This window comes from Malania oleifera, chromosome 6 (genome assembly GCF_029873635.1).
Source record: "Malania oleifera isolate guangnan ecotype guangnan chromosome 6, ASM2987363v1, whole genome shotgun sequence".
Classification (NCBI taxonomy): Eukaryota; Viridiplantae; Streptophyta; class Magnoliopsida; order Santalales; family Ximeniaceae; genus Malania; species Malania oleifera.
In genome coordinates, this window is record NC_080422.1 from 91,838,053 (window position 1) to 91,965,652 (window position 127,600).

The window sequence follows — 127,600 nt, forward strand, 5'->3', positions numbered from 1 at the left end:
AATTTCCCAACATTGCCTAAGTTCTCATGATGTAGGCTTGCAATAACCAATTAAGGATCTATTGAGCTCTTAGCTAGGAATATGGTTAGGTGATATCAATTCGTGAATGACTATAAAGAATCTAAGATGGACAACCCCATTTTTGAAACAAAATATGGACTAATTTGACTTTGGACCCCTATTTCATAATTAAAATGACCTGATAAAAATTAGGGTGTCTACACAAACAAACATTCTTAAAAAATCTCATAAATCAGTTCATTTATTTTGTCATTAATTGCTACAATTCTTGTTCATGCTTGTATGATATCATAATTAATTCGCTCTTATGTAATAGATTTTAGAGGATGAAAATGGAACTAAAATTGTGTTTGACATTTTTTCATGCTAGATGTTTTTTATAAATCTACGAAATATAAATACTTAATTAAGCAAGTAATGTTGTTGAACTAGTTCTTGGACCAATTTTGCTCTTTTTGTTAGTGATGATATGGTAAGATGTCAATAAGTAGCCAACCGAAATAAATGAATCAACTTAGTAGTCCTACCGGACACGTCATAATAAAAAGATTTTGTTTTGTGGGAGATATAAGGGTGGCGGTGGGTCCTTCAAGGAAATGTTAGCCTTTGAAGGCCTTAGTTCCAAGGGAAAATATTGAGGATTGTTAGACCAAATAGTTAAAGGTCTTTCATTCCTACTATGTTTTGATGTTATCAACCCATTAGCTGCTCTCAAGGTCACTAACGTTTCTCTAAGATATGTTTCAGGTACACAGAATGGCATCCGAACCAACAAGCAGTCAAAACAACTCATGTCATAACTAGAAGCAAAAGTCTCTCAAAGCATTCATGAATAATACAACAAATATACAAAAGTCATCTGAAAAATGAGTGTGTAAAATAAGAGAGATATCATCTTGTAAATATCTTGTACATAAAGTGAAACTCAATACTAAGAGCAAGCAAGGGGCATATCACACACACACAACAAAATACTAGTAAAGTCATTTTTAAGTATATAAAGAAAACCCTCAAACGGACAAGAACCTTCTTAGAAAATTAAAAAGACAAAAATTTAAGAAGGAGGATCTCGTCGACAAACACAGGGCTTTGTCGACGAGTTTAGTAGACACTTTGTCGACGAACACAGGGTTTCGTCGACGAACACAGGGTCTCGTCGACGAAAATATACCGAGGGGCATCTGAATTCAGAACCAGCAACTCGTCGACGAAAAGATACCGAGAGGTACCTGAATTCAGAACCAGCAACTCGTCGATGAACACAGGGCTTCGTCGACGAAATTGCTGAAGAGATCATCGACGAACACAGGGGTTCGTTGACGAACGTCGGGCAACAGCGAACATTAAATGCTGCGAATGGCTATTTTTGAATTTTGTCTTACATTCATAAATGCCCAGCGGCTCCAGCGTTGCTCTCGTCCATTTAATATATAAATAGAAGTAAATAGCATTTACTTCATACCTAGAGAAATTATATTGAAAGAAGAACATTCATTTGTGTTGTTATCTCTAGGGTTTACTCACAAACTCACTTCCCCTCTTCTTGCTACTCTTAGTACTGCATTCACTCTATGGACAGAAGATCTTGAGTAAGGATTTTATTGGTTTAACTACCTCAAGGGAGTATTCAAGCTTACATTTAATCTTCATCTACCTTTTTGTAAACAAAGGCTCTTTGTGAGCTATTTTTTTTTTTTTTTTATGTCTCTAAGTGAGCACCTTGTTGAAGCTCTTTGTGAGCTGGTGTGTACTGGCTTCTCCGCCCTAAGAAGGATTTCAGTGGATTTTGGGAATCCTTGAGTTGGTCTCAAGGCGTGGACGTAGGCGGGGTGCCGAACCACGTAAATATCAATGTGTTAAGCTTTTCTTCTCTCTTATCTTATTTATATTGTTATTGCGATTTGCTACATTTCCTTTTACACAACAATTTTATGCACTTGCTCTTGGTAAGATTTCTGTGCTTGTAGAAAGTAATCACATCACGGAAGAAAGTCTATTCACCCCCCCTCTAGACATACTACCAGGCCAACAAGGATGAAAGAGGGGAGGGTGCTTTGAGGAGATGTGAGAAGAGAGGTTTAGAGGAGAACTCCAAGAAATCAATCTCCCAACTCTCTCATCCTCCCTATTAGAAGGAACAAAATGATCTAATACGAAAAGAAAGGTGGTTAGCTTTGTATTTTGTGACTTCATGCTGTAAAATATTTTATTGAATGCAAATCTTTAATCTTCTATAGCCTATACAATAAGTTGTATAAAGGTTCATAATGACAGTGCATTTTCTGACTTCATGTTGTAATAATGTCCTATTCAATGCAAAGTTTGAAGCTGCACTTACTTATATAATGATATATATCTCAGACATTTTTATCACTATAATAGTTAGAAATACTGAAATTTTCACACTTAATAAGTTATTTCTCTTTGGTGTGAAATCGAGTATACCCATTTCTAACTGCACCTATTAAAAAAAATAACTTTCATAGGCAAACAATGATAACATTTTTTTTTACAACATTCATACACAGAAGTTATACATTGATAGTATGTTGAACTTTTGTAAAACTTTTGATAGAGTCTCCTCTTAAAATCGAGTATACTCATTTCTGATTACACCTGCTTGAAAAAAAAAAATTCATCAACAAACAATCACAAAGAGCTTTTTCACAATAATCATACATAGAAGTTACACATTGATAGTATGCTGAACTTTTGTAAAAATTTCAGTAGAGTTTCCTCTTAAAATTGAGTATACTCATTTTTTATCACACTTGTTAAAAACACAACTTTTATAGTCAAACAATGACAATGTTTTTTCACAACATTCATACATAGAAGTTAGACATTGATAGCATGTTGAACTTTTTAAAAATTTCGACAGAGTTTCCTCTTAAAATCGAGTATGCTCATTTTTGATTGCACGTGTTAAAAAGAATAACTTTCATACGCAAAAAATCATAAAATTTTCTCATATACATAGAATTTATACATTCATACTATGTCCAACTTTTGCAAAAAAAGTCGGCAAAATCTCCTTTAAAAATTGAGTATACTCATTTCTAATCGCACCTGTTTGAAAAAAACAACTTTCATTAGCAAACAATCACAAAATTTTTTCATAATTATCATACATAGAAGTTATACATTGATAGTATGTTGAACTTTTGTAAAAATTTCGGTAAAGTCTCCTCTTAAAATTGTTACTCATTTCTGATCACACCTGTTAAAAAAAAAACAACTTTTATAGGCAAACAATGGCAATGTTTTTTCACAACATTCATACACAAAAATTAGACATTAATAGTATGTTGAACTTTTGTAAAAATTTCGTCAGAGTCTCCTATTAAAATCGAGTATGCACATTTTTGACTGCACGTGTTAAAAAAAAAAAACTTTTATTGACAAACAATCATAAAGTTTTCTCACAAGATTCATACATAGAATTTATACATTCATGCTATGTCCAACTTTTGTAAAAATGTCGGCAAAATCTCCTCTTAAAATTGAGTATACTCATTTTTGACCGCACCTGTTTTTTTTTAAAAAAAAAACAACTTTCATCAGCAAACAATCACAAAATTTTTTCACAATAATCATACACAGAAGTTATACATTGATAGTATGTTGAACTTTTGTAAAAATTTCTATAGAGTCTCCTCTTAAAATCAAGTATACCCATTTCTAATCGTACCCATTAAAAAAAAAAAAATTATTGGCAAACAATGACATTATTTTTTCACAACATTCTTGCACATAATTTATACATTGATAGTATGTTGAACTTTTGTAAAAAATTTGGCAGAGCCTCCTCTGAAAATCAAGTATCCATTTCTGACCGCACCTGTTAAAAAAAAAAAAAACTTTCATTAACAAACAATCATAAAGTTTTTTCACAACATTCATACACAATTTATAGATTCACACTATGTCCAATTTTGTAAAATTTTTGACAAAGTCTCCTTTTAAAATCAAGTATAACAATTTTTGACCGCACTTGTAAAAAATACAACTTTAATCGACAAACAATCGCAAAGTTTTTTCACAACATACTATGTCAGTAGTATTTCCCAATCTTGACATTTATAATATTAGTAAAGTTATTCACATTGTTCCGAAATTACATATACATATTAGATAATAAGAAATAAACATTCCCAACTATATAGAAGTAATGCAAAGAGACATGAACAATAATATCAAAGAAAGAAACTAATGTACAAAAAAAATATACACAGAATTACATATACAACTGCTTAAGTGCCACACACAGGTCGTCTTCTCTATCATGCAGGTTGTCGTCTGCGTCCACCCTCTTCTCAGTGGTCATCCCCATTGGCTCTCCTGCCCCATCATCGTCCTTACCTTTACCATCTCCGCCTTGAGGTACTGCATCATCACTCATATGCAGCAAATGAGGAGATGACTAATGTAATGATGTAGGTCAAGAACGAGGTGAAAGGACTGGTGGATCCACGTCTTTAGCATCTATACTTGCGTCAAATGTAAATGGTGTGCATAGGGTGGTAGGAGAGTCAATAAGGGGTATTTCAATATGGTAGGTCATGGGAAGGATGGGAGGATGAAGGTACATAAGCAAGATATGGTGTACTACTGGATGTCTCGGTCGTGTCAGGTACCATCAAACGGGTATATGGTGCTAAAGGGCCAAAGATGTCCTAACTCTCTACAAATGGAGGCTACTCAAAAGTCTCACTAGGTCGGCTCCGTGAACCACTCTCCACACACCGAGCACATACTCTGCGAACTGGAATTGGTCTCTCCAACTGGATGTTATGTAAGGGGGAGGTCCAAGTACATGTCCTCGTTGTCCATGCTCATAGACAATCATCAATCTATCCCTTGCCAACCCTTGAACAAATGGATCTGGAGAGACTAGCTCAACCTTATGCAATATGTCAGCCTAGCGTATAGGAAAAGATTTAGTGAGTATACACTAACATCATAAAATTCTAAAATAGAACTAGAACGTGTGTGTTAATGACTACTTATGAGGCTCATATATACAACTGTTGTCCTATCCACGAAGCGTTGTGTGACGGACCTATACCATTTGAAGTATGGATCCTCTAGATGTGAAGGATCATCCTCTATCTCTCCACTAATGACCTACTCTCTCCGCTCCTCCCATAAATCCACACAAATCCTATGGAAAGTCCTCAAATTAGTCACCCATCAATGCGATGCAAGTCATACCCATGAAGTTGTACCCTCAACATGGAGAAGGGTTTTGGAATGCCCTTTTGATAGCCAAAATAACACAATACTCGGTTAAGGAGATATCACTCAATAATATGAAAAAAGATGAGTGGCACAAGAGCCATCCACAAGTCACTCTCAACCCGAGAATCGGCGGTATGTCCTGTATGTTCTCATCACTATATGACGCCTAAATAAACTACACATAAGTTGAAAAAGATGAGTCGACTTTACATAAACCCTCCAGGAAAACACATTATGTGTTATGTACTTAAACTTTGATTCATGAAAAAAATATCTCTTGCTCTTGGTGCATGTCTAGCTTGAACTTAAACCAGCACAATGTTTGTTGAGCAATAGATAGAGTCCTCATGTTGTCCTTCCACCTAAATAAAAGGTGCGCGTAAATATTAAAACGTTTCTACCATTAAGTACTACTTTATATGTTAAAGAGTACAACTACATTAGAACTGAAGTTGTAATTGGTCAATTGGATGACTGTTTGTCTCCACCACATTCTGCAGCACACCCAAGAGAGACGAATCTAAGGAGGGGCATCTCTCCTATGCCCAAATTTGAAGTAGGCGTAAAGGACTAACATCTCCCTCCTAGATAGGTGTGTGGCATGACACGTCTCTCTATATAATCACGCCAACTATATAAATGAATATGCATAAGATCCTTTAGTAGTGGCAGAAACATCAAATGGGCATAAATTATTGACATATCACAGAAAAGTGTCTCGCATATCCATCGAAAAATGTGCGCTCATGCGAAGAAAATGACAGTCTGGCCATCCGCATCACCTGGTAATTGACTAAGTTGGTCCTGTAGAAACCTCATCTTGATGCGAGAACCAAGTATTCTGACATTATGTGGGATAACTCCTAACAAGCGATGGCACATAGGACGCACTACCACTTGTCCTTGGTTGTTGGACTCGTCGTCTACTAGTCAACATGTATGACCAATGATGGGCCTTCCATCTATAGGAATGTCAAACAAAATAGTGACATCCTATAATATGATCGTTGCCTCATCATGGGGTTGGTGAAATGTATGTATCTCCAGCCTCCAGTGCTCCACAAAGGTCATCATCAAATATCAGTCAAGCTGGATGTGGCCTATCCAATATTAGCAATAGAACCCCTTATACGGATTCAATCAATGATGTGGTCATCTGGGTTAAACAATCTCTCCATAAAACTACGTGCCACTCCGACCATATAGCGGCTCCATATGACCGTCTAACCACGCCCGATTAGACCAGTGTTGATTGCTTAACGTCAATCTTGAAGGATCCCTCAACCCGAGTTCGATGTTGCGAATAAGAAAAGTTGAATACATTCACTAACTAAATGAAATAATAGAAGGTAATAACATATTCTATAAAATAAGGTAAGTGATGTGAACTTCCTGATTTGTTTTATATTGACGTTCCTGATTTCAATTCACCTACAAATGACATGATGTGTCAATACAATAGGCCAGCTCCATCCCCAGCTATGGTCCTTCTCAGACACCTTGTGCTGTTATGTCCTTGTTCATTGCATATGCTATACGTGTCCCTTACGTCCATCTCATTATGTAGAAGTGAGATTCTAAGATGACCTTTGTGCTGAGTTAAAGTAGGATTTGCACACAATTTTGGCATAGAAAGTTTTAGCCAATAGTCTTGGTGCCTGATTGAATTAAAATCGATTGCATAGGTCACATAGTGTTCTATGATGTTGTAGTAGGGATCAACAAACCTGATAGGATTCAACTGTCTCGACACATGTAGATAACATGTAGGAGCAGGGAAAATGTAAAATTTGCCACTTCCCATATGAGCATTGGCACCTATAGATGCTCAAAGTTTGAACATTGTTTCTTTTTTATGACCCTTGTTGAGTCGTTGTTATGCTAAAGGTACCTTTTGATCAGTTAAATGTCGTGACTTGATGTCCAATGGCCTTAAAACATTTCCAACTTTCAATTAGTATGTTATCTGATCTTATTGATTTCTAATTTTATATATATAAATCTTCTTAACTTCAACAACTCTAATTTTGCGAATAAATCTCATATTTTAGTCTTCACCTTATCGCCACTTTTAAATTCAACATTTCATTTTGATTTTCATTAAACAACTTATCAAAATATTTCCACCACCTCTCTTTTATGTCTTATTCTTTAGTCAAAAAGTTGTCATTTTTATCCTTTATGTATTTTACATTATGTAAATCTTTATATATATTTTTGCTTATTCTCTAGTCAAGACATTTTCATTTTATCCTTTATGTATTTTACATGATCTAAATCTTTATATTTTTTTCTCTTATTCTAATCAATTTATAAATGTCTCTTTCTCTTTTTTATTTTTTTATTTTTTTATTTTATCAAGTATAGTGTATAAAGTATCATAAACTCTATGTTTAGCTTTACTAATTGTCTTTTTTTGCATTTTTTCTTACCTCTTTATACATTTTAAGATTTAATACAAATTAATGAACAAAATTTTAATTTATACATCATTAATATTTTATTTTTTGATATTAAAATAAAAGTTAATTTTTAATAATATTTAATGGAGAAAAATAAAGTAAATTTATTTTTATTTTCTTTCTCTTTTTCTTCCCCAAAACACAAATCTTTGTAGTGAAGAAGATTAGGGATCGTTTGGAACCACTTATGTATAAGTGTCTTTTTAAAAAAAAGTTAAATTTAATTAGTGCTAATAATAAACGTTGAACTAGAAAAGTATTGAAGGTTATAAGTAGTGTTTAGTTGTATTTAAAATAAATGCTATTTAGATACTTACTTTTATTGTAGGTTATATGATTGTTTTTAAACATACTTTATCTTTAAAATATTAATATTTTTAATTATGATTTTTAATTAGAATTTAAATATTTTCTATTTGAAAATAATATAATATTATTTTTAATTAATTCTAATCTTGTTCTTAATGTATATTTATAACATATTACTATCATATTCAATTACAATAAAAAAATATTATTATTAACTAAATTTAAAATTTTAATTTATTTAATGTTAATTTAAATTTGTAAATAGTTCTTGTTCAATCCAGAATTGAATTATAATAATTAATTTGTATCTTTTAATATATTTTAGATAAAAATATTTATTTTTTTTAATAAATTTATAATTAAAATTTAAATATTTCTATTTACTTTAATAATATAATATTATTTATTGATTAACAATAATTTTGTTATTAATGTATATTTTTAACATATCATTATCACATTAATTTATGTTAAAAAGTATTAATAACTAAATTAAAATTTTTAGCACATTTAATGTTAATTTAAAGTCATAGATGGTTCTTTTTATTCATTCCATAATTTAATTATATTTTATTAATAACTAATATGCTATAATGCATAGTAAAATAATATGTGATTAATTTTTAATTAATAATTTTGTTAACTACTTTTAAATAAATATATAAAATTAATTGGTAATTATATTAACTGTTATTTTTAATTAATATTCAAATATTTTTATTAAGTAAAAATAATATAATATTATTTTTTGATTATTCTTGATTTATATTTATAGCATATGATCATATTAATTTATGTTAAAATAATATTATTAATTAAATTAGTATTTTTAAATTTTTAATATAAATTTAAATTAATAGATGATTCTTCTTCTTCATTTCATAATTGAATTATATTTCATTAATAATTAGTATATTATAACACATAATAAAATAATATATAATTATCTTCTAATTATATTTTTTAAATTATAAAATAGCCATTAAATTTTCTTATAATTACAAAATTTATCCCATCTATAAACAATGTTATTTATAAGTGACCAAAAAATTATTTTAGATTACTTCTCAAAATTTGCTTAAATAATTCTCAAAAAAGTAATTCTAAAAATGCACTTATTGCTATAAGTGTTTATTGTAGTACAAGTCAAACGTCACTTTTTTTGTAATAGTTATTTTAAGCGATAAGTGATATAAACACTTTCTTTTATGTGCTCTCAAATAGGGCCTAAATTGGTAAAATTATTCAAGGAGATATCTAGGGAATAACGGCAAGACATGGAGCTAATTTTTTCGATAAAAAACAATCCCTTAAGATTTGGCAAAAAAATAGGTATCTTCTAAGGTTTCAAAAATTTTGAGAATTTCACTTGAGATTTTATAAATTTTAGGGACCTCCCCTATGAGATTCGTCAAAAATGACAAACCTCCTATATTTTGCAAAATGACAAATATTTTTTTGGCAAATCTTATGAGACTTGTTCTTAAAACCTCAAGAGAGGTGAAGGAGATCTTTGAAACTTTAGGAGAGACCTTTTTTTTTTTTTTTTTTTTTTTTTCTTGGCCAAACCTCAAGAAAGCTTATTTAAACATACAATTTGGTCTTACAAAATTTTTTTTGAATAAAATAGGTAACTGCTGAATAAAGGTGATCTTCTAAATAGCACAATGTTTTTTTTTTTTAAATAATTGAATGTAATAAAATAAAGTGGGTGATTTTATTTTATATGTTCGCAACAAATCTTTAAAAAAAAAAAAAAAAACTTATTCCGAGTATAAATATCACCTATCTTGTAGCATAATCCATTTAAACCATCCAATCTAGAGTTATAGATATAGCACCCACTGCATTCTGAGATCAGTGCATATTTGAGCATTAAAAAGAAAATGAAAGACAAGTTCCCATGGAACAAGCTTGAACATTTCCCAACTGCTGCTTAATTTGTCATGCATTAAACCCATACCAAATCAGAACCGAAATATATACTATCTCAAATCTGTGTTAAACAAGATCTAAGAGTCATTACAGATCAAATACAAATAAAGAAAAAAGAATACACGAATCATTTTTGTTGACAGCAGCTCAGCTAATAAAATGAAATTCCATTTTCGTGAAGCTGAAGCTGATCCAAATTTGAATCTGCATCATGCCTATCAAAACTTTTTAGTCATCTTCCACCTCCAAGGCAATTTGTTCATGAAAAAGAAATGTCATTATGGATATATCAACACTTGGATCGGAGAATCCTAGATGAAGAATAGTTGCAGCTGTATATATAACTTCACCAGAACCCAATTTGCTATCTTCAGCTCCAGCAGTAGACCGTCCAGGAGCCAGTTTTCCGGGGTAGTTGGATGGTATGCAAAAAAACAAGCATGCGAAAGCATACTGAGCTATAGATTATTTTCCTTTCTATTTGTATTCTCAGAATGGTGTGTCATGCTCAAGCCATCACACTAGAGATGTGCCAGTCTAGGCATTATAATGTCTCTGAAACTTGCTCCCAACCTGGAGCAGCTACCAAATCATGGTAAGTTGGGGGTGGCGAGTCCCATAGATTCTGCAACTTCTCTAGAGGAAAAATTGTCAGCTTGCTCCTACACATTTGAGGAAAAAAATTCAGCGGACCACAAATGAAGCACATATTATGCATGGCCAGCTATATGGCTAAACAGGAGCCTTTATTCTAATCAAAACAATTTTGACAAGAACACATGAAAACTACAGTAAAATAAATTAATGCGAATGACTGGGCACTCATGAAGTGAGTTAAGATCTAGCAGAGAATCCATACTAGGGGGGGGGGGGGGGGGTGGGACTTCAAAGACTGATTAGATAGTCTCATGGAGCTCCAACTAGAATAGGTATATCTATACATAAAAGGAAAAGTCCAGCACAAAGTGGGAGGCAGCATCCTCAGGAGCCTGTTTCACTCATCTGATTTCATTGCATTGAATCGAGCACTTTTTGAGGGATTATTGATTCTTAAAAGAAAATTCCAGAATGCCAATCCTTTATAGGGAGAAATGCTCAACGTATCATAGCAACTAGACAAACTCATACAATTAATGCCTTCAAAAAGCTTTTTCTTTTAATATCATCATTTTCATGCCCTTTTAATCATCCAAATATTATTGCAAAAGTGCATATGGCAAGGTATCCATACCTGAAGGCGATGCAACAGATACATCAAAAACAAATGTACAAATACCTGCAGGCATTTCATATTGTTACACAATTTAAAGCCTTCACAAAAGTTGTATTTATATAACAGTCGAATAGAAGATGCTTTGTTACCAGGTAGAAAAGTAAGATAACTCGGGCAGTTGGATACCGCCAGAGAAATTTTGTGGCCCTCACTGCCCCTGAATCCAGAAGCTTTGCTGCCTTCTGCAACTACATGAGGTAAGTTTAAAACAAGATTAGAACAAAAGGCAAGCAAGATATCACAGTAAGAAATGAGAGGGAGGTTACCTGTATGCTTGCCCCGACCATGTGGCGGTGATGTAAAGGAAGAGGCCTGCAATGATTAGATTAATGAGGAAAATATTTGATTTTTTTTTTTATTAGTATGATGTTGTATTAGAAGGCGGTAGCAGGGTGCCAACCCAAATATAGAGCAAAACCAAATTACAAGGAAAACAAAGAAATCTAAGATCAGAAAACTTGATCAAAGTGTTAAGATCTGGTAAACAGTAACTCAAGCTCCAAAACACTAAAGCATGCACGAAGTTATTCTCATGCTTCCGTACAGAAGTCACTTTCCCTTCAAAGGTCTCTTGGTTCCTTTTCCTCCAAAATCACCAAAATAAACACTATACGTCCCACACATTCTCAGAACCGACCTCACATTTTCAGTTATCAGCTAAGCCAGAAGAGATACTGTCCAGCAAAAACTACAGAACTCCAAACTACTGCTAGATCAAGCATCAAAGTTCCATAGCCTTGCTGCAGTGCAGCAGCAGGCGGTTTTCATTGCAGTACTAGATAAGGGCTCTGTACACATCATTTATTTAGGTGTCTCCTTAGGTGATAACTCCACTGCTAATTCTTTTTGGGAACTGGTTTTTGAGAATTGCCAGGAGATTGGATGGGTGGAAAAGGAAGCTTTTTCACTCTTCAGGTCCGCATTGCTCTTATTCATGCCTATCTTTCTTCTATCCTCCTGTACTACTTGTCCTTTGTCAAAATTCTTGTTAGAGCTCGTAGATTAGAGAGGTGGATGAATGATTCATGTGGTTGGGAGTTGTGGACGTAATAGAGACCAATGATTATGCTCCAAGCACTTAACCTCCAGCATGTTCCTCCAAACATGATCCTTTTCCACTATAAACCTCCACAACTACTCAGCCAACACAGCCTTTAGAGCCTGTGAGACTCTTGATTCCCAAACCTTCCTGGTGAAGGGGCTGTTTCACTACTAAAACAAATGGAATTTAAAAGCATCCGCTTAAGCTGTTCCGAAGAAACTTACTTTGGATGCCCTCCATTCTTTCTACCACCAAACAAGGGATAGGAAAACCTTGCAAGCTCGCTCTTCTCCAAATCCTTAAACTTGGCTTCGAGAGGAAGACCTAACTATTGGGAATTTTCCAACCTTGCACCCCAATAGACAAACAAAAAGCCAGTGAGTCAGGCATCCCAGATCGAGAGCCGCATATTGGAGTTTTGGAGAAAGAAAACTCAATTCCCAAACTACTAGCAGAGATTGCGGATCCATCACAAAGGTACCCTGAAGTATCTTGGCTGAGTTCCCTATCCATCTCCCAATAGGAGCAAGCTCATTGTCCCCAAATCCATTGACAAACTAGAGATCACTTCAAAGCAAAGAAAAATAGTCTATTCACAACCTCCTCTAAGTTAGTCCCACAGAAAATTATGTTGTCAGCAAAGAGAAGGAGGTGACAGAACCTCCTACCCTCCTCCTACCCTGCATGGCTCTGCCAACAAGGAAATTACTCTCTTCCTTTTAAGTGAGATTGAACTGAGATTAAATTGAGAACTTGGATCCATTTCCTCCCAACCACCTAGAAACTTCCCCGTTAACAATAATCCCAGTCCTATAAGGGGCACCCAAAACTGGCCAAAAGGTTCTATGTGTCATCCGCTTCCAATCTTGACTCTCCTAAAACACATATTCCAAATAACACCATTATTCTCCATGGTGGCCACCAAAAGGTTTGATATGCCTTTTGTAGATTTATAATAAATAAATAAACAAGGGCTGCAGAGTGAAGTTGTAGTGTGCACAAGTGTGCATCCATGCACCAAGAAAGGAACCAATGAGAAAAGCATAGAAATAAGTACCCGAAAAAGTCAGGAATTTAAATAAAAAACTACAAAATGATAGATCATCATAGAATTGGCATAGAGAACTATGACCTGATCAAATACTAATTGAAAAAGTCTGCAATTCAATAAATCACCATTCCAATAGTCCAATACCATCTCAACATATCCAAAACTACTCTTAATATGCACTGTGTGAAGTTCCATTTTGTTTTTTTTTTCCTTCTAAATTTGGAATATTCAATGTTATTGAACCCAGAAGAGGGAATGTTCTCCCTGAGAATCCCTATTTTAATGAGAAATGCTGGACACATTGGTTAACTGACTGCATACCTATGCTGGTTGATGTGAGAATGGGATAATTTGTGTAATTCAAGAGGACAGTTAAAAATGACTTCAGCCATAGTAAACATCAGCTAATTTCAGCTAATGTATGCACTATTGTCCTTCTCCAAGTTTCAGAGGAACTTTTTTTTTTTTGGACAGCAAAAGAAAAAGTTGCATTAATAGATTAGGAATACACAGAAAGGAGAATAAGACATCTCCCTATAAAAATCTGGTAAAAACCAGATAGGAAATATGAAAAATAGAACAAGAAAGAAAAATAAGACAAACAAAAACTCCCAGCTCTTATAATCAAAAGCCAAAAAATAATGCCTATCATGTTCAATATCCAAGAAGCTCACTCCTTTAAAGTTCCCATAACCAACACATGCCATGTTCTCCCAAACCAGCAAAAAATTCAACTTCTTCCCCTAAAAAATACATGCATTACATTCAAACCATAGCCCCCTCATCACTGCAAAAATAAGTGCAATTCCATAATGCTGTCCTGTCCTTTCTCCTTCCAAAACCAACAAAAAAAACTGCCAAAAAGTCCACCGTCTCTGGACATACCCGACTTTCTCCCAATAAACCAACTAACTTATTCCACACTATCCAGGCAAAATCACACTGCAGAAATAGATAGGATGCTGATTCTCAACTATTATAACAAAGCACACAAACATCTAGATAGATTTCCTCCTCCACTGGTCTCCTACTCTGCAATGAGTTATTGGTATTGCTTCTATTAAGCACAACCAACCAGATAAAAGCCTTGATTTTCAGGGGCACTTTGGCCTTCCAAATAATATTATAGAGAGGCAAAGAAGAATTTGAGCAGGTCATGAATTCACAAAAGGAGCTACAAGAATACACTCCCATAGGATCCAAGCACCAAGAATGATCACTTCCAAAGAAATATAACAATTATTCAACAAAACCAACAAAGAGGAAGCTCATCCATTTCCCTATCATTAAGAGATCTCCAAAAATAAAAATCCAAGAACGCCCAACAACAAAAGAGGAAACACCGCTATTATGCCCTGAGCTCAAACAGAAGATACGAGGAAAGTAGGCGGGCAATACAACATTCCCCAGCCAAGGGTCTTTCCAAAAACAAATGCTAGAACCCCTACCTAACACAAACTTAGTATGTGGAATGAAGGGGGGATAAAGATAGAATCCTCTAGGGGAAATCTCATTCAGCCCAAACTTAACTCTATGCCAAAGGGAAGAATCCTGTAGGGGAAATCTCAGCCATTTAGCCAGGAAAGTAGTGTTTTTCAGAGAATTATCTTAGCTAAAATGAAAATTGTATGATGCACAAATGCCAAAATGAAGAACAAGAAAAAATTATGAATGCGAATGGTACAGGTTACTGGTAGCACTGATTGATGAAAAGATGAGAGAATAATTTAATATGATTTGGAAATTACTGTGGAGACCATTAGAAGTATGTAAGAAGAGTGATTTGATTGAGACAACCCGTTGTTAGGAAGATTGAGAACAAGGGTTAAGGCTGTTAAAAAAGGTATTATGAAATTCAATTTGACAGAAGGGACAGCTTAAACTGAACTGGAAGGAGAAAAAGGACACATTTTGATTTATCTGATCCCAAAATATTTGTAATATATAATTACGCTCAGTTGTAGCACTTTCAAATAGTTGGCTCTCCCACACAGTTTACATAATAAAGTTTCAAAAGTTGGCTCACCAACTGGACTTACAAAATCGTTTTTTATGTATATCGTTGACTACAAAAATTGTAGTAGTATATTGTTTCCAAACTGAATCGCAATATCAATTCTTACTATTAGAAATTCATCGTGTACATATATTCCATGATTATGCTACAAATTTTCACAATTAAGGCATAAGAAGATTGCAACCATTAGCCTGAAAATTTGAGACTAGTGATCATTCATTACAAACATGTAGAGCTCCATGCAAGCTTCAGGTTATTGGACAGTAAATACCAGAAAATTCAACAAATTGGAGTTCATAAAGCAATGTGGATTTCAATTATAGGAAGCCAAGATGACACACTAAATATCAAGGAATAAAATCTTGGTCAATATGGTTAAATGTTTCGCTTCATGAGAGGAAATATTAAAATGTCTGATTTAATCAGAAAAAATGAGCATTATACTCAAGAGCCTTCATGTCAGTGTCTTCTTCCCATGATGATGATGATACCCGACGGGATACTCTAGTTCTTTCTGCCTCTACCTGTTCAAATTGTATTCTGTAAGCAAACCTAAGATATTCTAGATGATAAATATAGAAAGAGAAAAGAGAAAAAATTCGAACAGATGCATGACTTATGTTACTTGAGTAGAAAAATACAACAAAGAACAGACCTGCTGTGCTTCTTGATGACGTTTTACCTCCTTCTCCAATTGAAATTCAGCACCAGCTTTTTCACTAGCCATGGCTTCTAGTTGTGTTTGCTTATAGTACTTGTTCCCACCCAAAAAAAAAAACATCATAAGTCATTGGTCTAGCATAATGTGACTAAATGACTGAATTAAAATATTGAGCTCAACATACCAATAAATCTGTTAATTCACGATACCGTTTTTCCAACTCCATATGTTCCTATTCAATAGGTCATAATAGTAAGAGTCATTCTTGAGTATATGTCTATAGAACCAAGCATAGTATGGAGAAGTTCACCTAAGAACTGAACTCTGGTCTTAGTATAGAATTTGTCATATGCTAAATTTTGGCCAGTAAGTAAAGTGCGTCAACTTAACAAAATGGGCCATACAAGAAGCAAACCATCAATCATGACGCATACATATATGAACAGAAAACAAGAGAAAATTAGAGAGCAGACAATTGAATTGGTGTCAAAATACACCATTATTGTTTATCAAGCTAGAATTTTCAAATTTTCTATTCATTTCCCATTCACTTTTATTTTTTGATTATTAAATTATATAAAAAAGAAAGTCAAGGGCAAGAGTGAGCTCATTCCCATTAGAAGTGTGGATAATTGCAATTTCTTGGCTGGTATCATGGGTTGTAAGCTGGCGACATTTCCTTTCAACTCCTTCGGTCTCCCTCTTGGTGCAAATTTTAAGGAACAAAGGGATTTGGGATCCTATTGATGAAAGATTTGGAAAAACAAATTGAATGGTTGGAAGCACAACTATCTCTCTGGTAGACTCACTCTCCTCAAAAGCACCCTCCTCAGTTTACTTCATGTCCCTCTTCCCCATTCCTTGTTTTGTGGCCGAAAGGCTGGAAGAGATTCAAAAAAAATTTCTTCCTGGCAAGGAATTCCACAAGGGAATCTAGATCTCAGGTCTCTCCCTCTCTTCAACAAGGTCCTCTTGAGCAAGTGGATGTGGAGAGTATGAACAAGAGTTACTGTGGAGAAAGATCATTACTTTAAAATATGACCTCGATCAAAATGGGTGAATTTTCAGTGAACCCAGGCAGTTCTATGGGGTCAGTGTATGGAAATCAGTTAGAAGGGGTAGAAGGGTTTCTTCACTCATCCATTTTCATGTTGGAAATGGGAACAATACCGTTTGGCATCACTGCTGGTGTAGCCTATCTTCCATGATCCCTCAATTCCCAGAAACCTTTACCCTCACCTGTAATAAAGATGCTTCGGTGTATATTTATGCAGACCATTGCACCAATGCGACAGCCTGGAATATCCATTTTGTTTGAAGTGCTCAAGATTGGGGATTTGATGCATTTGCTGATCTTTATGTTTGCCCCTATAAACGTCCCCAACAGGATAATTATGGATGTGCCCCTTTGGAAGCTCAATAAAAATGGTTATTTGGCGATCAGCTTCTTCTACAAGCGGCATGACAGGTAACCCAAGGCCAGACCTGATTTCCCTTGGAAAGACATTTGGAAAATTCTTGCACCAACCAAAGGTTTTTTTTTTTTTGGGGGGTGGGAGGGGGGGGGGGGGGGCCCACGCGCGCTTGGAAGCAGCTTTGGGAAGATTCTTACACTATTATCTTTAGAGGGGTTTCACCTGGTTAATAGATACTTTCTAGTAAAGTTGATGCTGAAACTGTTGACCACCTTCTCCTCCACTGCCCCTGGACCAGAGTTTTGTGGAATCTGGCCACTGCTATTTTGGGACAGCATTGGGTCACTGCCGAATCTGTGGGAAAGGAAACCTGAGCTCAGAAGGGTATTTATGCGAATAGAGAAGGGGAAAAAACCTTGTCCTTGATCCCTCTCACATTCTTTTGGCTTACAAGGAGAGAAACAAATGCTACAGCTCATTAAGGAACTTCTACTTCTCTCACAATCCTCAAGGATAGACGGCTCTCCACGCTTTCCTCCAGGCTTTCTGGGCAGTACATGCTGGACACACTTAATTTTCGATCTCTTGGATATTGTCCCACTGTCAATTGTTCTATTTTTTTTTCTTTTCTTTATCTCTCCTGTCCTGCTTGTAAATGGGTGGCACCCTCCTTGGTGCCTTTTTAATGAATCTCTTTTTGCCAATCAAAAAACAATTCTTTTTAAAAAAAAATCTAGCATCGGAGACATTCAAGAAAGACAAGACCTGGTCAAAGGAATAATAAAAGAATTTTAACAATAATAGGTGTTAGGACTATAATATTTGTAGTTAGAGATGGCAGCAGCAAAAGTAGTGGCATAGTGGAGGCAGTCATGGTGGTGGTGGTGGCGGCAGTGGTGTGGCAGCAAGGTAATGGCTGGTAACTGTGCTGATGCAGTCTCGCTACATGGGTTAGTGTTTGTTGCCAGAATGAGCCTTTAGGACAGAAAAAGGTGATGACGGCAAGGTACTAATGGTGGTGAGGTGGTTGTGGCAGCTGTGAGGTGGCGGTCATGGAGGTGGTGGCAAGCTAGTTGCTAGGGGAGGGACCAGTGGGAAAGGGGTGTAGGTGGCTCTGGAAGTCATGGCAGCAATGTAGCAGCGGTGGTAGCAAGCTGTGGTGGAGGTAGTGGTAAGGTGGTGTTTTAATTCTAGTATTTTTATTTTTATTTTTCATTTTTTTTGTTTGGGTGGGTGGGGGTGGGGGGTGGGGGAAGGAAAGAAGGGGTGGTTAAAGTGGCAATGCCAATAGTGGTGATGTTAAGCCTATAAAATTACTGAATATTACTCAGGCAGGGCTCTAAATAAAAAATGAATTCATCCTTTCAAGCTTCCTCGTATGTTATCATATCCAAACACAATCCCAGCTTCTGAAGATTGGAATAATTTAACTATCCCATCTTAGTTCAAGTACATCTGTACATGTGTAATATGTTGGCCCCATAGAGATAGAATGAGCCCAAACAAATCTGCCTGAGAACATTAACCCTAGGAGTTTGGAGTGCGTTACATTCCCACATATGTCACACTCTAGGGGAGAAAATACCAGTGAAGGCAAAGGACAGACTAGACTGTTCCCTTGTACTTCTTTTAAAGGAAGCACTGTTACATTCATAAATATAAACGACCAAGGGAGAACTGGAGAAATGTCTTTCAATTGCAGTACGTCATACAACCACTGTTCTAAGATGCTTTTCATGCACAATGAATATCAATGTGCAGGGATGGAAAAGACAGCTCAATAGATTAATAGAATCCGTGGCAAAGACCACAGTGCCTGTACTTCAAAGTAGATATACTTCTAGATACAGCGGAATGGCATAAAAAGGAAAATGCAGCCAATCAGCACTTAAGACAAGGTATCATAGAGTTTTTATATTATCTTTGCAGCATATTCACCTTTCAATCTCCAAATTTGAACTTCATCAAACAAAAATTTCCAGGATTACATCTAACAGTGCATTATTTTCTAGGTCATGATTTACTCAAGTTGATACTTGAACAATCAAATAGAAACTTGGTGGTGGAAACACATCACCAATACCAAGAACCAAGGGAGATCGGATACAAAAGCCAGTAGTTACTCACCTGGCGAGAATAATGCTCAGCATCCCTCTTCATGGCAGCCATTTCAACTCTCATCTTTTGGACTTCAGCCTGCAACCACTTAAAGGAATAATTGAATCCTATCAAATGCCTAAATGGATCTTTACTTGCCTCCAAAAAATCATAAGGAAAAGTTGCAAAATCAACGACAAACCAGAATAATCAGCATATGAATTTCTTCGCAAAAACCCCATTAAAATCTTTAAGATATCAAAAAATGATTTGGGAAACATCTTCCACTCCACTCTAGGGGGCAACAATAACATTATTATAATACAAGTCAAAAGAAAATTGCCTCCAAGGAAGAAAGCTTGCTCTCAGCATCTCTTTGACTTTGACGTGCACGTTCAACTTCTTCCTGCCGTGCCTGCATCTTGATATTAAAAAAATGGACACAATTAAATCCATTCTCACACTAAAAGTTGAAGCTATTATACTATCACAGAAAAAAAAAATGAAGCCATTAGAAGTCTAGCAATCAAATACAGGGATATACTGCTGCTGCTGCTGTTACTGAAAGGACAAATTATTGTTTTGGACCTGCGGTAGTCGCAATTGTAGAGCAACTAGCAGCTTTTGAAATTATATAGACTATTTAATCTAAAAAAGTTCCCAAAGTACATAGAGAATTTTCAAAAACAGTGAGCATAATAAAAACCTAGCAAGCATTGACAGTGACATGAAACACGGATACAAGACGATACTGATGTGGCGATACGATGATTCTAAAAAAATGATGATATATCACAGGGTACACTAATTGATAAATAATTATTTATAAAATATATTAGATTTAGGCATATTTTCTGTTCAAATGACAAAAATTGAGGTATTTTTAATTTAAAAAGAAATATGAGCATAATTCATGCACAATTATCAATTGCATATTTTACAAACTTCAGTTATCAGTCAACTACATTCATATTTGAGAATATTAGTCTGACAACCAAAAAACAACTCAAAGGCATGGCTCACGGTGGGTGATGGGCATTTAAGAAATTAAATATTAAAAAAAAAAAAAACAGATTTAACAGAGTCGCAAACTGGTAACGACTTTAGAGAGAGAGAGAGATAGAGAGAGAGAGAGGGAATTCTAAGGGTTGGGAGGTCCAGTTGTGCTCTACAAGTCTGGTGCAATATCACTCCAATGTCAAAGAAACACTTCTCTCTCAGTTGGCTTCTCAATTTATTTTTTAGTGGGCTCTGTTAACAGAATAAGTGGGGGCAATGAAACGCAACGTTTCACTGCAAGAAGTGTCCTGGATGTGTTGTCACAATGTTGGGAAGTGTCTCAGCCATGTCCAAAATAAAATAATTAATTAAAATATGACATGTATGTTGAGTGTTGTGCAGGTGTCGGTATCCAACACAACACTTCAGGCTTGTAGGAGTGTTGGTGTTTCCTTGATCAAAATAGAATATTGATTGTTCTTGGTAATCTTCAACCATGCTACAATTGTAATTAACTAACATACTGTGCTTTTATAAATAAAATTTTCATTGTGATTTAGGGCACACTGGCTTCAGAGGCTAAGGTCATGGAACTGGACTGGACTGAGTAGTACTTGATTGGCTGGCTAGTGGCTTTGATAGTTATCCGTGGCTAAGGTTTATGGGACTGGACATCGACTGAATAGTACTGATTAGACTGCCTAGTGGCTATGATAGTTTTTCATTTCCATGTTTGTATGGCAATGTATAAAGGACAGGCTCATTATTGAAAACACCAAATATCCTTACAGAAAAGAACAGTATAATAAATAAAAGAAAAACAAGCACAGTCTAGTCCTTTTTATTGCTTAGCCACTCCTAGGCTCCTAGCCCATGGGGAGGACCAGCCAGCCTTATACCATGCAAATGGGCTACGGCCCTCCCTCTTGTTCAGTCCTATCCCACACATTTGTTGCAAGACAGGTAGGCCAAGGGTGCTTAGTGTAGCCTAGCTAAGCCACGAAAGCAAACACTCTTAAAAACCAATGACTGGCTACAAAACTATCTGCCAAATGTACAGTGTTCCAGACCAAAATAGCAGTTTGCATAATGCAGTGTATTCTGTAGTTGAAAGATAGACAAAGAACAAAGATTTGATATCTAAAATGGTTGGTTAATAGCAGTCTTAAAAATATATAAATATTAGCATATCCTTTGTATTACAATTGACGCTCTTAAAAAATAATAATGAAAATGAAAACAAACTATATGACATCATTCATAAGCAATTACTAATGTTGGAATGTCTCTCCATATTCTTTTGCACTAATAAACAATTGTAGGTAACATTGGTATGAAAATAAAATGAAAAGAAACTTTCAGACAATCTCCATTCTAATGCTGAATTAAATTCATACGTTTAACATGTATTGAGCACCATACTTCAAAGTACATTAACCTTTACACATAAAATGTTTGGAAATCCTAATGACTAATGCTAAAATAAAATCTAGCATTGAGTCCAAATATAGAAAAGAAATAGAGGGCATAACAAACTTGGAACATTAATGATACATTCTCTAATAACATGAAACTAAAGAAACTATAGTAAAAATATGCCACAGAAATATGAAAATGACTGAATTATCTCAAATATTTAACTTTGTCTAATTTACTCAAATAAGGTAAAAAGTGATTTATTTAAGTTTAATGTCATAAAAGTTACTGTTAATGGTTATTTTAGTTATATAGCATTATTAGTGTGTTAGTGTTATGTTAATGAGTGAGAGATAGTAAGGGTATTATGGTCGTTGGTATGTACATATATTATAAATAGAGGGAGAGGCCTATCATGTATTTGTTCTGCCATTTTAACCCATCATTCAACTTGGTATCAGAGCAAGATCCAACCTAAACCCTGAGCTATACAAGAATCAAATCCTAAACCTCAAACCTGCTTCTGTAGAAGGATAATCCGCACCACCAAAGACCAGAAGCAAAGTCCAGGAGGTGTCGGAAAAATACTGTAGTCCAGGAGGTGTCAGAAAAATACTGTAGTCACCAGAAAAATCCCGGACACTGCTGTCATTCAGAAACTCAAAGAAACACCTTATATTTTGCAAACATAACTATATAGCCACCCTCAGAACCTGCCAACCTGCCGCCCTATGAAATTTCACAACGAGAGTGTGTCCCATGCACCACCATGCCGCACATGAGAGTGATTTGAGCAAGATTTCTGCTCCTATTTTTTTCCAGAAAATTCTAAATACCTCCATACATCATAATATCAAGTTGTTCTTCATGTATTTTGTTCAAAAAATTCAAAATTTTCGATTGTTCATTTGGAGCACTCTGCTAACGGTTGTTTGGTACTGTTAGAGTTGTGTCTAAGTTTCTTGTTGCTGTGGCAGCCTTGATATGGTTCATTTGTGTTTTGTTCATGGTGGTTCACCATGTTCGTGGTTGTTCTTATTGTTCCAGCAATTAATCTTGTTATCATTGGTCTAGGGTTGTGAGTGTTGGGATGGATTCTGCAAATCCCAAAAGTATGGTTCCCTCATTAGCCACTTGTTTAAGTGAACTGCATACAGTGACTATCTCAGAGGAGTATATTCAAGGTTTCTATAGTATCAATCATCTCAACAAACATCTTATCACATTGCATCTTTTGCCCAGAAAGGTAACCCTACAGTCTATGTCATCTGTATCTCTCCCATTAGTCCTTGGGTTATTAACTCTGCTGCCACTAACCATATAACAAGTGCAACCAACTTCTTTTCTGCCCTCACAGTATCCTAAAAATCTACCTCAAGTTACTCTTGCTGATGGGTCCACTACTACAGTTAAGAGAATAGGAACAATAAATCCTACACCCTCCATCTCTGAGTTACCCTTCTTCAGGAGAAACTTGTGCAGAAGCTCATTACCACCACTCATGTGAAGTCTGATTTGCAGCTTGCTGATTTATTTATTAAAGCCTGGGAGGAGGTGGGTGCTCATGTTACTCATTTGTATCAAGCTATGTTATGATATTTATGCTCCAGCTTAGGGGGGAGTGCTAATGGTTATTTACTTATTTTAGTTATCTAGCATTATTAGTGTGTTAGTGTTATATCAACGAGTGAGTTAGTGAGGGTATTATGGTCATTTGAATACTTGACATATATTATAAATTAAGGGAGAGACCTATCATTATGTTAGGTCTTCCATTTTACCCAATTATTAAACTGTTACTTTTGTTAGACATCCCAAACGCCTCCTAAGCAGCCTTCAAATTTTTCAAGGAGAGGGTTTTGCAACTAAATAACAACTGCATGTCTCAACTTCTAACTTTAAAATATGAAAAATATGCAGAAAATTGAATCCAGTCTCATCTAATCAAGTAAAAAAAGCCTTCAAATAACTACATACATAAAACTATCAGGTATTAGGAACCTTTTTTTGGATAAGAAAAATTCATTCTCTACAAATAAACAATAACACAAACTTTGGAGGACAAGACATCCCCCAGTACTCAGCTAAAAGCTATTACAAAAGTGCTGCCCTCCAATCCCATGGGAGGTCAGACACTGAAATCCCCCTAAAATAACTCAAAAAATGTGTCCAAAAAGGAGAAGAAAAAAAAAAATGAGGAAGAAAAACTATCTGAAAGCAGGCATAAGTAAGTAGTTTTAGTACTGAAAAAGCTTGCATTTATGCGGTCATCTACATCATTATTATATCTACCTGAATCATTTGATTTGCCTCTTCAGGAGATTTCTTTTGTCCACGGCGAGCACGAGCTTCCATATCTTGCAATTCTTGATTTAAAGATGCACATTCAACCTGATGGCATATGACAATAATTTGAAAAGATTAAACCACAATCTCATTCAGGGAGGGAAAACATGCCTTCACATAAAAGAACAGAAAACAATACTCCTACCTACCTCAAGCAGTGCCACCTTCTGCTCAAGCTCCACTGTCTTTGCTGTCCTCTCATCTGCTACTCTCTATAAAGAAGCAATTATCAAGACTCAGCAAAATAAAGATTACCAGAAAGATTAAAAAGTTTCCAAAAAAGCTACTGGAAATCCGCTGTGCCAACGTGAAATGCATTACCATCGGAAACCTACAAATTTTTACACAAAATGAATTCTTATGCATGCAAATAAGATATCACCAAATTTGTTAAAATAAATAAACAGACGTAAAAAATGAGAGACACCCACCTTCTGTTTGGTTTGTGTCTGGAATGGAGTCCAAATTCAGACCCCAATTCCCACTCCTATGTTTGGTTTACATAAATAAATGTGGAACTGCATACCAGGAGGCAGGAGTGTTGATTCCCCAATTCAATGGAATGGTGATTCCTCCTCTTATAGGTAGGAAATCCTATTCTTGACTCTTTTTGAAATATAATTACTCATTAAATAATAAATTCTTAAAAAACACAAGTTAACTGTCTTACATCTGTACCACCAGTGATAATAATAATAAGATGATAATAATATTATTATCATTATAAGAATAAATATTGTATTAAAATAATAAAAAATAACAATAACAACAAAATATAAGAATAATAATAGTTATTCAAATAGGGCAGCTTGGTGCACAAAGCTCCCGCGTAAGCGGGATTTGAGGAAGGAGCAGGCCACAATGGGTCTATAGTATGCAGCCTTACCTTGAATTTTTGCAAGAGGCTGTTTCCACAACTCAAACCCATAACCTCTAAGTCACACAACGACAACTTTACTGTTGCGCCTAGGCCCCCCCTTCATTAATTGTTATTCAAATAATAACAATAATTATAAAGAGGATGAAAAATAATAATAATCAAACAACAATGACAAATAATATTATTCTTATAAAAATAATAATAATATAATAATAGTAACAAATTAACAACAACAACAATAATAATAATAACAACAACAACAAGTGCAATAATAATACAACAATAACAAAAAAATAAAACCAAGAATTTTGAAATATAACAAGAAATTCCAAATGAGAATATTATTTATTATTATTAGAAATTTCAAAAAATATTATGATCTAAAAAGTGGAAAAGACTTTAATAAAAACAATGTTGAATTGAAAACATATATTTACAAAATTAAATAAATCTGTATAGGGGGTCTTTTTGAAAAAAAAAAATAACTTAATTTTTATTCAATTATGAAGAATACCATATGTTGGAAAGGAATCAAAACTGTGATTATTTTAGTCATTCCATGTTACTAACCAAATGTGGTAATTGCATTCCAAAGGGAACAAGTTCCTGCTTTGATTCCATTCCTCTCACGATTCTTTTCCTACTTCAATTCTATTCTACAAACCAAATGGGGGGCTACATCAGTCAAGGCAACTCTGGATGGACTTAGTGCCAGTGGAAGAATATGCAGCTAGACTATGCCAGTTTTACTACGAAGATGAGCCTATTACTACTTCTGTTTACTCAGCTTTAATTACACATTGACATTGAGCCCTCTTATCATTTTTGGAGTATATTGTACTTATATTTCTCAAGGACTCCATAGCATGGGACAGGATAGACATTAGGACACAAGAAGTAGTTCATAAAAAATCCTAGAAGGCACCACAAGATAACTATCATAGACTTGATGTAGCAGCTAAGTTTCAACCAAAGAAAATCTTCTAAAAACTAGGATTCAAGGAGGCATTTGTTAGCGGAATGATCAGGTAGCTGAGCCTGCAATTGCAAGTGAGAGCTAGTTATAGAGTACACATAGCATTTAGGCATTTGGGGTTTCTAGAGAGTCAATACAGAATTTCCAGCCAAATCCACACAAAAAAAAAAAGGCTTGATTGAATAAAATTTAAGTGTGCATCGAATCAGTGGATAAACATGCAAGAATAAAACATAAATAAGATTGCAATAAGTGACACATGGTATGCATATCCATTGCAATCTTTTAACCTTTAAGCCAGATGCACATAAGCAAAAGCTCAGAAGGCACCATAATCCATGAAGTTTAAATAAGTAAAGATTATGCATTACTTTAAATAACTGGTACTGACAATACCTGGATCCTGGCAAGGGCGGTGGATGAGTCAACAGCTCGGCGTTCCAATTCTACTTCCCTTTCCATAGCAGCCTATTAATCCAGAGATTATCAGAAGCACAAGACAACAATCACTGTCACAACAAACAAAATCATACAGAGAGTAAACCATTTTGGTAGCATTATGTGCTGCACGCTCTTCTTCAGCTCTCCGTTCTGCAGAAGCTAGCTCCTCCCGCAGAGCCTGGTAGTGAGATAAGTTTTTTCAGAATTCTAAGTTTCATGACAAAAAAACAACAGGCGCAAGAATGTGCCACAAACTCAACCAAGCCATTGTACGTGCAAGAAATCTGATCAACTTACTTGCATCATTCTTGTCTCTGTTAATTCCCTGTTTCTCATAATCGATTCCATGTTTGCCTGTTCAGAAGTAACAGAATAGTGTCACCAAAGCCTCAAATTATTTTAAACCCAAGCCGATGCCCAGCACAGATAGCTCAAGAGAAAATAAATATCAAAGTCTAATGATAGATAGCAGATCGTATGAGTACAATTGTAAATTCATCAAATAGTAAAGAAAAGTAGGAAACTTAAGTGTTCCACACGAGTGCTGCTCTTTACACTTTACCCAGAAGCTTTTAGAAAAGATACTTTTCTTAAGAATTCAAAAAGGAACATTTTTTCCCATGTGAGTTTGGGTAAAAAAATCACCCCGGTAATTGATCAGAAAAATAATCTTCTCAAGAGGTGTCATACACATGGCACAATGAGTGTACACTGCTAAGACTGTAATGCTGTAATATGACTCAAAATTCATGAGCACAAAACTGATAAAAAAAGACGAAAACATGAGAGTGAGTGCAGGAGCGGAAGGAAAATAAATTGGGGGGGGGGGGGGGGGAGAGAGAAAGCATGTCTTGTTGGCCTTAATGTACATGCGAGATTCCAAGTACCAGACAATGAAAAGACACAATAAATATCATATTTTTCCATCCAGGCGTCGATAAAATGAGAAAATTTTGACTTCAGCAGCAGACTCAGTGGAAAAAATCTATACCTCATTGAAGCATTAAACAAATTAACAGCTACGAATCTATATGCACAATAGAGTATCAACTGTGTTATTTTTATTCTAAAAAATCCAAAACAAAGGAAAAAATTATTTCAGTGTCCTTTTTTTTCCACTTAAAGTACCAATAAATTTAATAACAGAAAAGCTGGTGGACCAATAATTTTCATTAGAGGATAGAGGTTATAACGAGAGTAGAATGAGGATAATGTATCGGCGGGAATAGTTTACCACAAATAAAATTAAAAAAAAAAAAATCAATCACGCCCCATTCAGTTCAGCAAGCTTCTTTGTGTGTTTCAACATTTACAGACTCCATATTCATAATATGCTGCCCTTGCTGCAGGATGATCCACTCAGAAGGGCAGACTCCAAGTTGTTTACAAGCATATAAAGTTCTATACATCACACAGTACATATTAAAAGAGATTTGAACTTTACAGGTTCCATTAGACATAAATGTTCAGCTACAACAAAAATAATTATATGCTTCTTTTAAGCTAAGATAACTATATGCTAATGATAGTGTTAAACTCCTGGGGCAGTTTGATAAAGATTGTGTGCATCCTACTAGTCCTACATATCACATGAGATGATCCAATGCACCGAATACATCAATTTGCAGTGCTTCATCCATCCAACCATGTTGCAGCTCCAAAAACAATACTAACCAAACACAAGAAAACAAAATAATAATAAAAAAATATTATAAGCACCAACCTATGCACTAGGTTAAATAAAAGGCATAAACTAACTCAATACGTGCAATAACAGCTAAGCTTTACAAAGCAATCCTTGCCAAGTTGTTAAAAGGTCTTGTAGTTCATTAGCAGTTCTAGTAGAGCTTTATACAGCATCTGAAGACAACATGCATTCCAGGTAGCTGCTAAGGCTTCACAAAGCATTCAGGCAAGATAAGAAATAAAGATTTCGTTCATTTGAGTCAAATTAGGGTTTTATTACTATTATTTTAATTTCTCGTTTTCAAATTTCTCTAAGATTTTAAGATTAGAACTTCAATCCTACTATGTTACAATGTTCGGTAACAACAATTCTGAAATGTTCCTATTAAAAGCTTGATAAGCATTGTTGGCCCACAACTTAAACTTTTAGGTAAAATAGTAATCCAACATGGTATTAAAGCTAACTACCAAGAGGTCCTAGGTTGTAATCTTGTTGCCCATGTTTGTCGTGTGGTGTTTTAGAAAAATTATTGTATTTCCTATCACTGGTGTTATTTATCACGTGTTTATCTCTCCATGTGCTGTCGGCTGCACATGTGGGAGTGTGTTTTAAAGCTTGATATACATTTTTGGGTCAAAATCTAGTAGCTTAAGCTTTTAAGAAACGTGTTAACCTATCAGTTCCTATATCATTTTAGAGTTGCATAAGGCTTATAAAACATAGATAGGACACACGAGGGAAAAAGATGGGAATTTGAAAATTAATAAAATTTATAATCTAAATCCTAACTCCTAAGATGTTACACCAGCATATGCTTTCAGATTAACATAAGTCAAATCTTGTATATGACTAACACATCTCCATAATGCACTATTATGGCAGGTATTTGGGGCAGGATGCACTATTATGACAGGTATCTGGAGAAGGTCTATGTATGCCAAACAAACCATAAGAAGAAGAAGAAGAAGAAGAAGAAGAAACAAGAACTAGTAATTGAGCAAGGGATTATGAAGAACCTGTAGTGAAGACAAACTTCCTTCTGATAAAGCAGCCTGTTTCTTTAGAGCATCCATGGAATGGACAAGTGCCTCAATTTCAGAGTTCTTAGCAGCCAATGCTTCTGCCATATTTGACTCTACCCTGGTCGCTTCAACTTTAGATACAGACAATTCTTGCTGTAGTTGCTTTATGCGAGCCTCGTATGATTTGGATAGGTCTCTCTGTTAAAGTGGCAATTTAACTACTGAAATAGCATTCTTTCAATGGCATAATATTAGTGATCTGATTAAAAGAAGATTCATGAATCCTAAAATGTTTCACCTCTGCAATGAGAAGCTCTTCCAGCTGTGCATTTTCAGATTTGTACTCTTGAAGACGAGAGGAAAGCCCTGCGCACACCTGAACATTAATAATACAAACATTAATAAAGCATCCAAAAGGCAAAACATAAGACCAGCACTGTAACAGTCAAAAGACATGACTGCTCATAAATATTATATTATATAGCCGTAATATAATTATTTAATCAAAACGAAAATTTAATCATCATAGTAGAGCAAGAGAGAAAGTAAATGCATATGCAAGAGTAAATGGAATCAGTTTTCTCTATAATTTGAGAATTTATTTGGTCCTGAAAAAAAAATTTCAGATATAACTCCATAATTTTTATTTTTATTTATAATAAAACAAGGTATACTGGATTGAGAAAGAGAAGTTACAACCTCAGGAGGCAACAAGAAGTCCACCTGGAAAAATAAAAAAATAGAAACAAAAGAAAAATAATAATAAAAAATAAAATATAACTAAAATAAAAAAAAATAGAACAATTAACCAAGAAAACCTTTTTCAATCCCTTTCCACACTTTAAATTTGCTAGCTCCTTTTGACCCTTCTTTGCATTGAACTTACCCCCATCAAAGTGCACTTCAATTCTGCCAGAATCACACATTTTTAAATCCAGTTTTTCCTCTATATCTTGGGCTTCTAAATCCTTTCTAAAAATCACCTCCTCCACCAGCATAGGTAAAATTCCATCCTTGAATTGCAATTTATAATCCATCCCATACAAAAACAACAAGCCTTAAGTCCTACTAGGTGGGGTTGGCTACGTGTATCCTTTTCCGCTAATTCACCCCATGAGAATTTTCCACCATTACATTAAGGGCTATTAAATCCTTCCTCACTACCTCATTCTAAATTATTTTCAGCTTACCCCTACCCATTTTCATGCCAGAAACAATAACTAACTCACTCCTCTTCACAGATTCTGTACTGGTCTACGTTTCAAATGCCCAAACCATCTAAACCACCCCTTCCTTATCTTGTCTTCAACCAGTGCTATGCCTAAATTATTGCATATATGCTCATTTCTTACTTTATCTTTTAATGCTATACCAATCATTTGACCTTAACATTTGCAATTCAACAACTTTAACCATTTGTACATGTTGCTTCTTAGTTGCCCAACATTCTGAATCATAAAGCATAGCCGGCCTTATAGTTGTCTTATAAAACTTTCTTTTTAATTTTAATGGTATTCTACAATCACACAACACACCTAACACACTCCTCCATTTTACCCGACCTACTTTAATTCTATGTACTACACCTTCTTCCATTTCCCCTTCCGCTTGCATAATAGATCCAAGATATCGAAATCTAATAGTGCTAATAATATCTTGATTATCAAGTTTATAATCCAACCCATCATTTTCAAAATTAGGAACCCCCCCCCCCCCCCCCCAAGGCCAATCCTTCCAACAGAGCAGGATGTACATATGATAGGTCCCTACGAACATCATAGGAATCAGAAACATATCCATATTGTTTCTGAATCTCAATAGAAAACCCCCATCACAGTCAAACTCACTAATATCACCACTATTGTTATCTGAAAAATCTTCCCATTTCTTAGCCTCCTTTCCTTTGCTAACTCCATCACTTGCTATATTCTTTGTCTTAGAAAATGTATCTTTCATGGTACTTCGTTCAGAATCTGTCCTTATAATCATTGGCCTTATCTCACGAGAATGCTCACTCTTTGCTTCATATAATTTCCTCATTTCCGCTCCCATTAGAGCAGCCTTCCGATGAGCAAACACCTTAGGACCCTTCGGGTTTTCTGACTTGAAACCTAAACATCAGGTCTCCTACCCAATCCAGCTTCTTTTTTTATTGTTCCTGGAGACACCAGCCTTTAAACCCTCTGCAATACCAGAATCAACAACCAATCTGACACCACTATTATACCATCATTTTTGTCACAGCCAGTTTTTGAAACTAAGCAAAACTCACCTGATTACGCTCTGAATGTTGATCCACTCTAGGCTTGTATTGGAGAACAGGAGAGAGATTTTGGATTTCTTTAGCATCTGAATGAATACCCCCCTCTCCCGTATCTGGCTTCATTGAATTTTGGCTAGGATAATGGGCCTGTTCAGTAACATGGTTGGACAGGGGAAGGGCCTGATCAGCCATATCCTTGCAGTTGGTGTTTTTAGAGAGGAGGCCCATCTGTGAAAACCCCCTGCTGAGAAGAGCATTCTTTTGAATCCAAAGAAAGGCCCATAACATTCTTATCTAAACATTGGACCTGTTATATTAAGTGGCCCAACTTCGTTGAAAAGGAAGAACCACCTTTCTCACATACTGGGCCCAAATCCAAGAAGAGTACCAGACAATCTGGACCAGACTTCATAACCTAATCGTCCAATCGAGCATGCTGCAATCTAATAATGGCACCCCTGATTCCTTCAATTGGAAGTCACCCCTGCACCATAGACGCAATTTTTCTGATTGTAGACAACTTGAGCAGCCTTTGCCTTTCTTTCCTTCCATCACCACCTAACTCCATGATCTGGGAGCAGAATGTGCTTGCAACGCCAACTCCTTCAAATCATGAAGAATTTCCTTCGTGAATTTGTATAACTCATTAGCAAAGCTTTGCCATCCTATTCCTTTAATGCCTCCAGGAATGAACCCCCAAAAATTCTTACCTTTCCCTCTCAGCCCTAACTCCAAAAACTTCCCACCCTCATCCACCTGATCGCCATCCAGCAATGAAGATTTTCCTTACCTTTATGGAGCCCTTTTCTAGCCGAATGTAAGTTGATAAACCATCAGCAGGCCAGAAAACTGCCTTCTTTGTGAATTTAACTCACCTATTTTGAGAGATGTTCTCAAACACACACAATAAAGGGGTCTCCCCCCTCCTCCAATATCAGATCAAAGGATTTTCTTTTGATCTGCACTGAGCGCTTCAACATCGCCTCCTGCTATCACAGCCATAATTGTGTTTGCGTGAGGTTGAGAGAGTTGTTCCGCACTACCTCGAGAGAAAGATAGGCCCGTGTTGTTTAGAAAAATGGAAGATTTCTTGCAACTCCAAGATGAAGACTCAAAGCCTTGAAGAACAATTGAACAAAGCTGGGAGACTGAGAGGTCTGACAGGCTAGGGATCCAAAGTGGCAAATACTCCTCAGAGTGGTTCGAATCAGGGATGTCTGGGCAAGATCTGGTCCAGCAGGTAAGGCTCTGAAGACGATCACTGTTCACACTAGGGACCAGTAAACTGCTCAAGCAAAACTATGCAGATGCTTCTGTTGGCAAGAGTTCCAGAAGAGGTGACTGCGGTGCGTCAGTATAGTTGGACGTTTCTCAATCCAGACAAGTTTCGGTGAGGGCAAGCGGTAGCTGAGGAGGTGGCGTCTCAGAAGCCGCCGGCAGCATGTGGGGGCGATGTTAGCATGGTGGCTGCACGCAGAAGGAAGGGCTTCTTCAGAGTCAAGACCTGTATAGTGTTGGGTGTCCTTCTTCCCAGTAGTTCCCCTTGGCTTGACTGATATAAATCCATAAATTGATCAGAGCAAAATGAATGCTCAAACAACATTTATTCATTTTATAACAATGGGTGAAACACTCATATTGAATGCATTCGAGAGACATCAAATGATAGTATACAAATTTCAAGCACATTATTTGCTCAGAATTCGTGCCTTAAACACCCTCCATGATTTTTGGTGTACTTAGTCAAAAGGCAATTCTACATCTGAGAAGTTAACACGACTAACATACATCCTCTCAAAGCAGGTACATCTGATTATTGAAAAGAAGCAAAATGGGTGGCTATATATTAACACAAGCAAACCCAACCCCCAACATACTCCTTCATGTAAAAAGAAAAAGGAAAAAACCAAAGGGATGGGAGGAAAAGACTACGCACTGTTGGCTTTTAATTTGGGCCCATTTATGGAATTGATCGAAGTTTGACCTTTTTCTGACCCCCATCTTGGCCACTGCTCAAACCCTTTATGCCAATTAATTAGCATATGCTTATAATAAGCTACTAACCATCATAAAATAGCCATTTGCATTTTTCTCTCCTCAGATTTTCAGATTCAACAATAACTTGATATCGCTATTTGATAATCAATTGTTTTTAGCTGTTGAGTTTACACAACATGGTTTGTTGTCATTGCCAGCTACTTGAAAGTTGAGGGCATGCTTGCTTGGACAGCTTGTATATAACTGCTTGTTTTACATGAACTAGTTTGTTTTCTAAATAAAAAGACAATGGAAACAAGAATAACTGTTGAATCGATAATAAAAACAATATCTAATCTCTAGGCTTGTTAGCTGGTTGTGTCAATCCATACTGGCTTATTAGTCACTGTATCAAATGAAGGAGCCCTGATGGAAGCAGCAGGAGTTTCTTACATTTGAAAAATAAACAAAACAATGTTCCTACAAGAAGGAATGCTGATTGTAATCTATATCAGCAAAATTAACCTAGAGATTCAATATTAATCTTACCCGAGCTAGCCTTGCTTCCTTTGATTGACCAGTAGAAATAGCACTTTTAAGCAGCCCTTGAGCCTGCACACCAACTAAAGTGACTAGTCAACCATGAATGCTATGAATGCAAATATGAGGCAAATCTAAACATCCATAACTTGAGAATCAGCAACATGGATCAATATGTCCTGTACAATAAATCCTTTACCTCATCAAGTTGTTCCTGCACTTTTGTAGGAGATTTATCAGATTTCTGATCCTGTTGCTTCTTGTGATTTAGAAGAGTTTCAACCTTGAGATCAGCATCTTTCACTTGTGTATCATTATTACTAGGTACATCGGCACTTATAGACTGAGATCTCTCTGGATCAATCTTTGAAGGAACATCTGGATCCCCTGACATACTACTCGGGGCAGCATCAGTCAGATGATCTTCATCGACAATCACAACTCCAGTATCAGGGAATGGCAAAGGAAAAGACCTTTCTTGAACATCTGAAGCACTCTCATTGGTCAGTTCACCACTCGAGGTTGAAGCAACAGCTTCTGCATCGGTGACTTTAACTGGATCTTCAGTATGATCAGCATCATCTTTACTTCCATCATTTGCAATTTTCTCTGATGGCGTAGTTTCTGACACGGATGCATCTCTATCAGAAACATGCTGCTGCTCGTCGCCTGTTTGGGCTATAGAATTACTAGAACTGATCTCATCATTTTCAAATGACAAAGCAGTCCTATCCTTTCCAGCCTTATCGGGTGTAATATCTAACTGTGAAGTTTGTATGCTAGTTTGCTCCTGTGTAGTATCACTTGTTTTAGGAGATTCAATTGAGAGTAGCTTCCGAGCCTGCAAACAGCCTTGTAAGATGCATCACATAATTCAACTTGTTCATGCCAAAAAGATAGTAATTATTGGACAAAGATTTAAGATTTTCCAGCTAATACCTTCACCTTTGATTTTGTCCCTTTGACTTGAGATGCTTGGCCATTAGAAGCTTATAAAATTGAGAAAAAGAAAAAGTCAGAAAAAAAAACACCAGATAGTATGACTAAAGAAAGTAATACAAGCGTCAAAAGGGGAATGTTGCAATACCATCTTAGCATTAATGAATTGACAGATATGACATCCTCATTTTCTAAACAATGGTAAAATGGCCCTACCAGACACAACAAACATACAACATAGTTTTCCTTCAAGAATACTTGCAGTACTTTGATCAAAGCATGAGGATATTGTCAAGATACGATTTAGCAGCCATATATTAAACTATGTCCCTGAAAATGAACCATAGCCCAAAAAAAAAAATCATTAGGAATAAAAATCTATACCTGGGGACTGAAAATCAGACTGCTCATCTGACAATTCGCTGACAACTAATTTTGCCCTTCGATCGACAACTTCAAACAAATCTAATTCAAAAAAAAAAAAAAAAATCAGATTCTTAAGCGGGGAAAAATCCTTCAATACTTATTTATGCAATAACAGTTATTTACTAAAAAATGAAAATCAACCTTTTTTTTTATAAGAAACGTACTTCATTAACAGAAAAGAAAGAATTACAAAGAACGGAAGATAAGACATCCTCCTAAAACAAACAACAAAATAGTTACAATAAAGCTCTCTTCCAACCTCTCAATATCAGACAACAAAACACCCCAAAAGAACACCAAAGAAAGAGCCCAAAAGGAAGTAAGAAAAGCAACTCTTATACAACAACAACAAGCCTTAAGTCCCACGAGCTGGGGTCGGCTACATGAATCCTTCTCTGCCGATTCACCCGATTCAAAGCATTTTCCTCTATTAGGTTAAGGGCTATTAAATCCTCCTAACTACCTCATTTCAAGTAATTTTAGGCCTACCCCTACTCCTTTTCATGCCAGAAACCATAACTAATTCACTCCTCACAGGTGCTCTACTAGGCCTGCATTTTAAATGCCCAAACCATCTAAGTCGCCCCTCCTTTATCATGTTTTCAACCGGTGTTATGCCTAAATTATTGCATATATGTTCATTTCTTACTTTATCTTTTAATGTTAAACCCACTCATCCACCTTAGCATATGCATCTCAGCAACTTTTATTCTTTGTATATGTTGTTTCTTAGTTGCCAGCATTTTGAACCATAAAGCATAGCTGACCTTATAGCCGTCTCATAAAACTTTCCTTTTAATTTTAAGGGTGTTCTACGATCACACAACACACTTGACCTTCTCCTCCACTTTACCCAACCTGTCTTCATTCTATGTACTACATCTTCTTCAATTTCCCCTTCACCTTACATAATAGAGCTAAGATATCTAAATCTATCAGTGCTATTAATCTCTTGATTATCGAGTTTAATCTTCTCTCTGTTGTTACCCCTCACATTACTGAAATTACATTTCATATATTCAATCTTATTCCTACTCATCCTAAACCCTTTAGACTCTAATGTGGCTATCTAAAGTTCTAACTTAGATTCCACTCCGCTCCTACTATCATCAATCAACACTATATCATCTGCAAATAACATACACCAAGGGATCTCATCTTGGATATTCCTAGTAATTTCATCAATTACTAAAGTAAAAAGATAAGGACTCTAAGTAGAGCCTTGATGAACACCGACTGAGATTGGAAACTCTCTAGACTTTCCTCCTATGGTCCTTAATGACCTCCGTATATCTACTGCAAACTCCTTTTTCCCTAATACCCACCAAAGCAGTTCCCTAAGTACTCTATCATAAGCTTTCTCTAGATCAATAAAACCCATATGCGAGTCCTTCATCTTTTCCCTATACTTTTCCATTAAACTTCTTAAAAGATAAATAGCTTCTATTGTTGATCTCTCAGGCATAAAACCAAATTGATTTTCTGAAATCTTTGTTTCTAATCTTATTCTATGTTCAATTACCCACTTTCCCATAATTTCATCGTATGGCTCATAATCTTAATTCCGCGAAGTTATTACAGTTTTGACTGCCACCTTTGTTTTGACACAGAGATATTAACGTACTTATCACATAATAAATGAGGAGGAGTTGTTTTGTCATTAAAAATCCTTGCAGTCCTTTCAATATACAGAGTGCAAAACAGAGCCAAAAAAGCATGTCTCAATGAGACAATCCCTTTCTTACTCCTCCCTAAACCTCTATACTGGTCCTCATAGTAGTCAAAGGCACGACTGAGGGGCGCTTAGGTGCAAGGCGCACTGAGGTGATGAGGCTTGTGCTTCACATGCATTGAGGCAACTTTAAGAGGCACAGTGAGGAAGAGGAGGCACGAGGCGCAGTGAGGCACACCTCACAAATGTTCAGATTATACTTTGTTTTTTTCTTCTCTTATAATCTCAACTATCTGCTTTCTTTCTTTTTTTCTTTATTTTTTGCTGTTTTTATGTATTGCTGCCACTTTTTCCTATATACTCAGCTGCTCTCAGATTTCTTTCTTCTTTCCTCCTTCTGGCCTGCTGTGCTGCACTCAGTCAAAGATGTGAACCCCTCTATTATTATTATTTTTTTTTTTCTGTTTCTGTCCTTTTTTTTTTTTTTTTGAAATTTCAGTTTCTTTTCCTGAAATTTCTGCTCTGCTGTCCCTCAGCTTTCTTCTTCTTCTTTGTCTGAACCGCTCTACTGCTCTTGCCACCTCATTAATGTTCTTTTTTTTGCCCCTTTTTCTTCGCAGTTTTATTAGTAAAATGAGCTGTTTTTTTTCCCAGAAGCATTTTTTTTTTCCTCAGCATTTCTGCTTCTGCGATCTGGAATTTCAGGCATCAGTCAGCTTCTGCTGCTTTATTTTATTTTATTTTATTTTTTTTAACTTTTAAAAATTCCCTGCTGCTTATTACTGCTATTTTGTGGAACTTATGACATGAACATCACATATTATTGAAACTTTGTGTCATCGTATTCATTTTCATGTCCTAGTAGTGAGTATTTTGATATTTCAAAATTCAAAGAGAATCCATTATGTAGGGTGTTTTACAGACAATTTTAATAAATGCGCACCTCACTTCCATGAGCGCAGCCTTCACCTCGCGCCTCACGCCTAGGCTCCAGGCACCCTTTTCGCCTCAGTGCACCTTGCACATTTGACTACAAATAGTCCATGGCAGCACCATTGCCTCATAAAAAGCTGAGAACAAATTGGCCAAGGGCTTGCCACCCAACAATAGAGAAATAAATGTTTACTAGTTTCATTTATTTTTTATTTTTTGAAAATAAAATCAACTAGCCCTGAATTTATCAGAGGAAATTACCCAAGATTGTGCAAATTGGCGGAAGAGGATTAATGTAGCCAACCCCACCTACTAGGACTTATGGCTTGGTTTGTTGTTGTTGTAAAAGATAAAATCAACTATTTCCACCTTGTGCAATGAAATTTAATGTGGCTACTAGGTGAAATATGGAAATATGGACAGTAAATGTGTCTGTTGCGAATTGAGTATTTGCAGGTTGACATCTAAATGCCCAGTGATTTTAAAATGAATTTGCATACATAGGATGAAGCCACCACTCTGCTTGTTCACTGAAGAGCCAACAATCTTGACTCTGGTTGGACTCCCCACTGTCTGTTGACTACCTCCAGTGAGATGTTGGGTGTTGCGAAGCGTACTGCAATAGTTGAAAGGAAGTCCTTCGAAGTTCGACTTGGTCATTGAAGGGCGAAATTCTGACTTACTTAGAATCACCAAATACCACAGGGGTAGAAGGATCTCCATCTCTGGTTCATTTAAGCATGGGAGGATTTCTGGGTGTTGAAAAAAGCCATACCCAGGCAACTTCATGGTTTCATCGAACAAGGAACAAGGACAGAACTCTAACTTTGCATCTCAAATTGAACAAGTGCCCTTATGGAGACCAACAGTAGTCGTTGGAGAACCCTTGCATTTCCATAGGGGTATGACTCCAAGGGCTGGATGAGGATCTCCTCCTTGGCAATTGAGTTGGGCTGCTGGCTTTTTCCTCCCAACAGGAGGTTGCTCAAAGTCACTGCAAAAGGTAAAACATCCTCGATCTTGGAGCAGATGGAGAAGAAACCTACATCCTCCCCAATCAAATTGAACCCAACCTTCCACCCAATCAACTCTTGTGGCAAGCTTTTGAATCTAACGCTTAGTGGTGGCTTGTCATCCAACTCACAGAGGGTGCGGATGATGAGTGGACTCATGTGCACTCCTTTGCAAGTGTTGTGAGGAACTGCAGCACTGCAGATGATTTATTTGACTTTTTTAGGCAGGATAAAGGCAGGCCTAAGGCTTTTGACTCGTTTGAGGATGTCGGAGTGGCCTTAACTTGGACCATGGAGCTGCAAGTATGGGGATTTTCTTCAGTCTAGCAATGAGAACTTGACAACTAGAAGCCCTAACCCAGCTCTTTCACCCTCTCTTTAAGCTCCATCGTTCTGAAGCTGTAAAAAAATTAGTCCACTTTGAAAGGGTTGTCCCCTTGCAGGATCTACCAACACCACTGGACCAAGCACCACCCTATCAACCAACACCCAAAGTATCATCGCTAGACGACACTCACGTGCACCCCATGGATCAGCGACACATGTGTCTCTCCTGTATTTTCCAGTTTCACAAAAATTGCCTTCAACCATGATATGGGTTTTTTTCTGTGGTATTTTACTTGTGGGCACATTCCGTGCAAGCACAACAATTTGATAGGAAAAGCTAGAAATTGTCACTGCCAGCATCAAGAATAAGGTTTTATTGCTGCATTTTGTGGATTTTCTTAGTGAATTTGTTTCATTTCTGCATGAGACTCAAGATCAAAGGTGAATTGAAGATAGTTTTAAAAATTGGGAGTCAAATTTGTCATTTTACATGAATAAATAGAGAATCGTGGGCAAATTGTGTTATGAACTTCTAATGATATATAAACAGTATGTATTTTTATAGATTTATAAATCTAGCAACATGGTGACAAATTTTTTTTTTTTTAGAATAAAAGAAGATTTATTAGATTGAAAAAGAGAAGTCACAACCTAAGGGGACAAGAAGCCCGCCTGAAAAATATTTTTTAAAAAAAGAAATGAAAAAATAAAATAATTAAAAAGAAAAAAATTTAAAAATTAAAATAAACAATAACAATAAACTAAAAAGAAAAAAAAAACCAAGAAAACCCCTTTGCACTTAATCCCCCCCTCCCAATAAATTGCACTTTGATTCCTCCAGCATCACACATTTTTAAATCCCATTAATCCATTATATCTTGGGCTTCTAATCCTTCCTAGAAATCACCTCCACTGATGTATGTAAATTCCATCCTTGCTCTGCATTTTATTATCCAACCCATTGTTTTCAAAAATAGGAACTGCCTCCAATCCTTCCAACAGGGTTGGATGCACATATGATAGGTCCCTGAGATCATCACAAGAATCAGAAACATATCATATTGTTCCCAAATCTCATCCAACGACAAATCCCCATCACAATTAAACTCACTGATGTTATCGGTATTGTTATCCAAAAAATCTTCTCATTTCTTAGCGTCCTTTCCTGTGCTAACTTCATCACTTGCCTTTATTTCAGCAATTGTATCTTCCAAGATACTCAACTCTCCTTCAGAATCTCTCCTTAAAATGTTTGGCCTTATCTCAATGGAATGCTCTCTCTTTGCTTCATATGATTTCCTTATTCCGCACCCATCAGCGCAGCCTTATGACAAGTGTACGCTTTAGGACCCTTATATTTTTCAGAATTAAAACCTGGAGCATCATGCTTTGAACCCAAACCAGTTTCTTCTTTTTTTACTAGTCATGGATATACCAGCCTCTAATCCCTCTGCAAGACCAGAATCAATAGACAAACTGACACTAAAATTATAATCATTATTTTCTCACAAACTATTTTCGGAACCAAGCAAAAATCATTGTAATTATGTCCTGGATGTTGATCCATTCTATACTTGTTTAGGAGATTTGGAGATGGGGACTGGATTTTCTTTTATAGCTGACTGATCCAAACCTGGCTTCTGTGAATTTTGTCCAGGATAGTGGATGTTTTAGTAATGGGATTGGACAGTGAAAGGGCCTGATATCCCATATATTTGCAATGGGCCTTATTAGAGAGAAGGTCCATCTGTGACAGCCCCTGTTGAAAAGAGCCATTTTTTAATCCAAAGAAAGGCCCACAACACTATTGTCTAAACATTGGGCCTCTTCTATTAAATAGCCTAACTTTGTTAAGAAAGAAGCACCTCCTTTCTCACGTACCTGGCCCAGATCCAAGATGAGTACCAGATGACCTGGCCCTGACTTCATAGCCTCATTGTTTGTCCCCAATTGCAACTCTAGCTGTTTCTACAAGACTCACAGCGACCTCCAGCCCTAGATATCCTTCACCTTATGGACGTTCACCTCTGATCAATCAGCAAAATAATCTGGTGCTGGCACCCTGGTTCCTTCAATCGCATATCATCCCAGCACGGGAAACACAAATTTTTTGGTTGTAGATGACTTACACAGACTTCAACTACATTTTCTTCCAACACCACCCGACTCCACGACCTGCGAATTCACTAAACTCAATCACAAATCTCCATCCAATTCTTTTTACACCTCAAGGAAAAAACACCAAAAAATTCTTACCTTTGCCCTCAGCCCTAAATGCAAAAACTTCCCCTTACACCTAATCACCATCCAGCGATGAAGGTTTTCTTATGAATGCTTCTAGAGCTCCTTTCCATCTAAATGAAAAAAGATAGACCATCGGCAAACCAGGAAATTGCCTCTAAGAATTTAACCCACGCCTATTTCAAGAGATGTTGTTCTCAAGCCCACATAGTAAGGAGTTCTTCCCATCCTCCAACCTCAGATTGATGGATTTACGTTCAATCTGCACCAAGCACTTTAACATCATTTATTGCTGGAACAACCATGGTCTAGTTCGTGTGAGAGTGAGAGCGTTGTTTCGCGAGAGGACGAGAGACTCATCATTGAGCAAAGACCCAAACCCTCTAAGCCTTCAAGAAAGAACTCGGAGAAAAGCTTTGATTCGACCCTTCAACAAAGAACAAGCTACTTCGACAGAGAAGATGCTTCAAACATAGCCAATGTTGCCATCAAGCAAGCTTGAGATGTCCAGTGAAGAAGGCGAAGAAGGGTTGGAGGCAAGGAGAGAGGTTCAACGAAGGTTAAAAGTCTCCCTAAGGCTTTCAGCTTCTAAAAATATGAGATATGTATTGCCTATGGGTTATCGAAGACGACACTGTAATCAAAAGTGAAAGTCACTGTCGAGCAAGCCTGAGATGTATGGCGAAGAAAGAGTTTCCTTTTTTGCCACTAATCGCATGGGGACAAATTTTTGGAAAAAGGTAATACCATTTGTTAAACTTTTTGGGCACAATTACAAGTTTTCACACCTTGAAGTGTGGAGAAAATGTTTGCGAAATCATCATTGATGGAAGATGCCTTATCACTGTTGTTTCTATAAATGAGGTCACTCATACGCAACCTCATCCATAGTAGTTAAAAGTGCGCCCGAGGCATGCCTAGGCGTGAGGCACAGTGAGGCAACCAAGCTAATGCCTCATTCTTCTTTAGGCATGGCCACCTTCAAGAGGCACAGGTAGGCACACTGATTCTCCAGGTGTAGTGAGTCGCACCTTGAAATTTTTGAAGTTGTTAAGAAATAAACTGTAGACAGAACCAGCCCTAGCCCTCTTCCAGCAATCCAGCCTTCAACAGATCGACTTGCACTGGCCCTAGCCCTTCATCTTTGCCCTTCGAAGTAGCACAAAACCAGCAGGAGTCATTCATCCTCGACCAATCGACCCTTTGAAGCAGTTGAAACCAGCAGGAGCCCTTCATCTTCAACCCTTCAAAGTTCAAACCAGCATGAGGCTTTCGCCTTCGACCCCTTTGAACCAGTAGGAGCCCTTCATCTTCGAGGTTCGAGCCTTCGTGAGTCGTTAGGATGCTTTGATTTTCAAACTAGTAAGTTGTCATCTTCTTCTTCTTCTCTAGTTATTCTGCTTCTTCTTCTTCAATTCTTCTTCTTCTTCTTCTTCAGTACTTCTTATGCTTCTTCTTTTTCAGTTCTTCTTCCTCTTCTTCTTCTTCATAGTTCTTCAGTTCTTCTTCTGCTTCTTCCTTTTTCAGTTCTTCTTCTACATCTTCTTCTTCTTCAGTTCTTCTGCTTCTGCTTCTTCTTCTTTTTCAGTTCTTCTTCTTCTGCTTCTTCTTCTTCTTTTTCAGTTCTTCTTCACTTCTGCTGCCTCCTGCCGGCTGCTTCTTCTTAACTTGCATTAAGCCTCTAAGTTAATATTATATAATGTGTAATTAATTATGTAGTTTAATGCAAGTTCATACTTTATAATTAATATATAACATTTTTTTATTGGATTTAGCTGCTGCTTTGTAACTTGTTTGGAAGTGCAGTATACAAACTATACATTTATCTGAAATATATTAATGTATAACATTTTTTACTGAATTTAGCTGCTGTTTTATTGTACTCTTTTCTTTTGAAATTGAAGAGACTTTTGGGCCTCCAGCCTAGCAATTTCATTTCATTTCTAATTTGAAGCTTGCACTCTTGCGCCTAATTACTTACGTTGAACTATGTTTGTTTCAGTTGGAACTTGGCACTTGGTTATCATAATTACTATTGAATGTTTTGGCATTTTAAATTCTAATATAACTCTTGATGTGCTTTTATATCAATCACCCACCAAATAGGCATTGTACACAATTTTAACAATTGTGTGCCTCACCTTCATGAGGTGCGCGCCTTCGCCTCGTACTTCGCGCCTTGGCTCCAAGTAGCCTCTACGCCTCGGTGCCCCTTGCGCCTTTGACTACTATGACCTCATACAGAGCCTCACCCATAGCCTTATGAATTATCTTGGTTTGCTAACGCTACTTTACATGTTTGATGTTTGAATCTTATCCAAATAGGAGACCATTTTGACAATACTTGGTGGAGATCATACCCATGAATATTGGCCATGTATTCCTTGATTCTCCTTAGTTGGATGATTAGGTGTAACTAAAGGACATGAGAACACATACGTCTTTCACTATAATGATACGGAGATGATTTTTTCTGATGATAAAAAATGATAAGAAGATCATTTTCAAGCCTGCTCTACCAACTAACCAAGACAAAGAATCTGACATTATTGGTCAAGTTCAAAGTTAATCAACTTGAAGACACTACAAACAAGGAAATGCATGTGTTTAATGACATCCAAAGTCTCTCAGACATTCCAATTGTTGAGTTTGTCATTCCCAATGAGTTCATTAATGCCAATTCTCAATTCAAGTCTGTAGTGCTGCCAAGGAAACTTGGTTTCTTGCATCACTCAAGCACCATCTTTCACAGTGTTGAAGAGTCCAAGTTTGCTTCTTACTTCTAATCCTCCAACATTTCAAAATTCAAGGCTGAATTTTTTCTTACTAGGTGAAATTTGATGTAGGACAAGAAGCCAAGCTATGGCTCATTCCTTGTTGGAGAGTAATTCAAAGAATAAGGTCAAGGGATTGTTCGGTTTAGTTAATAGTTTATAGTGTGTTTAGTTTAACTGGTATCTGATTATGTGTACATTTTGGGGCTTGTCTGTAATGTGTATTTTAGGGGTGTGTTTGTAATTTCATGGGGCTTGTCTGTAATGTGTCTTTTAGGGGTGTGTTTGTAATTTCATGTTGTTTTAGGGATATATGTGTAATTTTTAGTGTTATGGACTTTCATTTTTCTTATAAATAGTGTTTGAACGCCATGTAGGAGCAGGTTAATGATGAACTTGAATTGAAGTGGATGTGAGTTCTTTTTCCTCAAACGTATCTCCTTCTCCCCTCCCCCCCGCCCCCCCAACTCATCTTCATCCTTCTTCTTCTTCCCCTTCCCTTCTCTACCTCTCCCACACACTCTCATGGCTGCAAATCCATGATGCTGTCTACATCACATAAGCTTTTGAAAAATCCAATTTTGGAATAACTCGCCTCCCTCCTTCTAATATCCTCAATAACAACTAAAACAACACCTATTATATTATATCCTTAATGAAAGCAAACTAGTCCTAAGTAACAATACCTCTAAAACCTCTCGTAACAGCTCAGATAGAACCTTAGCAAGATTTTGTAGACTAGTAACCAAACTAATCGAAAGTCCTTCACCTTCCTAGAATGCTCCTTAGGAACAAGAGCAATAAAAGTAGAGTTTACCCTTTTCCCAACAATCGAATTATGGGCTCATCCTATAACATTACCCTGAATCACCCTTTAACTTTTTTTTTTTTATAGCAAAAAAGGATCTATTAATGAAAGGAATAATTAGAGAGAATGGAGGATAAAAAATCCTGTTGGTAAAAAACAGAAAACTAACAAAGAAATGCAATTACATTAAAGCAGCCTTGCAATCTCCTTGGACATCAGAAAGTTGATAAACCAACAAAAGAATCCCAAAAGTATGTGCCCAAAAAGAGTTGTAAAAAATGACTTCTCCCAGAGTAAAGTAGGAGGGTCCTTCTTATCTCTGAAAATAATGGCGTCACTTTCAATCCACATCACCCACAGCACCAAAAAAACTGTGCAAACCCAAAAAAGTTCCTGTTTTATTCTTCCCAAAGCCCCAAAACGTTACCTTTGAAAAATCAAAAATAGATTCCAGAGTTACCCGCTCTTCTCCAAAAAATGAAAACAGATTATTCCACATGCATCTCGCCACCTTACAATGAAGGAATAGCTAGAACTGTCATTTGAACCACTGCACAGCATACAAATATCAGACTAAGAGCTTTGTAGGACCTCCTGATCTATAGCACATCTTTTGAATTAATCTTGTTGAGTATGAGAGTCCAAATGAAAGCCCGGACTTTAAATTGAATTTTTCTTTCCAAACAACTTTATTTAACAAGAAAGGGCTACGATTTGCGGATTTTGTATGATTTGAGAAAAAAGACTTTGAAGAGAAGGAACCTGGGTGTCCCCAATCCAAAGCCTTGTTCCTCCTGCAAATGAGTTAATCATCAAGCCCCCTCTCATTAAGACTCCTAAAAAAATGGAAATCCCAAGAAAAAAAGCCTCCTTCATTGAAATAAAAAGCTGAAATTGGTGCGAGGAAAGTCTAAACAAGCATGGCAATATGGCACCAACAACTCCGACAAAGACTCACCAACCTAAGCATCCTCCAAAAACGAAATTTGACCCCAATCCCCACTTTGAAACAAGTAAAAGGAATGAAAAGGCAAGCTCCCTATGAAACAAACATCCAAGGACTTGCAAGAGTAGCGTAGCAATGCCACTTCCTTTTGAATCCCACCCATTCTTGTGCAAACCATATTTACTCTTTATTATTTTATGCCATAAGGAATTAAGTTCTAAAGGTAACCTCCATAACCATTTCCCAATTAACGAAATGATTTTAGAAACCATGTTACCAAGACCCAGACCCCCTTCAGAATTAGGCTTCCTAACAACATCCCAACAAACCAGGTGATCCCATTTTTTCTCCCTACTACCAAACCATAAAAAATCCCTCATGGTCTTTTCCAACTTCCTAGCTAGTAACCTAGAAGGTAATAGAAAAGGGAAAGGTAATAAATGGGAATGTTGGCTAGGGAGGCACTAATCAGCATAATTCTACCTCCTCATGAGAGACAAACCTTCTTCCAACCGTCCAATCTATTGTCCACTCTCTCAATCACAGGATCCCGAAAAGCATCAGACAGAGGAATTCCCCAAGAGGAAGGCCAAGATATGAAAACGGCCAATAAAGGGATTCACAACCTGCTAAAATCTAAGAGACTCACACAGACTGATACCCACTAGGCCACTCTTAGAGAAGTTGATTTTTAAGCTCAAAATTCTCTCAAAAATTCTAAGTAGCACAAGAATCTTATGAAACTTTGCTGCATCATTCTCTAGAAAAAAGATGGTATCATCTGCAAACTGAAGAAGAGGCACCTCCACTTCCTCTCCACCTATAGAAAAGACCGCTAATAATTCCCAGATCCTGAGCATGGGATACCAACCTGCTCAAGACATCCACAACCAGAGTGAACAAGAAAAGGGATAATGGATCCCCTTGTCTCAACCCCTTCAAGATGTTAAACCAATCCATAGGCTGACCATTAAAATTCACTGTCATATTGGCAGAATTGAGGCACCCTCCTATCCACTTACACCAAAGACTCCCAAATCCTCCTCTTGACCACATTCATCAACCCCAGTTAATCTGCTCCTGCACACCTTTCCATTCCTAAGAAATTCCTCAAAAAATTCATGACATCCTCTTTGACCACTTCCAAATTATCTTGAAAAAAAAACCATAGTGAAACCATCTGGGCCTCGTGCTTTTCCCCAGTCCATATCGAACACAGCCTCCTATTTTTTCTCAAATCAAACGGTCTATTCAACCACTTAGCCACCTCTCCCCCCAATAGGTTTCCAATCCAACCCCTCCACCATTACTATATTCCCGCACTCATCTTGATACAAACCTTTATAGAAATTTGTAACCTCCTCCCTATATGATTCTGATCTCTCACCGTCTCCCCAAATCAACATCTAACTCCGCAATGAAGTTCTTCCTTCTCCTCCCATTAGCCACCCCATCGAAGAGCCTAGAATTACAATCCCCTTCTCAAAACCAATTAGTTCTAGATTTCTAACGCCAACTCCACTCCTCCCTCATAAGTAGAACCCCCAGATCTCTACTAAGATGAACCCTTCTAACTCTATCTTCCTACCCTAATAAACCATACTCCTCCAGTCTATCCAAACTGCTAATATCCATCAAATTATCATTTTTCTTTCCCCTAATATCTCCAAGCACTTCGTTGTTCCAAACTTTCAATTTTTCAATTTCCTCATCAACTTATAGCCCTCCTAACCCCGAATGCGGCATTCTCTCCACCAAACTCTAATAGAATCGCAAAAAGAAGGGTGTGTAAACCACATGTTCTCAAATCTAAAGTGAATTGGTCCCCACTGAATAAGGTTGGACTCCAAAATAATAGGACAATGGTTATAAGCAGGCCTAACTAAAGTCTCTTGAACAACATTTGGGAAAAGGTCCTCCCATGCATCAGAATTTTGGAATCTATCTATGCGAGTCAAGGCCTATCTATCCCCAAAAGCCACCCAAGTGAAATGACCATTGTTCAAAGTAATATCCCTAAGACCACAATCCCTAATAAAGAGTAAAAAAAGTCCCATGCTACTAATCACCCTAAAGCCCCCAAACTTCTCCCTAAAGGTTCTATAACATTAAAATCACCCCCACCACCCAATACAGGTCATAAAGCCCGTATAGACTAGCTAGCTCTATAATAAAATCTTCCCATTAGGAATGTTGAGCAAGACCATAAATGGTGGTAAATCACCAATCCCCTACACCCTAAGCACAAGTAAGACGACAAAGGAGAAATAACCAGAAATGCTATCTTTGCATGTACCTAGTGTCCCACGCCACTAATTGGCCTCCGAAACTCCTATGGATGGGAAAAAAACCTACTCCTTGAATGTATCATCCCAAATACTCCTAAAGACAAGGGAATCAATCTCACCTAATTTTGTCTTTTGAAGAAACAAAATATCAAGGTTGATCTTATTCATCAAATCCTTTTGCAAAAGAAGAGATTTCATTGATAAGAGGAGAATTTACAAGAAGGAGAAAAAGACTTCAATGGTCCAAATTATGGATTAATCTAGAAAAAATAAACTAACAAAACAAAAAAAATTGGGAAAAAAAATAATATTCAAAGAAGAAGATTCTTCCATTCTAGGTACCATAAATATGCTAGGAAATAAACCTTATCCCACACCAGCTGCCAATTCAATTTTCTCCTAGAAAAAATCCATGCATTACACTCCAACCATAATCCTCTCAGCACTGCAAAGATTTGCATTTCAAAAGTGCTACCCTCTCCTTCCTTCTACCAAACCCCACAAAAGAAATAGACAACAATTACTACACCAATGCCAGGAAAACCAAGATTCTCCCATCATGCCTGCTAATTTATTCTAGATGCTCCAAGCACACAATGTAAAAATAGGTGAGGTGCCATTTCAAAATTCAAATAAGCATGCAAACATCAGGAGATAAAACCTTCAAAGGTCTCCTAATCTGCAATAGGTTATTGGTATTGATTTTACTAAGCATAATCAACCATATGAAAGCCTTAACTTTTGGGGGAGTTTTGGCCTTCCAAATAAATGAATATAGGGGATCACAAGAATTAGAATGGGTCAAAAACTCTAAAAAGGACTTACAAGAATACACCCCTAATGATCCAAGACCCAAGACAAGGTATCCCTAGCTAAAGAAAGATGACAATTATTCAATAACGGCAACAAGGATAAAGTTCCAACACCTGTCCCTCGTTAAGAGATCTAAAATGAAAGTTCCAAGAAACCAAAGGGGTGCCCAAGTCAACCACAAAGAAGGAAATCATATTATCTTTCCCTAAGCTCAAACAAAAAAACAAGGAAAAGATGTAGCTAGAATATCATTCCCTAGCCATGGATCTTTCCAAAATCAAATTTGAGAAACCATCCCAACCATAAATTTAATGTGATGTGTAACAAGGGATAAATTTGAGAAAAAGATCCCCTGGGCTCCATAGTAGTCAAAGGTGCAAGGCACAAAGTGTACTGGGAGTCAAAGCTAAGGTGCGAGGCGCCAAGTGAAGGCACGCACCTCACGAAGGTAAGGCACACAATTATTAAAATTGTGTAAAAATGCCTATTTGATGGATAATTGATATATGAACACATCAATAGTAATATTAGAATTAAAAATGCCAAAATATTCAATACCAAAACATAAATGCACAGAAATTATGACAACCAAGTACCAAGTTCCAAGTGAAACAAGCATAATTCAACATAAGTAATTACGCACGCAAGAGTTCAAGCTTCAAAATAGAAAGGAAATGAAATCGCCAGGCCAAAGGCCCAAAAGCATCAACATGGTTCAATATCAGAAGAAAAGAGTACAATAAAACATTTCAAAGTCTAAAATCTAAAAATCCTCCTCAATCATCAGTTATCACTCATCATCAACTAAGTCTGCCAAGATATCATCATCTTCCTCTTCATCATCAGAATTTTCTTCTCCATCTTTTTCCTCTTCTGTCTCCTTTGCACTATCAACTTGGATCTCATCCTCATCTACATGTTCCAACACTATAGTTCGGCCCCTAGCAATGCTAGATGAAGCTCTTCCTTTAGAAGATGATGACATATTCACACTTATTCTTGATCTAGTGCGATGCAGGGGTTAATTACTCCAGCAGCTTTGGCAAAAAAACACCAAGTCAAAACAACATCTTCAAACACAAGTTCATCATCCTCATCAGAATCGCCATCCATCCTACCAATCAACCACTCATTACTATCATCAATGTCCTTTAGAAGGATGGGATCAATGGTGTCATGCTTGTTGTATCGACACCTCCAAGTTCGATTATATTTCACAAATACCAAATCATTCAAGCATTGCTAGGCTAGCCTATTCTCCTTTTGCTATGAAGCTGCAAGAAGTTTGAAGTATATAGTAAATAATGATCCCAAAAAGTAGTAGGCTGGACCGGCTGATGGTTAATGTTCTTTTCCACAATATCTTTATGACATACATGTTCGAATATGCTCCAATTTCTTTCACAACTGGTAGCACTAGACATGAGGCTAAGGATTTTCACAACAAACTTTTGCAGGTTTGGAGCCAATGATCCAAATGATATCCACCATTGCGCTGTTACAAAATTAATTTTAAATGAATATCTACTAGCTAAGTAGCAAAAAAAATTTTAGATAGAAAGAGGTAATAAAAATGCAACTTTACCCAGTGCTTTTATCTTCCTTTGTCTCACTGACAAATCAATTCCAAAGAGGCCACTAGCGCTAGTGTAACTTTCCAACTCATGTAAAACTTTCTTGCAATTCATGGGTTGGCACCAACCTTGTAATGCATTTGTACAAACCCGCCATGATTTCTTTATCTTGCAAAATGTACGGGTTTGAATAGAAATATTCCAAGTTCAAGTAGTGTGCAAGTGCATGCAAAGGTTGATGCAGTTGGCATCCCCACCTCGTATCAATAATTTCAAATGCCTACTTGAATTTATCCTTTCTCTCACTGAAAGCCTTAACTATGGCTTCCTTAGCCCTATCCATTGCTTCATAAATATATCCCACTGTAGGTTTCTTTTCCCATCAACCAAATAAAATACACGGACAAGTGGGTTTGTCTATTTAAGAGCATAGACAATGGTACTCCAAAAGGTAGGCATCAAAACAATACTAGTTGTTCTTTTTCCAACTACCTCCTTTGCCCATTTAGTAGTATTCTAATCTTCAAAAGTAAGCATCTTCCTCAAGTTGTTCTTTTGAAGGTGGATCAAATGAAGAGTGATGAAGGCAGTTGCAAATCTTGTAACTACAGGCCTTAATAACTCTTTTCCTCCAGTGAACTCTGTCATCAAGTTCACCACACCAACAAGGTCATAAATATAACCATTCAAAAATATTACCCTTTTCAAAGTTGTATGAATTGTAGGCATCTTCCCAATATCCTCCAATATTAAAACGAGGCAATGGGCAACACACAGTATCCAATATAAATGTGGCCTCTTTACTTCCAACAATCTCCCTATTCAAAAATCAAGGAGTGAAGCCATTAAAATATTAAAATAAACAACATATACATTATAGAATGTAGTTCTAGAAATAAGTTCTTACATATTGTAACATAGTTTGAAGCATTATCAATTACTACTTGAATCACATTTGATTCTCCAATTTCCTCCACCATATCATCAAGTAATTTGTACATTCTATATGCATTCTTGACAATATTAGAAGCATCAATAGACTTTATCCCCTTGGAGAGTTCACTACGAGGTTTATTATGTCCTTATTAGCAACCGAATCTTTCCAACCATCAAACATAATCGAGCATCCATATTTTGCCCATTCCTCCTTGTGGACCTTCAGCAACTCTTTCGTTTGACTAATTTCCTTCTTTAGGAAAAGAACTCTCACTTAATGATAGCTAAGCGGCTTTATTCCAACCATATTGCCTAATCAATTCAAGTGCCACTGCAAAGCTGTCCAAATGCACACCATCAAATGGTATTCCAGCATCATACATCCACCTAGAAAAATCCGCCATTGCCTTTTGCCTTAATTCTTTTTTGCATGCCTCATTTCTTGAGGTTTGCTTCATCTTCCCTTCTTTCCTAGCTTGAACCACTTTCTTTGGATCAAGAGTAAATAACAAGCCCTTTTGTTTTGGTTTCTTCAATGGGGATTGGTATGAACTTCAACTTCCAATTCCACTACTAAGCACTCTCTTGCCACGAGAGTCAATTTCCTAAACTTCATCCTCTTCATCTTCACCATAACGATGTATGTCATCAAAGTCGGTCAATAACTCATTTTCCTCCTTTTGTATATCTTTCTTCAACATATACTCCCTAATCTCCTCACAAAGATGAGCAGGGCACTTGGAGCATTGTTTTTACATATCAAAATCCTCCGGCAATATGTTGTTTTGCCCGAAATATTCCTCCTATTGTGACTTTGCCACAAAAATTACAAGTCAAATTATTTCTATTTTTTTTATCATCCAAATGTGCATACTTCCATGCAGCAAGCATCTTTCTTTGCAGAGCCAGAGTTTCCATAACCAGAATCCATTTAAGATTCAAGACCTATTATCCTAAATGCAAAAGCAATGTATAACATATTTCAAAAAAATGTACAGTTCAGTTCAATGAAAATCACATAGTACCCCACCTATTCTCACCCAAACCATACTACTTTTAATCACACTATGCCAAAGGGAGTGATCTTCAAAGGGAAAATGCCGTAACCACTTAGCTAAAAGGGCAATGTTTTGAACACCAAATTTGCAAGACCAAGCCCTCCCTCCAATTTAGACCTACAAACCTCATCCCACCTTACTAAATGATCCCTAAATCCCCTAACTCTAGACCATATGAAATCCCTCGTGATTTTCTCAATTTTCTTAGCAATCTCCATTGGAATCCTAAAAATAGACAAATAATATAACGGAATACTAGACAAGTAGGGCTAGATAAGGGTGATTCTACCCCCTAAGTAAGAAAGTGCCCCCTTCCAACCATCAAGCCTCTTAGCCACATTCTCCACTACCAGATTCCAAAACCTCGCACTTCTAGGATTGTCCTCCAAAGGGACCCCAAAATAAGTCAAAGGCCACTTCAAAATACCACACCCAACACTCAATGACTGCTCCGTAACTTGATCAATAGGCACATTAATACTTGCCAAACCACTCTTCCCCATCATTATTTTAAGCCCCGAAATTCTCTCAAAGACTTTGAGGACACCCATGGCACACCTAAAAGAAGGATTGTGATCCTCTAAAAAGAAAGTAGTATCATCTACAAATTGAAGACGAGAACCCACCACTCCCTCTCTCCCCACTTCCAACCCCTTCACCATCCCCCTATCCACAACCCAGTCCACCATTCTACTCTAACACATTGGCTACTAAAGCAAACAGAAAAGGGGAAAGTGGATCACCCTGTCAAATTTCTCTCAAAGCCCTAAACCAAGACTTAGCTTCCCCATTCACTAATACCAAGAACCATACATTAGACAAACAACCGCCTAATCACTAGTGTTAACGCTCATCAAAAACCTTGCTCACAAAAAAATTATCCAAAAAAATCCAACTAATTCCATCATTGGCCATCTTAAAATCCAATTTAAAAATGAAACCCCTCTTCTTCCTCCTACGAATATCCTCCACCACCTCATTAGCCACCAAAATGGCATCCACTATTTGTCTACGACCACCACATTCACCAAATTTAATGAGGCGTTTCCTCCTCCCATTAGCTGCCTTGTGGAATAGCTTTGCACAACCCCCCTCTATGTCGCCTACTTTATCCTAAACTTTTGTCTCCAACTGATGTCCTCTCCAAAAAGGATCATCTCCAAATCATTACTAGCCACTTGCCAAACCACAATCCTCCCATTTATCCAAACACTCAATCTTAGAAAGAATAACATTTTCCCTCTTTTTATGTTGCCAAAGAACATCTATTTCACAATTTCAAAATGTTTTTTTCACAAGCTTCAATTTATTCATAAATCTAAACCTCGCCCACCCCTTAAAATCCCTTCCAACCGCCCAATGTGGGCTACAAAGGCCAAATCAATCAGCCAACTCATCCAAAAAAAAGAATCCTACAAGAAGTACAAGATGCACCCATAAACAAATGCAAACCACCACTCCCTCAAAACCCTCTCATCTAACAATGTGGACAAGGAAAAAGATCCAACTATATAGTCTCTAATACATGAAAACATAGGAAGGTAAAACACCCAGTCTCTAAAGCTTTACTCCCCAATACCCCTAAATAAATAAACATCTACCTCCCATAATTTAGATTCCTCGACGAAAAATATATCACATGAAACTCTATTAACTAAATGTTTCACCACTCCACACTTACCACCACTCCCTAGTCCCCAAACATTCGAAGAAAGGAGCCTCGTTATACCACTAATATTACACCTACCTCCCTTATGATAAATTAAGGAATGGTAAGTTGCATAGCTCTTCCATCTTCACCTTCTCATTTATGTAACTTCTATTTTTTGGATATGTTTCTTTTTAGTTTCCCAACTCTCGGATCCATATAGCATACACCATATAGCAAACTTGGACTATAGAATTAGAAATACCTCAACATCCTCTCCAAAATATGCGAGTATCATCAAACAATTTTCACTAGTTTATCTATATATGTATAGTCGTATACCCCTAGGCCCTAACATTCCATATCATTCCATGTTCTAGGTAACATTGTGCATAACTATAAAAGATAAATCAAGGAATGTTAAATTAAGTGTAACAACTGTAAAACATAAGGAAAGAGTGGATAAGATGGTTTGGGCACTTGTAGTGTAGGCCAAATAACGCATTGAAGAGGAGAGGTGAGTTACTTGTTGTTATTGATAGAAGGATGGAGAGAGGTAAATTTCAAATAGCTTCTATTGAGACAGTACAAAAGGATTTGAAGCCTCAAACTTTTGGAGGATATTGTCCTAGATCATGCAAAATGGCGGAAAAGGATTCATGTAGCTGGGATTTAAAGGCTTGGTTGTTACTGTTGTATATTTTGGGCTTAAATATATATATCAGAAATATGAATTGTAGTTATGGCTTAGCCACAAATTCATAGGGTAGCTATGAGATACAGAATATTTTTTAATATAATTGCGTTAGCTTTACTATTCATTTAATATTTATGCAAGCCACTTTAAAGTCGACAGGAAATTAGAAGAATTCCCTCTCTATATCCCACGTACCTCTAGATATGTAGAATTAAGCTCCAATAACATGTTTGGTGTCCATGAAAGTTACTCAATTAGAGGCCACCGCTGTATTTCAAATAGTAATGCACAGTTCTATGATTCTTAAAATGACGACATTCTAAAACTTCCGTTGTCACTCAAGTCGATCTCTACCATTTTCTAATGTCTCAACCAACAGCATCTACATAAACCTATCCATAAAACAAAGTAGATAAACCACCAAAATGTATGACCGGGAGATTACGCACGTTGAAGCTAGTTACCGAAATAAAAGAATGACAAAAATTATATAATTGTATCTGGATCCAGTTTTAAAAAAATACGATTTGAAGAACTAATCTGATCGATTTTAAAATTTATTAAATAAATTTAAAGAATAAATAGCTCCGAAGTCATTAAAATTCGGAACCACACCTTCTGCAGCTTTGAGCCACGAAGCCATTGGATACAGAGAAGCTGGACCCGAGCAATGGTGGTGCCCTAGAGATCCATCAATGGAGGTCCTCTACTGTTAACCGCCGAATCCACTCCAACGCCTCGATTTCAATAGCTGGAATGATCTCTGTGAGGTCGAGAGCTCAATGTCGATGGCGTTTCAAGGAGATTGTCGATTTGCAGCGAGGAACTGTATCACTCCGCCAATGTGTGCATCTGAAGGAAGTCGCTGGCCAGGTGGGGGCGTGTTCGGAGTGAAAGCGAAGAAATAGAGAAATGATTCAGTGTCATCGTGCTTTCGGTTTTTCTCTAATTTGGGCCGCCCAAACTTAGTGAGTTTTTTCCCGTTTTATAATTAAAAATAAATAAAATATAAAATAATACTCTGAACAGGGAATTTTTTCCCAAAATAATGCTCACGTAATCTCGCAGCATGAAATAATACTCTGAACAGGAAATTTTTTCTCAAAATAATGCTCACATAATCTCGCAGCATGAAGCTGCGAGATTTAAACTGATGGCCACTCTGCCATCGACGCGTGGAAAGAAAGAAATAGGGGTAACGTGACGTGTGGCGACGGGTGAAGAAATCTTGCAGGTCCAACCTGCGAGATTTGAGAAGCGATCGAACGGAGAGGCGACGCGTGGCTGCGAGGTTACGAGCGATCGTGACACGTGGTGAATCTCGCAGGTTCAACCTGCGAGATTTGAGAAGAGATCGAGCGGATAGGCGACGCTTGGCTGCGAGATTCTGAGGGATCGTGACACGTGATAAATCTCGCAGGTCCAACCTGCGAGATTTGTTTTGCGTGCTGAATTCCTCCCTGAGCCTTCTCAGAACACAATCGTGCAGAGGAGAAGAGAAGAAAAGTTGCAGACGAAGCTTCGAGCTTGCAGACGACCGTTGCGTTGGCAGGTGACCGTTCGAGGTGCAGGTGACCGTTCGGGTTCGGGCGAAGGCAAGGCGAGGCTATTTAAGAGCCGAAGATGGGGTATGTTATTTAATATTTAGAAAAATAACGTGAATATTTCATTTAAGAGATTTACATGAGATAATTGTTTATGTTTTGAGTTGGTTTGATATCACACGCCGCGTTCCGAGTATTTGGGTTCTGGCTCTGCATCTAGAGGAAGGTTAGTTTTTTTAATTAATAATGTCATTATAGTTTAGAATTACGTATTATGTTGTTTAATTTCAAATGATAGATGTAACCAATAGTATATTTAAGTATCTACATAATTTCTGACATATCTAAACTGAAGTGATTACGTAATTATGTACATGCATACATGTTAATAGAAATAGGTGGTGATAAAATTGTGTCTAGTTCCGAAAATGTATTAGAAGGTGGTGTGGAGAAGAGTAGAAAAAAAGCAGCGTTGGGGGAGTGTGTTGTTTTTTGTCTTTAAATGGATAAATTTGGAGGTAATAAGGTTTTTGCTCATTGAAAGGCAGCCTGTTTGGGTGCTGCAATGAAGAAGGTATTTGAAGATAAGAGAGAAAATTCTGATGAGTCAACGACTACTGTACTAAGGAGAGGTTTTAAAGGGGACTTTAGTATTGTGAAAGTTCCTAAGTTGAGATGATTGCAGTAGGTTCAAATGAGATTAGAAAAGCTAAAATGAGGTTTCAGATTTAGAAAGTGATGACAATAGTGATTTTGATTGTGCTGGGGGGTTATTGTTGGATAGATTTCCAAAAAAATATGGGTAGGCTCCTGGCTCCTGTGATGAAATAGGGGATTTATCTTATGCTGATCCATGCCTGTTGGAAGGTCTAGAGGGAGCTTCAATTTTTGATAATGATGGGTTGTTGAATAAGTTTCAGCATAGGGATGGAATTTTCTCATTCTAGTAGAGGAGATTTTCGAGGAGGATTTAGAAGCTCAAATTCTTGAGGATAAAATGGATTTAAAGTTGAGTGATATTGGAGGAAATAAAGTGTGTCTGATGGTGGTAAAAGTTGAAAGGTGAAAGGTCAAAGAGGGTTAGCAAATTTGAAGAGCTCAGTAAATTTTGATGGTAAGGTTTTGAAAAGGGGGTTTCTCAGTTGATTTTGTTTAGTTCTTTTTTGGGATCTTGTGTTTTTTTGTTTTCTTTTTTTTTTTTTTTCCTTTTTTTTTTCCTCTCTTTTTATAGTGGACTTCTTGTCCCTGCACATTGTAGCTTCTCTTCTTTCTAAACATAAATTCTTTTTTTTATGAAAAAAATAGTTTGGAAAACTGAATCAAACCAATTCGTACATAAAAATATTTATATAGTTGTGTAGTTACGTACATATTGAGACCAAATTGTTCATATTACAAAATTATGTACATAGATTTCTAAATAATAGTGTTAATTATGTAGTTATGTATGTGGTTAGATTTCTAAATAATAATGTTAATTATGTAGTTATGTACTTAATTTAATTTCTAATGATATGTACCTACTACTATAATTACATACCTACATATTTTTGACGTATCTAAATCGAACCAATTATATAATTACGTACATGCATGCATGTTAGATGGTTTGGATAATTGAACCAAACTATTAATTATGCTTATCTAAATCAAACTAATTAGATAATTACGTACATATTCATATTTAATTGTTCAGAATTAAAAAATTAGGTACATATATTTTCAAATTATAATGTTAATTACGTGATTATGTAGTTTAATTGATTAATGATAGCTCGGTGTAGCCAATATTATAATTATATACCTACATAATTATGGACATATCTAAACCATACCAATTATGTAATTACGTACATGCATGTTGCATGCATATGAACCAAACCAATTGTGTACATTTATAATTGCGTAATTATGAATATAGTTGTACTGAATTGTCCATAATTATAAAATTATGTACAGAGATTTCCGAATAACGGTATTAATTACGTAATTATAGTTTAATTTCAATTGATAGGTGTAGTTAAAAATATAATTACATATCTACATAATTTTAAGCATATCTAAGCTGAACCAAATATGTAACGTATGTTCATGCATGCTTATTAGTTTTTTTTTTTTTGGAAAATCGTACCAAATAAAATTACATGCATACACATAATTGTGTAATTATGCATATATTATATTTTAATGTTCCATAATTATAAAATCATGCACCGGAGATTTTAATATTATAATGTTAATTATTTAATTATGTAATTTAATTACAAATAATAGGTATAATCAATACTAGAATTAAAAACCAACATAATTACGGGCATATCTAAACTGAACGAATTATGCAATTATGAATATGCATGCATATTAATTAGTTTGAAAATCGAACCAAGTCAAACTACGTTCATAATTCTTTATGTAATTATATAAATGTTCGAATTGAACAATCCATAATTATGTTATGCACGTAGAGATTTTAATTATTATACTAGTTACTTGCTCGTAGTATAGTTTTAAATGTGATACATTAAATAAAATACTATTATAGATGATTAGGTTGAAAATTTAAATGGGCCGATGGTTTAAGTGGGTAGACCCGTTTTATCCATTTAATTTTTGGGTCTAAATGGGTCACCCATTTATGACCCATATAATTACATGAGTGTACCCTAACCCATTTAAAGAATATAATGTGCACATTAATGTATTGAAAATAATTTTTGTTCACTATTCACTTAGCATACGACTTATACATAAAATTATTGTTTTGCGTAGGTCTTTTATATTTACCGGGCGTCAATCTAGATGGCAGAAAATTCAAGCAGTATTCCGGTTCTGGTATTGTTGTACATGGGGGGTAACATTATAACCGGCCAAACCGGTGTTAGTTATAGTATTCCGCCAGTTCAACCTATTAGAATTGGTCATAGGTGTAAATTAACTAAATTGCATATGAAGATATACAAGTATTTGCAAATTGATCCAAATCAAAATGCATTGCGGCTAACCGCAAGATACCCGATTAAGGGGCATCATGATACAATCTTCTATGAGGTTGTTCCCGTAACTAGTGATTACGGTTTGCGCATGGTGTTGGATGCACACTGCGTAGGGACGACATATTTGACTGTGCAACTGTATGTTGAACTCATTCCTCAGATGGGTGTCGCCGCACATGGGCAGCCGGGAACGTCTATTGAGCACGTGGTTGAAGCGGAGGAAGAAGATGCAGATGTTGGTGGGATGCCTGTTGTGGATATGAACGAATGTCCACGATCGTCATTCGAGGCGCAGACGTATGAAGGAACTACTATCCATACGAATTTTCATGGTGTTTGCGAAGATGTTTCAGCAGAACAAACAGGATCGTTGTTCGCAATAGCGAGCAACGCGCTGGACGTGGGGATGAACATCACGAACGATGTTCATTTACAAGATGACACGTACGAGGAGGAAATTGGTGAAGGGATGAACGAGTTCCCCGATGATGTCGACCCACCCCCCCGTCAATCGAACGATGGCACGGATACGGCAGATTTCATGGACGAACCTCCTATGTATGTTGTAATTGACGTAGAGGCTGCAAATTTGTCCCATGGTGACGAGCTTCCTATACGGGTAACTCGTTGGGATGAATCATCAGAACTGAGTCAAGGGATGCTATTCGGGTCGAAAGATCAATTGATAGCTGCTGTGCGAATATACCACGCTCGAACGCACCATGACTTCTACGTCCTGCAGTCAACCCCACTATTATGGGTTGTTAGGTGTAAGAACTCTGAATGCAGTTGGAGACTGCGTGCGATGTATCGTTAGAAACATCGATTCTTCGAAATCACTCAATATGGTGGTCCGCACACATGCTTGAATGAACTCCTCTCGCAAGACCATAGCCAAATCACGTCGTCCCTTATTGCTAGTGAGGTTGTGAATATGATAAGGGGTGATGCGTCGACCTCAATCGCTACATTGAAAGAATTCATAGATCGTCGTTATGGCTATTCCATCTCATATAAGAAAATTTGGTTAGGCAAACAGAAGGCAATTGCCCAAGTATTCGGCGATTGGGAGAAGTCTTATCAGACGTTGCCTAGGTGGATGGAAGCAATGTGCACTTATAATCCTGGTACTGTCGTAAAGTGGAGGTGGAACCCTATACCCGGCAGCGATCAGACCGTAACATTTGTATCAGTCTTTTGGGCATTCGCAGCATCTATTCAGGGTTTTCCCCACTGTCCTCCTGTGATCTGTATAGATGGGACACACTTGTACGGTAAGTACAAGGGAAAACTCCTTATTGCGACGTGCCCGGATGCAAATAGGCGCATTCGCTATTGTGCAAGAGGAAAGTTTGGACACATGGAATTGGTTTCTGTGTTGTCTTCATTCCATTACCGATAGGGACGATATTTGCCTTATATCAGATAGGCATCCAGGGATCATCGCTGCAGTGTCTCACAATCCTGATTGGCAGCCACCGCGTGCGCACCACCGATTCTACCTTTGACACGTTGTAAGCAACTTCAGCACGAAAGTGCACAGTGTCAATCTAAAGCGAATGGCTGAGCGCGCGGGAAGGGAGCATCAGGTCAGAAAGTTTAACATGTGGATGGAGAAGATCTTCAATGAGGGTGGGGAACCCGCAAATGCGTTCTTCGATCAAATCGCTCCTCATATGTGGACTCAGTGCCATGACGGGGGCAGAAGGTATGGGAACATGACGACAAACCTCGTCGAATGTTTCAACGCCGTCCTTAAGGGCGCTCGTAGCCTCCTAATCACTGCCCTTGTGCAACTGACATTTTATCGCTTTGCACATTATTTCAATAGCCGACGTGAGGCTGCTCGTAATGCAATATCAAGAGGAAATGCATTAACTCCTCATACATTGCTTGCGATGGAAAGAAGGAAGTTGAAGGCTATCGGACATCACGTGACGACGTTCAACCGGTCTAGAGGTACTTTCAGCATCACGACTGCGCATTTGGGACCTCATAAAGGAAACAACGTGCAAACGCTTCGCATTCAGGATTTGCACGGCTGCTCGTGTGGGAAGTGGCAAGCCTTACACTTTCCATGCTCCCACCTTCTCGCTGCATGTGCGGAGACACGACTCAACGCCATGCAGTACGTTGAGCCTTGTTGGACCACCGCCGAACATTATGCGACATATGCGGCGGATTTTCAGCCGATTATGCACGAGGCGTACTGGCCAGCGTCGTCTTTGCCGACTATACAGGCAAATCCAGCGTATGCTCGACATAAAGGTCGTCCAAGGAGCTCCCGTATACACAATGAGATGGACGCTAGGGAAGGTAGGAAAAGGAGCACGTGCAGTATATGTCATCAAGAAGGGCATAATCGCACAAGGTGTCCGAGAAGGACCCACTCGGGCGATGCAGCGGGACCATCGCGTTGATTTCGTATGCAGTTTTATACTATTTTACACCGTTTCTTTTTTATTTATATCTACTCTGATGCAACGATGCATTTCCAGGATTGATCTAGGGCCGTCCAATCCGAGCGTCTTGACGATGGGCGATCATCACAGGGCCAGCCGAGCGTGGGCTGAGGGGCATGCGGAGCCCCTGTGCTGCCGAGGGGGCACGCAGTTTGCCGAGCATTGGTTAAAGGCAGACCCCCGCATTGTCCAGCTGATACGCGATGCGGGGTTTTATGACATTTATCGGATTGCTCATATCCAGCTTGATTGGCATCTTGTCACATCATTGGTGGAGCGATGGAGACCCGAGACGCACACGTTCCACCTACCTCATGGTGAGGCCACCGTCATATTACAGGACGTAGCTGTTTTGTTCGGGTTGCCGATTGATGGGCGAGCTGTCATTGGTCGCACTGCCGGACCAGTGGAGGGACCTACAAACCGTCAGGGTCGACTCGGCCTGCGTACTATGTGCGAGCGTTTGTTAAGCGTTGTTCCACCTGACAGCGAGTTGGTTGGTGCACGCATCCGTATGCGGTTCCTTGAGGGGGATGCGTTTCGTGAGCTCCCGGCACATGCAGATTTTCAGACAATAGCATGCCACGCACGAGCCCACTTGTTGCGTTTGATTTGTGGGGTGATCTTCTCGGATGTTTCCGGCAGTTATGCGCATCTTATGTTCCTTCCACTTCTTGAGGACTTCGGAGCGTGTCACTCGTACAGTTGGGGGTCCGCCACTTTGGCGTGGTTGTACAGGGAGATGTGTCGCGCCGCGCACCACTCGAAGACACAGATTGCGGGCCCCCTTCGCTTACTCCAGGTTTGGGCTTGGGAGAGATTTCCTTCATTCGCGCCTACGCGGCGAGTTTTCCTGCAGATTTAGAGGGGTCAGGACTTCGTCCAGTTGATCCTCTCTCGCTCGCATATCGGTTAGTACCTATTTTATCTATCCCTATATATTCACTCAATAACTATTACGAATACTAATTCGTAATATGTAGTAGTCTTGCATTTGGGAACTTAGATTTCATCTTATACAAATGGAGGGATGACTTGAGGGCATCGATGGTTGCGTTTCACACATTGCCCTGGTACAGGTTCGAGTTGGACATGCACCGGGAGCATGAGGTATAAATCAGTTAAAGTATAGCACATGAAAGCATTTCTTTCTTTCTTTCAGTTGTGTATAGTCCGCATAACTTTTTGTTTTGTCTAACTGCAGTTTATATGGATGCCCTACACGGATGAGATTTTAGCCGACATGCCGCCTGCCTATGCAGACGGGAGGGACCTGTGGGTAGCGCGAGTGCCACTCATATGCTTTCATATTATTGAGTGGTATCTCCCCGATCGAGTCATGCGACAGTTCGGATTTCGACAGGTCATTCCCGTCCCATTTATGACTTCGGGGGTAGATATTGTTGGGGACGGTCTCCACGGCATGGATGAACGTGGTCGAGGGGTCACAGACTGGTCGAGTATGCACGCGATATTCGTTACTGCGTGGGAGCATCGGCGAGACTACATCGTACGAGGAGTGGCGGAGCACAGTCCGATGCGTCTAGATGACCCATACTTCACTTGGTATAGGTATATCACACGCCGCTTCGTCGACAGGACCGCAGCTGTATATTTGAGTCTCGTAAGAAGATTAATGCCACAACTCATTTTATTATATATACGTTCCGATTTGAATGCGTTAATAAAATATGTTCATATCCTGCAAGCTGACATAGTCATTGAGGCAGAGCAGATCTCGTCGGATCTTGCGATCCACCAATTGATGAGTGCTGCACTGGGCCTCGTCCACGAGGACGGTCGACGAATCCCAGAATGAGGAGGTCGACCTGATGTACCAGCACGAGGAGGTCGACCAGCTCCAGTACGAGGAGGATGACATGCCTCCTCTAGTCGTCCAGGGACTCCCATGTCCTCCCCACCAGTCGTACAGGCCGGTACTTGTTTGGCCCGTCAGCGCCTTATGCGCCTTCCACTGCAACTCATATTGCCGGACCATCGAGCAGACCGACTGATGCCCCATCTGACTCTGCTGCTACCCCATCCATGTCATTTTTATTGGACGATCTTTTCGATGGGGTGGAGGTCGATGCACCCCCTAGGCCGCCTCGTTCTCGTCCCGAGACATCGTATCATTTCTCACCGCGTGCGCTCCGCATGGCTGATGATGATGATGCAGCACCTCTTTGGGGAGAGGATTCACATCCAGCACGACGGGCCAGGACACCTGATGATGCTGACGAGCAGGGAGAGGGTAGACGCAGACGGCAGCCACCACGACCCCGGAGACGACCTCGCTGCGGCACGGAGTGGTTTAGCATTACTTTAATTGCATTTTATTTGTATGTATATCATTGATTGTTTTGATTTCATTTGTATATAATTGATTATTTTTTTTATTCTTTTGTATATATCATTTAATAATTCATATCTCTAAAGAATTCAATACTGCAAAATCTAAAAAATGACACATAATTCGTATCGTCTAAATTTGCATGTCTAGTTAAGTTAATTCCTTAAATTCAATTTCATAAACACAAAACTGAAATCGAACCAAAATATTTGATTTACTAATTTTTTTAATTTAACCAAATCGAATGGTGTAAAAAATTAATTGGTATAGTTAGGTTCGGTGTAGTTCGATCGGTTTCATGGCTTTCGATTGATTTCGTTATTCCCCTAAGAGCGTGAGTCGACTATGTTGTCCAAGCTAAATTTGTCCATTATGGCCCAAAGTTCAATTTTATGCTAATTGTATTTCTTTCCTTTCTTGATCCATGAGCCCCATTGGGCTTGAACGAATTGATAAGTGATAATCCATCCCTTATCTTAATGAAGATGAGCATTGAGAGTGTTTGAGCAAAGTTTGTGATGATGGTGTTCATCTAATATGTTTAAATTTTTATAATTGAGATTTTAATGATTAGATATTAAATTAAAGTTTCAAATTAAAGGTTATGTAGACACTTTATTTTGTCTGGGGCTTATATAAAAAAAATTGGGAAAATTTTATTTTTATTTCTATAAAGTGAGAAAATATAAAAAAAAAATTATAAAATACAAGAAAATTGTATCTTTTTTACGTTGAAAATAAATAAACAAAACAAAAATACATAAAATGAAATAAAGAAAGAAAGACCGGATATTCTAATTCCATGCTTGCCACTCGCACACAAAAATGAATTTCAGTTAGAAAATCATAACTGAAAATGAATTAGTTAATTAAGATTGATTGAATAATTTAAATTGACTAATCAACTTAATTAACAAATTAGTTTTAAATTTGATTGATTAATTTAAATTTAATTAGTCAATCAAATTTAAGTTAGGAATAAGGAACATACCTATAAATATAGGCCTTCTGAGGGTAAAAAGGGTGAGTTTTTTTTTTTCAATTTTATCTTTATTTTAAAATGATATATTAAATAATATCATATTTGAGAAAATATTTCCCCAAAATGACTCTAGTAATCTCGCTAATCCATCCAGTATTTGCATGGCCTTTGCATGGAGTGTTCCCCTCCCTTCTCGGCGTGTTTTTCCTCCTTTGCAACGACCAACGACGACGAGGACTGCCGCTGCCAAAGCAAAAAAACGAGCACCAGACCCAGATGGGTCACTCCACAGCAGATCGCTAACTATTGACTCAGGGTCGAAGCCGAGCCCAAATTCTGAAGCATTCAGATCTGCGCATGCCCACTTTACATTTTCTTTTGATTCAAGTAATTTAAATTTATTGAATTATTTGTTAATTAAGAACTGTATTTTTTAATTTTAAGTTTACACACAAAATATTATTTAAAAATTAATTAATTAATTTTAAAAAAGAGTTTGTTGTTATAAAAGATGCAGAAAATAAATAGAAAAATAAACAAATAGAGATGAGATAAAAATTTACGTGGTTCGGCTATGCCTGCTCCATGGACGGATGTGATAAGAAACTTCACTATTAGGAGAGGAATTATAATATGATATGGAATCGACCTTATACAAGATATTAGAATCGGCCTTGTATAAGAGGTAAAAAAAAAATATTCAAATGTAGATTATATTGCATATATCTTATATTCTTGTGGTGTACAAAAATATGTCTTTGAAAACATGAAAAAAAAATTAAAATTTTGAAGGACAATAGTTGATATGTTCATGAAAATAAGTTTTTAAAAACTCTTTACGAGATATGAATTTTGCATATTTTGCATCTCACGCTTGGATACAGATAATAAGTAGACAAGCCCTTAGCATTCACAATTTTTTTTTTAAATAATATATATAGTTCTTTTAAAGCATGAATTAATATATGTGTTTTGAAAAACTAATTTTAAATTTTTTCATTTGAAAATTCCCCTTCATTACAAGCGCAAATTAACATTTATTACCTTAAAAAAATGCTTATGCATTAATAATTAATTAATTTAGTTATATTAATAATATTTATATCAAAAATAAAAATGATGTCCTTGGTACTCCAAAAACAACATTACTAATGTTCATTACTTTTCTCACACAATAAAATGACAAATTTGCACTGTCCTTTTGTTCTTTAGACTTGCTAAATGAAAAAATTAAGAGGTAAAAATAAAAATCAAATGGCAAAATTATTATTTAATAAATTAGAAAAAATTACATGGGCAATCCTCGTAAAAATCATAATTTTTAGATAATTTATTTCTTTAGATAAAATTTAATTAAATTTTAATTTTTAAAGTTATAATTTAAATTTAATTATAACTTTCCCTTTTTACAAATTTAAATTTAAATTTAAATAATAAATTTAAATACTACGAAATTTTGTAGTATTTTTTGTAAATTCAGGGGTTAGAATCATATTTTGAAATATTTTTTTGGATTTTATCCAAATTTTTATGACAAAATACTTATTTATAATCAATAATTTCTTTTATGTAAAATTTTTGTTTAAATTTATATATTTACAATTTAAAAAATAAAATTTAAGTTAAATCTCGCAGCATGAAGCTGCGAGATTTTGCCTGCACGCTGCCACACGTCCGCTCCTCATTGGCCCTGAGTTTAAATCTTGTTCGTCTGTCTTTAAATCTCGCAGCATGAAGCTGCGAGATTTTGCCTGCACGCTGCCACACGTCCGCTCCTCATTGGCCCTGAGTTTAAATCTTGTTCGTCTGTCTTTAAATCTCGCAGCATGAAGCTGCGAGATTTTGCCTGCACGCTGCCACACGTCCGCTCCTCATTGGCCCTGAGTTTAAATCTTGTTCGTCTGTCTTTAAATCTCGCAGCATGAAGCTACGAGATTTCGTCTGCACGTTGCCACGCGTCCGCTCTTCATTGGCCATCAGTTTAAATCTCGCAGCTTCATGCTGCGAGATTACGTGAGCATTAGTTTGGGAAAAAATTTTCTATTCAGAGTATTATTTTATATTTTATTTCTTGTTAATCATAAAACGGGAAAAAACTCCAAACTTAGTCCTAGGCTGGCCAATATGAGCACGTGTGAAATGTAAAGTGTTGATGTTGCCATCCGTCCAAACTATTGTTTGCATTTTGGACAAGACGGTTTGGGGAAACGTAGAAAAAAGAAACTGGGCTGGGCCAGCTTGACTGGGCTGGGTCAATGGCTTGGATCATGGACCATTGAGCCGTATATGGGCTTTGAATTTCGGCTCCATGCTCATACTACGGGTCCTATTTCGGCTTCAGTTTCATTTTCCCCGAGCCTCTTTAACAAAATTCAATTAAGAAAAGGCCCAGCCTGAAGCTAAAGCCCACTGGCCCACTGAGCTGAATAGACGCTATTCATTAGTTATCCAAAGATGAAAGAAATTTGAAGTTATAGAAATTTAGCAGTCTAGTTCTTTAAAAATTAGATGTTATTAATCATCTTTTTTTTTAATCTCCATTTTGATTGTAAAACATGTCCTTATATAGAAAAATATTATATTGGCATCATAAAGTTTAATTTCATAATGAACTATTATGTGGGCATATCAAAAGTTATAACATATTTTCAAGATAGTCATTCACATGCATAATATATATGTTTTATAGCACTTCCCCTTGGATGACTATACACTATGAATATGCCTCGTTAAAACCTTCGTTAAGGAAAATCTTGTGGGACAAAACCTTAACGAAGGAAAAAGAGTACAGTATTCATACTTTCCCTAAAAAATACAATCAATTAAGAAATGTCTTTAAGTTGTCGCATTCCAATGTTATGTACATACTTTTTGAAAATTGAAGTTAACAATGCTTTTGTGAATAGATCTGTTGAGTTGTCACTTGAACGAATTTTACAAATATCAACATCTCATTTCTTCAGAAGTTCATGAATGTAAAAGAACTTTGGTGAAATATGTTTAGTTCTATCACCTTTTATGTACCCACATTTGATTTGTGCAATACATGCTGCATTGTTCTCGTACAATATTGTTGGCTTGTCATTCTCTAGTGATAATCCACTTGTCCCTTTAATGTGTTGGATTATAGTTCTTAACCATGCACATTCACGACTTACTTCATGAACTGCCAATATTTCTAAATGGTTTGAAGAGGTAGCAATGATCGTTTGCTTTACAGATCACCACGAGATAACAGTATCACCACATATAAAAATATGGCTTATTTGTGATCGAGTTTTATGAGGATCATAAAGATATCCAGCATCAGCATATCCTTTCAACATAGACTTTACTTCTTTTGGGTAAAACAAACCCATATCAGATGTGCCGCGAAGATAATGAAGAACATGTTTTACTACATTCCAATGTCTCTAAGTTGGTGTAGAACTAAACCTTGTCAGCAAATTTACCGCAAAAGCTATATCTAGTCTAGTGCAATTTGTAAGATACAAGAGTGCTCCAGTTGCGCTAAGATAGGGTACTTCAGGACCAAGGATTTCTTCATCATCTTCTCGAGGACGAAAAAGATTCTTTTTCACATCAAGTGAACGAACAACCATCGGGAAGCTTAACGGATAATATTTATCCATATAAAATTGTTTCAAGATTTTTTCTACATAAGATGATTGATGAATAAGAATTCCACTTGTTAAATGTTCAACTTGAAAACCAAGACAAAATTTTGTCTTCCCAAGATCCTTCACTTCAAATTCTTTCATTAAGTAGTTAGCAGTTGCTGAGATCTCTTCTGGAGTTCCTAGTATATTTATGTCATCAACATAAACTGAAACTATAGCAAATCCAAAATTTATATTCTTGATAAAAACACAAGGACAAAAAAGATTATTTTCATATCCAATTTTCAACAAATATTCACTTAGACGATTGTATCATATTCGTCCAGATTGCTTCAGTCCATACAAGGATCTTTGTAATTTAACAGAATACATTTGTCGTTGTTTTGGATTATATGCTTCGGGCATTTTAAATCCTTTAGGGATTTTCTATTATTATCCAATGAGTCATACAAGTAAGCTGCTACTACATCCATGAGGCGAATGTCAGGTCCTTCAGAAACCATTAAACTAATCAGAAATCTAAAAGTAACTACATCCATAACAGGGGAATAGGTCTCATTATAATCTATACCAGGCCTTTGTGAGAAACCTTGTGCTACAAGATGCACCTTGTATCTCGCAATTTCATTCATTTTATTTCTTTTACGTACAAAAACTTATTTATACCCAACAAGTTTGACATTCTCAGGTGTTTGGACTACTGGTCCAAATACCTTATGTTTGGCTAATGAGTCTAGCTTAGCTTGTATAGCTTCTTTCCATTTTGGCCAAACATTTCGATATCGACATTCTTCTACAGTTTGAGGTTTAGGCTCATTATTATTAATAATTTCTGAAGCAATCATTATATGTAAAACTTTTAAAAATTACATAAATTAATTTTTTCAAAATAACATAAACATGAAGATAATTTAATAGCAGATATTTCTATCCCCAATCAAATGATCAATTTTGCCACAAGGATCCTAAAAAGAAAAAAATTAGAAACATCCAAAGGAGACTCATAATTAGCATTAATGGGTTCAGACAAATTAACTTCAACATTTTTCCCTTTTCCTTTTAATGATGCATTGTAAAGATCAATTAGGTGTTTAGGAGTGCAACATATTCAAGACCAATGACCTTTTGTTCCACACCTATAGCAAATATTGTCATTATTTTGCACTTTGTTATTTTGTTTAGAACTTTTTTTTTATTCTTTGCCCATTTTCTTTGAGTCTTTTCAACATCTTTGTTTTCAAACTTTAAAGAATGATCATCACGGGTCCAATAATTTTTCCAACCACAACCCCTTTTACCATCACGACCTCGTTCACGACCTTGAGAAAAAGTCACATTCACTTCAGGGAATGGTGTTGAGTCAGTTAGAAGAAATTAATGATTTTTCAACAAAAGCTCATTATTTTGTTCAGTCACCAGTAAACAATAAATTAGCTCAGAATATTTTGTAAATCTACACTCTCGATATTGTTGCTGTAGGAGCACATTCGAGGCATGAAAAGTAATATGTTTTTTCTAACATATCATCATCAGTAATTTTTTTCTCCACATAACTTCAATTGAGAGCTAATTTTAAATAAGGCTGAATTATATTCATTTACGGTTTTAAAATTTTGCAGTCGCAAGTGTATCCAATCATATCGAGTTTTTTGAAGAATTACCCTTTTTTGGCGTTCATATCTCTCCTTTAAGTTGTTCCAAAGGACTAATGAGTCCTTAATAGTAAGGTATTCAATTTTTAATTCTTCATGTAAATTGTCTCGAATGAAAATCATTGCCTTTGCGCGATCCTGCAGGGATGCTAGATTTCATTCTTCAATTGTACTACCAAGATTCATAGTATTAAGGTGAATCTCAGCATCAAGTACCCATGGTAGATAATTTCTTCCAGAAATATCAAGGGCAACAAATTCAAGTTTTGTGAGGTTTGACATCATAAAGTCATTTTGAAAAACAAATAAAAATTCAAAGTTAGGTAAATATTAAAATGAAAATGTTATTCTCAAATATATTTTAACATAAAAATATTAAAGGACACGTATTCAAGATAAGAGATATAGTTAACACATAAATATAATTTGACAAAAAAAAAAAACTAAAGTTATATAGATAACAAATGTTAAAAAAAAAATATTCTTAACTTGGAATAATACTAACAAAACTTAAAAATTATGTTATACCATTAGAAACTTAATCGTGCTAATAACATGTTGTAAATGAAATAAAAAGAAAATTATAGAAAATTTAAAGCAAAGAAATTTGGAACTATAGAAATTCAGATGTCTAGTTCTTCAGAATCTAGATGTTACTAATCAACTTTTTCTTTTTATCTCCATTTTGGTTGTAAAATATATCCTTATATAGGCAAAGATTATATTGACATCTCAAAGGTCAATTCCATAATGAACCATTATGTGGGCATACAAAAAGTTATAACCTATTCTCAAGATAGTCATCCACATGTATAATATACACGTTTTACAACATATATATATATATATATATATATATATATGTGTGTGTGTGTGTGTGTGTGTGTGTGTGTGTGTGAATTGTGACATCCTATGCTCGTTTGATAATCGGGAGCTGTATATATGTGACTCATAAATTACTAGTATGATAGGTATGTGCATGTTTTATTTGTACAATAATACACCTAATATAATTTTTAAAACATTCATAAAAAATAAAATCTTGAAATAAGAATTATAAAGTCGTTATAATCGACAACACCACAAGTTCATTTATATAACTACAAATATGTAAGAACATATTACTTGATAAATTTAGTCATCTTTTATACTCAAATAACTAAATATTTATATATTTGTTATGAAAAAGCAAATCAATTACGAACTATTATAATCTTTACCAAAATATTATGCTTATAATGTCACTTTCTCATTTTTTAAAACAAAAAAAAAACTGCCCTTTTCATCGGTTTTTTTTTTTTTTAATTTTTTTATTGATCATTGATCTTTAACTTCTACGTCTCTTTCCCTTATATCACATGCACTCACCAACAACACAAATTATTACTATTGCAACATTGATATTTTTTAAATTGACAAATATATAAAGTAAACTTGATTTGTCTGCTCAAATAAACTTTGAGGTCATAAAAGACATGAAAATCAGAAAATCTAAATTTCTAGTATGTATTAGGAGTGAGCAAACAGTCGGTTCGGCCAAATTCGATTAATTAATTGAATTAACTGAAATTTTTGGTTAATGAGAACTGTTAACCAAATCGACCGAATAAAGGAGCCTCCCCAAACCAAACCCGACCGAATTACCTTTTCGGGTAATTCGTTTAGCCGAATTAATTTGAAATTAATTAATAAAAACATAATATAATTGTAGATTTTTTTTTACCAAATACTAATTAACATATTAACAAATTAACATATACTAATAAAATATTAAAAAATTAACATATACTCGCATAGCTGACTGCTAACCAATCCATTTTCAGAATAAGATCAAAGTCATGCATATCAAATATAATCAAATTAGTAGGTATCATTCTCCCCTGAATCTCCACTGGCCATTCTCGGATCACTTTACTACACACTACCACTGACCCTGTTAGTGTGACCACTTCTAACTCGGCATCTAACGGTTGTGTTTCTACCACACACAATTTAATAAAACCTAGAGAAATGAAAGAATGCATCGCACCTGAGTCAAACAATACAATGGCTGTAATAACTCGAACTCAAAAAAATAAAAGAAAATAAATAAAAGGAAGGGGAAAAGAAATTTAACAAGGGTATCAAGCAAGGACTCGTCGACGAATTTTTTCTCCTCGTTGATGAACATCCTCCTGGGTTTCGTCGACGAGTACATGTGTCTCATCGACGAGGAATTACCGAGAGCAGGGAAAGTTTAGGTTTTTAAACGCTTTGTCGACAAACTTTTTGACCTCGTCGACGAATGTTCTTATTGGCTTCGTTGATGAACCCACATGTCTCATCGACAAAGGCCTGGTTATAAATAGGCCATGGAACCCTTTTTCCGTAAATTTCTCTCTCCTCTCTCATTTTCTCTCTCTTGGTTTCAGTTTCTCCACCTATTTTCTTCGAACCCGGCCCGAATTTAGCTCGATTCGATGATCGAAAACTACCACGAGATTTTTGGGAAGATTCTTTGCAACATAGGTGGAGCAGATTTTCAATTTGGAGTACTTGGGCAACACTCCAAAACAAGGGTAAGTAGGGTATTTTTAAGGTTTTATTATTATTGCAGAATATATAGGGCCTAAGGAATGATAAAATAACGTTCTATTGAAGTTTGGGTTGATAAACTTGGGTTTTTGAATTAGGGTTCAGGTGAGTATCGCAAGCGAAATTATTACACAGGTGACTGATTGAAAGCCCTCAGGCTACTGCCACGCGATAAATTTTAAATTTATAACAGATATATTTTTGAAAAATAGATTGCTTGGGGCTTAAACATGTTCAAAACTTGGACACTACTCCAAGTAAACTTGGAGATCAAGTTACACACTTTTCTAAATCTATAAATACCCTCAAGACCAATGAATTTAGACACCAAGAATCAATTACAACTCTCATACTCTCTCAATTGTTCTCAAACTCTCAAAGTCTCTCTCACTCTCATCTTGTGCACAAATCCTACTGAAGTACTGTTGTCTTCCATCACTAAAATTGTGCATCAAGTTCTAAATCTTTCATCCATTGAAAGAACCATTTGGTGATATACTCTTGGAGCTTCAATTTGATTTTCATATTTGAATTGCTTTGAAGTTTGTAGATTGAATTTGTACTAATCTACTTTGCTTGAGAGTGTGCTTGTATGCAGCTATTCTTTTGTATTCTTACAGTGTTTTTGATGATTCCAAAGTGTTTGGATCGTTGGCTAAGCGTGGGGTATCGCTTAGAGAGGCGAACTCTAGCCTAGTTGAAGGAGGGACTGAGTGAGGGGATATCACTTAGAGAGGCAGACTCTAACCTACTAAAGGAGTGTGTAACGGTGTTGTTTCACCCGAAAAAGGAACTGATACAGTGGAATCCTTTGGTGGTTTGCCAAAGGCGAGGACGTAGGATGGGGATAAGCCGAACCTCATAAAAACCCGATGTCATTCTCTTTCCCTTACTCTCTTTATTTTCAGCACATATAAACTGTGTGGACGATTTAAATTTCTTAATCGTATACATTACGTGGATTAGATATTAAATTAACTTAAGGTTAATTTGTTTTTTGGGCTTGTGAAAACCGAGAGGGAGTACGTTGGTTTATCCATACTTTGCAGAAACCGTAAGGAAATACGTTGATTGGTTAAACACCCAAAGACTCTTTAATTGAAAGTTTATTTAAAGTCTAAAGTTTTTGGAAAGAGTATTGGATTTTATATTGCACTTCATTTTTGAGAAAACAAATTCATTATTACAGGGCTTTATACCAGCAAACTTGCATTATCAATATTTACTTTAAAAGGTTGAATCAAAATCATATATACAGGACTGCAAATAAACAAAAGCAGAAACTTGCATATAAGCTGAAACTCATATTGTGGTTGATTGGTTGTTTACTTGATTGATTAAATAATTGTGTGGTTGTGAATTATATAAATACTTAAGTATTTGTTGTATTGGATAAATCAACAAGGAATCAAGAATTCATTAAAAGAAGTAAAAGAGGTTAAGGATTTTTAAAAGAAATTAAAAGAAAATTTTTAAACCCAATTCACCCCCCTCTTGGGATTACACCTTTGTTTTTAATTGGTATCAGAGCGGAGTTATAGCAAATCTTAATCAGTAGCTATGCAAAGATCTTAATGGCTCACATAGGCGTAGCTCCCTTTGGAGAGGGTCAATCCTCAACCCGACCATCAATCTTTTGCGGATTGAACTATACCTTTTGGAAACAACGTTTGAGAATTTACCTTCAAACTATGAATTGGAGAGCTTGGGAGGTTTTCATGGATGGTGATCTAATTCCTACCAAACTAGTAGATGGAAAACAAATCCCTAAGGAGAAAAAAGATATGACTGAAATAGATCACAAAATGCTACAAGTAAACTCAAGTGCTATCAATGCTTTGTATTGTACTCTAGATATTAATGAATTCAATAGAGTCATGACCTGCAAAACAGCTAAAGAAATTTGGGATAAGTTAACTTATGAAAGAAAGGTAGATATTAGAGACAATAGGATTGATATGCTAAGCAGTGAATATAAAGCTTTTAAGATGAATTCGGATGAATCCATCACTAGCATGTATACTAGGTTCACCCACATAATAAATTCTGTCAATGCATTAGGGAAAACATACTCTACCTATGAGATGATCCGTAAAATTCTTAGAGGGCTGCCACCCTTATTGGAACCAAAAGTCGCTGCAATAACTGAAGGAAGAAATTTGAAAAACACCTCTTTAGATGAACTTATAGGTTCTCTCCTCACATATGAAATGTCAATGAATGAAAGGAATGGAAAAAACAAAGCCCAAGAGTCTATAACCTTCAAAACTTCAAAAGAAAACTCTAGTAGTGAAGAAGAGATGGATGAACATGAACTAGCCTATATCTCTAAGAAACTTGCAAGAATACTAAGAAGGAAGAACAAATTCAAAAAAAGAAATCAAAATTCCGAATCAGATGAAGAAGAAACTAATACAAAGAAATCAAAGAATAAAATCCCTATATGTTATAATTGCAAGAAGGATGGATACGTAAAATCGAAATGTCCACTACTTAAGAAAGAGTCTAAGAAGAAAAAAAAAAAAAGGTAATGAAAGCCATTACTTGGGACAATTTGAGTACAAGTAGTTCCGATAATGAATCAAATGACCAAGAGATTGCTTATACTTGCTATATGGCTTGGGACAATGAGGAAAGCTCCTCATCCTAATCCTTAAATAGTTCTTGTAGTGATTCATCTAATGAATCCAATGATGAAAGCATGTCATCTTATGAAGAGTTACAAAATGATTTATTCAAAGTGCATAAAATGTTAGTCAAAGTAACTAAACAATACACATCATTGAAAAACAAGAATGATGGAGTAATGAAAGAGTTAGAATCAATTAAGATTGCTACAAGTGAAAAGGATTCAAAAATCAAGAAAATAAAAAATAAGAATGAAGTTGTGATAAAAGAGGTAGAAGCTAAAAATCTTAATGAAAAGGAAAAAGATTTGAAAATCAAGAAAATTGAAAGCGAGAATGAAAAATTAATGAAAGAATTAGAAGACTTAAGAGCCCAAAACTCTGTGGAAAATGAGAAAGACTTATATATTTTTGAATTAGAAAATAAAATCAGCAAAATATCTCAAAAATAAAGAAAAAGGCAAAAGTATACAAATTCATAAATTTATGATCTTAAGAAAGAAATTGAGGATCAAGTCAAAATCATTTACAATTTCACAAAAGGAAAATAAAATTTTGTCAAAATGATTGGCTCACAAAGAATGTCTTTAAATAAAGAAGACATATGATTTAATGGGGTTGAGAATACAAAGAAAAAGAATCTCTACATGAGATACTTTACAGAAGCCTCTAAAAATTATGCTAGCACTTCTTCAAATGCTTACAATCACACCACATGTTTTCTATGTAAGAAGAAGGGACATTTAAAGTTTGAATGTCCATTAAAAAGAAAAGGTGTGAAAACAAAACAAATTTAAAAAATTAAAGAAACATCAATTTCTAAACAATCCAGACCCAATAAAGTATGAGTACCAACATGAAATACTATGACAAAATCCTACAATTTCAATTGATATCAAATCTATGAAAAATTATACAAGGATATTAAACAAAATTGACATACAGAATAAGAATAAAATTTTTCAAACTTATTAATGCTTATCTTATTGAAACTAATTAATTGTTGGTCTTAATTAATGAATAAACCATACAACGCTTAAAGTAGAAAGTATTAAATCTTGAAAAGAAATATAAATATTGGGAACCCATATGAAAGAAAATGTAAGGCGAAAATCAAGCTTATTGCATGTTGTTTTTAAGAAAAAGATATTTGAGAATAAAAACCAACTTGAGCAAAATTGTAGTATAATGCAAATGATAATGATATACTCCGTGCTTATGTGATGTGCTGATATGTTATATGTTACATGTGTATATTTTGAAATCACCAAAGACATGAAAATGATTGATGATTTGTGGCTTCTTATATATTTAAAATCTAAGCATAAAGCTATTCAACATGATTTAGAAACATGAATTTGGATATGACTTAATTAATTATGCTTATGATGGATCACATGGATAAATGGAAAAATTTGCATCTAAATAATTTAGTATTTATGAGTTGTGCATAATGTGACATTAGCATTAGTATCTATAAAGTATATTGGTATCCATGAATATATAAGTTGGTATTTCAGCATGACAAGTATAATTATATCCATGAATATGTTGTGACATTGATATGATATTGGTATTTGATATTAGTATCCATGAGCACATACATGATATGAATCAAATGTTTGAAACATGGATGATAAATTTAGAAAGCATAATTGGTATCAAAACTGAATGTATTAAATTCAAGGGGAGTATTATGACTCAATTAGTATTATTCTTTAATGTTTCAATTGATAATAAAAATTCATAAATTAATTGGTATCATAAATTAATGAAATTTTCATTTGGTATCATAAATTAATGAAATTTTCAAAAAGGGATAATGCTATTAATAAAGATGTTACAACACATATATGAATTACAAATATGAAATATACATAACTATTTATCTATTGAAGCACACTACACATGGCATATTGAAAAATAATGAATTGAGTGTGTACATATGCTTGATATGCATGTTTGATATTCATATACTCAAAATATGATTTTATTTGAACTTACTTATTTTTAATATCTTACTCTTTTTGATTGATGTCAAAAGGGGGAGAAGTTTTGAGCAAAAATTGAGCATGGTATTAAAATTTTTTTGCATGATATATGTATAAAAAGGGGAAGTTTTTGATATTGAATGATCTTGAACCTAAACAAGATTATGAATGAGCATAATGACCTTTTGAGTTTACGAAATGAATGCTATAATAAAATTATGAAGTATATGAAACTATGCTATAATGTTAAACTTTGAAGTTTTATGTTCATTGCAAGGAAGAGCCTTTTAAGACTTACCTATTTTTGCTCCTTATTTGTCATCATAAAAAAGGGAGAGATTGTTGACCTAAACAAGGCTTACGACTCTTAGTTTTGATGATAACAAAGTAAGGTTATTTAATGTTCTTCAAAGTTGTGATATTTTAGGAAAAACATATATTGAAGTCAAGCATACTTCATATGGTCAAGTGATCAAATTTTGATAGCTCATATCAAATTCAAGATCAATATTGGAAGCTCAAGGATCAATGAAGCTTTGAACCAAAGATACCTTAAAGCAATAAAGATTATGAAGCTCAGAAACAAAGCGAACTCAAAGCAATAATTTCAAGATTTCAAGGAGTTCAGGAAATGAAGAGAGACAATAGGACATATATTGTAAGTACTTCAAGTAGATTCATATATGAAATTTAGTTTTGAAGCTCATTAGGTATAAAGAGACTTAGAGACCTTATTTTAAACCTTGTAACATATTTTTCAAGAAAACAAATTAACATTCCAAGAATTAAGAAGCAAAGAGAGTAAATACAAAAATATTTTAAAAACCAGAATTTTTGTCTTGACAGGAGCCTGACTGAAAATAGTAAGTAGGCTGCCAATTAAGTGTTTTTAAAATACACAAACAGAAGGTCATCAGGCTATTGCCTGGACCTTGACATGTGCCTGACGAGGCAAATTGAGAAGCTTATCCAGGTTTCATCAGGCTATTGTCACCCTTCTGCCTATTTTTTAAAACTGAGTTATTCAGTGACAGGCGCCTAACCACAATGTGATAGGCGAATGCCACCCTATCGCCTGTGAAAATTAACTGTGTAATTTATTGCTAGGCGACTGATTGAAAGCCCTCAGGTTACTACCACGTGGCAGATTTTAAATTTTATAACGGATATATTTTTAAAAAATAGATTGCTTGGGGCTCAAACCTGTTCAAAACTTGGACACTACTCCAAGTAAACTTGGGGATCAAGTTAGATACTTTTCTAAATCTATAAATACCCTTAAGACCAATGAATTTAGACACCAAGAATCAATTACAACTCTCATACTCTCTCAATTGTTCTCAAACTCTCAAAGTCTCTCTCACTCTTATCTTGTGCACAAATCCTACTAAAAAACTGTTGTCTCCCATCACTAAAATTATGCATCAAGTTCTAAATATTTCATCCATTGAAAGAACCATTTGGTGATATACTCTTGGAGCTTCAATTTAATTTTCATATTTGAATTTCTTTGAAGTATATAGATTGAATTTGTACTAATCTACTTTGTTTGAGAGTGTGCTTGTACACAACTATTCTTTTGTATTCTTGCAGTGTTTTTGACGATTCCAAAGTGTTTGGATCATTGGCTAAGCATGGGGTATCGTTTAGAGAGGCGGACTCTAGCCTAATTGAAGGAGTGACCGAGTGAGGGGATATCACTTGGAGAGGGGGGTTCTAGCCTACTGAAGGAGTGTGTAACGGTGTTGTTCCGCCCGGAAAAGGACCTGATATAGTGGAATCCTTTGGTGGTTTGCCAAAGGCGAGGACGTAGGCTAGGGATAAGCTGAACCTCGTAAAAACCCAGTGTCATTCTCTTTCCTTTACTCTCTTTATTTTCAACACATATAAACTGCGTGGATGATTTAAATTTCTTAATCGTATACACTACGTGGATTAGATATTAAATAAACTTAAGCTTAATTTGTTTTTTGGGCTTGCGGAAACCGAGAGGGAGTACATTGGTTTATCCATACTTTGCGGAAATCATAAGGAAGTACGTTGATTTGTTAAACACCCAAAGATTCTTTAACTGAAAGTTTATTTAAAGTCTAAAGTTTTTGGAAAGAGTATTGGATTTTATATTACACTTCATTTTGAGAAAACAAATTCATTATTACAAGGCTTTATACCATCAAACTTGCATTAACAATATTTACTTTAAAAGGTTGAATCAAAATCATATATACAAGGCTACAAACAAACAAAAGATGAAACTTGCATATAAGCTGAACCTCATATTGTGGTTGATTGGTTGTTTACTTGATTGATTAAATAATTATGTGGTTATGAATTATATAAAGACTTAAGTATTTGTTGTATTGGATAAATCAGCAAGAAATCAAGAATTCATTAAAAGAAGTAAAAGAGGTTAAAGATTCTTAAAAGAAATTAAATAAAATTTTTATACCCAATTCACCCCCTTCTTGGGGCTATACCTTAGTTTTTACTTTTCAATAGAATCTCCCAGCTCAGTAGTGGGACAATTCTGCCCTCGAGAATTCCGTGTAACCTCGGCTATAAATTACTGGGAAAAATCCCGAAACGCCACTATAGAATCACTGCCACCCTTATGGGCAGCTCCTTCACTGCTACTTCTTCCTGCAATAGCATTACTGTCCCAGAGATCCATCCTGAAGATAAAACCAAAATGACTTTAGAATTCTCACATCCTAACATATCTAGTGCAATCATAACACTAAAATATTTACTTTCAATAAATTTCAAATACCAGCCTAACTCTTTTCCCCTTAATTCACGACATACTCTGCCAATTTCATATCCTCGTCCTAGTTTCCAAGTTCCCGTTTTTCCGCTTGGAAACAAAACCATCAATGGATTGCCGTGGTTTTTTGAACCCGTCAATAGACCTAGAAAAACATAGAAGTTTATCAAGGGATATCTGTCTCCAGGCTTACAAAGAAAAACTCAAAATTCCTATTCTACCCATTCCTATCCACATTATATACTTTGATAAAATCATCCAACTTAATCTACAGAACCTAGCAACCTGGGCTATGATACCACCTGTAGCGCCCTGGCTTGCCACGTGGGCTCGGGGTGCTAGTGTAACAAATATAAATGCTCGGATACCACCTGTAGCGCCCTGACCCGCCACGTGGGTCTGAGGTGCTAGTGTAACATATATAAACGCTCTGATACCACCTATAGCATATATAAATGCAACCTACCCTAACCAGGAAATGCCGGGTTCAACTACCATTACTAAAAATTTAAACCATACAACGGAAGATTTCTAAAACATCCAAACACTTTACCAGAGTTCTATCTGTTCCCAAACACATACATACCACTATCTGTCTACATATTACAATCCCAAAATAACAAAATAAGACATCCAGTATCTCACCAGTCTTGATAACCACTCCCAGAAGTCTAATCCCAGCCCGGAGGTAAGCTGGGTACGGTTCCTTGGAGGACCTGAAAAATAATTTGTATAATGGGGTGAGACACTTCTCAGTAAGACGAATTATATTACTATCAGTGTGTGGCTAACATGAGTTCTCGTGTGAATATAAAATTCCATTATTTAACTGAATATGAAATGACATTTAAACTATACTACACTATATATCTGAAAATATATAATTTCTTAATAATAAATTGTCGGCTCAATATAGCCCTTTTATAGTAAATTTGTCCATATATGTATAAAAGATACAACCTGAATTGTTGTATTAGCGTCGTCACGCTATCTTATACTTCTACGACATGCTTCCCCCCATGACGGGTTCTACGACCTGAAGACTGGACTCAGCTCCTAGTCGGCCGACCATAGCTGAGTCAGAAAAGGTAGTAAGTATGATCGTGCCTACCTATGGTCATTCGGAAAACTACCTCGAATGGCCCCCCCGGAAGAAACCTCGGAGTAGTACTATGGCCCAGGTCACCAAATCGTCTATCCATCACCACACTATCATCTTAATGTGATTGCACTCCCTGCCAACATATAGCAACGGTATTGTACTCATAACATCACATTTCATATTCACAGGGCTCTAGAATCATATATGACAATTTACATAATAAAAACTACTTTATTCTCATTTCATAGAAAACCTGTCATTTATTAACTCTCGGCCCTCGACCGTCATATTAAATCTTGACCCCTGACCATCATATTAAATCTCAGCCACCGGCCATCATATCAAATCTCGGCTCCCAACCATCATATTAAATCTTGGCCCCTTACCGTCATATCATATTGTATATTGTCAGTAAAAATATTCTACTTATATATACTATTTAAAAACTATTCTCATGCCACACAATTTTTATCTTATAGATCATAAATAAATAAACTGTCAGGGAAAAACATAATATGCTGAAAATAGGGTCTGAACATCTCCAGAGTTTTATTTAACTTAAACTATTTATTTTATAGAAAATAGGAGATTTCAAACCAACCACGTAAATTTTCCCCAAAACATATAATAGTCAAAATCATCCTTTTCATATACCCGATTCGTTCAAAAAATTATATATGCAATTTAATCGGTCCATAATTCAAAATTAATTGACATAATATAATCCCCTTACCTGGCTTACTAGAAACCCTAAATCCACGCTCTGTGGCGTTCGATGATCAAAATCCTGAAATTACATTTTCTCCAAATTACTCAACTCAACCCACATAATATTTCTTGTTAAGTGTTTCCTAGGTCTCATATACTCCAAATCAACAATAAAACCCTAAAATACCCTGGTTTTGGAGTGGTGCCTGGAAAGCCCCGATAAAAAATCCACTCTGCTCGACTTGTAGAGAATTTCTCCTAGATCCTCGTTGCAACTTCCGATCGTCGAATGAAGCGACAAATGGCGAGAAAATCAAAGAGAGAGAGTGTAGGGTGTGGGTTAGAGAGAGAGAGAGAAAAAAACTAATTTCTTAATGAAGAAGCAAACAAAAATTCTATTTATACCCCTTTGAACCAACACGATTCGTCGACGAAATGGGACCTTAGTCGACGAACCACAGAAGGACATTCGTCGATGAAGGAGGGGTTTGTCGATGAACCTTAAGTCTGATATTTTCCTATTGTTTGGGATCTCTTCGTCGATGACGCTTGAATTTCATTGACGAAGCACAGAAGATCACTCGTCGACAAAAATAGGGAATTCGTCGATGAGGCACGCTATTTTCCCTTCTTAAATTTTCTTTTCTTCTTTTTCTTATTTATTTTTTTATTTTTTGGGTTTGGGTTTCTACATCCTCCATCACTAGAATAGTGCACCAGTGGACAACTGAGTAGTCTATCGCAAAACCTACCCACCATTCATCTGCAACTTCCCTATCTAGCGATACCTTTGGCGATCGATTACACAAGAAACGTGTCATACTCACCAACTTCACCAAGAAGTACCCTGCAAGCCCTGCATATAACCTGCCCTACTCACAAAGCTTCTTAAACAAAACCAGCATACTCAACCCCAATGTTTGAGTTGAGAATCTCTCTCCTAATCTGGTTCTCCACCTCAGCCACTATATGAAGTACACGAAGACCCTTTGTGATAATTCCATGAAAAACATATGTCTATCCCTTGACACTATCATCATTGGTTCCCAAACATCTGAATACATGTAGTCACCCATATGCTCTACCGCATATGCCACAAGAAACCTGACTCAGACTCAACAATTGCAACTCCACCTACAACTGTAACATCCCGTAGTGCAAAGATGTTTCCCACTACTTTATCCCCTTTCATCACTATCGAGTTGCCACACATTTTTATTTCTTTGTATTCAGACTCGTGACATTATCCATTACAGTCTAAAATTTCCAATGAAAATGCCATTCTTCCTTAGACCCGATTTATGCTTTACATCACATATGACTTTTATAACACCATTATACATTTCGATTTTGACATTTCCAATTACAAATATTTTGCATGAAATATCATTTTCCATAAAAATACAACTAGTATAAACTGACCTGTCGGTGTCAAACAATTTTCTAGGATAAAAGCATCCGATGACTAAGATTCAAGAATCACCCGTGAGGCACCTTGAACTCGATGAAACACGTAGCATATCTCCAACACTACGTTCTGAGTCTTTCTCCACTACACTTGAAGATTTTGACGAACCCTTAGACATATATCGGCATTCCCATTTTCACCAAACTAATTCCAGAAAATTCTCATCCATGATATGATACAACACATCCTTAGCCAAACAAAGATGAACGATTGCTCCCATTTCATTCCAAATTTTTGCATCCATGCTATCTGGTTGAAATTATGTATAAACCTTCACCATGCCTTGTTACAACACGAGATCCTTAAATTTGGAGGCCACACAACACGCTCTGATACCAATTGTCGTGAAAAATAAGGGCTGCCTCTCTCAACAATGTGTAGTGGAATGAACATTATATAAAGGATCACACATACATACTTGCAACAAACAAAATGGTGATGAACAGAAAACATTTCACAACCATAGCAATATAAAGAGAGTAATAATAAAGGCAATGACACTAGGAATTACGTGGTTCGGTAAAACCTACATCTACAGGAGCAATCGAAAAGAGATTTGTAACGACCTGCTTATTTTTACTATATTTTTTTTTTCACATAACTGCATTTATAATAATCCTGATAAGCTGCTATATTGACATGAACATGATCAACTTGGACCCATGGGTACTGGGGATATACCTGTCATACATCTCTAATACCTAAGTAGCGGAAAACATAAATTACTTACATGCCATTCAACCAGTCACAATACCAGAGTTCTACTAAATTTAACATATATATACAAACATCCCAAAAAGACCAAAAAGTATCCTAGAGTTATAATCCAAAAACTCATCTGACCCTAATTCAACGACTTACCCTTCTGACAGGGTAGCTAGTCACAGTCTCTACTACCACGAAGCTCTAACAGCCTTTCTATTTGGATTTCCTGAAATGTTTATAATGTTGGGGTGAGACACCTCTCAGTAATGGAAATAAACTAATATCAGTGTGTGGTAACATGGGTATTTCCGTGTGGTAAATATATATTGTACATAGATCATATCTGTAAAAATTGTCTGTTTAATTTCTGAATAAATATAAATAGTCATAACGTACATATCATGCTATATTTCTATAACATATAAATCATCTTATATAACTGTATAATACATGAAATAATGCTCGGATGGGTAGCTAGTTGATGTCATGTCTTATCCCCACATGACTAGGTTGTGCAGCCCAAAGGCGGGACATAACAATGATTGGTTGACCACACTAAGTCAAACATAAGTTTGTAAGTACGATGGGCTTGCCCCACCTCGTTTGGATTGCTAGTGGGACACCTACACTACCATGAAGCCACATTGACTGCCATCTCCCACACTTTATCTGAGATGTGTGGTAGCACTAACATGAACATGAACTTGAACATATAGCTACGGTACCATGCTTCGTGAAACTAAACTAAGCCTTCCAGGTTCTGATATCATATAGTACTTTTCATATACTAATACATGGCTATTTCATATTTATAATAATATCTAATATGATAGTATTTTTCATGAAATCTAACATATCATACATAATCACAGTATCTGTGTTGGAAAATCATTATATGTAAGCCATGACATCTGCGCTGACCATATCATAACATATAAATCATGGCATCTGCGCCGGCCATAACATAACATACTGTATCATGAAGTTTTTGTATTTTTTAACATAATATTTCAAAACCATAGTTCCTGTGTTGTTTTTATGGTTTTTATGAAACTGCCATAACATGCTTACTCTGAAGAAAACATAATATTTTGGTATAACATAATTTTCATGGAAAATCATACTCATGCCACACAAGTGTAAGTAATGTTTTAACATAAAATATGAACTAAAATCATATTACCTGATAAAATGTATTAAAACCATTTCCTTATTCAACAACAGTATTTCCAAACACAGTTCCATATCATACATATTTTTCTGAAAATAAATGTTGTATAATAATAAATAATGTCATGAAAAATGTTGACTAATTTTATCCCCTTACTTGACTTATTGAGATGCTCACAAATTTAATCAAACCTGCACTTGTGGTATTCCCAGCTTAACACCCTGAAATTCACATTTTCCCAACAAAATTCTAGTATTATCTCACTTAATACATTTTCCTCAGTCCAAAAATACCAAATAATTTATAAAGTTTAAAATAACCAACTTACCCATATTTTGGGATGGTGCCCAAGTTGGTCTAACCAACAAACTGCTCAGCAGACTTGTAGAGAATCTTCCCAAGAGTAGCGTGGCAGCTTTCGATGGTCGAACCAACGAAGAACGAAGCCGTAAATCTAGAGAGAAGGAGGAGGAGATGAAACTTAGAGAGAGAGAGGATTTGTGCATGCAGGTTCTCATTCGAAACCCGAATTTGGAATATTTATAAAGTTTGGATTCATCGACAAGACACGTCACCTCATCGACGAGTCTATAAAGGGGGTTCGTTGAAGAACACTTACCCCTCGTCGACGAACTTCAGGCCCTAAAATTAGCCCTCTCGGTAATGTCTCATTGATGAGACATGCGTCCACGTTGATGAGCCCAAGAAGCCTATTCATCGACGAATGCGCTGCGCTCGCCGATGAGACCCTGCTGAAAAATTCTTTTTGAAATTCCTTTTTTCTCCTTCCTTTAATTATTTAATTACTATAATTTTTCGGGTCTCTATGAGATTCACTATGAAAATCAAAGTCTCACAATACAATGATTATCTTTCCTTATCTCACCCTTTCTTACTCTATTACATGTTGAAATATGCCCAGAATGACATATATAATGACCCTTTGGAGGTTTCCCTCTAAATACCCAACCACTCCAATGTTCAAATTCAAAATTTAAATTCTTTCTCACAGCCCAATGACCACTCGTCGATGAGAACAGGGCACTCGTCGATGAGCCAAAGAAGGTCACGCGTCGTCGATTCTGTCCACTCGTCGACGAGTCTTTGAACTCTGTGATTTTCTGGCTCTCGGTATCTCCTTATCGACGAGTCTTTGCCTCTACCCTGCACCAAGACCACATCCATATGTTTTTCCCTTTGTTTATAAACTTTTGAAGTATAAGAGCCACACCATAAACAAAAAAAACATAAAAAATATTAGATTCTCGAAGCTTTAAACTGATATCTTATTTGTAAAATAACTCCAAGGAGTGAGAAAATGAGATATGGTCAAAGTCTAGTCAAACTAGGAGGTGGTTATGCATCCGTTGGTTAGGTGGGAATAATTTCCCTTACAAAGTATGTCCAAATACACGAAATGTATCCTTAAGAATAAGACTATAATGCCCTTAAAACAACCCATTTTGGACTCCAAAATTCAAACTCATGAACTTAATGCAAGACTATAAAGTGATTGATCAAAAGTACTTTTTTTAATGTAACAAACTAATTTGTTTCATAAAGATGTTTTGTAGTCACTTTACTTCAGGTCTTGATTTTATTTCTTATTTTATGGACATTTTTGCATCAAAATGATGATAATATTTAAAAATAAAAGACAAAAAGAAGAGTGTAGGAGGGGAATTACCAAGATAAAAGAATAATTAAATGATAATAAAAAATATGTAAAGAAAATACAATACCTTCACTTCTCTTTTCTTCTCCTTTTTGTGGAGAATTTGTGTCTTAGTATGTAAAGCGAGGTTGGAAAGAGTGAAAGCGTGAAAACTTCAAGTATGAAGAAATTATCCTTCCTCCACTCAATCTTTCTCTCACTTTTTTTTTTTTTTTTTTTCACTTTTTCTTTCTTCCTTGAATGAAAAAAAAAAAAATGTTCTCATCCATGAAAAATGAGATTAGAAAGGGCGGAAGAGTAAGAACTTCAAGTATAAAGAAATTCTCTTTCCCTTACACAATCATTCTCACACTTTCCTTTTTTTATTTGAGAGAGTAAATGGGGGTGTTAAAATTGAAAGTATACAGAAGAATGTGGAAGATGATAGTAGGAGAATGAAAAATGTGTAAGGTGTGCTTGCCCTAGCCCCCAAAGAAAATATTTATAGATGAAAAAGTGAGGAAGAGGGGTGGTGTGTTGGGAGAAACTGTTAGGAACCTGTGAGCAACCAGAAATATGTGACACCAGAAATTTAACATAGTTCGGTCAATATCAACCTACGTCCACGGAGCACACACCACAAATTCACTATTCGCCTGAAAATTACAATTCTCATTCTCTCTCTCCCTCTCTTCCTCCTCTCTACTCTCCGAGCTTCTCACTTGTGTATCTCTTGTATTCCTTAGCCCTCTATTTATAGGGTTGATATTTAAATCAATATTTAATCACAATTAAATATAATCAATCACAAATGAGAGGTTTACAATCATGAGATAAATGGAGATTAATTGCGAACCGCGTTCTAACTTTTCACGCGGCTCCAGCTTCTGGCTCTCCTGTCTCCAGCTACAACAATCTCCCATTTGGAGACAGAAACGCCTCCTTAACCAGTATCATGAATAAATGATGTGCTCAAAATATGTCTTCAGGCATGAAGACTAACTGAAGTTGAACACAACTTCAGTTTCTCTATAGTCAACACCTTCTTGTCTGCTCGATTCCTGCGGACTAATCTGATGGCTGTCTGTTTCACAACTGGTGCAAAGATGTCAATGTAGTCAATCCCTTCATTCTGTTCGAAACCTTTGACTACCAATCGAGGCTTGTACCTTCTGGAGCCATCATGCTCCTCTTTGATTCTGTACACCCACTTGTTGTGAAGGCTTTTGAGCAACTCAGTTAGTTCTCACGTTCAGTTGGAGGTGAGGGACTTCATCTCATCCTTCATTGCAAGCTCCCACTTTCTCGTATCTGCCACTCGACATGCTTCATCATAGCATCCGGGCTCTCCTCCATCTGTATGAAGTAAGTAATCAATATACCTTCTGTTTGGTACAAGAAACCGAATAGATCTCCTAAGCTCTAAAGCTGGAGTAGGAGGCGGTGGTGCAACGATCTGCTCCACTGGTTCCTCTACCTGAGGATTCTCCGCATTCTGTTGTTGTGTCATGATACATTCTAAGTGGACTAGTTCTAGTCTCTTCTTCTTTGGGGCACGAGTGTTTATCTGGAAACCGACCCTCTTCTGTTTCCCGACTATATAATTCTCATACATGTCAATATGTACTGACTGTAGACCACTCAAACTGTTACAATTGATATTCGATCCCAAAGAGATGGAAGAGATCTTTGCAAAGTAAGTTTTTATGATTCGAAAAAAAATAAAACTAATTTAAATATTTCTATTATTTTATATTTCCTTGACTAAGAGATTTTTGGATCCCCGCCTTAGACACTCCGTTCTTTAGAAATCATTCTCATTTATTTATCATTCTTTTTATTTTTATTTTTGCTGTTTTTCAAGGGATGGATGCGTAATTATGGTGTATAGCTCCCACTATACCATAAAGTACAAAAGGAAATGCAAAAGCCCTTGGTTGGCAGAAACAAATACAGGATAATAATCCCAAATCAAATCTAGGGGCCTAAGCTTTACATGTTTTCTTCTTTATCTTTTTTTCCTTGTAGCTTTTCGTGTATAAATATATATATATATATATATATGTGGGCATGTACCCTACTTTTTAAGGACACCCATGTCCCCTAACCCAAACAAAGTGATCCTAATTATGCCTGCCTCCATTTTGCTTTTGGGGTTAGGTCCAAAAAACCCCAACTTTAAGCATTGAAACACCAAAACAACAGAGCCTTTAACTCCACAGCTATCCATCCACTCACATTCATCTCTTCTCATATATTCTGGTAACTGGCTCCACTTGCCCACCTTCAAACCAGAAGCATGCGCCAATCAGCCTTTTCTCTTTTCCTTTGGTTCACTTTAGCTTTTTAAAAATTTAATAAAGTAATTAAAAAAATAATTAATATTGTATGTGCCTTTAGATTTTAAGGTACATTATCTTTATTGTTACTTAAAAGAGGTGGGAGTTTTTTATATAATATAATCCGAAATGTTTTCTTATTTTCACAAAATTTTATTTATTTTAAAAATTTTAGTTAGTAAACAATTTAGTAAACATAAACCCTATATATGACCAATCTTAACTACCAATAGTTGTTCCTACTCCATAATAATAAAAATTTATGAGTAGTGCAAATCATGGATGGGTACAATGATAATGATAACTCTCACTGATCAAAGATTTTAGATTAATAACTGATTCTGGTTTTTGGAGCAAACTAATCTTATGTTCGAAGAGAACTTGAATTTAGATTTATATTGAATTTAGACATGTATTTAAAAAAAATACTTTTCTATAAATGATTTTGAATAATTCAAGCTCGTATAGGTAGCGTCTATTTATCGTGTTTGGAAAAGTAGGCACATAATGACCTATTTGGATGTGAAAATTTACTCTCATTTAACATTTTTTGATTTTTAAATAATTTTAAAAAATATCACCTTATTTTTTTAATTTTTCAAGAACTATATTCAAATCTAGAAACTAAAGAGGAAAGTATTTTCTAACTTTCCTATACAAATTTTAAAAACTTAAAAAAAAAATGCACCATTTTAAAACTAGTTTGGAAATTATAGTAAAAAATACTTTTTTCAAATCACTTTTTTGAGAACTATTTAAATGAATTTTAAGAAGTAATCTAAGACTACTTTTTGATCACTTATAAGTGACATTATTCATAGGCGGGATCAATTTTGTAAATATAAAAAAATTTAATAACTATTTTTTAAAAGAAATATAATTCAATTTTGAAATGAAGAAGGAGAATCATCTATTAATTTTAATAAATATTAAAAATTAAAAATACTAATTTAATTAATAGTATTATTTTAGCATAAATTAATATAATAATCATATATTCTAAATAAAAATTATGCACAAGATTATTATTAATAAGAAATAATATTATATTATTTTAATTAAAAAATATTTAAATATTAATTAAAAATAGTTAACATAATTATTAATTAATTTGATGATTAAAAATTAATCATATACTATTTTACTATGCATTATAATGTATTAATTATTAATAAAATTAATTAAATGAATAAAAAGAACCATTTATAAATTTAAATTAACCTTAAACAAACTAAAAATTTTAATTTGGTTATTAATATTATTTGTAACATAACTTAATGTGATAATCATATGTTATAAATATACATTAATAACAAAATTATTGTTAATTAATAAATAGTATTATATTATTTTAGTTAGTAGAAAACATTAAATTTTAAACATAAATAATTAAAATAATTATTAAAAAAATTTTCAATTAAAAATTTTAGTATTTTTAATCTAAAATATGTTTAAAAATAATTATATAATACTTTATAATAAAGTATGCATCCAAATATCACTTATTTTAAATACAACAAAACAACACTTATAATTTTCAACATATTTCCAGTTCAATATTTATTAAATACAACACTTTTTTCCTTACTGCATAAGTGATTCCAAACGATCCCTTAATTAACTTTTGAACCTTCAAAAATTATATTGATTAACAAATAAAATGAAATTTAAATAAAGAGTAATTAAAGCTTCTAACACTCTAAAATTAGTACAAAAAGTCTTATTGTTCATATGAACAACAATGTTAGTTAGGCACACACATATATTTTATGTGCACATACACATACACATAAACTATATATTAAAGTATGAATAGCATTAATCAATCATTTTGCATGTAAAAATATCCTTATTATCTAAAAGTAACATAAAACATTATTAAATTCAAAAAAAAACAAAGGAAATTGCATTTAAAAATTGTACTCTACATAACTTAAGGTTTAAAATTAAAAATCTATCTAATTAAATTCTACTCCTATGCAATATATAAGTAGTTACAATCATTTTGTAGATTAAAAATTTCTTTATTTTTGAAAAAAGGTATTTTTTTTAAAAAAAAATTAGGTCAACATAAAATAAGACAAAATTGCATTTAAAAAATTTATGTTAGATGGTTCAAGTTTTGAACTTAAAAAAGAAAATATATTTGGTTAAAATCTATATGTAAATTCTTTTGTAGACAAAAATATTCATATCATTTGAGAAGTAATAAAAAATATTCTTAAAAAGAATTAAATTTAAGAAAAAAAGAAAAAAAAAGTATGCAACGTCCTAGAGGCCTACTTCTCGAAAAGGGAGGTCAAGTCTCTAAATCGCTTCAACTGAATAGTGATCTCAAAATTAATGAGAATAATGGCTTTTAGATCTAATCCAATCGAGTCGCCACTAACCTATTTCATCCAATGTGAGATTAGAACATCTAATTAATTACTATAAGTTAATTAGTCTCCAAGATAAACCTAGGGTCAATGAACAAATAGTCAAAATTTGTGTAACTAGATAAGGTTCGGGAGCACAATTATGTGAGAGGAAGATATTAATATGCTCTACACACCTGTCCAATGGGCGGTACCTAATTAACATAAGATTATCTTTGAAGTCAACTAATTAAGACTTCCATTCTTCTATTCTTTGTTCAATTCCCAACTTTTTTGATATTGGATAATTCTATGAAAGACAAAAACTTTCCTTACGTTAGGATCCCCAAAAATATGCACGGACATAACCCCCAAGAATCCTCAAGAGGACTTATTATTTATTTAGTTGTTATTTAATCTTCCATTGTGGGTGTGTTATTTACCTTACCTTTAAATGTTTAGAGGTCTTGGACAGGACAAAGACCTCCCTCACTTCCAAATTCTCAAAGGTATGCAAAGACATGACCTCCAAGTTCCAAGAAGCGCACGTGCGCGCGCGCGCGCACACACACACAAAAGTATTAAGGAAGCACATTGATATATGAAGAGACATAAAGCACAAACAAGTGAATAGATCAAACTACTTTATATTCAAACACATAGGCAGACAAACATACTAAGTAGGCAATTATTAAATATGCATGCTAAATCAAATGCATCCATCGAACCAAACATGTTTGTTCCTTCCACAACTTGCAAGTGTTCTTCCAATACTTCATACCTATGGTTTACCTCCAGGCTAGGGGTTTGCTCTTTAGTTGTTTCCCTAGCTGTTCATCTTTCCTCGGAATCATGGATTATAATTGATAGTGTTTGTGCACTCCCCATTGGTTAAAATGCTAGGACTGGTGTCATTGGGATAAACATGAGTGAGCTTGATCCCGAGCTAGTTGACAAATTCACCAATTGTGATGACGAATGTTCACTAATAGGTGTAAATCTTGGTGAAAATAGAGGATCTTCTTCAACTATGGGTTTTGGAGATTGCTTAGTTTCCCTCTTACTCATAGTTGTGAGTATCTACATTAACTTCTTCATTTTATCTTTAATCTCTCGAACATCTTGACAAATCTTCTCATGACTTTGCTCAAGTCCTCTCATGCGATTTTCCAATTGCACTCCCATGATTCTAACCTTCTGTCTAGTGTTATAAGGATGTAAAGAGATTACATCATTCTACTCAATGTTGGAACCTCAGATTTTAGTTCTACCACTCTGACACACTGTTTTTGCAGGTAACTAAGATATGAGCAAGGATCCATTGGCTATGACTATGCATGCATGACTATGTATGAAATGCATGAATGTAATGCAACTTGAGAGTTATGGTGTGATCCCAAGAGAGGGGGGGGGGTGAATTGGGATTTAAAAATTTTTTTTTGCTAATTTAAACTTCATCAATTCATCACATTAAATCTCGTTTAAAAATTGAAACGTGTATGAAAAATGAGAATGACAATAAATAAACATTTATAAATATGCAAAAATTAAAGTGTGGAATTTAAATGAGAGAGAGAGAGAGAGAGAGAGAGAGAGAGAGAGAGAGAGAGAGAGAGACACACACACACACACACACACATACACAAGATTTGTTATCGAGGTTCGGCCAATCTTGTCTACGTCCCTACCTCAAGCCAAACCAGCTTAAAGGATTCCATTATCTTTGTTCACTTACCGGGTGGAGCAACACCGTTACAACCTCTCCTTAAGGGGCGAGATAAACCCCAGCTCAAATTTCGGGACTGAGCCACAACCAATAACTACACCTTACAGGACGGTACTCCTAGTTCTCCTAACTGGGTCTGAACCAATTCGGTGCACGTTAAAGGCCAGTGCAATCCTCTTCCGACCACACGCCGGAAATATAATAATAATAATAAAAGTTTACGTACAAATAAGTGCTTCTCAAACTAAGCAAATATGTAGTCAATGAAGAACTAAAATGCACTCTCATATGATATTAAAATGAAGCTCAGTAGAGTGTGGTATTCCTCTCAAAATATTTTTCAAGTAAACCAATGAAAGTATAGAAAATGATTTTCTTTATGAAAATGACCTTTTAAAATTTAATTTAAATAAGGCTTCCGAGCAAAATATATGAAAGTGAATGTTAGCTCAAGCCATTGTGAAGAAGCTTCTTAAGCACTATATATCGATGAATAGATATGCTCAAAGCATTCTTAAACTAACCCATAGATTTTTTCCAATAAAAATATTTCCAAATAAATGAATAGGAGAAGTTAGGGTTTTCATTTAAAATGATTGACCTTTATAAAAACAAATTCAATAAGGCTTTCTAGCAATATATGTATGAATTTAAATATATGCTTAAGCCTTCAAGACAATTTCAAAATAAATTTCTCCAAAATATTTTCAAATAAAAGGTATGAGAGAAATTTGATCTTTGAAGAACATGATAATAAAAAGGCTATCAAGCTATATATATAAACTTGAATAGAAGCTCAAACCTTTTTAAATAAAACCTCCAAAATATTTTCCTCCAAAAAAATTTTCAAGAAGAGTAGGAGAAATTTGATCTTTGAAAAATAACAAGAATAAAAAGTTGAGGTCTTCAATCAATATATATAAACTTGAATATATGCTCAAATATTTTCAAAATTACCTCAAGAAAAAGAAGCCTTTGAAGTAGAAATATATGAGTGGATATATGCTCCAAGCTTCTTTCAATAACTCACAATAGTTTCTCCCAAAAAGATTTTTCAAAGTGAAAGAGTAAGAGAAATATGAAATTTAATGCACAAAGGGGGTATGAAAAATGAGAGAAAAATAAAGAATGTGTAGATATGCTCTCAGGATGTTTCTCATCAAATTTTCAAGTGTCTTTGGCTTGTATTTATAGGCAAAAACCAAAACTAGCCGTTTTATGGCCGTTGGAATATTAAAATATGATTTAATTTGAAAACTGGCAGTTTTTCGGCCGTTGGGGAGCTTCCTGTGCAGACATCTTTCAGTATTTTGGTCATAATGTTTTCTATACAATTCCAAATTAGACAGTCTTAGTATCAACAGAAAGTTAAGAGAAAATATCACAACTTTCATGTTGGTAAATTTTTAAGATAAGAAGTTATGTATTGAGAAAAATGCCCATCACTGGGATGGAAAAAACATAAAGGGAATTTTTCTGCTACTAACACCTTTCAATGTTTTGGTCATAACATCTTCCATAAAACTCCAAATTGGACGTTCTTGATATTAATAGAAATCTAAGAGAAAATCTCACAAATTTCATGTTTAACACATGTTAAGATAAGGAGTTATGAATTGAGAAAAACACTCATTTTTACTGTCCGATCGGCTGGCCAGTCAACTGACCCCTTTGTAAAAAATAGTTTTTGCCTTCTTTTAACTTCAAACCCATTTTAAAACCTTTGTATAAGTTATAAAATTTATGAAAAAGGTTTTTCATGTTACTTGGAGGTTATATGGTCAATCTAAGGTCTTGGCTGAGCTTTAATTTAGATCATATGATATGCATGCACACATTAAACCTAAATAATTATTACAATTAAGAAAATAATAAATAAAGTCTTCAACTCTTACGCTTCTCTGATTATCCATGGAATATGCCTTGAAATATGATCGTTGATGTGCATTCAAGGCTTCCATATTTCATCTCTCATTTGTGCCTTTTGCATTATAAATCTGTTTAAAAACTAAACATACACATGAGATGTGGTTTGTCATAATCAAAATAGGGATCACACTCAAAAAGTCAATACAACCTAAAACAACCACTTTGTCAAAATTCTTAGAAAAACCTCATCACCTAATGAAAACTCCCAAATCAACTCAACCTTTGATATACAATCTTCACAATTTAAGAATCGTGTTGTCTTCCTTAACTTACAAACACATTTGTTTTCCTCTGTTGACTCCTAAGAGTTGCCCCATCTGCCAAGTATTTAGCTCATGACAGATATTTTCTCAGCTAAGAATTTTTTCATGTAGTCCTACCTTTTCCTATAGCTTGTTTCTTTGAATTTACAATTCTGTTGAGGCAAGACGTGGCAACTAAAAGTCTTCTATGAAGAGTGGGAAACTTGAGGACACAATGGTTGGATATTTGGGAGGATTAGTTTAATGAATACACCAACTTGACTAGATTACCCTTCAATTCCTTCCTTAACCACCTCAATTCTTTTAATTCAATTACTTTTCTGATAACTTTGTTGGACTCCAAAATACTGCCGAATCTCTATTTCTTCTTCATTATACACCACTACTGAGTTGTCCATAAGGTGATTTTGGGCTTTTAAAATTTTGACTAAGTAGTGTGTATGTCTAAAATGGATGCAAAATATGGGAAACCACACAAAGGAATTAAAACAGATACAGTAAAAGACTGGATTAAGTCATATGAAGAAGGATGAAACTTTTATCCCGACTCCAGGTGGATTTATCACTTACATGTTTTTTCTAAGACTTTATCTAAGGGAGGAAGTTAGAGTCAAATATGTGTGATTTAAGCTCCATTCCCTATCAACAATAGGCTCCTAGAATGTCCCATATCCTTACCCAATGGATTTGGACAATGTACAAACTGGGCTGAGTGGTTCGCGCCCTCCCAAAGACCTTGTCTCATGGGAGCTAATGGTGCCACACTCCTATTTATTCCTAAAGGGTAAAGCCGAGTAGGAGGCTCATGAAAATGTGTGTATTCACATAAATTTTTAAAGCCTATCCTCAAATCCCAACATATCATCAGACCCTGCACATGTTTATCCATTCATTCGCTACAAGCATATAAGAGTTGTATAAACAAGCAAAATATTCACAAATATGCAACAATTATTCATATTTACAAATAACTTATAATGGAATAAAAAATCCATTAAATTCATATTTGAGATAATTCATAATTAATTAATGGTTCGACTCTCTAGGTCCTCAGTGGAGTCGTCAAGTTGTCGCAATGTCTTGGAGAAGGGTCTTTGGATCAAGGGTTACGACTTTGGGTATTTTGGGCCAATAAGTTAGATCCGAATCAATGGGTCAGATTCAGATCCAAACGTTGAATTTACATTCAAATCACAAGATTTTTAATTTTAAAATTTGTACAATTTAAAGCAAACTTAAGCAAGATTTGAAAACAAAAACCAACCTTAATCTTCAAACTCCTTCTATCTTCAATTCTGGTTTTGATCCTCTGCAATCTCCAAGCCCTTGCTTCAAGTTGAACCCTTTAGTCTTCAACCCTCTTTCATTTCTTCAATCTCGGTCACTCAACCTCTCAATAAATTTCTCTCAATTTTTAGCAAATTTTCTCTGATTCTCTCAAAGTCTCAATTTTCTATTTTTCACTCACAATTGCTTGTATGCTCATCTAACTGTCTGTGTCCTTCTCACCCTCAGAAGTCTCTATTTATAGGCTTTAGGATCCAATTAGTTTAATACTGATTAAGTCAATCAGTACTAAATTTAATAAATCAGTATTTATTTTAAATTTTCACATATTTCTCGCATGATTGATTATTGATTCTTTCTTTTGCAGGTTTGAATTGGAAGTTGAAGATGCTAGCCCACTTCTTTTATTTATTAAATTTTCATCTTTTGTTTTTTTTTTTTCCATTTTTATTTCCAATGTACAATTTATTTTTCCCTATATTCAAAAACTTCTTATGTATTTTTTTCATTTTTATGCCAAATTTTGTTTTGTTAGCCCGAACAAAATGGAGTGCCTACGCCTCTCTCAATTTTTAACCTTGCCCCCCCCACGCGAACTCCTGCCACTATTTATAGCCCAACTACTGTAGGAACTAGCTCCATGGGAAATAAGAGAAGGTGGTTGGCCATGGGAACAAGCCACTTTGAAAAATGGTTCATGGAGTGCTGTTTGCCCAGGGAAACAACTGTGAGAGAGATTGCAATTGGGCCCAATTGCTACCCTCAACCCAAAATTGGGTTTCAAATGAAAAGAAAAAGTCCACAATGGGCTTTAATTACTTGAAACAAGCCCAATAGGGCTGCCATCTTCAAAATTAGGAGCAAGGTGGGCCCATACTGAATTTCAAGTACAAAATTGGCTCAAAATGGACTCAATTGCCATCTTATCTGCGCAGGTAAGAAAGCCCAACAATAGTAGCTGCTGAAGACCTTATATGGCACCCCACAACTAAATGACTAAAAAAAAAGAACTCAAAATTAAAATCTCTCACAAGTTTTTTATATAATGGCCGGACAAAATGAGGTGTCTACATTATTGCTCACCAATTTTCATTTTCAAAATTTAATTTTTTCTTTTAAATTTTAATTTTTTTTCTAAATTTTCAAAATTCAATTTCCCTATTTAAAATTCATTGCACATTTTCAAAATTCAAAATTTATCTTCAAAATTGCATTTTCATTTTCAAAATTTGAATTTCTATTCTTTTTTTTTTTTTCCCATTTTCTTTATTTTGGGGTAAAATCCTTATTTAGGCCTGGACAAAATAGTCAACAAAGTATATGTGTTGCATTTAACCAAAAAAGATAAAACATATTTGTAATGTACAAATTAAATTTTATAAAATATTTTTGATATAACATATTTATTTTTAATTGTAAAATAAAACATTCCAAAAAATAAATTTAACAAAAAATAAAATAAAATTTATTTCATTTTAGATAGCTTAAATTTTGAATGTTTACAAAACCTTGGTTTGATTAAAAAATAAAATAACAATATCATAATTGCAAAATAGAGAAGAAACATCCAAAAAATGCAGTAAGCCACCAAACTCCTCTAGCATTTTCTAACATGATTATAACAATATTTAGTGTATATTCTGATTAATAAGAAGAATAAATACTCAAAATAAATTTACAAGACTAGAAGTACCTTTCAATTTTTTTTTTTTGAAAAAGGTGAAATTCATTAATTAACTAACCATTAGGTAAACAAAAAAAAAACTATGTATAAATATTTTTTAATTAGTCAATAATTAATCTTTATGTAAATGTTTATTTTTTAAATATGGATACAAAGAGCACTTTTTTTTTGTCACAACTATTAAATTATGTTCATTATGCCCTCTTATATGTACTTATTTTCCCTTCAATTATTGCTAATTTCAAATGTCTTAAAATAAAGAACGTGTGAAACATACTTTATTAGTGCGCGTAGGAAACACACTTCATTGCAAAAAAAGTTTCTTTACAAATTTCACATTATAATTATTTTGTAAGTACATAATTAATGGCCTTACTTAGTTTACATGTCAATGCATGCTTTGCACAAAGAGATATTGACACCCAAATCAATTGCTTAGTGATGATTGATCCAAAATGGATAGAGGCCTTATATATATATATGCAAAAGATATTCAAATTCAACAATCCAATACGTGTCAACCAATTGAACCCAGAGTTCATGGTGGCCTAGCTAGGTAGTGGCTCCCCATATTTGGAAGGCAAGCCGAAAGGGTCCCCATGCATATATGCATGCACCAAATTAATCAAAAGCTAGCTAGCCATATACCCTAAGCCAATTATAATCATAATCAGCATGCAAGCCACGTGCCCTCAAGCCACGTACACAATCATGCATTTCAAAAAGAAGAAACAATGGGAAGCACGACTGTCCGAAAATATCAGTGGCAGCATGTTTTGGAAGCATGAAATGAAATATATTTTTTTCGTATATGTGGGTTTTGTGGAAGACTGTGATTCGCACCAAATCAATTAATCAAGCAAGTTCATGATGGATTATTTAATGCTTGTTTAAGTTGGAGGGGGATCAAGAAGAGAGGAAGGGAAAGAGAAAGGCATGCATATCTTTAAGTGCATGAGAGGGACTCTCCTCCAATGAGAGACTGCCACACTCACACCCACACCCACCCCTAACTCTTCAACCTCCTCTTTTAATGTTGATGCATGGAGTCCTTTTCCATGGATCTTTTATTATTGTATGTTGAAGTAGCTCTTGCCATATATGCATCAGCCCCACAAAGCCCCATTTGTTTGGACACTTCATTTTCTCAGCCATTAATTAAGTTGAAGTTTATTTAAGTGAATTATTAAGTGAGTGTAGTTTAGTTTAAGTATGATATTTGCGGTAGCATATATGTTTTTAACATGAAAGTTTGATCAGCACGACAGAGTGGAAAGAAACAAGATTTATTTTTTAAGAACTTGTCTAACTTCTTTGTTGTGCAAATTAATAAGGATCCTCTTTACACCATTATGCGTTTTATTAACAATCTTTAACTCAATCTCATCTGTTTTAATGTTTATTGAAAATACTCTATTCGTGACAAAATCATATCAGCAACTCATTTTCAAAAGGCTTTCTGTAATAATAATTAGTGCACAGAGTTCGTATATCTAATATATAGTTAGTGGAAGTTATTACTCGATTAATAGGTACTTATGCTCCGTAAATGTAAATCAGGTTCCAATTTAGGTAATAATAAATTGTGAAAAAAGAAAAATATCTCGATATTGTAGCTTTAGATCGATGAGCTTAATTTAATGGACAAAAAAGTGCAAATGATTATGATGCAAGAAGCAGGTGGAGATGGACCACAAATAATTGATATTTACTCGTTCTTGAGATATATAGCTAAGAAAGGGCATACGATTTTTTGTTTTGTTTTACTTTTGTTTTTAAAAAAATTTTAATCCTTCATGCAAATGGCATGATTGAGCTGAAAATATTGGACAAATATTAATTAAACCAACTAGGGTCATACCCATAGTGGGTGGAATAGTTAATTAGTGATGAGACTAAAAATAAAATACGTGATTTCTTTTTAATTAATTAACTTATGATTTTCCAACAAGTAGCAAGCTAGCTCTTCTATTGGTAGTTGCCCATTAGGCATGCATACACGTGGCATTTACATGCAGCATTTAGGTCATTATCTGAGTGGCCAAAATTTATACTGACCAGGATATGCATGGAAGCACAAAGCCACCGACGTTTGGCAAAAGTAATTGGCTCATTATAAAATTTAAAAAGTTTTTGAGGAATTTTTTTTTTTCATACAAATTTTTTGCTTGGTGGGAAGGAGCTTCCTTTGCCTTCTTAAAAAGTTCCAAGGAAACACATGCATTCTAAAGTGTATAATTATTTTCCTATTTACTTTTTATATGTGACATACCCAAAATTAATAGGCCTACAAATGAGAAGCCACAATTATGAAAAAAAAAATAAAAATTTCCTATTTACTTTTTATGTGTGACATACCCAAAATTAATAGGTCTACTAATGAGGAGCCATAATTGTGAAACTACCATAATTTTCTAGCATAAATGCCCCTAAATAGGGGTGTGCAATCGGTTGGTTCGGCCAATTCGACCCATTAACCGAAAAAATTCGGTTAACTATCCATTTTAACCGAACTAACCGAATTTCCGTCATTACCCGATCCTTACCCGATCGAATTGAATTTTCGGTTAATTCGGTTAACAGAGTTAAACCAAATCAAATTGTAATTAATTATGGAAAAAATATGATTATATGCTTTAAAAATTCAACTTAATAATTTTCAAAAATCATTTCTATTACATTAATGTTATCTTTTTATAAGATTTATTTTTACTTCTATTATATCAATCAATTATTAATAAATGATAAACACTCAAGCTACTAAAATGTAACTCTAAGTCTCTAACATTTAACAAAATAAACCAAAATTCACTCAAATTCAAAGTCTCCTGCATATAAATCATCAAACACTCAAATTCACTTTGAACAAAATTTGTTGAGTTGCTAGTTTATCATTTGCTTGGCTTTGAGCATATAAAATAAATCCATATTTCTAGTTCAAGCATTTTGAGCATAAATCCATAAAATTCCCTCGACTCTCGAGGGTTTTGATTCCATAGTTCATACTGTGCTCAACTCTCAAAGGTCCAGAGTCCATATTGTGCTCAACTCTTGAAAGAGTTCAAAGTCACTACTATTATATAACAGACCAAACATGAAATTTAAACTGTTTGTGCAAAATTAAAACAAAAAGCAGCATGAAATCTAAATTGCTTTTGAAAAAAAAAAAAAAAAAAATCTAGAAGAAAAATTTAAATGACTTCATATATCAACTACAACTTCATGGTTTTTTATCTGACAAACTCTCATTTCTCAGCTCCTGTGCTATAAATATGTGAAAATGACAAACCATTAAAATTTTAAGTTTTCAACAATAAGCCAAAATTATAAATTATATATTGTCAATAATGATAATTGAAAACATGTAATTTCTATGACAACTCCTAAGCATAATCTCAACATGAAACTAACCCTTTGTCTTTCTTTGATTGGCTTATTCACCAATTGTGGACTCCAATGCAACCTTTGACAACTCAAAAAAATTGTATAGAAGCACTTGTAAGTTATAATAATTAATCATTAAATGAACAAATAAAAAATTTTGACAATATATAAATATAGTTTTACCTTTTCTAAATTTTCAAGGTCATCCAAGTCTTCTTCAACCTTAATTGGACTAGATGAACCCCAGATCCAATCTTGCACACATACAAGAGCTTGCACAATTTTAGTAGTCAAATAACTCCTAAAGGCATCAAGAACACGCCCCCCCCTCCCTCGGTGCTAAAATCAGACTTTGAAGCAACTGTGGAGATGGGTATTGCTAAGATGTCACGAGTCATATGTGAAAGGACGAAAAACCTTAGACTATTTAACTTCCACCACTCCAAAATATCAAAGCCCACCACGTCCTTTTCACAATCCTCCCCCAAGTGCCTATCCTAGTCTGATTTGTTATCTCCACCTCCAATTTGAGTCTTGAACTTTTGATACTAAATTTTGAACTTTTGTTGTGTTTCCCCTTGACCAGTGGAGCTTGAAGTTTCACTTCTGTTTGATTCTTCATTTTTAGATTATGACAACCTATAAATCAGCAAACCTTTATCACCTCCATACATCGTAGAAAGAGCTTATTGCACAAATTCCAACTTATGCTTAGGGTCAAGAATAGATGCAACAAAAATCAATCCCACTAAATTCATGAAAAAAGGTATTACTTGTAACATGCAAAGAACTTAAAACTCGTACAGTGAGGTCATAGAAGTGTTCCAAAATCATCACAAACCTTTTAACTTTTTACCAATCAAATCTACTCGGTGTGTCATCTCTAGCCTTAAGCTTAGTTATAAAAAAAGGATCTTCATCCCTAAACGTATCAAAAGCTATTTCATATCTTTGAGCTATGTCTAGCATTATTATAAGTAGAATTCCATCAAGTGCTAACATCTAAGCATAACATCGTTTTGTATTCTATTTTTTCTATTTCTACACAATGCTGGAAACTTTTCAACCTAGTTGGTGAATGCCTAACATATTTGATTGCATCTCTAACACAAGCAACTAAATCCCCCATTTCTTTCAAACCATCTTACACAATTAGGTTAATTATATGTGCAATGCCTCTCATGTGAATGAATTTACCCCTTAGAGTGCCCTTTCTCTAATTTGAAAATTCTCTTTTTATGTACACTACAAAAAAGCTAGTTTTTAGTGATGAAAGTATTAGTGACGGTTTCAATTCCGTCACTAAAAGTGCGCATTAGTGACGATTTTTAGTGACGAAATTAAAACTGTCACTAATACTTTTGTCACTAAAACCCAATTTTCCTGCTTAAACCATCGCGGGAAACCACTTTTCACACGGAAACTATCCTAAGAACATATTAGCGACGCTTTTTGGGGTATAAGTGACGAATTCAAAGGGTCACCAAAAGCCACTTATTAGTGACGGTTAAATAATTATCACTAATAGTATTATATTAGTCATGGTTCTATAAATCGTTACTAATAATGCATGTTGACTGTAAAAAAGTCAACAATATTATGTAACGTTTTTATAAATCATCACTAATAGTCTTGTATTGGTAACGGTTTATATAACCGTGACTAATAATACTTTTTTTGATTGGGAAAAGTCAATAATATTAGTGACGGTTTATTAGAACGGTTACTAATAGCCTATTACCAGTGACAAAATTGCTAAACCGTCACTAATAGTATTTTTATTTAGAAAATATAAAAATTATTTATCTAACTATATTAGTAACGGTTTAGAAGAACCATCACTAATAGTCTGTTATTAGTGATGGTTTATGAAAACCGTCACTAATATTCTGGTATTAGTAACAGTTTGTGGAACCGTGACTAATAATGCATTTGTGATAAGGAAAAGTCAACTATTTTAGTGACGGTTTATGAGAACCATTACTAATAGCCTATTATTAGTGACAAATTTATTAAAGCGTACTAATAGTCTTGTATTAGTAACAATTTATTGAACTGTCACTAATAATTAAAACAAGTAGTTTAACTTACAGATAATCAAAACCTAAAGGTAAGGCCTTCCCACAGAAATAGAGATGGCCAAGGAATCACCTCATCGTGCCAGACAAACATGCTAGCCCCATTAGTGTTCTAGGTCACCTAAGTGGCCAAGATGCATGCACAACAAAACCAATGCTACTCAAAATCATATACATTTTGAATGAGCAATTTAAGAGATAGGGGATACATGATTCAAACCATGATTTGGTCAGTTATCATAACAGATTCAAAAATCTTTCTGGGTGTCATCCCCCAAAATCATTCTACTTTCCAAAGTAGCACCTTGAGACCAAAGCTGCTGGCTAGTGAGGCAAGCAAATACATACTCGGTCAGTACTAGGGGAGGTAAAGCTCTGACATCCTGCAATTTTCAATTTAAACCAAAGAAAATCACTGGCAATGATGGTAGATCAAGCTTCTGGAAGTCTCTTAAGTTGCCACCTTTCTCTTTGGTTAGCTGAAATGAAGGAATTTGATGTGAAAATCTAAGCAGCTTAGCCCCTGGGAATTTCCATTACCATTGGTGATTCATATCTTACTTGAGCCTTAAAAACTGAGTTAAAACTAGAGACATCTCTAGTACAGAGACTTTCCTCCAAAGTTCTTTTTCTTCGATGACTTCCACTATGTCATATTCACATTTTTTCAAGTCAGAACGTGTCATTTCAGCCTTCTAGTGCTTGTATAATGCCCAAACTTCACCTTTCTTGGGAAGGATGGTATATTCACCCTTCTTTTGTGGATTCCACTTTTACTTCATGGGAGAAGTGGATAGATAAAAATAGTTGCTGATATTGTCCAGTAAGCAACTTGACACCACAAATGAGAATCTGGATCAGTTGAAGATAAAATACAATAAGAAGAGCATGTCGATCCTAGGTTTAATGGGATCAGAGCCCTTACAAATCATATTATATAGATTTTCCACCAAGGAAGTCTCACTTTCATCATCTGCGGAAGATTTTTCTAGTTTCTTTGAGACAGACTTTGTAGTATTGTGCAAAGGCTTCATGGAAGCATTACTCATTTTTAGCTTCTTGATTGAATCAGGTCTTGAAAATCTTTTCTTACTTTTCCTAATAGAAGTAATCTCTTTCAAATCTGAAGGAAAGATTTATATGTCTGCCCATGGATTGACACAGTGGACAAAAAATAAAAATAAAAATAAAAAAATGGAAGAGTTGTCATTGATAGTGAACCAAGCATATATACGGAGTACCAGGAGCCGTCTGAGTGGAGGAATTTGAGGTTGGTATTAGCCGCAGCTAAGTCAAAATGAGATTCTGCAACAACTATGTCGGTGGAGAAGGGTCATCCTCTTAATACGTAGTTAGTGCTGCTGCTACGCTGCCAGAATGCAAAATGCCCATTTAGTACGCAACACTTAGTGGTGGCAGAGAGAAACGAGCCTTTTGGCAGAGAGAAGGATTCAAGCCACCTTATGTGGAACATGTTTTTGAAATGCAATAGAGTTTAAGAGATCTTTTGAAGTTGTTCATTAATTATCATAGTACTAAAAAGGAATGAGATGCACAAAATTAAGAAATAGCTTCGTTCAAATCCCTACAAAAAAATTTGGTTTTTAGTGATGAAAGTACTAGTGACGGTTCCAATTTTGTCACTAAAAGAGATATATTAGTGACGGTTTTTAAAAATGGTCACTACTAGTGTAAGTATTAATGACGGTTTAATAACCATCACTAATAAGTCACCTTTAGTGACAAAATTGGAACCATCACTAATACAATCGTCACTAAAAATCATTTTTCCTGCTCAAACCATCCTAGGAAAATATTGGCGACGTTTCTTACGGTATTAGTGACTAGTTCAAGGCGTCACTAAAAGGACATTATTAGTGATGATTTATCATTCGTCACTAATACTATCATATTAGTTACAGTTCCTTGTGCCGTTACTAAACATGCATGTTGATTGAGAAAAAGTCAACAATATTAGTGACGGTTCTTATAAACCGTCACTAATAATGCATTTGTTGGCTAGAAAAAGTCAAATGTATTAGGGACGGTTTATGCAAATCATCAGTATTAGTCTATTATTAGGGATGAATTTAATAAACCATGACTAATATAATTTTCTATTTAAAAAACATAAAAAAATTTATTTAAGTATATTAGACATAAACCATCACCAATAGGCTATTATTAGCGATGAATTTATTAAACCATCACTAATAGGCTTCATTGTTCTACTTCCTCGCCAATATTAGCAACTGTTCCTATTTGTCTTCTACTACGAAGATAGTTTCCTATTGGCCTATCTGAATAGTAATTATCTTTATGAGCAACCCAACCATGTATTGATATTTAAACCAAACTGTTTCTTTTGCGTGCATCCTATTCCTTTTTAGTAATGTGATAATGAATAACTTCAAAGGATTGCTCAAACTCTATGACATTTAAAAAATTTGTTCATCATTGCAAAACTTGACCACAACATCCTTGGTCTATACTCGGTCATTCCAAAGGTATCAACCTCAAAATGTTAAAATAAATTAAGAGAATCTTGGGAAAATACTTCGAAACTAACCTAGCTGATGAGTCGTACCTTTCAAACTTGAAAACGGAATGACCTATATTTGGCCAATTCGGAACTAGGATTGTTCTTAACATAGTGGACAAAAAAGATGAAAGAGTCGTCATTTATATAATAGTGAATATTGGTTGAAAAGATTCTCCAAATTTAAACCTTTTGAAGTTCATACCTGTTGATGTGACCGTGTACATGACTAGGAAAGATCGATGTAGGGTGAAGTTCTGCAATGATTGGACTTGTTTTGAAATGCAATAGAGTTTGAGATATGGGATGCACAAAATTAAGAACAGTTGTTGATATTGTCCAGTAAGCAACTTGACACCACATGCAAATGAGAATCTGGATGAGTTGACGATACAATACAACGAGAAGAGGATGTTCTAGCTTTAATGGGACCAAAGCCGTTACACATCATATTATATAGCTTTTCCCCCCTAGGGACGTTCCACTTTCAACATCTTTGAAAGATTTTTCCAACTTCTTTGAGACAAACTTTGTAGTATTATTATGAAATTAAGGCTTCATGGAAGTATTACTCATTTTTAGTTTCTTGAATGAATTAGGTCCTGAATATCTTTTCTCACTTTTCCTAATAGAAGCAACCTCTTTCAAATTTGAAGGAAAGATCTATATGTCTGGCCATGGACTAGGATTATTGTTTCTAACATAGTGGACGAAAAATAATGGAAGAGTTGTCATTGATAGTGAACACTGGTTGAAAAGATTCTCTAAATTTAAAATTTTTCAAGTTCATATCTTTTGGAATGACCGTGTACAAACCAGGGTTGAATTAAGGTGTGGTGAAGGTATGCAATGAATGGACTGATTTTTTAAATATGCAATTGACCTAGTTTGAGAGATCTTTTGAAACTATTCATCACGTATAGTAACAAGGAATGGATGCATGAAAGAGAAACAACGCACTTTCTTCAAATGACTATGCATGGGTTGGTTGCTCGTGGAATTAAGATGATTAAAATTCAGAGCTTGTCCTAGGTTTATAGGACGAGAGCCCTTACACATCATATGATATAGCTTTTTCCCCAAGGAAGTTCCACTTTCATCATTTGAGGAAGATTTTTCCAACTTCTTTGAGACAGACTTTGTAGTATATATTGTGCAAAGGTTTCACGGAAGCATTACTCATTTTTAGTTTTAGCTTCTTGAATGAATCAGGTCTTGAAGATCTTTTCTTACTTTTCTTAATAGAAGCAACCTCTTTCAAATCTGAAGGAAAGATCTATATGTCCAGTCATGGACTGGGATTATTGTTCTTAACATAGTGAATAGAAAAAAATTGGGACATATAGGAACTGTTGCTAACATATATTGTCCAGGAAGGAAGATCGTCAGTAATAGTCTTTATATTAGTGATGGTTTTCATCAACCATCACTAATCATTCAGCTTAGTTAAGCAGCTATTCTATTAATTTTATTAATAAAATTAATAAAATATAAAATAGTGACTAAATGGTTATTAAAACACTCCAAAGTAGCTTTAATTTATATTTAAATTTGTAATTAATTATTAATTTGGTTAATTGAATTAAAATATATATTAACCGAATCGATAATCGATGAACCAAAAATTGGTAGAATTGTAACCGATGAATTGAACCGACCCTATTTATTGACCAAAACGAATTGGCCAAAATTGGTCACTTAATTCGTTGAATTCAGGTTTCCCAGAATTATACATGCTCACCCCTAATTAGTATAATATTTTTAGATTTAATTTTAAATAGCAGACTACTAGTGATGGTTTAGGAGATCTGTCACTAATAATAGACTATTAGCAGTGGTTTAGGAGAACCGCCACTAATAACAGACTATTAGTGACGATTTTTAGAGTTTTAGTGATGTTTTTAAAACCGTCACTAATAGTGTGATTAAAATCCCCAATTCCCTGAGCTCTCCCTCCATCCTTTTCCTCCCTCGGTTGCTCGCCGTTGCTTGCCAAACCTCCTCTCGCCATAGCCGCTCGCCGAATCTTGTTACCAAAGCTCACCGCCGATGCTCGATGAAGCCTTCCGAAGGTCCTCACCCAGGTACGTACGGTTCTTCCTCATCTTCTTCTTCTTCTTCTTCTTCTTCTTCTTCTTGTGTGTGTGCGTGGGTCTGAGTGTGTGTGAGTGTGTGTGTGTGTGTGTGTGAGTGTGTGTTGTGTGTGTGTACAATGTACTAGGATTGTGTATCAATTGCTGTTGCAGATTCAATTGCCGGTATTTGATTTTGTGTATCAATTTGCCGATGAAATTGTGTTTGTGATTTGTAGGTTGTAATTTTTAGTTTAGAGATCTTTCTATAATAATTAGTGTGTGTCATATGATTTTGTAATTTTTTTTGAATATTGATAATGTGAAATTAGTGACTTGATATAATTTTGAGAACTCAGCGAATTGTTAAACCTAGCTTGCAAATTTGTGTGTTCAGCGGGGTTGATTGTTTTTGATTTCTCATTTTTCCTTTTTTCATTTGCTAACTTTGTGAAATGCATGTTGTGTAGTGTACTAGGATGTTGCTTGCCAGTTAATTAAACAAATTGAAAACTGCATTTCTTGTGTTCACTGAAGCTTAGACCCATTCAAGAATGGTTACTATACATTCATACCTCATTGTACATTTGAGACAAATCATTGATTATTAGTCATACTATGTAGACTAATAATCAATTGAACTTGTTAATTATTTGTTTCATTTATGATTAGTGATGTTTGTATTTCAACCATTCTTGAATTGTGCAATGTGGACAGTTTAGGAAGTTGTATTTGCATTGTTGTCATCGTTCACGCTTTGTTCATTGTCATTATATATTTCTAGCGCGTCTCTACTTGTGTTCTTTGGGTGCATAGTGGGGTGTCATGACAATTTGTTAGTGAGGAAAAACTAACAACATGTTCACTTCCCCCATCTCGTGTACTTGGAGAACCACGTGGAGATGATGCCGAAATTTAGAATAACTATGACGAAGGATTTTGAGTGATTGACTGTAATACAAATGCAACATTTCTAAATGAGATAGGATCCTTACCATTTATTCGGAAGGTGGTTGATTTTATGATTCACGATGCATGCGGCATAAACATTTGGAGAATGTAATCAACACACGTTCAAAAGGATTACTCGAAATGTTAGGTGACTTGCAAAGGAGGGTTACAATGGACACAGACGATGTTAGTATGTCACGTACATGTAATGATTCTACTTTAGTAGGTACCATACCTTGTGATCCTTGTACATTAAATAGACTCAGTAAACCATTTGCTAATCTCGTGAGGGATGCATGAGTGCCCCTATATATGAATTGTGCAAAGTTCTCAAAAGTGGAGTTTTTGATAAAGTTGCTTCATGTAAAGACAATGCATGGATTATCTCAGAGGGCATTCAACATGCATTTAAACCTTATTAAGGAGGAACTGCCTGATGGTGAAACACTTCCGAAGTCCTTTTATAAGGCGAAGACATACATGCATGAATTGAGTCTTAGTTTCATTGCAATACATGCGTGTATGTATGATTGTGTGTTTTTTTTATGGTAAACTTGAAAATGCGAATGAGTGCCCAAAATGTGGGGAACCGAGGTATAAAATTAATCAGAAGAAGGGTATAAAGATCCCCCAAAAATTTTTGCGATATTGTTCATTAATACCGCGATTGCAACAATTGTACATCTGTAGAAAGACTACTGTAGATATGAGATGGTGTAAAGATAAAAGTCTTTAAGAGGAAAACAACCTTAGCCATCTAACGGACTCGAAAGCTTGGGTTGAGTTTGATAAAATGCATCCGTGGTTTGCTAATGATCCTCACAACATTAGACTTGACCTTACTTCAGATGGGTTCAATCCTTTCAGTAACATAAACAACCCATATAGCATGTGGCTAGTTATGATGATGTCATACAATATGCCACCATGGCAATGTATAAAAGAACCCTTCATTTATATGTCTCTACTTATTCCCGGACTGAGGGCACCTAGTAATGGTATTGATGTTTACTTACGTCTGTTATTTGAAGAGTTAAAAGAAATATGGGAAAAAGCAGTTGAGACATTTGATGTGGAAATCAGGACAACATTTCGGATGCATATTGCACTGTTATGGACACTTAATGATTTCCCTGCTTATGGCAACCTTTCGGGTTGGAGCACAAACGATTACTTAGCATGTCCAGTGTGTAATAAAGATGTTGGGTCCATATCCTTGAAGCATGGATGCAAGTTATGATTTATGTGTCATCGTAGTTTTCTATGACCTGGACATCCTTGGAGGACTCGTGGTGTCAAAAGCTTTAATAAAAAACCTGAACAAAGGTTGCAGTCAAACCGACTAAGTGGGGAAGAGATATTAAACCAGCTTAGGTTGATCGAAGATGTGAAATTTTGAAAACCACCGAGCAGTAGAAAAAGGAAACGTGCTGAGTGGGAGTTGAAATGGACAAAGAGGAGCATCTTCTTCAAGTTTCCATATTGGAAAGATCTTCCACTATGCCACAACTTGGATGTCATGCACATCGAGAAGAACATTTGTGAGAATGTCATTTGTACATTGCTAGACATAAATGGAAAGACAAAGGACACCACAAATGCTCGCTGGGATATGGAAGACATGAGAATACGACTTAAGTTGCATCTTATTTGTGATGGGGACAAACTTCTCATGCCATCAGCTTGTTACACATTTTCGAAGGATGAGAAAAATAATTTCTTCTAATTGATTGAAATCAGTGAAGTTCCCTAATGGATATGCATCGAACATAGCTCAATGCATAAACACAAAGGAAGAGAAGATGTTAGGAATGAAAAGTCATGGCTTTTACGTTCTTCTGCAATGAGTTCTACTCGTTTTCCTTCATAAAAACTTGATTGAAGATGTTCGCTCAGTACTAATTGAGCTTGGGATCTTCTTTCGATAGTTGTGCTCCAAAAAATTGAGCGTAAACATATTTGCATGGTTAGAAGAGGATATTGTGATCATATTATGCAAGCTAGGGAAAATATTTTCATCAACATTCTTCGATGTGATGGTCCACCTAGCTGTCCATTTACCAAGGGAGGCTGTAATTGGAGGATCAGTGCAATATCATTGGATGTATCCGATTGATAGGTAAATTATAAATTCCTACAATGTTCATGTGATTTCTTCGCTTTTTTTGAGCGTACAAGTCACTAATGCTATGTAAAATGCACAAGCTCTTGTCCACTTTGAAGGGGTATGTGTGCAATAAGGCACGACCGGAAGGTTCAATCATTGAGGCATACATTGACAGTGAATGTCTTGCATTTTGCTTAGTGTATTTACATGATATTGACCTAAGGTTCACTTGTGAGAAGAGAAATGCAGACATTCATGCTAATGCTGAAGATGAAGAACCCAGGAGCTCTATATTTCAAGGAAATGTTTAGTTGTTCAGTGCAAGTTTATGATTTCATTGATATGGACGACTTATGTAAGGCGCATTTTTACGTCCTCAATAATTGTGATGAAACTGTTCCATATATCGAGTACATGGTTCCAAACTCCTTACTTTGCATTGTGTATGTATGTATATGTACTTACTTGACATTAACATGTACATTTGTTGCATATAGTGAACATAAAGTTGAACTTTTGACGCAAAATGAAAGGAATGTTGACGAAAGACATATGAAGAAATTTGTCAATTGGTTTGGGAGCTGTGTAAGTAACAAATTTTATATGAGTTCAAAGCAATGTATGTTTTCAATATTAATGGTTTACTTATCTAAACTCCTTTTTATTTAATAGATTAAAGCCATGTATTACAATAATTTGTCAAAGTCAAGTAAAGATTTGTACGCGTTGGCATGTGTAGGAGACAGGAGGACACGAGGTGCAGACAGGATAAGGTCCTCCAGTCTTTCAGACTTGTGGTAGGAGACATTGGGGAGAGTGTCGAGCTGGTGGTGCAGTGTGTTATTGCTGTGGTAGATCGGGAGACATGGTGCGAGACTGCCCTACCCCACCAGATGCAGTTCCAGCTCCCACACCATTATAGGGAGGTTATCAGGTGCCACGTGGGGGCCAACAGAGGAATGTGGCTCCAGCCAGGGTGTTTACTCTGACGCCCGGTGAGGCTGAGATGGCAGGTGACGTAGTGACAGGTATGGTTATTATGCTTTCTTTTAAAGGTATTGCATTGTTTGATTCAGGAGCTACGCACTCGTTCGTGCCTTCGGGGTGTGTTAAATTATGTGGGGCTGAAACACAATCATTAGATATTGATTTGTTGGTATCTACACCGATTGGGTCAGTAGTGAGGTGTAGTAGGGTGTTCCGAGGTTGTCCAGTTGATATTCAAGGAAAGACTTTGTCTGCTAATCTGATAGTGCTAGACATGCACGGGTTTGATGTTATATTTGGCATGGATTGGCTAGCAACTAATTTTTCCAGCATAGATTTTCAAGCACGAGAAGTGATATTCAGATCTCCAGGGGAAGCAGAATTCAAGTTCATAGGGTCGCGAGTGCAATCCCCGCCTTAGCTAGTTTCAGCTACTCAGGCCAAAAGAATACTGCTGAGTAGTTTTCAGGGGTTTGTGGCTATTGTAAAGGAGGTGTCAGAGAATGAATTGAAACTTGTTAGCACGCCTGTAGTAAAAGAGTTTACAGATGTTTTCCCAGACGAGTTACCAGGCTTGCCACCCGATCGTGAGGTAGATTTCCCTATTGATCTACCTTCCGATACAGTGCCGATTTCTAAAGTACCTTACCGGATGGCGTCGGAAGAATTAGCAGAATTGAAGAATCAGTTACAAGATCTGCTTGATAAGGGCTTCATACGACCCAGTGTATCTCCGTGGGGAGCTCCAGTTTTATTTATGAAGAAGAAAGATGGGACTATAAGGATGTGTATAGACTATAGGGAGATTAATAAAGTGACAATCAAGAATAAGTATCCTCTACCCCGTATCGATGATTTGTTTGACCAGCTCCAGGGTACATGGATGTATTCAAAGATTGACCTCAGATCCAACTACCATCAGGTAAAAGTGAAAGCAGAAGACGTCTCGAAGAAGGCCTTCAGGACCAGGTACGAGTATTACGAGTTTCTTGTTATGCCGTTTGGTTTGACGAATGCTCCTGTGATATTTATGGACTTGATGAACAGAGTCTTTCACCAATACCTAGACCAGTTTGTTGTTGTATTTATTGATGATGTACTGGTCTATTCAAGGAACTATGAGGAGTATGAGACGCATTTAAGGCAGGTTTTGCAGACACTTCGGGAAAAGAAGTTGTATGCCAAGTTCAGTAAATGTGAATTCTATCTTGAGAAGGTCGTATTCTTGGGGCATGTTGTATCTGGAGACGGTATTTCTGTGGATCCTAGCAAGATTGATGCGGTAGTGAATTGGGTTAGACTACGAAATATTCATGAGATCAGGAGTTTCTTGTGGCTAGCTGGCTATTACTGTTGTTTCATTGAGGGATTCTCAGCTTTGTCAGGACCTTTGACACGACTGAAGAGGAAGGATGTCAGATTTGAGTGGGACGACAGCCGTGAGTATAGTTTTCAGGAATTGAAGCAGAGGCTAGTCACAGCTCCAGTATTGATCATCCCGTCTGGGGGTGAGAGTTATACTATCTACAGTGATGCGTCCCTAAAGGGACTTGACTGTGTATTGATGTAGCATGGCAGGGTAGTGGCGTATGCGTCCAGGCAGTTGAAAGAATATGAAAAGAACTACCCTACACATGATCTTGAATTGGCTGTAGTGGTTCAAGCATTGAAAATATGGAGGCATTATCTGTACGGTAAGCAATGCGAGATTTTCTCCGACCATAAGAGTTTAAAGTATTTCTTCACCTAGAAGGAATTGAATATGAGACAGAGAAAGTGGTTAGAGTTAATTAAATATTTTGATTGTACTATCAATTATCACCTAGGGAAAGCAAATGTGGTAGCTGATGCACTGAGCAGGAAATCTGGGGAATCAGCGTTGAGGGCTATGGAGATCCAGCATCCGATCATGATGGATCTAGAGAGACTCAACATCGAGTTGGTTGAGAGTGACTCACAGTTATATATCGACAGTCTAGTGGTATAGCCTACTCTGCAGGAAAGAATTAAAGCTGCTTAGAAGGAAAATCCAGAATTAGCAGAGGTGATGGACAGAGTGTAGAGTGGTTAGGGGGAGGAATTCTGCATTTCAGATGATGGAGCCTTGCGGTTCCATTCCAGATTATGCGTTCCTGCCAATACAGAGATTAGAAAGACTATTTTAGAGGAGGCTCACAGATCTTTGTATACAGTTCATCTCGGTAGTATGAAGATGTACAGAGATCTGCGAGAGTTGTACTAGTGGAGTGGTATGAAGAGAGAGATCATTGAGTATGTAGCCTAGTGTTTGACGTGCCAGCAAGTAAAGGCTGAGCACTATAGGCTGGTAGGCCAGTTGTAGCCGTTATTTATCCCAGAGTGGAAGTGAGATCATATATCTATGGACTTCGTGCCAGGACTGACGACGACATTACATGGCCAGAATGTCATCTAGGTGATTGTTGACCGTTTGACTAAGACCGCCCACTTTATACCTATCAAGATCAGCTACTCCCTCAACCGTTTAGCGAAGATTTATATTCAAGAGATAGCTCATTTTCATGGGGTGCTAGTACCGATCGTGTCAGATCGAGACCCGCGTTTTACGTCACATTTTTGGAAAAGTATACAAGAAGCACTAGGGTCTCAGTTGTCATTTAGCACGGCATTCCATCCTCAGTTGGATGGGCAGACTGAGAGAACGATACAGACATTAGAGGATATGCTCTGTGCGAGCCTATTGGATTTTGGGGGTAGTTGGACTCAGTTCATGCCACTAGTAGAGTTTGCGTATAATAACAGTTACCAGTCCAATATTGGCATGGCACCGTTTGAAGCCTTGTACGGTAGGAGATGTTGATCTCCTTTGTATTGGGACGAGATAGGTGAGAGGCGAGTTGTGGGACCAGAGCTGGTACAGCAGGCGTACGATAAGGTTCAGCTCATCAAGGAAAGAATCAGTGCAGCTCAGAGCCGATAGAAAAGTTATGCTGATAATCGCCACAAGAATCTGGAATTTGATGTGGGTAATCATGTGTTTTTAAAGATAGCTCCGTTAAAAGGGGTTATGCGATTTGGGAAGAAAGGTAAACTTAGTCCTAGGTTTATTGGTCCATTTGAGATTTTAGATAAAGTAGGGCCGGTTGCCTATAGGCTAGCTTTACCACCTGTGTTGTCAGGATCCATGACGTATTCCATGTTGCTATGTTGAGGAAATACATCCCAAATCCTTCTCATATCATCAGTTATGATGAATTAGAGCTTAGTGAATCACTAGTGTATGAGGAGGTACCAATACAAATTCTTGACAGGAAAGTACAGGAGTTACGTAATAAGAAGATTCCTCAGGTAAAAATTTTGTGGAGGAATCATGCAATTGAAGAGGCTTCATAGGAATCCGAGGAATAGATGAAACAGAAGTATCCGAATCTATTCCAAGAGGTTTGATTGGGTAAAATGTAAGTAGTTAGGTATTATTTCTTTTGCAGGTACATGTAATGGTTTAATTAGTGTAGCATTTTAGTTTTGGGAGAAGTTTTCTTTTGTGTATGTAATCTCTCAGGACTCGGAATGTAACCACGGTATTCCTTCGCCATAAGTGAGGGTAAGTAATAAAATAAGTAGACCATTTTCTTGTTAAGGGATGACGAGTTACGTGAATAGTAAATTTCGAGGACGAAATTTTATAAGGAGGAGAGAATGTAACGACCCAAAGAATAATGGTATTTAAATAATAAAAGAAAGGGAAATGGGAACCGGAAATAGAAGGAGGTAGTCGACTTCATCTCGACGAACGCTTCGCGTTCTTCGACGACATTGCACTTTGGAACGAAGGAAATTATTAGGGCCTCATCGACTAACACAGGGGATTCATCGATAAGGAAATACCGAGTGAGGTTTTGTGCAGTCTGAATTTCGTCGACAAGGAGTGGGTTTCGTCGAAGAAATTATTAAAGGACTCGTTGACGAGGTGACGTGGCTCGTAGATGAATCCCGCAGTATAAATAGGTTTGAACGTGATTTTCAGTATATTTTCCTGCGTAGAAACCCTCTCTCTCTCTCTCTCTCTTACGACCCTTCCTCCTTCTCTCTTCGATTTCGGGCTGGATTTCCACCTATTCGATGATCAGAAGCCACCACAACGCTCCTGGAAACTTCTCTGCAAATCTGCCGGAGCAGATCGTCGGTGGGGCTGAGTTGGAAACCATCCCAAATCCAGGGTAAGGATTTCGACTCAGTATTTGGTTAATTGACAGTTGTAGGAAGTGCTATACGTGTAGAAATACTGAACTTTAGTTTTGGGAAATGCTGTTTCTAGGGTGTTGAGTTGGGAACCCTGCGGATGCGGGACAGATTTTCTTAGGAGCTTTTCAAGGATCAGGTAAGGGGATAAACTAAGTTAGTTCTTTTTAAGAAAATGTATATATATTGTTATAGTATTTGATTTTAGGAAAATAAATATATTTATATATGATTATTATTTGGGAAAATGCTGTTGAAAGTGATGGTATGTTAAATATATGAAAAACCTGTTTTGTGTGGCATGAGTAAAAATTGTTTTGAAATACTGTTTTTTGGGAATGTGTGAATGATACGGATTTTTATAATGAAAAACCGGCGTATGGGCCGATATTTTGATATATTTGTCGGCGTACGGGCCGAGCTATGGAAATGATTTGCCAGCGTATGGGCTGTGCTATGATTTGCCGGTGTACGGGCCGAACTATGGTAAAATGTGAAATACCGGCATACGAGCCGATGATTTTTATGATATACGTATATATGCAAAATGGTATGATTGATTTGATAACTAATGATATGAAATATCTATGTATCATAGTTTCAGTATATGCTATATGGTATCGAAACCTGGTTGGCTTGGTCTAGGTTAGCACTTGCACGGTACCGTTGCTATTTGTCCATGGTCATAATGATCATGATATCTGTGTTAACTCCGCTGTACGGAGTGGTGTGAGATTGGATGGTCGATGTGATTTTTAAGAAGTGTGTGAGCGCCCCTAGTGTACGGACCAGTTCTGACAGACCCATCAGACTTACAAACTATACTTTTGACTTGGCAGTGGTCGGCCAACTATTGTCAGGTCCCGCCTTCGGGCCACACAACCCATTCATGTGGGGGTAATACATGACAACATCCAGTTAACATACCAGGAATGTTTTTGCTGTTATTATTATACGAGATGAAATATGTTTATGAAAATGCAGTATGTTCTGCCATGTTTTGATGATATATATATTTTTCCAGATTTGATATAACTGTTACTAAATATGTTCTGTATGATATATGTATAACACGGAATACTCATGTTGCCACACACTGGTATTAGTTTATTTCCCCTACTGAGAGGTGTCTCACCCCAAAATTTTATAAACTTTTCAAGAGCCCTAGATAGGAGAGCGGGAAAAGCCCCACTGATCTAGAGCTGTTGTCTGCCTTTTTTGAAGGGAAAGTTTTAGTAGGGACAGTTGGATTTTTGTGGGAAATGTCCCTAGATTTTATTTTTTAGGATGTATATACTGAAATACAGTGGATATAGTGACTCTGGTATTTATGGTAATGTGATGGATGTTTTCGAATTTATAATGTTGTGATTGTATATTTCTTGTTGCTTAGGCTTCCGTTATGTGTTCTGATGTATCTCTGGTACCCACGGGTCCAGACGGATTATGATCTGCTGAACTGGGATTTGTGATATTGATTTTATTTATAATATATATATATAGAAATTAAGCAGGTCGTCACACAGTCGACCGAACCTCAGAGTTCAAAAATCGCCTCAAGTCTGGTCGACCATCACTGTAGTTCAAAAACACCCTAGTCGACCGAACTTGGCAATCTAGTCGACCGAACCTTAAATTTGGTCGACTGAACCTCTCGGGTTGACAAATTTTTTACCGCAGAAAACGAGGTTATTTTTAAACTAAACATCATTAATCTTTTTTCAAAATGACCTCTGTGTCCACAACGGACATATTTTTATCCAAATCTATATATATACCCCTTCATTTGTCTTAATTAGCAGCTGATTAGCAAAATCATTAAAAAAAATTCTCTCAAATTTTTATACTCATTTTTTTATCCTCTCTTTATTATTACTTTGAAAAATCTATTTTCAAGAAAGCATTATATTTATCTTGGGCATTTGTTTTTACAGATCATATTGTTTACTCTCATATCTTGTTTATTATTTCAAATCTTATTTTTGAGAGTAAATCAAAGTTTTCTTCATATATATTCATTGATATATATCTTTGGAGAAAACTTGTTTATTGCTTGTGATTCTTGCACACATATTGCAAGACTTCAAAGGCTCATATATTCTTCATAGCAAAATTATTTTTGAGCAAGAATCCTAGTTCCCCTAAGCTTTATTTGAAAAACTAGTTTTTCGGAAATCTCTTGACATATTGAAATGAGTACCTTGAGAATATTCTTATTTTAATATCTTTGTTTGGAAGGTCTCTTACTCTAGTTAGTAAGAAAATCATTTTTCACACTCGGTCTTTATTAAGAAATATTTTTTTGGTGAAAAATACACATTCTCACATTGAGCTTTAATTCATATCATACGTGAGTGTATTTATGACCTTATTATTGTACACATCTTCTTGTATTAGAACCATATTTTTTTGTACGTAAAAATTTATTTGATTATCTGTTGTATTCCTAACGGATGGTCGGAAGAGGGAGACTAGCCCTGTGAATAGTCTCAGATTGGCTTTGACTCAGTTAGGAAAACTATGTGCACCATCCTGGTAAGGTGTTGTATACGGTGCCGCTCCACCCGTTAAGTGAGCCTTAGTGGAATCCTATTCCTTGTTAGCTTGAGGCAGGAACATAGGCAGTATTGGCCAAACCTCGATATCATATTGTGTGTTCCCTTACTTTTAGCACTTCAATTTCGTACATGTATGCTATGATTTATTGTCTTGATTATTTTACATACATGGTTTGAATGGTTGGGAAATACTTAGATTGGTTTATCTGTTTAAATATCTGCTCAGTAGTTTTTCTATGATATTGGAAATAGTTTAGAAAGACCCTAGGTTGCGGTATATTGCTTGTGGCTTTGAACATAACCTAGGAAAAGTTTTTAAAATTTCAATTCACCCCCCATCTTGGGAATACACCAAAGTCAACAATTGGTATCAAAGCCCCGTGGCATTAACTTAAACATTTTTGATAAAGATCGAGATGACTCACATTGGTGTATCCCCATTTGGCGTGGGTTAGTCACTTTCTAGGCCTCCTGTATTTTGTGGTGTAAATTGCACCCATTGGAAAATTCGAATGAGCATTTTTATAAAATCAAAGGATCTGTGGGCCTAGCGAGTGATTGTTAAAGGAATTTGTATGCCAATAGAAACTTATATTAATTTGATGCATGCAAATTCATATGCCATGGATTTACTGTATTGCGCTTTAGAGTCTAATATTCTACTTGAGATTATGGCATGTTCTAGTTCAAAGGATATATCGGAAGAGTTGGACAAGAGATATGGATAAGGCAAAGAGGAGGAGTCTACTACTCCGAGCACTTTAACTCCATATGATCAGGAGGAGGTAAATCATGAGCTAGTAATCAACGTGAAGGTAAATGATTCTCACTTTAGCTCGACTGGTGATTCTTATACTGAATGTTGTGTTGCATCATATGTGGAATCATCTATTGAATATTGTGATAAAACTGCTAATGATGCATGCATTGATTCATATAACTGTTATCATAATATATGTTGTGATGAATCATGCAATGAAAATGGATTTTTCCTTAGAAAGTGATACATGAGAGAGATAACAAATTTTAAGGTCAGAATCTTTATAAGGAGGGAAGGATGTAGAGACCTGGAAAATTTTAATTTATGGAAGTAATAAAGAAAAGAAAAGAAAGAGCAAGAAAATAAGGAAAAAGGATTATAAAAAGGGGCATCAGCAGGAATTCGTTGACGAACCCAGGGTCTTCGTCGACGAATGTCCTTCTAAGTTTCGTCGATGAAGTACACGTGTCTCATGAACGAGGAGATACAGAGACGGGAAAATTTTCAGACCTTAAAATGTTCTTCTACGAACTCAGCGGTTTTGTCGACATACTTCCTTCTTTGGTTCATCGACGAGTCCACGCTGTAGACACCCTATTTTTGTCCTAACCAAATAGAACAAGGGGTTCCCTTTTATTATTTTATTATTATTAGTATTTTTATTATCGTTATTTTATTATTACTTTCTTATAATTATTTTTATTTATTATTATTATTTTACTATAATTATTTTGGATTATTATTACTATTATTTTTATTTATTTATTTATTTATTTTTTACCTTATTATAATAATAATAATAATAATAATTATTATATTATTATTATTGTTATTATTATTATTAGCATTAGTATCTTATTTTGGTTATTATTTTTTTTATTATCTTTATTTTTATTAGTAATGTTATCATTATTATTATTATTATTATTATTATTAGTTATTGCTTTTAATATTAGTATTATTACTTTATTTTTATTAGTATTAATATTATTATTATTATTATTTTACTGATAGTATCTTTATTATTTTTATTTTTACTATAATTATTTATTATTATTTACTATTAGTAGTAGTATTATTATTATTATTTATTATTATTATTACCTTATTGATGTTATTATTATTATTATCCTTATATTATTACTATAATAATAATTATTATTATTATTTCTATTTTCATTATTACCATAAGAATAAAAGTAAAAAAAAAAATCAAAAAAGAAAGTTTTTCTTTAGGGTTTTCAAAATTTTTTTTATATAAGGGCAGAGGCGCACAGCAAAGATAAACGGAGGCCAAAGACAATAAAAAAAAAAAAAAAACTCTTCTCTTCTTCTTCTTCTTCTTCTTCCTACCAGTCGTCTCCTCGGACCCATCACCGCACACCCCCTGCACTCACCCGCAAACCATTCCAGCAACCAAGCCCCCCCTTTTGCAGTTCAAGGCAACCTCGAGCATACTACCAGCTTCCCTCTGTACCCGGTGCAACAATCCCCGGTTCCAACACCAGATTCACCAACCGACAGCACCGCCCCGAATCATAGCCAGCACCAGCAGATCTCCTGCTCCAGGCAAGACGCCAGCATAGGCAGCCACGACCATTCCCCATCAATCCAGCGCCATCACAAGACCTCCTCTGTTCCTGCCACGCACCGGCGGAGCTCTCTGCCACAGCCCCAATCTTTCGAAGCTTTGCTGAACCAGCCAACTTCCGGTGACCTCCTGCTGCTGTTCCCAGCGAGATCCCGTAGTGCCCTCACGCCTATCTCCGACGTCAGCTCCGACAGTAGTAGCGGCCCTCAACCCCAATTGCAGCAGTTCCCCCGAGCACCCCAGGACCTCCGGCGACACACACACATACCTGAAGGTCCAGATGCACCTCTGTAAGGCCCTTTGCAAATACACAAAACACACACACATACAGTATATAATTATATCTATATGTATATTGGTTTTATTTTAATTCTTAAAGTTTTTGTTTTTTTTTTCATGTGTGTATACTAATATAATATTGGTTATGGTATGTATGTGTGTATATTAATATAATACTTGTTGTAGCTTTTAATTAATATTTGCATATAGGATATGTGTATATATGTATATTAATATTCTATTTGTTGTAATATTTAGTTAATATTTATATCTAGGCTGTGTATATGTGTATGTTGATATATTATTTGTTGTAATATTTAGGTAAAATTTATATCTATGCTATGTATGTGTGTATATTAATACATTATTTGTTGTAACATTTAATTAATATTTGTATATAGGCTATGTATATATGTATATTAATATATTATTTGTTGTAATATTTAGGTAATATTTATATCTATGCTATGTATGTGTGTATATTAGTACATTGTTTGTTGTAACATTTAATTAATAATTATATCTATGTTATTGTTGTATATTATCCTGTGGTATTTGTTGTAACATTTAATTAATAATTATATCTATGTTATTGTTGTATATTATCCTGTGGTATATTATTTATGTATTGTGTATTTAGGGTTTAAATTATTACATTTTGTATTTAGGGTTTTAATGGTATATTTAGGGTTTTATTCATTATATGTTTTATGTAGGGTTCGATTAGTCTCTCATATTGTCATGATATATTAATGGTAAGGTTTTAAATTATTTCCATAATTATTGTCGTGTGTTTTACTTGTTAACTTTGGGGTTTAAATTGCTTCCCATAATATTACTTGTGTAACAGTTTCCATTATTGTATATATTGCATGTGTATTATAGGGTTTAATTTGTGTCCATGTTGTTATTGTACATTAATTGTAAGGCTCTAATTATTTCCAATCTATTATTATTATTATACATATTGCCTATTATATTTAGGGTCTTGATTGGTTTCCATGTTATTAATATTTTTAGGGTTTAATTGCCTCAATATAGATTGCTTATTAATTTTAGGGTTATGAGTGTTTCCATATTGTTATCACATTTCAACTTTAGGGTCTCATATGTTTCCAAATTATCAGTACATATTTTTTAGGATTTTTGACTTATTTTCATATTATGGCACATTTGATTATTTTCATATTATTGTATATTATTGCGGGTTTGATTGACATCGTATATTTATTTTAGGGTTTGTCTAATTCCATAATTTCGTCTTATTTGTTTCCATGTTTGTTTATATTACCTTTAACTTTTAGGGTTTGATTTGTTGTCATATTCTTAAAATGTTTCCTTTATTGTTAACATTTGGGTTTTATTAGTGTTATGTTAAAGTTTTGATTATTTATAGTTAGGGTTTTTGCATGTATTTGTTAAGATATATTATTATCATATTGTATAGTTAGTAAAATTATGATATATATGTATTATTAGTCTAGTAGTATTATTATGGTATAGTATTAATATTTACGTGTTATGATATATATATATATATATATATATATATATTAAAGTGGTATTATAATATCGTATTGGTATTTATGTGTTATTAATATTATGAGATATATATGTGTTATTATTATAGTAGTATTATTATTATAGGTAATGTATTATCATTATAATATATTAGGGCTATTATTTTCACATAACTATATCCTTTGTTTATATTTTGTATGGAGATATCCATTATTTCTAATATTTTGGTATTATTTTAGTAAGTATTTTTGTGTGGGTATATCCCTATGATTTTATTGTGGGGGGGTATAAGCCTTTGGGCATCACGTACCTTAAGCTCTGAGGGAATATATATGTATATATTATATTTATTTATTTATTTATTTTTCATGTGTATTTATAAATTCATAAAAAAGAGTAATTTAAAGACTTATTAGATTAACTTAGGGATAATTTCAAATTAATTGGGTACCGTTCGTAAGAACGGGTGCGTAGGGGGTGCTTGTACCTTCCCCTCGCGTAACCGAACTCCCAAGCCTAACTCTGGTAACGTAGACTCATTCTACCCTTAACGGGGTAGTCACACTAAAACGTTAGTGGCGACTCTGACCTTCCCTATTTTTTCCTGAAAATTTAAAATACATTTTTAATTTCGCCGCCCGGGGCATACGCGCTCCCAGGACGTCGCGACACACGCGTCTTGTCGACAAAGCCATGTGGACAACTCCCTATATATGGCCAAAAATTAGATTTTTCTGTGAGATTTTCTTCTCTCTCTCTTTCTAGAGTCGGCCAGCTCACCTTCTTTCTTCAAATCCAGCTCTGTGTTACCCCGTTTCGACGATCGGAAAGATACCATGATGATCCTAGGGTGATTCTTTGCAAGATAGCCAGAGCAAATTGTTGATTTGGGATTCTTGGGCACCATCCCAAAATCAGGGTAAGTAAGTTATTTTAGGGTTATGTGGTTATTTGGGATACGTGACCCAGGAAATGTGTTAGATGGTAATATACTAGGGTTTGAGTTGATTGAATTTGGGTTAATGTGATTTTAGGGTTTGGAGTTCTGGATGCTGTAAGCGTGGTTTAGAATTTTAACAGGCTTCTTAGAAATCAAGTAAGGGGATAAACTAAATCAGTTATTTTCAAAAATTTATTATTGAATATGTAATATTTAATTCAGAGATTTATATATGTGATTAGAATAGTTTTTGGGAATACTGATGTTAAACTGAGAAAACCTTAGAACAGATCTAATAATATTTTTTAGAAAAATATGCTTTTCCCAGATAGATAGTATGATATATATAGTAGCACTCACTTTTGTGGCATGAGTATATATTTCACAGCACTAATAGCTTATCAGAGTATTTTATGATACCACAGAACAAGCGGCATTTGATAACAGATTATTTTAGAAAAACTATAAATAGTACAGATGTATATTTTCAGTATATTATAATATTCAACCGGCGCAGATGACGTGATATTCAGCCGGCACGGATGCCATGATATTTATGCCATAACAGTTATTTAGGAAATATTATCATTACAGATGTTATACGGAATTATGAAACAGTTATATATTAGTATTTTGAAATATATATTATATGATAGCAAAATTCGGATGACTTAGTTTAGATTCAGAGCACGGTACCGTAGCTATCAGTTCAGGTAATGCTATCACACATCTCAGATAGAGTGTGGGAGTTGGATAGTCGATTGAGCATCAGGGAAGAGTATTGTGCCCCCCTGGCATTCCGGACCAAGCTAGGCAGGCCAATCATACTTATAGATTTATCAGTTTTGACTTAGCGTGGTAGGCCAACCATAGCTAGGTCCCGCCTACGGGCCATACAACCCAGTCATGTGGGGGTAATAAATGACGTCAGCTTGCTATCCATCCAGGGTATAATTCCAGTAATACATAGACATAATAGATGATTTGTATGTATACAGAAATTTAGTATGTCATGTTGTATTATATTTTATTTAGATTTTATACAAAACAATTTTACCAGATTTGTCAAATGCAAGTTCAGCTATGTACAGAGTTTCCTTACTTATCAGATATAGATTATCATGTATGATACATGTTTATAACACAATAATACTCATGTTGCCACACACTGATACTAGTTTGTTTCCCTAAAAGAATAGTCTGAATATATCAAAAACATAATTTAATTAAATATCTATTCTAAATAAAACCTTCTATCTCACCCACGCTTCTACTTCACTACTCTAATTACTGTTATACTCCTCATGGCATCTGAAAAATATTAGATGATAATGGGGTGAGACACATTTCAGTAAGATGGAATAGATTATTATCAGTGTGTGGTCACATGAATTTTAGTATAGTAAAAACACATCCATTAATTAATTTAACTTTAACTGTGAAATCATGTAAAACTGTACTCACACCTATATATTTGAGAATACTTATTTTTTTTTTCCAAAAACATGCTCTAACTTAATAAATTTCCCTGTGTACATAAATTCACGTATATGCATAAAAGAACCTCCCTGAATGAATAATCATGTATTAACCCCACATGATCAGGTTGTGCGATCTGAAGACTAGACTTAGCCAGGGCTAACCTATCACTAGGCTAAGTCAAACATACTATACTCTGAAGTACGATTTGCCTACCCAACTGGTCCGGACTCTATGGATTACTCTACTCTTCTCTGGCCAAATCGACTATCAATCATCTACACTTTTACAACAGTGTGGCTGCACTAACACATCTCTATAGCTACGGTACCGAGCGTCCTTTACATTTTTGATCCATCAGGGTTCTTAAACCATATAATGCAATTTATAAAATAAAAATAATAATATGATCTCATTTTCATAGGTTTGTATAAAATCTAATATGTTCTTAATTCTGTATAAAATCTGTCATATCATATCTCTGTATCAAACTGTCATTTCAAACCTCAGCATAAGCCTTCTAAACTCAGCATAAAGTCATCTAAACTATCATTTCATTACTATATAAATACCTTCATTTTTAATCATACAATAATAATTATTCACATGCCACACAATTTGTGTAAGAACCTGAACTGTTATGTATGGACTTATTATGTAAAGAGGGGTAAAAAAAATGGAATTTCACAGGTTTCATCAACGAGGCCATAATTCGTCGACGAAGGCTAAAGGCTTCTCGTCGACGAAATTTAGAAGCTCGTCGACGAGTGAATGCCGAGTGGTCCAAGAAAATGAGAAATATCTGGCTCATCGACAAGGCTGCTGATTCATCGACGAGGCTAGTGAAGAATTCGTCGACGAGGACCCCAATTCGTTGATGAATCCCCTCGGGTCAAAGGCCTATAAAAGGTACTTTTGGGTTTCTTTGGGGCTAAGTTTTCCCTAATTTCTCTCCCTCTCTCTAGAACTCTCTCTCTCTCCTCTCTCTCTCTCTCCCCCTATCGTCTCTCTTCT

The 127,600-nt window shown here is 35.5% G+C and overlaps 1 protein-coding gene across 2 annotated transcripts; it reads right to left on the bottom strand.

Annotated features, from left to right (window-relative positions):
• Window positions 1–9,963: 9,963 nt before the first annotated feature.
• LOC131158076 (golgin candidate 1) lies at window positions 9,964–56,125 on the bottom strand. 2 transcript variants are annotated; one of them, XM_058112642.1, is made up of 21 exons: window positions 55,780–56,125; window positions 35,395–35,475; window positions 35,011–35,060; window positions 34,271–34,912; window positions 34,081–34,143; window positions 29,590–29,667; window positions 29,286–29,489; window positions 26,880–26,936; window positions 26,686–26,760; window positions 26,538–26,609; window positions 24,435–24,497; window positions 24,232–24,330; window positions 19,868–19,945; window positions 19,555–19,623; window positions 16,197–16,244; window positions 16,007–16,105; window positions 15,796–15,875; window positions 11,508–11,553; window positions 11,331–11,429; window positions 11,200–11,244; window positions 9,964–10,630 (listed from the first exon to the last, which is right to left on the bottom strand). In XM_058112642.1, exons 1-21 carry the CDS (start codon window positions 55,805–55,807, stop codon window positions 10,559–10,561), a joined length of 2,148 nt encoding a protein of 715 aa, XP_057968625.1. In that variant the 5' UTR covers window positions 55,808–56,125; the 3' UTR covers window positions 9,964–10,558. The 2 variants fall into 2 exon arrangements, with proteins under 2 accessions (XP_057968625.1, XP_057968626.1); XM_058112643.1 differs by having other exon boundaries at window positions 19,868–19,939; window positions 55,780–56,108.
• Between the last annotated feature and the right edge of the window lie 71,475 nt (window positions 56,126–127,600).

Bases quoted from the DNA above. Each gene is read 5' to 3' on its own strand.
- LOC131158076 (XM_058112642.1), bottom strand. From the start codon at position 55,807: ATGGCTTCGTGGCTCAAAGCTGCAGAAG. The intron at 34,913-35,010 runs GTATTAGCTGGA...GGCTGTTTGCAG, and splicing joins GGACAAAATCAAAGGTGAAG to GCTCGGAAGCTACTCTCAAT. The intron at 10,631-11,199 runs GTATGGATACCT...TCAAATGTGTAG, and splicing joins ATCTGTTGCATCGCCTTCAG to GAGCAAGCTGACAATTTTTC.